This window comes from Lactuca saligna, chromosome 2 (assembly GCF_052625555.1).
Source record: "Lactuca saligna cultivar CGN05327 chromosome 2, ASM5262555v1, whole genome shotgun sequence".
Taxonomy (NCBI): Eukaryota; Viridiplantae; Streptophyta; class Magnoliopsida; order Asterales; family Asteraceae; genus Lactuca; species Lactuca saligna.
This window is the reverse complement of record NC_136418.1, coordinates 5,817,511-5,961,689: the sequence shown is the minus strand read 5'-3', so window position 1 is coordinate 5,961,689 and position 144,179 is coordinate 5,817,511.

The window sequence follows — 144,179 nt, the reverse complement described above, 5'->3', positions numbered from 1 at the left end:
GAACCCATCTTATATAGAAATGTTTAGATCTCTCTCTCTCTCTCTCTCTCTCTCTATTTCTCTCTCTCTCTCTCTCTCTATATATATATATATATATATATATATATATATATATATATATATATATAGCTATCTATCTATCTATCTCTATCTCTATCTCTATTTCTCATATCACAAGGCTACTTTACCGCATGCAAGTGGATCTACAAATTTAAACCGTTTACAAAGTCATACATGAATAACTTTGTACCCAACATTCTCCCCCTCAAAGTTAGGAATGGATGACCTACTTCAAATCTTCCAAACTCAAGCAACTTCACGAATCGAGCCTCAAACGTGACACAAGTAGAGATGAACATAAAATCTTCAATTCTTCCATGACGTTTCAATCTGGGTTCTAGAATGTGAGACCATATAAACTAAGCATAAAAAGGTAATTAGGAGTTTCTAATTCTCCAAAAAATTACCTAAAATTTGAACATTTATGCACACTCCAAAAATCTTCAATAAGTGCAAACCCATCATGAACTGAAATCACTTCCGAATCTCCAATTAAATCATTTCATAAACTTCAAATACTCGAGGTCACTTCGGTCTTCAAGTCCGCATAATATGAAAAATTCAACTTTCGAATTTCCATATCTAAATCTCTCCTTTTTATAATCGAAAAATGATTATAAAACCAAAAAAGGAATGAGAAAACACTTAATTCAGAATTTTTCTATCCACCCCCCCCCCCCTAGGCCTTAACACATGACATAACATTTTGCTTCAATCCGGAAAATCCAAAAATCTTCAATTTTTAGCTTCGTTCTGTAACACCCAAAGTTTCAAAGGCCAAGAAAGGAAAGGAAAGCCCTAATTTAAGGGCCACCTCGGCGAGTCCAAGGAGGGACTCGGCGAGTCCGAGCGGGATCCGGGTCGAGGTGTAAGCGACCGACTCGGCGAGTCTGGTCTGTGCGTGGAAAACCCTAAATTCGAGACTTGGAGCCTATATAAATGTCTTAATCTTCTTCCTAGGGTTCCTAACTGCCTCTTTAGCCCTGGATATCAAACCCTAGCCATCACATCTCCTAGTTGAGCCTTGGAAGGTGCATTAAAGCTTGGAAAAGGAAGAAGGAACTTGGAGGAGCAAGAAGGAGCTATAGATCTGGGATTGTGAGTTCATTCTGAGCACTTGGAGGTAATAAACTAGTTCCTGGACCCTTTTTGCACCTAGATCTATGTGTGGTTGTTGGGGCTCTTTTGCCATAATGTTATTATTTTGGGTTAGAAGTCGGATCTGGAGTTGATACCTCAGATCCAAGTGTGTTAGGGCCTGGAGAAGCATAAAGTATCAGCCACTAAGTCGATTTTGAAGCCCCTTGGCCTTACACCCTAGTTTATGGCATATTTTGCCTAGATCTCCTTCTCTACACGTAAAGTTTGCAACTTTACGTGTGGAATAGGCTTGGGAAGGGTGGATCTATAGTTTAGAGTCCATGCATGACTCAAAAATCCTTTGCATGTAAGGAGAACCGAAGGGACTCGGCGAGTCCTTTGAGTGGACTCGGCGAGTAGCATGAAGTTGTGGAGAAACTCGATGAGTGGGATGAACAACTCGTCGAGTCATATAAAGATTGCCTTGGACTCGGCGAGTCCGTTCTTGGACTCGGCGAGTCAGGTCGCGAAATCCCAAACCCTTCGAGTTGTGACTCGAATCAGTGAGTCGGGTGGAGACTCAGTGAGTTGAACAGGTCTGGACTCAGAAATCGGTAGACTCGGCGAGTCATGGACTGACTCGGCGAGTCGAGTCACGAATGAAAGGAATCTGATCATTTTGAACTCGGCGAGTCAGTAGGGTGACTCGGCGAGTAGGGTTGACCTGGAAGGTTGACTTTGACCAGGACTTTGACTTTGGACCAGGGTGGACTTGATTATCTTTCGGGGGTCAATTAGACTCAATGTTGCATTGATATTGGTAGTTCGGGGAGCAAGGGGAGCAGGAGTTTCGTGAGTTGTCGGGCAGTAGCTAGTGAGATCATCAACAAGTTCAGCCTGTGCAGGTGAGTTTCCCTTTGTGTGAATGGGTCTAAGGCCACAATGCCGGCCCATGTAGTTATGAGTAGAAGACCCGGGGGTTAGCCCTAGGCACAGTATGCTAGTATTATTGCAGGACGAGGTCCAGTAATAGCAGGCGGGTGCCCAAGGAATTGTTTATATATGATAGTTTATACTTGTTGTCTGTGTGATACATGTATGTGCCTGGTAGGGAGGTGAGTGTGGGCGAGGTCCCGTATCTCACCAATAGCAGAGTATGGATGGGGTTCCATATCTCACTAGTAGCAGATTAGGGGCGAGGCCCGAACTAGAACAAGAGTGAGAGTGGGCTAGGCCCGTACCTCACTACCATTAGGAGCATGGACGGGGTTCCATGACTCATCAGTAGCAGGACATGGCCGAGGCCCAGGATAGGCGAGGCCTTAGGACAGAACTAGTTGCATGTGTCAGTTATGTGTTGTGAAATGTTTATGTGTTATTATTTGTTGACGGGCAAGGCCCTGTGACAGGCGAGGCCTAGGTAAAACAGATTTGTATCCGAGCGGGGCTCGTAGCCAGGCGGGGCCTGGAGCGGCGGGGCCGTTGTAGCGGGCGAGGCCTGAGGTAGGGGGCGAGGACCAAGATAGGGGGCGTGGCCCAGTATGTGCAGCATGTGGTTATGCATGGTATGTGGTAGGGTGGGGAACTCACTAAGCTTCGTGCTTACAGTTTTCAGTTTTGGTTTCAGGTACTTCCGGTAGCGAAGGGAAGAGCTCGGGGTGATCGCATGGCACACACCATAGACTAGGCAGTCTGGGAATGTTTACTCTGATAACAAGCATGTGTTTTGAAAACTTATACTCATATTATGTTTTGAAATGATGACTTTACCTTAAGTAATGATTTATTAAAAGCAATTTTTGGTCTTAAATTTTGGGTCGTTACAAGTTGGTATCAGAGCCTTGGTTTGAGGGATTCAGACATACTCTCAGGGTGTGTCTGAACTCAAACTGAGGAATTGGTAAGGATGTTTTCAAAATGAAAAGACAGTTTTGTAAAAAGAGTTATAAGAAACGAAAAGGTTTTAGAAAAGTAAACAGAATTCAGAAAGAAAAGAACTTTGAAAAGAGAAAAGAGGTGTGGTGCATGCAATCAACCGAGCTCAAGTAAGTACCCCAAAATACCCATACAAGTTTATGTTTTGATTATCAGTTAATAGAACAGCATGCTAGATTAGGACTAAGGATCTAGGGAGGATGCCTTATGTGCCTGTTATATGAGTTTTTGATCTGCATGATAGTGTTGAATAGTCAGTAGTAGGATAGCCTGATTAGGTTATGCTTGAGCAGGGCCGGTCCTGAGGATTCAAATGCCCAGGATGAGCCGGAAAAAAAAGGCCCTTAGGCCTTAACTTGTAACGGGGTACATTATAATTGCAGTTAAGAAAAAGCACTTAACATGTAACGGGGTACATTATATACTAATCATAGATTGCATTAATAATACATAATGAGAATCACCATTCTTTGCAATACTTAGTCATGAGGTACATTATATACTACAATTCAAGTAACAAGCTAGACCATACTATTTTAAATGTAAGGGTAGTTAGGAAATAAAAATTTCATAAAAAACAAAATAATACATCTCTTTTAGTAAAGCTGAATAACAGATAATGCCTTGATCTGTGCCTTAGATTCCTAAAGCCTCTTGATCTCTGCTTTGTGTTGTTCAATCTGCAATACAAAATGATTTAGAATTTAAACACAATCTGTTCAAGAAAATCAATTTTTCAAAGATGTTCTTCAATTATAAAGTGAATTAACAAGATATATATGAAACTGTACCATGAGCAGAAATTCAGTGAATTTAACAACATTCACTATTCAAGTATGAAGTATTAAATAATAAAGTGAATAAGCGATAAATTGATAATGATTCAAGTTCAACATTCAGGTTTCTGTATCTAATAATCTATTCACTCAACTATTCAAGTGTGAAGTATTCAATTATAGTATCAAGTAAGTATATGTGTTAAAGATTTGCTAATTTAAACCTAGTTGCCCAAATGATTCATATTTTAAGGGTAGAATTGTGACATAAATTAGGATAGGAGTATCTAACAGATGCACACAAGAAAGTTGGAAGCCCAGTTCCTGTATTAAGCTCTCCATTAAGCTATAATAATGGAGAATTAGATGTTAATATAAAGCACAAGTTTTTGAAATCCATAATTTGAACCGGAGTCAATCTTCTTTTCAAATTAATCAAAATGCGATAGAATTAAGAGCTGATTTGTTTAAGTAAACATCACTGCTACATAGATAAAACCGAAACATAAATCTTGAACACCTCTTGATCAATATTAATAAAATCAAACATCGACAGTTGAAAATTACTGCCAGTAAAGATAATCAAAAGATACAGTTTCAAACAAATGATGTGAACCTGCGACCTGAAGTAGTGTGTTGGAATCCATGGTTGGTGTTGAATAATGATTATCGGTTACCTGTTGAAATTATAAAGTCATAATGATTGATTCAAATGACTGAATGATTAATCGGCTATAAACCCTTCACCCTCACTGTTGTATGCGATTAGCTTCTGTTCTGCTGTGATTTGCGAGATGCTGCCTTGCCCTTCTCGAGTAGGGACTACGATCAGAGTACTTGGATTTACATTTGGGCTGAAAACTGAATATAATAAAAAAAGAAAAAAGTTGGGCCCCTCGAAAAGATAGGCCCTATGCACATGCCCACATTGCACATGCTCATCACCGGCCATGTGCCTGAGTTTATGAGTTGTGTTGCATGCTAGTTCAGATTCTTGCTATGTGGATATGATTGCTTGAGTATGTTATGGTTAGATTTTCCCTTGTCTGAATGCTGCTTGCTTTGTGCATTGTGGGATTGTAAGTGATGGGAGTTAGTCATTAGGTGGATACGTCACGTCACATGTGATCAGGGTTGAATAATCTCAGAGTATTGGATTTGGTCCTATTGCGCAGCTCTTGTTTAGTCCAACCGTTGTAGGAATGAGTATTTTACTTGAAGGATTATCTGAGCCTCGTCACATGTGATGGTATCCAGGTGATGGCTAATTGGCATTGCGAGGAGGCCTTCAGCAGCTGAGGACTAGTTTGAGTTGAGTCAAAGGTTTCCCTAGGGTAAGCCTAGGATGAGGTAGTGCTGGGAGCAGTAAAAGTAGAAAAGGGACCTGGTGGAGTCAAAGCAAATCCTGAGGAAATTACGAATAGATGTGGAAGGTAGTATGGGCCCGTACTACTGAAAGCAGAGGATCCGTACTCGATTCAGGGAAGGCCGAGACAAGACCGGGAACCTGGTAGTGAGTATGTTTGGTCTCGCAGCAGTGAGGAGTATTCTGATAGTGGTTATGTTGTATGTTTCAGTATGGTGACATTGCAAGAGGGACCAACGAGCGGATCAGGCGCCGGAGAGGGATTAGGCTCGGGTTTGGGGGCCGAGCAGCTCGAGGAGCGGATGAGAGAGTTGATATCAGCGGAGGTTACACGCAGTATTTTAGCTCAGACTCCTGTCATCTTTGGCACGGTCAAGGAGGGTATATTGGAGATTTTGGATGAGAGGCTGGGAGCCTTCCGTACTGAGATGATGGCTTTGTTGGGAGCGCGTACCTTGACATTTCGGGAGTTCAGGGCTTGCGGGGCACCAGATTATCATGGGGCTAGGGACCCCATCGCTAGCAGCAGATGGTTGGCTGATGTTGCCAATGCATTCCGTACGAGCCGGTATCTTGAGGACGACAAGGTCAGACTCGCTTCCTGTCTTCTGAAGGACAGAGCGAGGGATTGGTGGGAGGAGATTGATCACGCTTTGGGTGATGATGCAGCGTTGGACGCGATGACTTGGAGTGATTTCTCAACGAGGTTTAGAGCGGAGTTTTCACCGATTATTGAGGTGCAGCAGTTGGCCCGGGAGTTTCAGGATTTAACGCAGACTACTGAGACTGTGGCGGAGATCACCGCCAAGTTCAGAGAGAGAGCCCTTCTTGTTCCGCAGTATGTCGCGGATGAGGAGATGAAGAAGGCACGATATCACGAGATGCTGAGGGATGACATCAGGGAGTTCGTGAGCAGGTCCGGATGTAAGACTCTGGAGGATATGATTTCTCGGGCCAAGGAGAGGGAAATTGATTTGGAGCAGATCCGGAAGAGGAAGCCGGATAAGGTTCAGGTAGCCGCGAGTTCGGGCAAAAGGCCCAAGGGATCGGATTCGAGGTCGAGGGATTATTAGGACCACAGTCGATGCGGAAGGTGTGGCAGGACGCACGGGGGTGCGTGCAAGAGTGGTAGTGGTGGTGAGTCTGGCTGTTTCAGGTGCGGTCGGACCGGTCATTTTAGCAGAGATTGTACTGCTACCATCACTCAAGGATCAGACTTGATATATTTTCACTGCAATCAGCGGGGCCACAAGAAGGCCTAGTGCCCTAGTTTGTACTCTGCAGGACGGGTGATGGCACCCGCCCCTACAACCTTGAGGATCACAGACGGCTGTCAGGGTCGTGCGGAGGCGCCTGCGGTAGGAGGCAGGGCTTTTCAGATGGCTACTTTAGAGATGCAAGCAATGCCGGACATTGCAGGTATGCGACTTCCGTTTTCAGTTCTTTTATTTTGTGCACGATTATATTGTTATGGTTCTGCATCATTAGCGGTTGAGCGTTTTATTTTCGAGCGGGTTCATTGTGATCGAGTTATATGCCATTTGCATACCTTGGTTATTGGTTAGTAATTAAGGGATGAGTTGTATCGAAGAAGGTTACTTTGAGTGCAGTATCCGTAGCATGCCTTGGAGATACTCGGTATGTCTCGCTAGTTCGGAGCCGTATAAGTTTTAGAATGGACAGGTTGGATCCTTAGCTATGGTAAGCTTGGGATTCCTCAGCGGATTGATTATGGTAGCAAGGATTGGGATTTCTTCTCATCGATCATTGAGGTGTAAGCAGGATCCAAGTGAGGGAGAAGCCTCCGAGTGTATAAGGGTAAGGCCACGCGAATCCAGATCGGGTATATGATTCTGATAAGGAAAGAAGGTAGTTCAGCGGTTGATGAATCGAGTAGTTCAGGGTTGGGAGTTTGAGAACTTTCCATCAGTGCGTGTGTGTAAAGGGTAATGGTGGGTATGTGGTTCGGATTCAGGTTAAAGGGCCGTATGTAGAACTCATGTGAGTCGGAATGGAGATCTTGAGGTCAAATTGCAGGAGATGTTTTCGTGCTAGCAGTCAGTGGTGGAAGTATTGTTAGACTACGGGGCAGCCATAGCATTTCGTAGTAGCTTCGTTGGCGGAGTCGGGGCGAGGCCCTTATCTCCTAGCATTCAGATATGGATCGGGAATGGGGAATGGATGAGAATGGTATGGAGTCGCCAGTATAGCCATTGAGAGATGGGACCTTGGAAGAGGCCGCTTTAGGATATAGTCGGGTGAGACTCGTGGGCGAGGCCCGTATGAGGATAGCAGTGTAGGTGAGACCTGAGAGCAGGGTGGCTCAGAAGTACGGTTGGGTGAGACCTGTGGGCGAGGCCCGTGAGTTTTAGCAGCACAGGTGGGACCTGGTAAGGATCTTAGCGTCTAGGCAAGGGGATCGGGGATCCCAGGAAATTGTAGTACCCGCATGGTAGAATATATTGAGCAGTATAGGTGGCGGAAGTATCTTCGAATGTCGCTGGGAGCGACTAGTGGTTGTGCTGGATCAGTAATCGGTGAGAGTCGGTAATCCAGTTGTTGATAGGTTGGTAGGGACCAGGATGGTCTCAGTTCATTCAGAAGTAAGATAAGAATAGTAGGATTTCTAGTCAGTAGCAGTGCGGGGATGCAGAGTATGGTGGAATTCAGTTAGTCGATCGTGGGGTGCTCGACACCAAATGATAGAAGGAAGAATGCCAGAGGGTACTGGCAACAATGACCCGTACTGGGAGTGACGGGAGTAATAGATTTGGTGAGGAAAGGGTCTTCACAGTGGCAGAAGGGATAGATGGTTATGGAGCGTTGCCTTGGGAAGGCAGGGAAATCGTGCAAGGTAAGAAGGGGTGAACCCCTATGTTGCGGTACTCGGAGATTACCAGAAAGATTGTTGGTTGAGTAAGTTGTGTTTCCAGAATGTTCAGGGTCAGGATGCATCTGAAGTTATTATCTGTAAGGTTTGGCGTGCGTCTGAATGGTTAAACGGAAGGTCAGCAAAGTATGCAGTTGGTGCTAGAATGGATGGTGGGGCTTTGGCGGTTGATCGCCGGCAGTAGAGTATAGTAAACTTCGAGGATGAAGTTTAGTTTAAGTGGGGGAGAATTGTAACACACAAAGTTTCAAAGGCCAAGAAAGGAAAGGAAAGCCCTAATTTAAGGGCCGACTCGGCGAGTCCGAGCGGGATCCGGGTCGAGGTGTAAGCGACCGACTCGGCGAGTCGGTCAAGGTGACTCGACGAGTCTGGTCTGTGCGTGGAAAACCCTAAATTCGGGACTTGGAGCCTATATAAATATCTTAATCTTCTTCCTAGGGTTCCTTACTGCCTCTTTAGCCCTGGATATCAAACCCTAGCCGTCACATCTCCTAGTTGAGCCTTGGAAGGTGCATTAAAGCTTGGAAAAGGAAGAAGGAACTTGGAGGAGCAAGAAGGAGCTATAGATCTGGGATTGTGAGTTCATTCTGAGCACTTGGAGGTAATAAACTAGTTCCTGGACCCTTTTTGCACCTAGATCTATGTGTGGTTGTAGGGGCTCTTTTGCCATAATGTTATTATTTTGGGTTAGAAGCTGGATCTGGAGTTGCTACCTAAAATCCAAGTGTGTTAGGGCCTGGAGAAGCATAAAGTATCAGCCATTAAGTCGATTTTGAAGCCCCTTGGCCTTACACCCTAGTTTATGGCATATTTGGCCTAGATCTCCTTCTCTACACGTAAAGTTTGCAACTTTACGTGTGGAATAGGCTTGGGAAGGGTGGATCTATAGCTTGGAGTCCATGCATGACTCAAAAATCCTTTGCATGTAAGGAGAACTGAAGGGACTCGGCGAGTCCTTTGAGTGGACTCGACGAGTAGCATGAAGTTGTGGAGAAACTCGACGAGTGGGATGAACAACTCGTCGAGTCGTATGAAGATTGCCTTGGACTCGGCGAGTCTGTTCTTAGACTCGACGAGTCAGGTCGCGAAATCCCAAACCCTTCGAGTTGTGACTCGAATCAGTGAGTCGGGTGGAGACTCAGTGAGTTGAACAGGTCTGGACTCAGAAATCGGTAGACTCGGCGAGTCATGGACTGACTCGGCGAGTCGAGTCATGAATGAAAGGAATCTGATCATTTTGAATTCGGCGAGTCAGTAGGGTGACTCGGCGAGTAGGGTTGACCTGGAAGGTTGACTTTGACCAGGACTTTGACTTTGGACCAGGGTGGACTTGATTATCTTTCGGGGATCAGTTAGACTCAGTGTTGCATTGATATTGGTAGTTCGGGGAGCAAGGGGAGCAGGAGTTTCGTGAGTTGTCGGGCAGCAGCTAGTGAGATCATCAACAAGTTCAGCCTGTGCAGGTGAGTTTCCCTTTGTGTGAATAGGTCTAAGGCCACAATGCCGGCCCATGTAGTTATGAGTAGAAGACCCAGGGGTTAGCCCTAGGCACAGTATGCTAGTATTATTGCAGGACGAGGTCCAGTAATAGCAGGCGGGTGCCCAAGGAATTGTTTATATATGATAGTTTATACTTGTTGTCTGTGTGATACATGTATGTGCCTGGTAGGGAGGTGAGTGTGGGCGAGGTCCCGTATCTCACCAATAGCAGAGTATGGATGGGGTTCCATATCTCACTAGTAGCAGATTAGGGGCGAGGCCCGAACTAGAACAGGAGTGAGAGTGGGCTAGGCCCGTACCTCACTACCATTAGGAGCATGGACGGGGTTCCATGACTCATCAGTAGCAGGACATGGGCGAGGCCCAGGATAGGCGAGGCCTTAGGACAGAACTAGTTGCATGTGTCAGTTATGTGTTGTGAAATGTTTATGTGTTATTATTTGTTGATGGGCGAGGCCCTGTGACATGCGAGGCCTAGGTAAAACAGATCTGTATCCAAGCGGGGCTCGAAGCCAGGCGGGGCCTGGAGCGGCGGGGCCGTTGTAGCGGGCGAGGCCCAAGGTAGGTGGCGAGGACCAAGATAGGGGGTGTAGCCCAGTATGTGCAGCATGTGGTTATGCATGGTATGTGGTAGGGTGGGGAACTCACTAAGCTTCGTGCTTACAGTTTTCAGTTTTGGTTTCAGGTACTTCCGGTAGCGAAGGGAAGAGCTCGGGGTGATCGCATGACACATACCATCGACTAGGCAGCCTGGGAATGTTTACTCTGATAACAAGCATGTGTATTGAAAACTTATACTCATATTATGTTTTGAAATGATGACTTTAACTTAAGTAATGATTTATTAAAAGCAATTTTTGGTCTTAAATTTTCGGTCGTTACATGTTCACGAACCGCCTTTAACATAATTTTAAAATTGATAATTTCTACCCAAATTTTTGTCAAAGGCAGTCCGTGAACGAAGCTAAAAATTGAAGATATTTTGGATTTTCCGGATTGAAGCAAAATGTTTATGCCATTTGTTTAAGGGGAGTTTTGGATAGAAAAATTCCGAATTGAGTGCTTTCTCATTCACTTTTTGGTTTTATAATCATTTTTTTATTATAAAAGGGGGGAGAAATTTAGATATGGAATTTCGAAAGTTGAATTTTTGTAAAACCAAAATCAGATTGGAAATTTAGATGTTTTATTTAGACAATTCTAAACCATTGGTTTTTTATTTCGGTTTCAGTTTTTCGTTTTTTTAAATATATTTTTCGGGGTTTTGTTTTTTTTTTTTTTTTATTTCATAGATTTCTTCATCAACAAATATTGCTATAGTTTAATAGAAATAAATAATTTGCTCAAACATTATATAAGAGGAAGTTTGTTCACACTGAGCCATTGAACTTTTTAGAGGGAAACAAACTTTCGATTTTTTTCACATTTAGTCACTAAACTTTTTCTTCTTATCAATTTGCCACTGAACTATTGAAATTGTTCACATTTTACCATTATGATTGGTAACAACCGGTCATAAGGGTAAAATATGAACAGTTTCAATAGTTCAATGACAAATAGATAACGAAAAAAATTTAGTGATTAAATGTGAATAAAATTGAAAGTTCGCTACCCTTTTAAGTCATTATCCTTTCTTTTAATATATAATTTATATCTTGTCCAATCAATAAAAGTTGTTATCAACAAAACAACAATTCTAAGACTAAGTTTGACACAAGATAACAACTTTTAAACTAGCTTATTTCTAAATTTTATGTTTTTATGTTTTTATATTTAGCAAATCAAAAATTAATTTATAAACTACTTTTAAAAAAGGCTATTCGGACTAATCTTTCAACAAGATCATCAAGTTTTTATAATCAATTTACAACCATACCCTTTATCGATTATAAGAAATGAATTACAAGAAAATTTGGTTTAATTGTTCAAAGGGCATGGAAACGTCCACAAATCATAAGGCATTCCTATTTTATTGCTTAGGCTTGACGGAATGAGGATTGACAAATCTCGGTGTATCCAATGTAGCTTCGGCGAACATGTAACACCAAAATTTTCATTTAAAATCGTTTATCTCTTTAACACTTTTCACAAAAATCTCCATTTTGTTTAATTTAAAATACATGACTCTTTTGTTCAATCAATTAATAAACCGGGATCCTCAAAATAAACGCTTCCTCTGGTGTGTACAATCGAGCCGGTGTCGTCCCGTGATCCTGTGATAACCTGAAACACATAACACAAAACACTATAAGCACGAAGCTTAGTGAGTTTCCCCAAAATAGCACTCTAACACATATTAGCCACTCGAGGCTATAATCTCTGTTGACCCTCCGGTCAGTGTGTCTCAGTGGGACCCTCCAGTCCCAGCTCACTGTGGGCCCTCTGGCCCTAACTCTATGGACCCAAGGGTCCTAACTCTAAATCATGCATATCACATATCACAATAAATCTCAATATATAAATAACATACAAATATATTGGCAAATAATAGTAAAAACATCACGTATAGCACATATTAGCCACTCAAGGCTATAACTCTGTGGGCCTTAACTCTGCGGACCCTCTGGTCCTAGCTCTGTGGACCTTCTAGTCCTATCTCTGATATACACACAGCATAAGTCGCATAGAAATAATGTGGTGCCACACATCACATAGATAGCATACAATAACTCTGTCATGTGACTCTGTTACCACTCTAGGTAAAGTATAGTGAGAAGACTCACTTGGCAAGTAGAAAGCAGATATCCTCACACTTGAATCTCGAACTCGCCATCGTCTATCACATAAGGCAAATACTTTCATGAATATAACTCTCGAGACTAGACTCAACCCTCTCTTGGCACCCTATTAAGGGTAAAAGACCATTTTACCCCTCTCTTGGCCCAAGAGCCACATTGCTGACCAAACCCTAAAAGTCAACAAAAGTCAACGGTCAAACTTTGACCCGACTCATCGAGTGCACTTGGGCGACTCGGTGAGTATACACGTGTCCACTAACTCTTTTAGTCCCGTTTGGTACGTCGAGTCCCTCCCCATGCTCGACGAGTCACACCTGACATGAATCGCGGGGCCACCCCGACTCAACTCGCTGAGTCTCAAGAACAACTCGGCGAGTACCGCCTTGAACCCCAGCCCTCTAACCCCCTTCTGACTCACTGAGTTATCCCTCAACTCAGAAAGTTTACTCACTGACTGATTTACGTGAAACCGTAACCCTACTCGTCGAGTCTCAAGAAAAACTCGGCGAGTTCATGCCATGCACAAACTCTATTGACCTCCTAAGGTCAGATTCGTGCCCCAAATCCATAGATTTGGCCTTCCCAAGCATGAAAGTCACGTAAAGTTCGAATCTTGATGCTTATATATCAACATGATGGCCTCAAATGGTGATTTAGCCCAAAAAATGGTAACCTAAGTCCAATAACCCCAAAATGACTCATAAAGCTCGATGGGTTAAGGCCTCTGGACCTCTTTTAGTCCAGATCCAAAGCACAAACTCGATAAGGGACCAAATACTCTACTTAATCATTTTCCAAAGGGTTTGAAAACCCTAACTCTATGAATCAACACCCAAGACTGGAGAAAGTCCGAAGGAATACCTCAATATGAAGCCTTCGAACTCTGAAGTCACTAGATTTGCACTTCCTTCGGCCTCCTCTTGCCTTGGTCACCTTTCCCTTCAAATTACACCAACAAATGATCAACAATGGCCTCTCTTCTCCTCACAAGCGATCTAGGTCTCTCTTTGGGGTGTGATAGCCGCAAATGACGGCCATAAGGGCCTTTAAATAGTTCCCAAACCCTGGAAATTAAGGCTTCAATAAACAGCGTGGACTTGCCGAGTCCACCTATGGACTCGCTGAGTCCAGACGTGAACCTGGATGAACATCCGCGACCCTACTCGGTGAGTCTTGGAACCAACTCGCCGAGTTCCTTCACAAATTCCAAAAAAATAAATGAATAAATAATTTACCTGGGAATCCGGATGTTATAGAACACCACGCCATGACTTTGGTGAGGGTGACTCAGCGAGACAATTCAACCAAGGGCTACCGCTGAGAGACAAGGAAGTTATTAATGCAATATTTTTTTTAACAATTTATTCAATTTTCTCACTTTTCAAAAAATAACACATTTTAAAAAAATACACCATTTTCAAAATATAATCTTTTTTTTTTCTTTCAAATTTTCAAATTTTAAACCTTCAATCATCTAATATAAATAACAATATCATTCTTCATTCTTCACCACATTCAAATCTTCTTAATTCAACTCTCTTATCTTCTTATTTTCCATCTTCTTCAAAACTTCATCGCTAAAAAATGGCTCGTGTTTGCTTAACTGATGAAGATATGATATTTGATCATTCATGGGTTGATGTAACACAAGACACAGTGTAACATCCGGATTTTCAGGTACATTATTTATTCATTATTTTTGGAGATTTTGGGAGGGACTCGGCGAGTTGATGCTTAGATTCGCCGAGTAGTGTCGCGATTTTCCATCCGGGTTAATGACCGGACTCGTCGAGTCGACTAGTGGACTCGGCGAGTCCACGCTGTTTAATGAAACCCTAATCCCCGAGGTTTGAGGCCTATTTAAAGGGGCTTATAGCCACCAATTGCAGCTACCAGACCCCTGAGTGAAACCCTAAGCGATCTAGATTGTTTGTGAGGGAAGAAGAGGCCATTTTTGAACCTTGTGTGGGTGTTTTTGTAAGAAGAAGGTGACCAAGGCAAGATGAAACTAAAGCGGGTGCTATTCTGTGGATTTCAGAGCCTAAGAACTTCATATTGAGGTATATATTCGATCCTTCTTCAGTTTTGGGTGTTAATCCTTGAGAGTTAGGGTTTCTAGCCCATTTAGAGTCTGATTGTTGGTGCAATTGGTCCCTTCTTATGTTGAGGCTTTGGATCTGGATCCAAAGAGGTCCAGAGACCTAAGCCCCTTGATCTTTATGGGGTGTCTTTAGGTAATATGAGCTTAGGGTGACTAATTGAGACCATTTCTTCAAATAGAGCCATTGGGTCTTTGTATGGGCATCAAGATCCAAACTTTACGTGCTTATATTGCTTAAGGAGGCCAGATCTATGAGTTAGAGGAACGAATCTGAACTCAGGAGGTCATTTGAGCTCGAGCATGGAATGAACTCGCCGAGTACCAAGAGCAGACTCGACGAGTAGGGCTAGGGTTTCCCATAAGTTCACTGAGTAAGTACTTTCCGAGTTGGGGGAATAACTCAGTGAGTTAGAGGGAATTAGAGGACTGGAGTTTAAGGCGGAACTCGCCGAGTTCATATTGGGACTCGGCAAGTTGAGTCAGGGTGGCCCCGCGATTCATGCTAGGTGTAACCCGTCGAGCATGGGAAAGACTCGATGTGTCATGCGAGACTAGAGGGTTAGTGGACATGCGTAGACTCGCCGAGTCACCTAAGTGCACTCGGCGAGTCGGGTCAAAGTCTGACCATTGACTTTGTTGACTTTGAGGGTTCGGTCAACAATGGGGCTTTGTGTCAAGAGAGGGTTGAGTCTAGTCTCAAGAGTTATATTTATGAGAGTATTTTACTTTATGTCATTAGGCGGAGGCTAGACCGTCTTTCCACCGAGTCGGAGATTTACCGAGACATATGAGGTGAGTCTTCTCACTATACTTACCTAGAGTGGTAACAAAGTTATGTGCTGGTATACTGCTGAGTTATGTGCCAGTGTATTTGTATGCTATTTATGTGTGTTATTGTGATATGTGATATGCATGATTCAGAGTTTCCAAAGATAGGACCAGTGGGTCCATAGAGTTATGGCTAGAGAGCCCACAGAGAGTTGGGACTGGAGGGTCCCACTGAGACACACTGACCAGAGGGTCAACAGAGCTATAGCCTTGAGTGGCTAATATATATGTGTTAGAGTGGTACTTTGGGGAACTCACTAAGCTTTATGCTTATAGTGTTATGTGTTATGTGTTTCTGGTACCAGTGATGATCGCGGGAAGGCGCCGACATGATTCGTACACACACATGGGATTATATGTATTTCGATCTTGGGAAATGTTTTGCGGAACAAAGATATGATACAATGAGATTTTATTAATAAATATGTATGGAACATGTGTTTGGAAAATGTGAAAAGTTGTTTTAATTTGTACGGTGTTACACATAGTCAACATTAACTTCACGGAAACTATTTCTAGAGGAGAGTTGCTGAAAGATACAACTGTGAACCTGATCTACTTGGAAGTAAAGATCAAATCTTTTCCAAATGGAGACATACAAATGTCATTTCAATTCAGTTTAACAATGTGTGTCGTAGTGTAACGACCCAAAAATAGTGATAAAGTTTTCATTCTTAACTCATGAAAACATACATCATGTTTCTTAAATCATCATAAAGCAATGTACTGAAATATCAGAGAAGGATTATCATTAATGCGAAAATATTAAACCATAAAACTGCAAGCACATATGTAACGCCTGATGATTCTAAGGTATTTATTTATATTGGTTATTTATTTATTTTGATTTTGGGCCTTGAAGCCATTGGACTTAACCATTTTGAGATTAAGGTGTGCCATACGCGGGGTGTACCACCTTATGTACGTTGGGCGAACTAGTGAAAAAGGGATGCGGATGCCATGCACGTACGTGCAACGTACATGTCTAAACTTGAAAACCCTAATATTTAGGGTTTTAGCACTATTTAAAGAACATTATGTCCCAAGGATCTTTTCTATCAACCTCTCTCTTGTCCATAATCAGCCTCCACGTAACCGTTACTCCATTGTTGAGTGTTCTTGAGCTTGGAAGGTCTTTTGAGTGTATTTTGGGTGTTTTTAAGGAAAGGATCATCTTGAAGCTTGATTGGAGGAGTGAGAGCTTGAAGATTCAGGACATCATCATCATTTGGCACTCATTACAGGTATAAAGCTTTGAACTTGTTGTATTATAGCTTAGATCTAGTTCTAGCTTTATTTTGGTTAACTTTTGGACCCATGAGCGAGTTTTGGGGGATTGATGCAATACCTGAAGTTATGAGTTTCCCTCTTGAAATTTGAGATTTCTAAGACTTAAAGCTAGTATCTTTGGGGTTGAAACTCACCCATGCATGAGTTTGAGTTCATTTAATGGAAGTAGTGTGTTATATTTCAAGTTTGGGTTCATTTAGGGCATGCAAAGTCACCAAGTCAATGACTTTATTGTTCTAGACGTTGAATATGGCTCAGATTTGTGGTTCAAACCCTTGGAATTAAGCATTTAAGTGCTTAAAGGAGAAATGGATTAATGGATGAGTATGTTGGGCATACAAGCCTGTGTGCGTAGCGTACAAGCCACGCAGCGTGTATGCTTAAAGTACAGCTGAGTACGCCCCGTGTACTCAGTGGTTGGGCTTCGCATCTTTTGGGCGTCGGAAGGACTACTTCTTTGTACATTTTTGTTTTGGGCCTTCATCAGCCATCTGTAATCGAGCCTTTGGACTAAAGAAATTTATTGGGCTTAAGGGTAAGGCCCACATTGAGGGTTGGGTCCAATTTGGAAAATTAGTTCATAAGTGAGCCTTGGGAGAACAATTGGTTTTTGGGCCATTTGGTGTAACTTTCTGTTTAAAATAAATTAAATAAATAATAAACTCTAAAGCACGATATGTAATTTTTTTTATTATTATTTTATTGCCAAATCAATATTAGTCAGCGGAGTGGTGGTTTCAGGGAGCGAAATGATATATTTTAGACTTTCGGGGGTTAAAGTATAATTTCAAGATTTATTTTGTAAAGACTTTTAGAAGTCAGGGTGTGTTTGGTAAATTAGGGAGTTATATTCTAATAAACCATTAAGGATGGGGGGCTGTTTGGTAAAATTGGGACTTAAGTTGAAAGAAGATTTTGTGGAGAGGGGCCAGAATTGGAAAAATGGATTGATGTTTGGGAGAAGTCACAGTATCAGTCTAATACGCGTTCCCACTCTCGTTTTGTATACCGGCTCATAACTCTAACCCTAGTTCTTTTGAGTCGCCACCTTATGCTCCATCCTCCATCGGCGCTACCCTCTGCGGTAGAAGTCGCAACCGACCGTCCACATACGACCTCGATGTGGAGCACCACCACCCTAGCTTTGTCGTCGGAGATGTAGAGAGAAGCCGGAAGGGACAGGAGACCAGTGAAGGGAGCTATAATCGCCGATACCAGAGTTGCAAACTACTGAAATACCCTCGGTAAATATGTGTGTTATTCGAGTTTTTGATTTGTAATATTGTAACCAATACGAAAATAATAAAAGAAACTCGTAACCAGCATTGTGAGGTGGTGGCCACCGCCATTGACCACCACAACCCAAGGTGGTATTGGGTGGTGCCCGCCTTATGAAACCCTAATGGGCCTTATGAGAACCTAGTAGGCCTAATAAAACCCTAATTGATCTAAGGACTTAGTTTTAGGCCTATTGGGCCATGATTGGGTTGGAAACCCTAATTAGAGTTCAGAAAACCCTAATATTGGATATTTGGGTTTTGACTTATCGAGATCCACAATTTGGACCAATGGAGCGAATATATGACTCAAGCTTGATTTCATTGTATGTTTAGACTTAACGGAGTAAGTCCTTAATCGTCACACCCCTATACCGGAACGACGGAAGCGTTCAGGGGTGGAGGACGTCATGTCAAGTATCACAACACATGCATTACAGAAATCAAAGTACAATAACCATTGCATTACTAATGTATAACTTTTTACATAAGTGTTTAGACATTAGATATTCGACATCAACAGAAGATATAGTAAAAGACAAAAGATGCAACTCAACACTAGGTTGTCTTCTCAAAAGCTCCGGAAGAATGCTTGTCTACTGAATTCCTGAGAATACAAGTTATTTTGAAAGAGAGGATCAGCATTTAAGCTGGTGAGTTCATTTGCAATTTTTTTATAAAAATTATAATCTAAGTTCTTTGGAAAAGTTCGCTCGTTCCTCCAGAAAATCCTGTATTTTCTGATATGATGACTGATAAGTAAAAATGGCTCTTACAATTCTTTCTATGAGTACTTAATGAATAAGAGTTATATACAATTCCGATCAAACAAAAAATCGATTGTGTGAATCTGCCCTAAGCCCACAACCAAACAAGGAACAGGAAATAAGGCGGAAGTCACACATTTCATTGTTTGTTAGATCCTCATTGTGTATAACCTTGACTTATTCACTAGGTCATTACGAAGTTAACTGTAATAGTTCTTTAACATTTGATGAAAAGATTCCTTAAGAAAATCATATATTTTCTTTAGTAAATTAGTAACCACAATAGTTCCTTCTATAATCACTTAGTTTATACTAGCTATATATAATCTAATATCGAACGGACAGTTAAATGTACGAATATGCACTAAGCCCACAACCAAACAAGGAACATGAAATGAGGCGGAAGTCACACATTTCACTGCCTATCGGAGATTAATCATATATAACTCTAATGTATAAACTAAGGAATTATTGAATTAACCATTTAAGATCCTTTATGTTATACTAGTTTAATAATACGTATTAAACCTCTTATAGATAAGTTTCTAGTTTCACTAACTCTATTGTGAAACATTGATTTTGATAATAAATGTTATTGCTTTCAGAAAGATCTATCGAAAACTGTTTATCTTAAAAGAATGATGTTTACCATAGTAAATCCTATATTTTCTATAAAACCAACGGGTAGTGTATGTTGTTCCAAGATCAAAAAGCACAAGTATAATCATTATACTTACTTTAATGATATCTACTTTAGTTGATAAGTTAAACTGAATAAAGACTTGTTTACCCTGAAAACCTAATATGACGATACTACCCTCCTATGATCACTTAATACCTACGAGTTGTATATAACCGAGATTGAATAGACAGTTGAATAGGTGAATCTTCCCTAAGCCCACAACCAAAAAAGGAACATGAAGTAAGGCGGAAGTCACACATTCCACTGTCTAACTGACTTCAGTATTATCTAACCCTATGGTATATACTAAGTAATCACATAGTTAATATCCCTTGAGATTGTTTAAAGAAAAGAATATTACTATGTAAAAGAATCGTAAGTTTCTACCATGCGAGTACTTATAACCATACTAATATGACGGGTTCTCTATGTTGATACAAATTGTGACATTTGTCACCCAGCAGCTGTAGTTAATAGCTAGGGTGCGGGATCGTTAGTCTCGTATAGATCTATACACAAACTCACGCTCTCCCTGTAGGAGACTCTGGTTCATAAGTCTAGACTTCCCTTGGTACTTAGGTAAGTATACGTAGACGTGTCTCACAAATTGAGTGATTTAACAAGTTTACGAGTAATGCTATGAAAAACCTTTTTGTATTTAAATTTGTAACGTTTCCTAATACATGATTAAGATGACTGTTTTCGTGAACTGACCCATAAATTATACTTATTAAAATTTATATATGTGTTCTGTTAAGGATATGACATTCATGAATGCACTCCCTTTGCTCAACATGTTACAAAGGAAATATGAAATCCGATTGAACTAACTTTTATATTCATACATATATACAAGATATATATAATTAAAATTTAAATGGAAGTTGGACAAATAACTTTACCCTAAGCCCCCATCCAAACAATGAAAAGGAAAAGGAAATAAGAAAAATCATTAGTCCTAAGCCCTTTAAATCTTATTTATATTATTATATACATATAAGTATGATTTATACATAATATAAAATATTTAAAAGAGTTAACAATATTAAAGAAAAATTGTTTATTGTAAACACATTATCCTTGTGTTTAGACTTGTATCCCCCCCCCCCCCCCCCGCCCCCCCTAAAATAGTGAAAAATAGTAAAACATAGGGGTATGAACTCACCTTTTTGTGGGTGATTCGGTTGAAGGTTTGGTTTAGGATGTTTTCCACTAGTCAGATCCCGAGACAAAATCAAGCCCTAAATAGCAATTTATGCAACATATATGTATTCTATTAATGACTAATATCATAAGAATGATAGGAATTCAATATAATTTGTAAGTATAACTTACAAATAATGGTGTTTCAAGCAAGTTTGAAGGCTGCAAGAAGGGTTCACGGCCAGCTGGGTGTTCAAGGCCCAAGAACAGCTTATGTTCTTAAGTTCACGACCAGTTGTTCTTTAAGGAAAGAAGAACACTTGAAGATCCTAGAAATATCTTAAGAAGATTCAAAGGAGAGTGGATGATAATTGAGAGAGAATGGTGTTTTATGGTTGAAGATCTTGAGAGAGAAATGATGGAGTTTGCGGCCAAAAGTGAAGAAATGAGTATAAAATCAGTCAACACTTATATATATATATATATATATATATATATATATATATATATACATATAAGTATGATTTATACATAATATAAAATATTTAAAAGAGTTAACAATATTAAAGAAAAATTGTTTATTGTAAACACATTATCCTTGTGTTTAGACTTGTATCCTCCCCACCCCCCCTAAAATAGTGAAAAATAGTAAAACATAGGGGTATGAACTCACCTTTTTGTGGGTGATTCGGTTGAAGGTTCGGTTTAGGATGTTTTGCACTAGTCAGATCCCGAGACAAAATCAAGCCCTAAATAGCAATTTATGCAACATATATGTATTCTATTAATGACTAATATCATAAGAATGATAGGAATTCAATATAATTTGTAAGTATAACTTACAAATAATGGTGTTTCAAGCAAGTTTGAAGGCTGCAAGAAGGGTTCACGGCCAGCTGGGTGTTCAAGGCCCAAGAACAGCTTATGTTCTTAAGTTCACGACCAGTTGTTCTTTAAGGAAAGAAGAACACTTGAAGATCCTAGAAATATCTTAAGAAGATTCAAAGGAGAGTGGATGATAATTGAGAGAGAATGGTGTTTTATGGTTGAAGATCTTGAGAGAGAAACGATGGAGTTTGCGGCCAAAAGTGAAGAAATGAGTATAAAATCAGTCAACACTTATATATATAGTGAAAAATATGGGGCCCTAAGTGTTCACATCCGAGAAGGGTTCATTGCTGAGGGTTCGTTTGCGGCCGAGGAGTTCACGGCCGAAGGTGATGAAGAGTTTACGACTCGCACGAGGTTTATGGTTCTGAAGTTGTTCACGGCTCCAAACTTGTTCATGGTCGTGCGAAGGTTCTCAATTCCTAAGGGACTTTCCAATGTAGACACACTACACTTTTGAATGTATGGTTCAAACACTTATAGATCCTTACTCTAACTATATTAAAATAATTACAGAAGTAAGTTTGACCTTTAATCGGATAAGTTTCATTTTTGTTGACCAAAGTTGACTTTTATAAGGATGAAATTTTCGTATTGTCACATCATCCTCCCGTTAGAGAGAATTTTGTCCCGAAATTAGCTTTCTTAACAGGACCGCAGGGGCCGTGCTCCTCTGAATGGTAGAGTATCTACTCGTAGGCCTGGGAAACCTTGCCCTGACGTTCATGATAGGATTCATACATGGTCCATTTATGATTACCTCGTGTATACAAGTCGTATATAACTAAGATTAGTAAGACGGTCGGATGTGCGACTCTGCCCCAGGTTCACAACCAAACAAGGAACAGGAGATAGGGCGGAAGAACACATTCTTAGTCCGTAGAATCTTAATTATATACTACTCCTGCATATATACTTAGTAGTGATAGATTAACTATATTCGTCCTTAGCATCTGTGCTTGAACTTGACCGGTTGGACGAGTGGTAGATCCGGCAGGTCTGCTGGATATACATCGACAAGGCTTCGGAAGGTAAAGTACTTCTCGCATGAGTACTTCGGGGTCTAGAATATAAGAGAGACGTTTATGAGGTCTGTGTCGGGTTGTCGTTACGAGTGACGAGGGTTTCGTGAATCAGTCGGTTAAAGCGGTGGGTTTTTGTAACACATGAACTTGGCATGGTGAGGACCACGCCAATCCATGTCGAATGACGATGTCGGACTCTTTATAAAAATAAGTGTTAAGTCGCTTTGAAAGAAACGTCTGTTATAACGATGGTGTATTTCGAATGTGCTCGACAGTGCATTCTGTGTAAGCTTTCTAGTGCTTTCTTGATATAACCACTGCTACACATCGTAGTGCAATAAGAGAGTACTAGCAGTATAAGTGTTCTAATAATCAAAACTGATTATTACGATCGGAAAGACAGACAATTGAGCGACTTTGCCCTAAATCCACAACCGGACAAAGAACAGGAAATAAGGCAGAATTACTCACTCTAAGCCTACAAATCTTAATTATCAATGACTCTAATGTATACACTAAGCCATCATAGCTTATCTGCAAAGGGTTCTTAGTTTCTATTACGAATGATGTATTTTGTTCGGACCTTGGAGGGTTTCCACGGTATCCTAGGTAAAGACCTTGGTGGGGAGGAGGAGGTTCCCGAGGCACTAGGGTGTAAGACATTGGAGGGTTTCCATGGCATCATTAGTTAAGACCATGTGGGGGTTTCCATGGCATTGAGCTAAAACCATGTGGGGGTTCCCATGGCACTCAGTGTAAGACCCTGGAGGGTTTCCAGGGCATTCTTATATGTTTGAATGTTTAGCTTGTATGTGGTTATGTATGGCTTGATTGGTAGTTAGTGAAGACCATGTGGGTTACCCATGGAAGTGGGCTAAGACCCTGGAGGGTTTCCAGGGTACCTGGATTAAGACCTTGGAGGGTTTTCAGGGCATCACTATATGTTTATATGAATGACTTGTGTAGTTGATATGTTTTATGTGAGTATGTGAATAAGACCTTGGAGGGTTTCCATGGCATCCCTATATGTGTATATGCATTCTTATATGATCGTTATGATTTATGTAGCTGTTATGACGGATATGGATTATGTTGTTATGTGGATTGTGTGGGTATTCTCTAGGGAACTCACTAAGCTTTGTGCTTACAGTTTTATTTATTTGTTTCAGGAATCATCGATTTGGAAAAGAAGGGCTCAGATTGATCGCAGTGCACACACCCATGTTTTCCGTATTGAATAATTTTGGGATGAGATCTGATAAATATTTTAATTAATGATGTCTTAGATGTTTGGAATAAATGATATCTATGTTTTGACTATATCAAAAATAAAATTTTTGCCCTCGATTTTTGGTTCGTTACAATTTGGTATCAGAGCCTTGTTTTGAGGGATTCAGACATACTTCCGGGTGTGTCTGAGCTTAAACTGAGGATCTGTAAAGTTTTCAAAAAAAAATGTTTTAAGGAAAGAATTTATAAGACAAGAGAGGGTGTGGTGCATGCAATCAGCCGAGCTCAAGTAAGTTTCCCTAGAATACCCACATATGTTATCTGTTATGACTTGGTTTATGAATCTGTGAATAGCCTGATAGTTAAGGCTAAGGGAGATGCATGTATATGTTGTATGCACTGTTAGACTTGCATGCTAAGTGCTGAGTAATCAATAATAGATCGTCCTGATATGTGGTGCTTGTAGCCTTGGGAATATTGGATGTCATGCTAGAATGAGAATGATTATTGGTATTAGTAATTGCTATGTGTATGCTTTTAAAATTGTATACAGTTAGGATCGTATAGCCTTATAATAATTGATTTGGCCTTATACCCTATTTCTTGTCTGGTTGTAGTCCTAAGGTAAAGTCTATTATTCAACAGTCTATGAGATCCTATTCTGTGTATAATTTGCATGCATAAGGAAGCCGACAATAAGAATGGATGGATGTGGACAACGCGAGTTGTGATATGTAGATGGAATGTTCTATGATAGTTCTTAGGATCAGAGTGCTACTGCACGAATGTTGCTTCCAGGAGGTGGATGGCTGGCATCATGGGGAGTTCTTCAACAGCTGATGGCAGGGCAATGTTGGGAACATAGGAAAGCCTAGGATATGCTCCAGTAAGTTAGTGGGGAGGTTCAGTGAGGTTGGGAACTTAGGGTGAGCCTGGGAGGTGCTTCGGCGGATATTGTATTGTTGTTTAGCAAACATTGTGTACATCATGGGAGTATGTGACTTAGAGGATTTGGGATGATCCTGGAGGAAAGTATGGATAGGTGTGGAAGGTAGTATTGGGCCCGTACTACTGAAAGCACATGATCCATACTCAAATCAGGGAAAGTCGTATAGAATCTAAGAAGGATGGGAAATAGAATTCTTGGTTATGATTGGACCATGGGGATAGCTATTGTGCAGAATGTGGATGAACACGCAAGAAGAAGGACCATGGTTTGGTCCCAGCTTCGATGGTGAGCCAGTTAGTGGAAGGACTAGAAGTATTTTGAATTCGCCATGGATCTCTTGTATCAGGCAACAAGGATTGATTGTGCGATCTATTGCACTTTCAAGATTGTAGATTGTGTCTTGGGAGTAGTTGTAGCCCGGGTTAGGGCAGAGGTTGCTTCAGCTGCTACAGTTCATCCGTGAATGATTGAGGTGGTGAGTGTGTCAGGGTGTGAGACCCTACATGATATGATTTCTAGATCCGAGAGCAGGGATTGATTTGGAGCACATTGGGAAGAGGGGACCCGATCAGGTGCATATATTGGAGGGTCCCAGAAAGAGACCCAAGAGTTTGGGTCAACATGTGAGAGGCTAGTAGGGCCGAATTCAGTGCAGTTCTTGTGGGAAAATGAACGAGGGAGTTTTTTGTTTCAAGGGTTTTAGTAAGTGTATACCTGTGTTTGTTTCCCTGCTTTTGTTTCGATTATACCTTCAAACATTGTAACATGCCATTTGTATACCATGAGTTACGGGGTGGTTAGTGAGGGTTGTTTCCCTTTTTGCTAGTTTGGAGCGTTCAATGTTATCTAGGTTTATGGTCGCGATCAGTTCAAGGACATCACGCGGAAGGTCTACAGACATGATTGGTGACTCAGCTATTATGCTTGGGTCGACTTTTGGAAGTGCCAGGGGAAGTGGTGTACTGTTGAGACTTTGGTTTGGACATCGGTTATTTGCACTTCAAGATATAAGTGTGGCATCATTTCAAGGCGTCTCAGATTATTTGTTTCACTAGGATTCGGGAAGTGTTCGTCTGGTCTTTAGGAGTTGTGTGGCCTTTTTGGGGTTTGGGCCAGTTATAGAGCACTCGCACGGGTAAGAAATAGGTTGGCAGCAGTTGGATATTAAAGGGTAATTAGGATTGGGAATCCTTCAAATCTCATGTATTGCGAAAACTTAGTCGAATCCAAGTGAGGGAGAATCGCGTAGGTATTCAGGATAGGGGAAGGTATGAGACCGGGATGAGTTTCTCATCCTCATCGAGGAAAATGGCATACAATGTGGCTATTTGGTCGAAGGTTGTGTGTGTTTGGAGTTCGGTAAAACTCCCCGTCATGTGGATCGCGTCTTCTTGGGGGCTTGATAGTAGAATTTGGGGAAGCAGGTTGGGACTCCAGTCATAAATTGAGTTCAGTTCGGGTGTTTGGTTGAGTGCATGATCGACTCTGTATATGTTTTGAATTGCTAGATTAGGGGTAAGGTATTGCGCTTCGGTTGTGTCAGAATGAAAGTGTTGTAAGACTACGGGGGAGCTGTAGCATTCACTAATGGTCAGTAGGGTGAGAGTGTTGTAAGACTATGCGGGAGCCGTAGCATTCACCAATAGCCAGATAGTGTGGAAAGTGTTGTAAGACTGCGGGGGAGCCATAGCATTCACAACCTGTTAGATAGTGTGATAAGTGTAAAACGACTATAGGGTAGTCGTGGCATTCACAGATTCGTTCAGAGAACTTAGACCACGGTGGCCTGGTTTGCAAGGTTGTGAGTAGGTCACACCATAATTGGAATTAGGAAACAGTAGGTCAAAGGAGACCAGGTATGATGTAAGACTACAATTATTCGGGTAGCATTCACTTTTTTGCGTTGGATTTAGTGGCGACAGGTTGTCGGCCTATCATGATCGGATGGATCAAACAGATTAAAGGAGCCATGAGTGGCGGTATAGATAGGGTAGTTATTGCTAGACAATGTATCCTTCGGAGATCACATGGAACTGTTGCAGGTGTTTTGGCCTAGCAATCGAGTAGATGTCCGATGTTCCAGACAGTTAGAAAACAAGTTGGGACCAGGGAGGTCCTGGATGTTCTTAAGGAAAGCGGCTATGTGGCAGCAAGATGAGTTGGAGTGGTTTCAGCAATCTAGGGTCTGTGTGAGTAGTTGCATGCCATTTAGGATATATATTAAGTTGTTTTTACAGTTGGAATAAATGATATCAAAGGTTGAATAGCCAGTTGGGAGATAAGTACAATGGATTCAGGCGATGATTCAATATGGGCGGTCTATCATGGAGACAGACGCTCTCGAGACTTCAAAATTCGGACTGAGTAGATATGATCAGGTTGAAGGGAATTCTTTTATCTCCGGATTGAAGAGCCCTACGAGGGTTGGGTTCGGTTGACTTGGGAAGGCTATGGTATATACTCGGGACTGTGGGCATGTTGCTCTAGTTGTTTGGCGCGTCAGGAGTGTTAGGGAATGATTTTGAGGACGACATCTAATTTAAGTGGAGGAGAGTTGTAACATTCCGTTTAAAATAAATTAAATAAATAATAAACTCTAAAGCCCCAGGATGTAATTGTTATTATTATTTTATAGCCAAATCAATAATAGTCAGCGAAGTGGTGGTTTTGGGGAGCCAAATGATATATTTTAGACTTTCGGGGGTTAAAGTATAATTTCAGGATTTATTTTATAAATGTTTTTAGAAGTCAGGGTGTGTTTGGTAAATTAAGGATTTATATTGTAATAAATCATTAAGGATGGGGGGTGGTTTGGTAAAATTAGGACTTAAGTTGAAAGAAGATTTTGTAGAGAGGGACCAGAATTGGAAAAATGGATTGATGTTGGGGACAAGTCAAGGGATCAGTCTAATACGCGTTCCCCCTCTCGTTTTGGATACCGAATCATAACCCTAACCCTAGTTCTTTTGAGCAGCCACCTTATGCTCAAGCCTCCATCACCGCTACCCTCTGCGGTAGAAGTCGCAACTGACCGTCTGCATACCACCTCACTGTGGAGCACCACCACCCTAGCTTTGCCGCCAGAGATGTAGAAAGAAGCCGAAAGGGACACGAGACTAGCGAAGGGAGCTATAATTGCCGATACCAAAGTCGTAAACGACTGAAAGACCCTCGGTAAGTATGCTCGCCACCCACATTCCCTCTTCTTCTTCGTTTCTGTAGGTGGGACGTCATGGGACGTTGCTGCTACTGCCGATGGCCTTTTTGGCCACTGTTTTAGTCTTTTCCGTTGGTGAAAGCCACCCGAGGGGTGGCTGGATGTGAGTATGTTCAAGTATATTGATGGTTTTCGTTAATTGTGGTATTGTATGCGCACCATTTGGCCTAAAAACTGAGGAAGACCCGCCACCACCACCGTGAGGTGGTGGCTGCCATCTCTTTTTCCGCACACCAGCTGCCATGAGGGGTGGTTGTGTGCGTGATTTAGTGTGTATGAGCCTAGTTTATGAGTTTAATGTTGTATGGACATTCTTGGATAGGAAAAACAAAGAAAACTCATCACCACCACTTGCTACCGCCGTTCTACCATCTCGGGTGGCTGTGGACTTTCGGGTGCATTTGGATTGATATTTCGAGTACGTTTGGTGTTGTGTTGGGTGAAGATCTTAATCACCACCACCGTGAGGTGGTGGCTGTCACCATGTGCTACCACCGGCCACCATTAGGGTGGTTGTGTGTGTGTGTGTGTTTGTATTAGTGTGTGTATGTTATTAGAATTTTTGCTTTGTAATATTGTAACCGATGCGAAAATAATAGAAGAATCTCGTAACCACCACCGTGAGGTGGTGGCCGCCACCGTGAGCCGCCGTTGACCACTACTACCTGAGGTGGTAGTGGGTGGCGCCCGCCTTATGAAATCCTAATGGGCCTTATGATACCCTAGTGGGCCTAGTAAAACCCTAATTGATCTAATGACTTAGTTTTGGGCCTATTGGGCCATGATTGCGTAGGAAACCCTAATTAGGGTTTAGAAAACCCTAATATTGGATATCTGGGTTTGGACTTATCGGGACCCGCATTTTGGACCATTGGAGCGAAGATATGACTCAAGCCCAATTTCATTGTGTGTTTGGACTTAACAGAGTAAGTCCTTAATGGATTAACTCCTTAATGGGTTAAGTAGGAACACTTAACCCTAATCATCATTTTATGTGAAAAACCCTAATTGGGATTGGGTTCTAATTTGACCGCTTATTGGATTAAGCTGTTGTGGACCTTTGTGGGCCAATTGGGAACATATTTATGGACTAAGGAAATTATTGGGCTTTAGGATAAGGCCCGTTGGAAAGGCTTGGGCCCAATTTGTAAAATTGGGCCATAACTGGGCCTCGATGATTATTAAATATTAGGCCATCAAAATACCAAGTGGTTGGACTGGATTAAATGGTTGGGCCTTAAGAAAAGCCCATATAGAGGTTGGGCCCAATTTGAAAATTTGGGCCATATGTTGGGCTTTGGCCCATTACTTGTATATTGGGCCTTTGAAGTGTGAGTTGGACCTTGTGCTTGGAACCCAATTATTAATTGGGTATTGTTTGATGTTGGCAATTCGGGAATCTATCAACCAACAGTTGGAGTTCATCCACGTGACTTCAGTAGTGTCAGGTGAGTCTTCTCACCATACCAATGGGTCGAAGGCACCAAGGCGGACCCATTATGTATTAGATGATATGCTAGTTCATTGTGTGTTATATGTTATGCTAATTGATTATGTGGTACGTGATATGTGACATCCCCATTTTTCACGGCCAGAAAAGACCAATTTTTGTAAAGAAAAACATGCTAGTTCATTGTTCCAAGAAAAACATGATAAATACGTTATCAAAGAATTTCTAAAGAAATGTATTTTTATCCATTTTAAAACATTGGGGTTGTCATCGTCAACACAGAAACATAAGCATAAACAGAACTTACATTCATTTACATTAGTGATCTACATATCTTTTAAATCCCTCAGGGTAAAGTAGCTTCATATCGACACCTGTGATACAAATAAGCTTGAGTGGGTCGGGTTGGGAAACCTGGTGAGTACATAGGGTTTTCAACCCACAATAATATAATTATTATGTTAAACCTTAAACAATCAACCCAATTACCCATCCCCATTATCTTCTTTACTCTTAAGGATCTACCCTAAGATACAACTATTACTCATTCATTCATTTCTAAGGAATCCTAAGGAGTCGACACTAAGTCTACATAGTCGCCAGGGTTTATCTCGTTTATTGACAATATCATTTTCGAGAGTCCACTCGCAATACATGTCAATGGGTTTGTTGAGTACACTGGGTGAACAAATCATTCACAACACCTACAGGTTGCAAGCCTACTAGTGTTTCACTGGACTGTCTAGAATAGTCTGTGGTTGTCATCCATACTCTGCTAGATGACGGGGTCGTTGCTTGGGTCATCATTTGGCTCATCGTTTTGGCTCATCGCTTTGGCTCATTGTTTTGGCTCATCGGTTTGGCTCATCTTTTTGGCTCTTTGCATTGCACCATATTTTATCACTCATATATCATCGCTCATCATTCATCTGATCTTTCATTCTCATCATTTATCTCATCTTACATCGCTCATTATTTATCTCACCTTTAATCTACCCATGTTTTACCCAACACATTTTATAGATATAAAATACATAAACAGTTCCGATCATTTAAAACATGTATAAAATGTTTCATCCAGCATAGACAACAAGTATTCAGACAATACACACACATAGCATGTAATTTATATAAAATGATTCATATCTATGTGTAAGATGAAAGTAACTATGCACTCACCTGATAAGGTGGTGAATCAGCACTCGGACAACACTTCGTTTACTTAAGACAAATTTCCCTCGAGAAAATAGTAAGGTTTTCTCAAAATCGGGATCCACCGAAGCAGAGTTTCTAAGCCGAAATCTCTTCTTTTTAAGGACGTCGAGAGCTCCAGGGCTTCCACCTAGTGCTAGGGAGTTACCCTTAGCTTTGGGGGGGGGGGGGGGGCTTAAAGAGAAGTTCTAGAGATAAATAAGGGTTTGAAGGTGTGAAAAATGAGGGTAATCTGACACCTCTATTTATAGGTTGCCAGACAGCCTGACTTGCCGAGTTGGTTCACTGACTCGCCGAGTCTAGGCCATGTGTCACCATCTGGTGGCTTGCCTTGGGGAGAAAGCAATAACCAAGACTGCGCCACACACCCAAACTCGAACAACACCCTCCCGACTTAGAAAAATCATAACTCTCGCATACGAGCTCCGTTTCGATGTTCTTTATATCCATGCCTAGGTTGGATCATAATCTACAACTTTCGTTTAGACTCCGTCCGCTAATTTTGATTTAATTTTTTACAGTTATATTTTTAATAGACCGAGATAGGAAAAGTCCGTTAAAAATTCATAACTTCTTCATCCAACGTCCGTTTCTATCTGTCTTTTTATTGTTATGCTAATAATAATGGGATATTCAATTCTCATTTAGATTGTGTATGCCAAAAACCGCTCGATCTAAAATTCGAGTTTCGGGTTGTGCACTACTATGCAAATCTTAGAAAAATCATAACTTCCTCATACGGAGTCAGATTTGGGCGTTATTTTTATGAATGCTCTCGGTTTAATGTATTCTACGACTTTTGTTTAGATAACTAAGGCTAAAAGTCTCTCTATCGTAAATTCGTTATTTACATTACGATGTGTCGTGTCGGTTCTGTCGCGAAACTTCGACGGGCCATAACTTATTCCTTATAACTCGGATTTCGGTGTTCTTTATATGTACGGAACCCTTATGATATATTCTACAACTTGGTTAAGATTAATCCTTCTAAATAATCATCCATCAAAAACTCCTTTTTGATGTTCATTGTCTCTAAATTGACTAACCTGAATCTGCGGGCGTTACAATTATCTCCCCATTAGGATGATTACGTCCCGGAATCATCAATGAAACAGGGTTGTATAATGACTCCACACGTTATCTTTTCATCCTAGGTAATAATCATAACTTCTATGCTCCTTTGAATGAGTATCTAACTCTTGGACTTCTTGACCGCAGACGGTGCTCAATCTCGCTCCTGCTCTCTGTCTCATTTTAGACCTTTAATCATGACCTTCGATTGACAATCCCGATCCTTATTGGAAACTCCTTTTTCAAACTTAAGATAAGTTATTTTACTTACACAATAGACCGATGGATCACGTTCCAGTGACCTCTCATCGTCTGCTTAGACTCATGTCTTTTAGAGTCAAATTCCATAACAGAATGTACCATCCTTCATGTTCTAATGTGATATAATCACATTTCAACATGTAGCATTTATAGCTACCAACTTCTTTATCAATGAGTGCAATACTTCTATTAATCGCTTCGATTATCTTTCACTTCAATCTTCTGGATTAAGTCAGATGCTACATCGAACTTGCTTCTCTGAACCATGTAACCTACTCGTATTAGTCAGACTCGACTTGATATGACCACTAGGTTCAAAATAAAATTCATCTTCTTAGTCAGTACCGAAATGATGGTAATGACATACTTGAATAAAACGGTATCAATTACTAGCTTCTTGGTAACCTTGTGACTTTCCTTAATCCAAGTGTAAGTCTCGTGCTTCTGGTAGTATAGGCCTCTACTACCATTCACACCTACTCATACTTGTCCCAAGTATTGTCCCTCAGTTTTTCCATGTCACCATACAAGAAAATTACACAACATCTTAGCACATCAGATAGAAAAACGAAGGTTTTATATTATTCCTTGAAACGATTACATAGGTGTTCAAGTTCACCCTAGACTATGCCTCTAATAGGCTACATCATACGATACTATGACTACTGCATAACTCGATCCTCGAATATGAAGTCCTCATCCTTGATTCCTCGTGTTGTTATCTGCTTCATCGAGGATCATGTGGAATGCCCTTGGCTTTGGCGGTGCATTTGGCCTTGCTGCTTCGTTTTTCTTTAGGTAGTCTCTAGAAATATGCCCTTCTTTGTTACATCTGATACATACATTCTTGTTGAATGTGCACTCATTGGCGTAATGGCCAGACTTTCCACACTTGAAACATATCACCTCTTCGCCATATTTTCCTAAGTGTTTCTTCTCGCACTTATCAAACCATCTTGCTTCACCTCTTCCTACTCCTCCAAACTTCGATAATTTAATCACCTTTTTGGGCCTTGAAGATCCTTCAAACTTCCTTTTTTTCTCATGCCTTATCTTTTTCTAGACCCATTTCTCTTATCCTGGCCTCTATATTCTTAGCTGCTCTAAGGGCTGTTTTCAAAGTAGTTGCCATTTTGACCGTTGGGCCAAAGTCTATGTGCAGTCTGTTAGCGAACCTATCTATGTTGGAGAGTTCAGTAGGCACCAAGTAGGGAAATAGCTTCATCCTCTCAGTGAATGTGGTGGCATACTCATTAACACTCATCTTCCATTTCTTCAGGTTCTGAAACTCGTTGTTTAGGTCTATCAGATCTATCTCTGAGCAGTACTGCATTTTTAACTGCTTCGTGAATGCTTCCCAAGACATTCGTATGGATTCTCCTCATGGCGTTGAATCTGCCAGCCACGTCCACCAACTTAACACTCTGGACTTTAATTGTCTGACCGCAAACATGGTCTTTTGCTTATCGCTGCAAACGTAGCTCTCAAATATCACCTCCATTTCGGAGATCCAGTCCATAATCTCCACTGGTCTTGGGTTTCCAGGGAGACTCGGTGGTTTTACACCCAAGAAATTCTTATACATCCACCCATCCTTGTCATTTCCATTCTGTGGGCTGTTCCTCCTTGCCTCTAGGATTCTTACTTGACTCACAATGCGACTATAATTTCCTTCCTCCGATTGTTCAGCGATCAACTCAGGTTTCACAATGGGAACCGTAGGTTCATCCCTATTTTGGTGCAACATCTACCTCATCTCTTCTCTTTGCTCAACCAACATAGCCCGAATCATGGTTTGTACTCCATCCATTGTGATTCACTCATGAGTGGCTACTACAACAGGTATTTGCTCGACCACTGGTGGTTGAGGCAGTTGATTTCTATTTCCTTTCGTGTTTCTACTTTGGGTTCTTACCATCTTGATCTATACACCAAATCAGACGTTTGGTGTAAAATGACGAGAATTAAGATAGGAAAGATTTTATTTAGGATTGACGTGTAAATCTCCCTACTACTCCGAAAAGTTACATGCCAGTTCTAATACCGTAATTAAACGTTTAGAAATCTGAACACATAAAGTTTCCAAATCCGGTCGGCAACAGACCATAGATCCGATCAAACGATAACATAAAGCATCACAAATCATTTAGCACATAAAATCACTTTAGCCTCATTTCATAATTAAGCTAGTTCTTGTGTCTGTTCAGGTGTACTACCTAAATTTACTAGACACACTCCTCACAATCAACGCTTAGCATTCTAAGTTTAAGTCTAAAAATAAATCCTTATTCCTAATTTGCTTAAACTAATTCTCTGATATCAACTATCACATCCCCATTTTCACGGCCAGAAAAGTCCAATTTTTATTTATGTTTTATAAAAATAAAAGTACCACTTTGAATAAAAATGTTGTGGAATTTGTTCCCATAAAAACATGATAAATACGTTATTAAAGCATTTCTGAAGAAAGGTATTTGTATCCATTTTAAAACATTTAGGATGCCACGTCAATACAGAAACATAAGCACAAACAGAACTTACATTCATTTACACTAGTAATCTACATCTCTTTTAAATCCCCCAGGGTAAAGTAGCTTCATATAAACACATGTGATGCAAATAAGCTTGAGTGGGTCAGGTTGGGAAACCTGGTGAGTACATAGGATTTTCAACCCACAATAATATAATTATTATGTTAAACATCAAAGAATCAACCCAATTACCCATCCCCATTACCTTCTTTACTCTTCAGGATCTTCCCTAAGATACATCTATTCCTCGTTCATTCATTCCTAAGGAGTATCCTAAGGAATCAGCACAAAGTCTGCATAGTCGCCAATGTTTATCTCGTTTATTGACAGTATCATTTTCGAGATTCCACTCGCAATACATGTCAATGGGTTTTTAGAGTACCCCGGGTGAACACATCATTCACAACACCTACAGGTTACGAGTCTGCTAGTGTTCTACTTGACTGTCTAGAATAGTCCATGGTTGTCATCCATACTCTGCTAGATGACGGGGCCATCGCTTGGGTCATCGTTTGGCTCATTTGTAACTTCCCAAATTTTGAGTCCAAAAATTTGATTTGTAATTATGTAATTTATAAAATCGTTTACTGAAAACATTGTCAATATCGTATCAATCCATAAACAATTATGAACATGTCTCAAAATCAAAACATCGAACAGTAATATAAATCAGAGTAGAATCCCAGAAAACTCATTGCAGAAACCATGTCTGTGTGATGCGCGGCTACACCGTCTGCTCCTTCCCCTAAGATGAAGAGGTACCTGAAACCAAAACTGAAACTATAAGCACAAATCTTAGTGAGTTCCCCCATCATACCACATACTATACAATCATACATGCTGTCGGGCAATTCTGGGGTGCCCAACCTACCCATGTCAAGCCATTCTGGGGTGCTGACTACCTGTGTCAAGCCATTCTTGGGTGCTGACTACCAGTGTCAGGCTATTCTAGGGTACCTGCCTACCCTCCGTCCTATCTCACCCGGTCATGGGGACTTTTTCACCCCTTACTACTATCACATAATAAACTATCATAAACATGTTGTCAAACATATCTGGGGTGTCCGACCTGCCCTTCGTTCCTAACAAACGATCGGGGGACTATTCCCCTCGCACTACCACTAGTACATAGAACTTAGCATACAAGCACATAAAACATAGCAAGTAATAGCAAACCAGAAAATTATCACAAAGACAATCATCCCAACTGTAATCCACTACTAGTGGGTCGACCTTGGTGCCTTAGACCCACTTCTACTGGAAGGTAACTCACCTCAATGTTGCGTAGTGTCTAAACTGTCCCTGGTGTGAAAATTGACTTTTCTCGACTCCTCAATCCCTACACGACAACTCTATGAATTTATCAATTCGTACTCACAATCCCCATAAGTTATCAAATTTGTTCAAAGTCAACCTCCAGTTGACTTGACTCGCCGAGTTGGTCTACCAACTCGTCGAGTTCCTATTCCTCCAAAATGATCCAACTCCCGACTCTACTCGTAGAGTCTAGCAACAACTCGAAGGGTCCTTCTTCAACCATAATATCAAGACCATCTTCAACCGACTCGTCGAGTTCCCCTTGAACTCGTCGAGTTCATATCTTCCATAAGAATGTGTTTAGTCTATGACTCGGCGAGTTGTATGAACAACTCGTCGAGTCCATCTTCATGGGTTGGGAGATTGCCATGGACTCGTCGAGTTTGTTCATACACTCGTCGAGTCCCGGGATTTCCAGGTCTATAATCACGTCCATCTTTGTTGACTCCTTTTTCTAGACTCAACCAGACTCCGCAAAACAGCAAAGGTCGAGGAACCATTTCCCAACTTGCTGAGTCCCAAGAATAACTCGCTGAGTCCACTAAGTCCATGTCCATAAACTCAATTTTTGTTGAGCTGATCTCATCCAAAGGGTAGATCTGACCTCTTAGGGTCGATATAACATGTAAAGTCACGAACTTTACGTCCATACAGTGGTCTTTAAGCTCAAAAGGACCAAAAATGAGACCTACAAGATGCATGGGGCTCTCATGGCCATAGAGTTGGCACCTTTTCCATGAGACCCTTCCAAAGTCCAATATCTGAAGCCATAACTTCACATTACATCCCACAACCCGAAAATGGCTTAGAAATGCCCTAAAGATACCAAAACCCAAGTCCTAAATATGATTAAACACATGGAAAGTCAAGATTGAACATTTTTACCTTAAATGAGCTCGAGATGAAACACAATCTCTGGATCTTCTATCTTCAACTGGATCTCCCAAGATCATTTCTTCTTCTCAAGCTTCACAATCACTAAAGAATGCACAAAATGGATTAAGAGCACTCAAACATGGCTAGGGTTTCAGCTTAAGGTCCACTGGAAGTGTGAGGGATGATGAAGGCTGATATGGGAGGAGATAAGTTGTTTAAATTGGGTGCAAACCCTCAAATTTAGGGTTTCACACAGACAACTCCTACTCGCCGAGTCGGTCTCCCGACTCGTCGAGTAGGTCACTTTAAATCTGCACGCAAAGTCGAGTCTACTCGACGAGTTAGGCCATCAACTCGCCGAGTCCCAGGGTAAAATACAGTAATAATTGGCATTAAATACATACGAGGAACTGGGTGTTACAACTCTCCTCCACTTATTCTAGACTTTGTCCTTGACGTTTGTTGCTAAATCCGAAAACAACTCGGGGTAGTGCCCCCTCATCTCATCCTCGGGCTCCCAGGTCCATTTCGAGCCCTTGCGGTGCTTCCATCGCACCTTCACTAGTTCCACCCTCTTGTTCCTCAGATCCTTCGAGTTACTGTCGATGATAGCTACTGGCTGCTCGATGTAGTTCAGACTATCAACCACCTGAATATCCTCCAAAGGCACCACTGCTGAATCGTCCACCAGACACTTCCGCAACTGGGAGACGTGGAACGTACTGTGTATCTGACTGAGTTCGGCCGGTAGGTCTAGCCGATATGCCAGCTTACCCACCTGGCTACAACCCTGTAAGGTCAAATATACCCGGGGCCAAGCTTTCCCCGCTTCCTGAATCTAATGACGCCCTTCCAGGGCGACACTTTTAGGAGTACCATATCCCCGACTTGGAACTCCAAGTCCGATCGACGCTTGTCAGCATAACTTTTTTGCCGACTCTGAGAAGTTTGAAGCTTTCTCTGAACTTGTTGGATCCTCTCTTAGTCTTGAGTACCACTTCAGTACTCCCCATGACCCTTTGACCAACCTCACCCTAGCATATCGGGGTCCTGCACTTCCTCCCATACAACATCACAAAAGGAGGATAGTCAATACTCGCATGCCATCTGTTATTATAGTAGAACTCAGCCAAAGGAAGGTAAGTATCCCAACTACCTCCAAAGTCTAAAACACATTCCCGTAGCATGTCCTCCAGAGTCTGGATGGTTCGCTCACTCTGACAATCCGTCTGCGGGTGAAAAGAAGTGCTGAAGTGCAGAAAAATACCCAAGTCATCCTGAAACTTCTTCCAGAATCTGGACGTAAACCGCATGTCTCGATTCGAAATAACTGAGACTGGCACTCCCTACGGAGCTACTACCTCTCGAATGTAGATATCGGCCAACTTCTCGGCCGATATGCTCTCCTAAATCGGTATGAAATGGGCACTCTTGGTCAACCAATCCATGATGAACGAAATCAAATCCATTCCCTGTGCAGTCCTGGGAAGCTTTGTGATGAAATCCATAGTAATATCTTCCCATTTCCACATGGGAATGGCCAACAGCTGTGTTTTGTCGTGCGGCCTCTGGTGCTCAGTCTTGACCTTCCTGCAGGTCAGGCATCTCTCAACAAACCATGCTACGTCCCTCTTCATGCAGGGCCACCAATAATCAAGACAAAGATCCCTGTACATCTTTGTCGCCCTGGGATGAATAGAAAACCTGGATATGTGCCCCTCCTCCATGAATACCTGGCGCACACCCCCATGATATGGGACCCACACTCTATGATGTAGCGTCAACAATTCACGACTGTCATAATGAAGGGAGGAAACATGACCCACAATGCGCTCACTCTTACGGTGTTCCTCCTTCATGGACACCTTCTGGGCCTCTCGAATCTGCTCCAATAGCGGAGTCACAACTATCATCCTCATACAAATATCCATGATTGGTGTTGCCTTGCGGCTAAGCGCATCGGCCACGACATTGGCATTCTCTGGGTGGTAGAGGATCTCGCAGTCATAATCCTTTACCACATCAAGCCACCGATGCGGTCTCATATTCAAATTTAGCGGATCCATGAGATACCTCAGGCTCTTGTGGTCTGTGTAAATGGTACAACGAATCCCATAGAGGTAATGACGCCAAATCTTGAGGGTGAAAACAACAACCCCCAACTCCAAATATTGCGTCAGATAGTTTGCCTCGTGAGGCTTTAACTGCCTCAAAGCGTAAGCGATAACATGCCCTCTCTGCATCAGTACCGCACCCAAACCCGAGATGGACACATCGTAATACGCTACAAAATTATACATGCACTCTGGCAGGGTAATATTGGCGCCTCACACAATCTCTATCTCAACGTCTCAAATCCGGCCTGTTGCTCAGGCCCCTAGTGAAAGACCATGGCTTTCTTTGTAAGTCGGGTGAGGGGCACGAATATCTTGGAGAAGTCCTAAATGAATCTCCGATAATAGCCTGCCAGTCCCATAAAGCTCTGAATCTCTGTTGGAGACCTTGGAACCTCCCACCTCATCACGACCTCTACCTTGGTTGGGTCAACCGAAATCCCGTTCTGGATGACAAGGTGCCTAAGAAGCTGCACCTCGCACAACCAGAACTCACACTTGGAGAATTTAACATACAAGCTCTCCCTCTTCAAAGTATCCAAAACCTGTTGCAAGTGCTCCTCATGTTGCACCTGCATCTTGGAATAAACCAAGATGTCGTCAATGAAAACGATCACAGACCTATCCAACATCGGCCTACTCACGCGGTTCATGAGATCCATGAAGGTGGCAGGAGCATTGGTGAGCCCAAAAGGCATACCATGAACTCATAGTGATCATATCGCGTCCGAAAGGTAGTCTTCTGCACATTCTCCTCTCTAACTCTCATCTGATGATAGCCCGAACGCAAATCAATCTTGGAGAACCAAGATGCTCCCTGAAGCTGGTCAAAGAGATCATCAATCCTCGGTAGTGGGTAACGGTTCTTCACCGTTACCTTATTCAGCTCCCGGTAATCTATACACATCCGATGCGACCCGTCCTTCTTTTTCACATATAAAATCGGGGCTCCCTAGGACGAACTGCTCGGTCTAATGAATCCCTTGTCTAACAGCTCCTGAAGTTGTGTAGACAACTCCTGCATCTCAGGAGGAGCCAGCCGATACGGTGCCTTGGTTATCGGTGTCGCACCAGGGACTAGGTCGATCCTGAAGTCTACCTGCCTCTCTAGAGGTATTCCAGGCAACTCCTCTGGAAATACATCCGTGAACTCTCATACCACTGGCACATCACTCACTGTCGCCTTACCCGCATCCCGCGTATCCAAGACATAGGCGACATACCCTGCGCACCCCTGATGGAGATAGCACCTAGCTCTCCCTGCTGAAAATAAAGTTGGTTCCTGCTGTGGCCCCTTGCCCTGAATTACCAGCTCTCCCCCACTTGGGGTCCTGATCTGCACCAACTGCTACGCACAGTCGATCACCAACCCATTGGAATCAACCAATCCATCCATATGATAACCTTGTTCCCCCGTAATGGTATGGGAACCAAATCTAGCAAGTAGCGCTCTTCGTACGACCTCATCACACAATCTTTGAAAACCTCTAACACCCGCATTGATCGGTCGTCTGCAATCTCAACCTCTAGGGGGCACTCTAATATGCCCTAAGACTCAGGAAACCTCCTGCTAAGTGTAAGAGACACAAACGATCAGGTAGCACCCGAATCAAGCAACACCTGAACTGGAATATCGTTCACATGGAACGATCCTAAACAGAGCACATAACATAACATATCAAAATCACAACAACATAATATAAAAGTTTAGACAGAAGGAATCATACCCATCATCACATTGGGTGCGGCACGTGCCTCCTCGGCTGTCAAATGAAATGCTCAGCTCCACACCATTTGGAGCCTCTGGCTTGACCTTCCGGTCATCTGTAACCCGTGCAGTCGGTGGAGTCTGCGCCACCACCGGCGTTGCTGTTGATGTTGCTGACAACTTTGGGCAGTTGGCCTTTTTATGGCCCGTATGATTGCAATGAAAGCAAATCAGGTCTGATGTCTGAATTGTGGGGGCGGGGGCAGTACAATCCCTGCCAAAGTGCCCCGTCTTGCTGCACTTGTAGCAGCCTGGCGATCCCGCTCTATAAGCTCCCTCATGCAGCCTGCCGCATTTCCAGCAGCGGCTCTGGCCTGGATGGCCCTTCGACCTAATGTCGGATCCCTTGGGTTTCTTCCTGGAAATCCCCATAACCTGCTTAGTCTCTGCCTTCCTCTTCTTGAAGTCCTCCAAATCAATCTCCCTCTCCTGCGCCATGGCAATCATGGACTCCAGGGTCGGGCAAGCTAAATAGCTGACATGCTCCCGAATATCAGCCCTTAACATATCATGGTAGTGGGTCTTCCACATCTCCACATCCCCCGCATACTCAGGTACCAACAAGGCCCTCTCCCTGAACTTGGTAGTGATCTCTACCATTGCGTCGGTCTTCTGTCTCATGTCAAGAAACTCTCTGGCCAGCTGCTAAAGCGCTACAGCTGCCACAAACTTAGCCCTGAACGTGGTCACGAAATCTGACCAAGTCATAGCCTCGATGGATGGGGCTCCTATTGAGTGACCGACTGACTCCCAAAAATCCCTAGCTCTATCCCTCAAACAACCTGCAACAAAGCGGACCTTCGACCCTCAGGGCAGAAGCTCGTCAACTACGCAGATTTAATGTTTGCGATCCATCTCCTGGAAGTAATGGGGTCCTTCACCCCGTGAAAGTCTGGCGCACCACTCCAGTTGAAGTACTTGAAGGATAATGTGCGCATACCCGATTGGCTGGACACCGAGTCCCTCCTGAATGCCTAGAGGCGTTCCTCCATAAACTCAATAATCCCCTTCTTGATCGACCTGAAAATGATAGGGGTCAAATTAAGCATTCCTCTAGTGATCTCAGACGTGATGAACTCGCGCAAACTGTCATCAACATGCTCGGATCCTGCACTCGAGCCTGATCCAGAACCGGATCCAGACCCTGAACCTCCCGCTCCATGACGTGTAACCACCATTCTGAAATAAAACATGTAAACATCAGGGTCATACATACACTCGAGGGGTTTCACACGCTCTCCAGGTCCTTGGTTCCATCTCAGCCTCCCTTGACTCGATTATGGATCCTCTGCTTCCAGTAGTACGGACCTATACTACCATCCACATTTATCCGTACTTTCCTCAAGGACTGTTTTGACTTCACCAAATTCCTTATACCAAATCTGCTATCCAAGCTAATCTCATCCTAGGCTTGATCTAGGGCCCTCTCCAACCTACTCCCTGCCATCAGCTGCTTAAGGAGTCCCTACCATCCTTCACTAACTAGTTGGCGATTACTATTACATATCCACTTACTAGTTAGTTAAGGCTTGCTAGAACCCCTATAAGCATAAAGCAAGCAGCATTCATGCATTGAGTAACCAAATCAAACATAACCCACTCAGGCTATCCTACTGTTGATTAGATAGCCCTAACATATAGCTCAATAAGCTCATACAACCGGCATATAAGGCATCCTTCCTAGATCCTTAGTTCTATTCTAACATGTAGTTCACAGAATCATATAACAAACATACAAGGTATCCTCCTAGATCCTTATCCCTAATCTATCATGCAGTTTTCATAATCATATCATATAGCATAACATAACAAGTATGGGTATCTTGGGGAAAAGCGACTTGAGCTCGGCCGGTCTCACGCATTACACACCTTATTCTTTCTCAAAATTCCTTAACTTAGATTGTAGAAAACTATTTTCTTGTAAAAATCTTTCAAGCCCAAGATTTGAGTCCAGAGACCTCCGAGGGTGTGTACAAATCCATCAAACCAAGGCTCTGATACCAACTTGTAACATCCCAAATTTTGAGTCCAAAAATTTTATTCGTAATTAAGTACTTTATAAAATCGTTTACTAAAAACATTGTCAATATCATATCAATCCATAAACCATCATGAAAATGTCTCAAAATCAAAATGTCGAACAGTAATATAACTCAGAGTACAATCCCAGAAAACTCATTGCAGAAACCATGTGTGTGTGTGTGATACGCTGCTACACTGCCAGCTCCTTTCCCTTGGATGAAGAGGTACCTGAAACCAAAATTGAAACTATAAGCACAAAGCTTAGTGAGTTCCCCATCATACCACATACTATACAATCATACATGCTGTCGGGCAATTCTGGGGTGCCTGACCTACCCATGTAAGGCCATTCTGGGGTGCTAACTACCCGTGTCAAGCCATTTTGGGGTGCTGAATACCCGTGTCAGGCCATTCTAGGGTGCCTGCCTACCCTCTGTTCTATCTCACCCGATCACGGGGACTTTTTCACCCCTACTACTATCACATAATAAATTATCATAAACATGATGTCAGACATATCTTGGGTGTCCGACCTGCCCTTCTGTCCTAACAACCGATTGGCGGACTATTCCCCTCACACTACCATTATCACATAGAACTTTGCATACTGGCACATAGAACATATCAAGTAATAGAAAACCAGACAATTATCTCTAACACAATCATCTCAACTGTAATCAACTAGTAGTGGGTCGTCCTTGGTGCCTTAGACCCACTTCTACTGGAAGGTAACTCACCTCAATGTCACGTAGTGTCTGAACTATCCCCAACGTGAAAATTGACTTTCCTCGACTCCTCAATCCCTACACGACAACTCTACTAAGTTATCAATTCATACTCACAACCCCCATAAGGGTCAATCCAAATCCTGATCAAATTCAACTTTGGTCAAAGTTGACCTCCAGATGACTTAACTCGCCAAGTTGGTCTACCAACTCGTCGAGTCCCTATTCCTCCAAAATGATCCAACTCTCGACTCTACTCGTCAAGTCTGGAAACAACTCGATGGGTCCTTCTTCACCCATAATATCGGGACCATCTTCAACCGACTCACCGAGTTCCCCTTAAACTCATCGATTTCATATCCCTCATAAGAATGTGTTCAGTCTGTGACTTGTCGAGCTGTATGAACAACTCGTCGAGTCCATCTTTATGGGTTGGGAGATTGCCTTGGACTCGCCGTGTTTGTTTATACCCTCGTCGAGTCCCATGATTTCCAAGTCTATAATCACGTACATCTTTGTTGAATCCTTTTCTAGACTCAACCAGACTCCTCATGGCCATAGAGTTAGCACCTTTATGCCATGAGACCCTTCCAAAGTCCAAGATCAGAAGCCATAACTTCACATTACACCCTACAACCCGAAAATGGCTTAGAAACATCCTAAAGATACCAAAACCCAAGCCGTGAAGATGATTAAACACATGGAAAGTAAATATTGAATCTTTTTACCTTAAATGAGTTGGAGATGAAACACTATCTTTGTATCTTCTTGCTTTAATTGGAACTACCAAGCTCCATTCTACTTCTCAAGCTTCACAATCACCAAAGAAAGCACAAAATGGCTTAAGAGCACTCAAACAAGGCTAGGGTTTCAGTTTAAGGTCTTATGGAAGTGTGAGGGACGATGGAGGATGATATGGGAGGTGATAAGTTGTTTAAATAGGGTGAAAACCCTCAAATTTAGTTTTTTCAATTAGACAGCTCCTACTTGCTGAGTCGGTCTCCCGGCTCGTCGAGTAGGTCACCTAAAATCTGCACGCAAAGCCGAGTCTACTCGACGAGTTAGGCCTTCAACTCGCCGAGTCTAGCCCCGTCGAAATTACCCGATACCCGAATTACCCGCCCGATTTTTCGGGTATCGGGTAAATCGGGTCGGGTAAATTTTTTCGGGTAATCGGGTTACCCGATTTTTTTCGGGTCGGGTAAAGGGTACATTTTTTGGGTTTCGGGTATACCCGAATTACCCAAATTTTTTTTTTTTTTTTGTAGAGCTTGTACTATATAGTAGGTATTTGATCACGCTTAAACTAATATCATTATTATAAAACATAAATATATTTATTATGACAATACGACACTAACAATATTAAAAGTAATTTTTATATATCATCACGTTCTTTAAAACTTAACTGTTTTCTATATTATAGTTTTTATTACAACTAACAAACTCATTATTTTGACGAAACTTTAGAACATGACAAAACTTATGACTACATTTATCTTAAACATTTTAAACTTTTAAATTAAGATCTTTAGGTATTTGTTTTTTTAACATCTTATTAGATTAGATTAAGTCGTTAAAAAAATACTTGATATCTCATGTATTATTGAGTAGAAAATCTCAATGTTCAAAGCTTGAGTAACTTCGTTTATGTCTCGTTTGTTTATATAAACAAGACTAATAAAGCACAACGTATTTATTTCATTAAATTTAGTTTTAGGTGAAATTAAAAAAAAAATCATATATTTCGGGTAATACCCGAATTACCCAAACCCGACCCGATACCCGAATTACCCAAACCCGAATTACCCGAATTTAGTTTGGGTAGGGTAACGGGTAATTTTTCTAACATGAAAAACCCGAATTACCCGAAACCCGAAAAAATTACCCGTTCAACACCCCTAGCCGAGTCCCATGGTAAAATACAATAATACTTGGAATTAAATACGTACCATGAACCGGGTGTTACATCATCGTATTGGCTCAACGTTTTGGCTCATTGTTTTGGCTCATCGCTTTGGCTCAGCGTTTTGGCTCATCGCTTTGCACCATATTTTATCACACATATATCATCGCTCATCATTCATCTCATCTTTCAGTGCTCATCATTTATCTCATCTTTCATCTTTCATCATTTATCTCACCTCTAATTTACCCATGTTTTACCCAGCACATTTCGTAGATATAAAATACATATACAGTTTGGATCATTTAAAACATGTATAAAACATTTCATCCAGCATATACCAGCAAGTATTTAGACATTATACACACATAGCATGTAATGTATATAACATATTTCATATCTATGAGTAAGATGAAAGCAACTATGCACTCACCTGATAAGGTGGTGACTCGGCACTCGGACAACACTTCGTTTACTTAAGACAAATTTCCCTCCACCAAACAGCAGGTTTTTCTCAAAACCGGGCTCCACCGAAGCAGAGTTTCTAAGCCGAAAGTTCTTCTGTTTGGAGCCATCAGGCGCTCCAGGGCTTCCGCCTTGTTCTGGGGAGTTACCCTAGGCTTTGGGGGCAGGGGTGGGGGGGTTTGGGGGATTAGAGAGAGGTTCTAGAGAGAGAAAGAAGGGTTTTAAGGTGTGAGAAATGAGGGTAACCTAACACCTCTATTTATAGGCTTCCAGACAGCCTGACTCGCCGAGTTGGGTCACTGCCTCGCCAAGTCCAGGGCATGTGTGACAATTCGGTGGCTTGCCTTGGGGAGAAAGCAACGGCCAAGATTGCATCACGTTAACCAAACTCGAACAGCACCCGAACGCCTTATAAAAATCATAACTCTCGCATACGAGCTCCGTTTTCGACGTTCTTTATATCCACGTGTAGGTGGGATCATAATATACAACTTTCGTTTAGACTCCATTGGTTATTTTTGATTTATTTTTATAGTTATATTTTTAACAGGTCGGGACCAGAAAAGTCCGTTAAAAATTCATAACTTCTTCATTCGACATCCATTTTTGTCTGTCTTTTTATCGTTATTCTAATAATAATGATATCTTAAATTCTCATTTAGATTGTGTCGGCCAAAACCGCTCGATCTAAAATTCGAGTTTCGGGTTGTGCACTACTATGCAAAATCTTAGAAAAATCATAACTTCCTCATATGAAGTCAGATTTCGGCGTTCTTTTTATGCACGCTCTCGGTTTAACGTATTCTATGTCTTTTGTTTAGATCACTAAGGCTAAAAGTCTCTTTATCGTAAATTCACTATTTACATTACGATGTGTTGTGGTGGTTCTGTCGCGAAACTTCGACGAGCCATAACCTCTTCCTTATAGCTCGGATTTCAGCATTATTTATATGTACGAAACCCTTGTGACATATTCTAAAACTTGGTTAAGATTACTCCTTCTAAAAAATCTTCCATCAAAAACTCATTTTTGATGTTCATTGTCTCTAAATTGACTAGCCCGGATCTGCGGGCATTACATGATATGCTAGTTGTCTTTATGATACTTACATGGAAGACCTTGGGGAGTTCCCGAGGCACTTAGTTGTAAGACCTTGGAGGGTTTCCACAGCATCCTAGGTAAAGACCTCAGGGGGGGTTCCCGAGGCACTAAGTGTAAGACCTTGGAGGGTTTCCATGGCACCTTTTGTTAAGAGCATGTGGGGGTTCCCATGACATTGAGCTAAGACCATGTGGGGGTTCCCATGGCACCCAGTGTAAGATCCTGTAGGGTTTCCAAGGTATCCTTATGTGTTTGCATGTTTACCTTGATTGTTTGTATGTATGGTTTGATTGGTAGTTAGTGAAGACCATGTAGGGGTTCCTATGGTAGTGGGCTAAGACCTTGGAGGGTTTCCAGGGCACCCGGAGTAAGACTTTGGAGGGTTTCTAGGTCATCCCTATATGTTTGTATGCATGACTTGTGTTGTTGATATGTTTTATGTGAGTATGTGACTAAGACCTTGGAGAGTTTCCATGGCATCCCTATATGTGTATATGCATGCTTATGCGATTGTTATGGTTTATGTAGCTGTTATGGCTGATATGGATTATGTAGTTATGTGGATTATGTGGGGTATGCTATGGGGAAATCACTACGCTTCGTGTATTAATGTTTTGTTTATTAGTTTCAAGTATCATCGATTTGGAAAAGAAGGGCCCAGATTGATCGTAGTGCACACACCCATGTTTTCCACATTGAATGATTTTGTGATGAACTCTTAAAAATGTTTTAATTAACGATGTCATGGATGTTTGAAATAAATGATATCTATGTTTTGAATATATTGAAAATAATTCTTTTACCCTCGATTTTTGGGTTGTTACATTTGGTTTGTGGATTTGGGCCTTGGTCTTGGATCAAATTAGGCCAAGGGTAAATGGTCATTCTACCCCAAGTATGGATTATTGGGTATATGGTCGGACCTAAGTATTAATTGAGTGTTATTTTGCACTGATAGCTCGGGGAGTCGTCAGGGTTTGGGTTCCTTATTGGGGCGGTATGCGCCAGAATTTGATGGAGGAGGCTCACAAGTCGCGGTTCTCCATTCATCCCGGGACGAAGAAGATCTATAGGGATCTTCGATCTGATTATTAGTGGACCTTCATGAAGTGGGATGTGGCCTAGTACATGAAGCGGTGCTTGACTTGTAGGAAAGCCAAGGTCGAGCATCAGCGACCTCACGACAAGATGTCGTCGTTGGAGGTTCCCGTATGGAAATGGGAAGACATCACTATGGATTTTATCACTAAGCTTCCCAGGACTTCACACGAGGTGGATTCTATTTGGGTTATCGTGGATCGTTTGACCAAGAGCGTGTATTTCATTCTGATCCAGGAGAGTATTTTAGTAGAGAAGTTGGTCGAGATCTATATCAGGGAGGTGGTGGCACGTCATGGGGTGCCTATATCAGTAGTATCTGACAGAGATGTTCGTTTTACTTCTAGAATTTGGAAGTGGTTTCAAGACGAGTTGGGTATTCATCTTCATTTCAGTAGAACTTTTCACCACGGATCGATGATCAGAAAGTGCAGACTATTCAGACTTTTAACGATATGCTACGTGTGTGTGTGTTGGATTTCGGTAGGAGTTGGGATATGTATCTTCTGTTAGCGGAATTTTCGTATAACAACAATTATCATGCCAACATTGATAGACCTCCTTTTGAGATGACCTACAGGAGAAAATGCAGGACCCCGATTTGTTGGGGCGAGGTCGGTCAACGAGTCATGGGGAGTACTAAGGTGGTACTCAAGACGATAGAGCTGATTCAGTAGGTTCGGAGCAAGCTCCAAACAGCTTAGAGTCGGCAGAAGAGTTATGCTGATAGGCGCCGGTAAGATTTGTAGTTTTAGGTGGGAGATATGGTTTTCCTGAAATTGTCACCTTGGAAAGGTGTTATCCGATTCAGGAAGCGGGGCAAGCTGGGCCCCAAGTATATTGGTCCCAGTAGAGTTTTGGCTTGGGTGGGCCGGGTTGCATATCGTCTAGATCTTTCAGACGAGCTTAGTTAGATTCATAGCACGTTCCATATCTCTCAGCTGTAGAAGTTTTTAGTGGATGATTCTGCATTTGTACCATTAGAGGATATTCAGGTGGATGACCGTCTGAATTACATTGAGAGAGCGGCGAAAATTTTAGATCGGAAGACGAAGACCTTGAGGAACAAGGTTGTGGAGCTAGTGAATGTGTATTTGCTACACCGAAAGGGGTCAGAGTGGACTTGGGAGCCCGAGGACGAGGTGAGGGAGCACTATCTAGAGTTGTTTGGGGCAGCAAACTTCGAGGAAGAAGTCTGATCCAAGTGGGGGAGAATTGTACCTCCCGTTGATTGTAAGGTATTTATCAAAATTGTTTATTTATTTATGTTGATATTAGGCCTTGAAGTCATTGGACTTAACCAGTTTCGGACTAAGGTGTGCCGTACGCGGGGCGTACCACCTTATGTATGCTAAACGTACTAGTGAAAAAGGGACGTGAATGCCATGCACGTACGCGTGGGGTACGTGTCAAGATCCCAAAACCCTAATATTTAGGGTTTGAGCACTATTTAAAGAACATTATGTCCTAAGGATCTTTTCTATCACCTTTCTCTTATCCATAATCAGCCTCCACAAAACCCAAACTCCATTGTTGATTGTTCTTGATATTGGAAGGTCTTTTGCGTGTATTTTGGGTGTCTTAAAGGAAGGAATCATCTTGAAGCTTCATTGGAGGAGTGAGAGCTTGAAGTTCCAGAACATCATCATCATCTTTTGGCACTCATTAAAGGTATAAATCTTTGATCTTGCTGTATTATAGCTTAGATCTAGTTCTAGCATGATTTTGGTTACCTTTTGGACCCATGGGTGAGTTTTGGTGGCTTGATGCAATACCAGAAGTTATAAATTGCCCTCATGACGTTTTGATATTTCTAAGCCATAAAGCTAGCATCTTTGGGGTTGAAACTCACCCATGCATGATTTTGAGTTCATTTAGCGAAAGTAGAGTGTTATATTTCGGGTTTGGGTTCATTTGGTGTAACACCGTAAATTTTTAAATAAAATTTTCGTTTTAAAATCACATAATTTCTCGTAACACATTACACAAAAAATCTCATTAATTTAATTTACAAAACATGACTCCATAATTTGTCGATTAATAATCTAGGATCCTCAAAACATAACTATTTCTCTGGTGTGTACAATCAAGCTGGTTCCTTCCTGCGATCCTGAGAAACCTTGAAACACATGTCACATAACACGGTAAGCACGAAGCTTAGTGAGTTCCCTAAAATACCACACACAACAACTTTGCCAATCGAGGCTATAACTCAATAAGACCCTCCGATCAATGTGTCTCAGTGGGACCCTCTGGCCCCACTACTCGGAGCGACCCTCTGGTCCCTCAACTCAGCATCTCAATAAAATACACAGTAAGCATATCACAAAACAAATAGCATGATATCTCAATACACAACACCTATACATAAGACCCTCTAGTCACAAGTAAGTTACCACTCAAGGTAAAGTATAGTGAGAAGACTCACCTTGCAAGCCATCAAACAATTATCCTTGAACTCGAACCTCGAATTAGCCACCGCCTAACACATAGGGTAAATATCTCTAGTTAGTACTTGATTCTCGAATCTAAGTAACCAAATGTTATTCTTTTCTCTCTAACTCTTAAATTGGGTAAGAGACCATTTTACCCCTCCATGGTCTCCATTACTCATGTTGACCAACCCTAAAGTCAACAGAAGTCAAACTCGAGTCAACAGTCCATGTTTGACCCGACTCGTCGAGTCCCCTCGTTTGCTCAGAAGTCTCAAGAAGGTCCAGTCCAACTCGTCGAGTTGACCCCCAACTCGCCAAGTTATCGCACAATCAAACCCATCGGGACAAACCCTCACCGACTCATCGAGTCAGGCCATGGACTCGGCGAGTCCCTTCGATCTGATTCCTCATTCAGACGATTTCAAACAGATTTATCACTCCAAACACTAGATCTGTTATCTCAAGGCTCAATAAGCACGTAAAGCTTCAATCTTTACGTTTATGCATGATGTTATTTCTCCAAAATGCTAATATAAGCCCTTCATGAAAGATTACGCCCAAAAACCCTCATATGGATGAATAAAGCTGGGACACCTAGACTCTAAGGACCTCACAAGGTCCAGATCTGAGGTCTAGACTCTTTGATAACTCATGCTACTCAAAAACCCAACAAAAGATGGCAAAAAGCCTTAAAACTCCATAGATGTGAGATCTATCCAAAATAAGGAGAAATGTGAAGACTTTATACCTTCCACAAGAGCTTCTAGACAAGAAATCACTAGATCCAACAGCCTCAACTTCAGCTCCTTGCTTGATAACCTCATCCCCTTCCTCAAATAATGCACAAGAACCACAATATGAGCTTCTCTCTCACTCTCTAGCTCAAATAACAATTAGGGTTTGCTTTCAGGGGTGTAGAGAAACTAATGAGATGGGATAGAGGCTATAAGTGTCCTTAAATAGGTCCCAACCCCGGGAAATTAGGGTTTCTCTACGCAGCACCTACTAGGCGAGTCCCTTTCTGACTCGTCGGTCCACTCATTAAATCCATGCGACCAAATCGACTCGACTCGGCGAGTTGGGCCCTAAACTCGTCGAGTATCCCCTTCAATCTCAATATTAACATACACAATAATATCCCTAAAAAATCCGGATGTTACAATTCTCCCCCACTTGAATTAGATTTCGCCCTCGAAATCTCTCCTCAACAGCATATAGATCTAATCCAATAACCGAACAACATCATTGAAAGGATCTCATACCACACAACTATCTTCCTCTCTGGACACCTGAATCCAAACAGGAACTCGTCCATGGAAAAAGGACAGACCCATCTGCCACTATGCTACCCCTTCTAACTTTCCAGAATTTGGAAACTCTAGTGGCCTGTCACACAGCCAGACCGCCCCTCTCAAGATGCTCCTCGAATAACAAACCCCGGTAACTCACTGCCCCTCTGATTCTCTAGTTGGGACCGATAAAACAATTCCATTCCCAAATTGGCTACCGATCACTCATCCCAGACATGATAACCAATCCAGATAATATGCAAAGGAATGAAAGGATCACATCACACCAGGGACCCATACATTGTACTGCAATCAAAACCCATCTAAATAACGAATTCTCAACACCCTGACCTCAGACACAGAAAATGATCATGCTTGTTCATAAGCGTCCTCCAACATTTAACAACATAAACCTCAACTCCCTTCTCAAAACCGAGCACCGGGTTATCTCTCGACCCAACAGTGGAACCTCCAAAGGTTACCCATTGCATGTCCCAAAACATCTCCGACTTCCTTTCATAACAACTATCTCTGCCCAGTGTGACACACACATGTCACGGAGTTCTCTTTATCCCAAGCGAATAATTCAATCCCAACTGAAATCGTCTCACCCTCGACCTCTGTCGTCTATTACTCATTAGTTCCATTCATCTTGCTTTCCTTCCCATACAACCGAACTGACCCACTCAGGTCAAAGACATCATAAGACAACGCAATACCCCGAAAAATGAAACCATTCTCGGTGTCTGGAATCTCATTCGCCTACTTAATACACCACCAAAGCTAAACTCATAATCGAGAGTTTGGTTCGACACAGAATTGGAACCACACGTCCCAATGGAGCACCCAACTCATGACCCATGACCTGCAAATCACGCGTACATCATTTCTCCAAGCCCTTTCGATTGCGGTAACCATAACTTAACTTAGAATATAACGATTCTCGACATATATAGTGACCCCAGTCTCGCCCCTAGTCCTACCACCAGGTTCCCAAAACTCAAAGATTAAAGTTATCCAAGCCTAAAAACTCTTCTGCATCATGCTCTGACTAGAGAATAATACGGCTCCCCGTAGGATTATAACATTCCCTCTCACTAACCCTTGAAGGTTATGGCTCCCCGCAAGCCTACGACACTCTCTCACTGACTCATGAATACTACGGCTCCCCACAGTATCACAACACTTTCTCATAGATTGGTGAACACTACGGCTCCCCGGAGTATCACAACACTTTCTCGCAAACTTGTGAACAGTACGTCTCCCTGCAGTATGACAACACTTTCTCGCACTGACTCTCCATGGGCTCATTCCATGGTTTCCCCTAATAATCCTAAGTGATTACTCCAACTCGGACCCACTCACCCTATTATTCCCCATAATCTCCCCCCTCGAGTCATTACCCCACTGATTTCACTATCGAATACTCCACGACTCAACATAGATAGGTACACATACCCACCTAGTTAAGCATCACCACTCCTTACGACAACCTCGTGACTGACACCCCCCTTTTTTCACTGCAATTCACATTCTGGGATACTCCCGTTGAAACCATAGCCACTAGACACTTTACTTGCGATCTCATCACTAAAGTCTCAAAATAATCAAAAATTCAGGGCATTCTACTCGGATACCTTGATACACCATCAAAAATCTCACGATGTCTTGTCTCTTACACCGAACTTCCACTAGCACAACTTGCAACCTCGAAATACTCCAACACATAACTTGAGACACGGAGGAATCGTCAATGTCAAGAACACGTTGACGACCATCCGAAACCCCATCCTCTATGGCTCAAACCCATGTGAGAATACTCATATCGACTCTAAAGTTGAATGCCAATAACTGTTGCTCTTCCCAAAGTGAACATAACAACCCATACATCGAACTGGAAATTCTCCACCGTCAAAACTATCCGTACGAGCCAACGACCTCGAATTCGACCATTACAGCCTCAAAAAGTTTCTCATCACCCTAAGGCATCTTCCCAATGGCTACTCATTGTGGAGACACTCCTCTTTCCCTGAGCACGTACAACACGCATTATCTCACCCAGCACCTCGCCTTGATCACCAATAACCATGATCTCATGAATCTGCACCGCAAGTCTCCATATCCAGCTCTCTAACCGCACTAGAAAGATTATCTGATTCTCTCAGAAAATAATCCAGTTCTCTCCCAATTAGGGTTCAAACCATTAACATTTGGTATACCGCAGTCTACTCCACAAACTGGCTCGCCAGATGCACCAATCCCGCCTCATGGGATATACCACACAGTGCTCAATGATCTTCCGGATAATAACCACATAACTCCAGTTATCCCGAAAACTCAAACCAACACACCGCCGATATCCCATATGTCCCTAATTAGTCCCGTCTCTTAATCTGTAAATAATCCACTATCACACCCGTCGTCTCCAATCCTTCCTCCAACATCCCATTGTGTGGATTATCATAGAAATAGGAGACTCCTCTCTCACAACCGATACACAACATAAGCAACGAGGGACACCGCCCCGGTATACTCCTCGAAATCTCATGGAACTGCTGCTAAAAAGTATGCCTCACCCAGGAAGGTACTTCCTTGTTCTCTTACATCTCAATCTCCACTAATAAATCTCTCATGGAATGGGAAATGCTTCTCAAATACTCCGGTGAAAAGATCACAACCACATGCTACCCCACAGGGTTTACCTAAAACTCTGACACCGGGAGCTCAATATCTCTTCTGCCCCTCACAAACCCTAAGTGCTTAGTGTTGGGTGATTTTTGGTATTCTAGCCCCATTCCTGTGTGCATGCACGTAAAGTTGGAAACTTTACGTGCAAAACCAGCCCTAGAAGCCTAGATCTATGAATTGGATGCACTAAAATCGACTAGAATCAACTGTATAGTAATGGCATGCAAGAGATTCGACAAGTCCAAGCTGTGACTCGGCGAGTCCAAGGCAATCTTCTTGCCTCAAGAATAGACTCGACGAGTTGTTCACACAACTCGGTGAGTCACAGTATGGACATGTTCATATGATAAAGGATAACTCGACGAGTTGTTCATACAACTCGGCGAGTCGGATGAAGTTAGTTTCGATGTTATTACGGAAGGAGAAATCGTCGAGTTGTTCCCAAACTCGACGAGTTGAAGTGAGTAGAGGATTAGAAAATGTGTTAGGGACTCGGCAAGTTGGCGGCCAACTCGGCGAGTCTGGTCAACTGGAAGTTGTCCTTGACCAAGAGGTGGACATTGACTAAGGGTAAATTAGTCATTTTACCCTGAGAACAATTATCAGTATTTGATTTAGTGTCTATGGAATCTGTAGCCGGGGAGTTCCGGAGCAGCAGTCAGCCAGTTTCAGATTTAGCATCTCAATAGCCAGCGTTACGAGGTGAGTTTTCCTTCCAGTAGGAACGAGTCTACGACCACAATGTCAGCCCGTTTAGTTAGCAGTAGTTCTGGAATTCGGTCCAATGCAATAGTTCAGTGTGCTTGATATCTGTGTGATTCAAGCATGTCTTGTGTTATATGTCCCGGACTTCGGTCCGATGCAATATGTAATATATGTGTTTATACTAGTAGTTATGATTATGCTATGCTATGTTCTGTTAGTTTTCGGACTTCGGTCCAATGCAGTTGGGGGAGATCACTAAGCTTTGTGATTACAGTTTCAGTTTTGGTTTCAGGTGCTTTCGCTAGCAAGAGGAAGAGCTCGGGACGATGGCATGGCAAACACCACAGTTTTATCCTGGGAGTTTGTTCAGATGTTTGATAATACAGTGACATTAGTTTGATTTGATACTTTTACTATGGCATTTTGAGGCATACGATTCATGGTTTAATTGTATGACATTTGATATTGTGGGTTTTAGTAATATTAAAACAAAAAAAATTGGGTTTCATTTTTGGGATGTTTCAAGTTGGTATCAGAGCCTTGGTTTGAGGGATTCAGGCACACTCTCGGGTGTGACTGGACTCAAACTAAGGAAATGGTAAAAATATTTTCAAAAGAAAAATGTTTTCTAAAGAATTTTTGAAAAATAAAACTTAAAAAGAAAAAGATTTTTTGAAAAAGAGAAAAGGGTGTGGTCCATGCGATCAGCCGAGCTCAAGTAAGTATGCCCAAATTACCCATACAAGTTATGTTATGATTATCAGTTTCAGTTTCAGTAGAACAGCATGCTAGAATAGGACTAAGGATCTAGGAGGATACCTTATGTGCTTGCTATATGTGTTTCAGCTTTATGAGAACTGCATGCTAGTATTGAGTAGATAGTAGTAGGATAGCCTATTAAGGTTATGCCTGATAGTATATGCTAATACAGTTTCTCGTTATGATGATAGATATGCTTGAGTAGTTCATGTGTTTGAATGCTACTTGCTTTGTGCTTTGTGGGACTCTGAGTGATGGGAGTTAGCCATTAGGTGAATACGTCTCGTCACATGTGATCAAGGTCGAATAATCTCAGAGTGTTGGATTTGGCCCTATTGCACAGCTCTTGTCTGAGTCTAACCGTTGTAGGGACGAGTCTTCTACTCGAAGGATTATCTGAGCCTCGTCACATGTGATGGTATTCAGGTGATGGCTATATGGCATTACAAGGAGGCCTTCAGCAGCTGAGGAGTGGTTTGGGTGAAGTTAGATATTTCCCTATGGCAACCTAGGATGAGAGTAGCAGAGATCAGTAGCAGTAGTAGTGACTTAGTGGAGTCGAGGAAGTTCTTGAGGAAAGTACGGATAGATGTGGAAGGTAGTATGGGCCCATACTACTAAAAGCAGAGGATTCATAATTGAATCAAGGAAGGCTGAGATGAGACCAGCAAACTTGTAGTAGTAGTGATCCCTCGAGATATATCAGTGTTCCTGGCGTTTATCATGATGTGTTTTCAAAATGGTGGTTTTATGCCCTAGGCCAGCAGTCAACAGTTCAGGAGCTAGCAAGGGATCAGGATCAGGCTCAGGGGACAAGCATTTAGATGAGCAGATGATGTGTGTAAAACCAACTAGTTTTAATCCTACTAACTTAGATACAAAATAAACACACGAAAGGCAGTGTACCTATCGATTAGTAATATAGTTCAAGCAAGTAGGGTATCGAACACAGGGAACGGTAAACAATTAAAATAAATGCTAATATTATCTAAATAAAACAAATAACAAAAAGGGGGTTTTCTCTAGTTTTACAAGACTAGAAACTTAAACAATTAACTAAAACTTAAACGAAGAAACTAAGAGCTAAGCAAATAAAAATCAACTAAATTCAATAATAAAGAGGACTTTTGTTTAGGTTCGACTCATTTGTTCCCATGGATGATTTTATGGTAAATATATCGGATTAATTCTTCATTGGTTACCGACTAAAGTGATTAGATTCACATTCGTTATAGCTAATCCTTAGAAAAAATATTAATTCAAGCAATGGCCAGTTGTCTAAATTAATGAATTTCCTAGTTTATTGATTCGGGTTTAGAAAGACTTGTAATTAGCTAATCAAATTGGTGATTCAATTAACCTCTTGTTGATGGTGTATCACACAAGCTCACACATTAACTTACCTATCTTCAAGTTAATTCTAGTTTCACATTCGTTATTCCTAGACATACAACTATGTGGTCACGTAAATCATATGAAATTAGCAACTAAGAGATGCTCATACAACTTAATTACTGATTTATTAACAGAAGAATAGTTATTGTTAACACATAAGGTTCTTTAACAAGCTTAATAAAACATAATCACCAATTAAAATTAATCCTAATCAAATAATCAATCCATGTTCACAAATTCATCTACCTAAACAGAAGTTATGAGTTTTTAGCTCATCATTACAATGGAAACAAGCACAAAAACGAAATCAATTGGTAAAAACATAGTTCAAACAAGAGATTAGGTAAGAGTAAACTTGATTTTGACTTGATTCTCCTTAAAATTGAATGTAGGGTTGATTCCCTTGCTTCCCATGCTCTAGCAGCACCTTTAGTCGACAATTGGCCTCCAAGGGTTCATCTCTCTCCTAGGGTATCGATCTGAAAGTCCCTTTATATAGATTTTCGCAAAACAGGGGCTACTCGGCGAGTCCATTGACCTACTCGGCGAGTCCATCACTTAAAACCCGTGTGCGGCAAGTCAGCGCGTCCAGAATCGCGAAACTTCTGACCAACTCGGCGAGTAATCGGCCCTACTCGCCGAGTACGTTTGGAATCAGCATTTTCTTAAAACACGAAAGTCGTTCGAAATTGTGTCTAGTTTTCAGGACATTTTGAATCTCATCAATCGGAGTTACGGTTCATGAGATATGGCCAAAACACTGACGAGGGATCAAGCTGTCCAGCAACATCCTTCTTTCTTCAAAATCCATGATCCAAGCGTCCAATCGCTAGTTCCGCTTCCTTTTCCTTCCGAGCATGTCATTATTGCTGAAACATGAAATTCTAAACTAATTAAGCACCTTTTGCTCATTAAATGAGATAAAATCAACATAAAGTATTAAGATAATGCATGAATTTTATAACTAAATATGCCCATATCAAAATACCCGACACTTGACTTTTGCTTGCCCCCAAGCAAAACTGAATTTTAGTACACTAATATTACATAAGACAATCCCAATCAAACCCAGCCATTATGCCAAGACCGCAACGCATGCATTTGTGTCTAAAATTTTCCTAATAACCCCCCATACTCCAAATACTCACAATCCTCATAAACATTCGCCCACTTTTTCTAAACAATGCTCATTTTATGCATCCCTTCGAATCCATCCTCAGAAAACCTCTTAACCTCAAGGTATTTTTGGTTGAGCAACCCAAGCATACATAATCTAGACAATTACAATTTATGATACCACATTGGAGCTCTTTGGAATTCTTCACTTCTTTGACATTTGATCTTTAATTTCTTTGAATTCACCACCTTGTTGTTTGATTTTTGGTATCTTCAACTTTTTGAAGTTCTTCGGAATTTTCGATCTTCTAATTTCATACTTAACTTTGATGCTCCAAAAATTCTTCAAACTTTTTCTTGTAATTCTCTCTTTTTTTTTACATGTTCCTCACTTTTTTTCACTCAAATCCCTACATGCTTAAGCAGGGGCGCTCAACTTCAACCTTTATTGGTTAACGATAATAATTTTCCTGGATACATTTCTGGTACACGATGCTAAACTTATTGCATCCTTCAAACTAAGCGAGGTCGTGTTTTTGTCCCATGATTTCACTGGAATAAGGAAGCCACAAATGCACTAGAACGTATATAGGCTTAACTAAATATTTGAGCTTTCATGCAATCATCAAATATAACACTAGCATGATCCCTAATTGCTTTACCAAAATTTTCTATATTAGCCCTATCAATTTTAATGCAAAAATTTCAAAATTAACTAAAATTTTACTAATATAACCAACCCCCTACCCCACACTTAATTTATGCAATGTCCCCATTGCATATTATGCATGATAAAGAACAATAAAATAAAAAGGGAATTGGAACAAACTCCCCTGGGATAGTAGTGGCGAGGTTGATATCACTTCTCTTCAGCTCCATCTTCAATTTACGTTAGACATGGGAACAACTCATCCATGTCTTGGGTGTCATGCGTCTCGTGTGATTGATAGCTCCAAAATATAAGAGAAAGACTCTTGGAAATGCTAGGAAAATGATCTTCAAAGAATAGAACCAATGCCCATATCAAATGTCATCAAATCTTCAGCTCAAAAGTAAGAAGAATGAGCGACTCGTCGAGTAAGTATGTAGACTTGCTGAGTTGAAGCACACAAGTAATAGAAAAAGGAAAACAAACATCAAAATTAAAATCCTAAATTACCCTAATAAACTAGAAGTTTAGAAAGAAAAAGAAAAGAAAACTCTAATGACGGGTTGCCTCCCGCAAGCGCTTCTTTTTGTGCGTGTCTTTAGCTGGACTCCCAACCTAATAAACTTCCAATAAACTCAATGCCAATCCATCCATTGCATTAAATATTTTCTTTGGACCAATTTGTAAAATTTGGCTCTTTTCTTCTAAAATTGGCCAAACGAGCTTGAATTCATAAAACCCAAGAATATTAACAAGGGTTGGAACTGGTTGGATACTAATCAAAAATGGATCGTGCCTCAGAACTTTCTCCATAGTTGGAATCGTCACCCCATGCTTCGAAACACAAACCAAAAATACAGGGGACCACGTCGTGGTAATGGTCAAACAACAACTTGGTTCCTGCAACTCAGGTTTTTCTTGTTCTTCATCTGACCCCTCTGCTAGCAATCTTTCTAGTTCCTCCAAATCTCTTTCTGGATTAAATTCTTCATCTTTTAACTCTAGCTCTTATGACTCAGATTGTTCTTGTGTGTTGGGCAAGATGTTATCTAACCATCTATCAAATTTCTTCAAATCATCATGTGAGTCATAGTCCTCATCTTTTTGCTCATTTACCTGCACTACTTCCTCAAGAAAAGCATCAAAAGCATCGAGATTTGAAAAATACATAATAAATAAAAAATAAAAATAAACTATTAAACTAAATAAAAAAATTAATCAACAAATAAAATAAAAAAATGATAACAATTAGCAAATAAAATTAACTATTTAGAACCGTTCCCCGGCAGCGGCGCCAAAAACTTGATGTGTGTAAAACCAACTAGTTTTAATCCTACTAACTTAGATACAAAATAAACACACGAAAGGCAGTGTACCTATCGATTAGTAATATAGTTCAAGCAAGTAGGGTATCGAACACAGGGAACGGTAAACAATTAAAATAAATGCTAATATTATCTAAATAAAACAAATAACAAAAAGGGGGTTTTCTCTAGTTTTACAAGACTAGAAACTTAAACAATTAACTAAAACTTAAACGAAGAAACTAAGAGCTAAGCAAATAAAAATCAACTAAATTCAATAATAAAGAGGACTTTTGTTTAGGTTCGACTCATTTGTTCCCATGGATGATTTTATGGTAAATATATCGGATTAATTCTTCATTAGTTACCGACTAAAGTGATTAGATTCACATTCGTTATAGCTAATCCTTAGAAAAAATATTAATTCAAGCAATGGCCAGTTGTCTAAATTAATGAATTTCCTAGTTTATTGATTCGGGTTTAGAAAGACTTGTAATTAGCTAATCAAATTGGTGATTCAATTAACCTCTTGTTGATGGTGTATCACACAAGCTCACACATTAACTTACCTATCTTCAAGTTAATTCTAGTTTCACATTCGTTATTCCTAGACATACAACTATGTGGTCACGTAAATCATATGAAATTAGCAACTAAGAGATGCTCATACAACTTAATTACTGATTTATTAACAGAAGAATAGTTATTGTTAACACATAAGGTTCTTTAACAAGCTTAATAAAACATAATCACCAATTAAAATTAATCCTAATCAAATAATCAATCCATGTTCACAAATTCATCTACCTAAACAGAAGTTATGAGTTTTTAGCTCATCATTACAATGGAAACAAGCACAAAAACGAAATCAATTGGTAAAAACATAGTTCAAACAAGAGATTAGGTAAGAGTAAACTTGATTTTGACTTGATTCTCCTTAAAATTGAATGTAGGGTTGATTCCCTTGCTTCCCATGCTCTAGCACCACCTTTAGTCGACAATTGGCCTCCAAGGGTTCATCTCTCTCCTAGGGTATCGATCTGAAAGTCCCTTTATATAGATTTTCGCAAAACAGGGGCTACTCGGCGAGTCCATTGACCTACTCAGCGAGTCCATCACTTAAAACCCGTGTGCGGCAAGTCAGCGCGTCCAGAATCGCGAAACTTCTGACCAACTCGGCGAGTAATCGGCCCTACTCGCCGAGTACGTTTGGAATCAGCATTTTCTTAAAACACGAAAGTCGTTCGAAATTGTGTCTAGTTTTCAGGACATTTTGAATCTCATCAATCGGAGTTACGGTTCATGAGATATGGCCAAAACACTGACGAGGGGTCAAGCTGTCCAACAACATCCTTCTTTCTTCAAAATCCATGATCCAAGCGTCCAATCGCTAGTTCCGCTTCCTTTTCCTTCCGAGATGTCATTATTGCTGAAACATGAAATTCTAAACTAATTAAGCACCTTTTGCTCATTAAATGAGATAAAATCAACATAAAGTATTAAGATAATGCATGAATTTTATAACTAAATATGCCCATATCAGCAGACTAGAGAGTTCCTCACTTCAGAGGTTACTCGCACTATACTTGAGCAGACTCCTATGATCTTCGGTTATATCAAGGAGGGTATTCTAGAGCTGATGGATGAGAGGTTGAGCACATTCTGTGCTGAGGTGGCGGCCATGATGGGGTTGCATACACTCACCTTCGAGGAGTTTCGGGAGTGTGTAGCTCCAGACTATCATGGGTCGCAAGACCCTGATATGGGCATATTTAGTTATAAAATTCATGCATTATCTTAATACTTTATGTTGTTTTTGTCTCATTTAATGAACAAAAGGTGTTTAATTAGTTTAGAATTTCATTTTTCAGAAACAATGACATGCCTCGGGTGGAAAAGGAAGCGGAACTAGCGATTGGAAGCTTGGATCTTGGATTTTGAAGAAAGAAGGATGTTGCTGGACAGCTTGACCCCTCGCCAGTGTTTTGGTCATATCTCATGAACCGTAACTCCGATTGACGAGATTCAAAATGTTCTAAAAACTAGACACACTTTCAGACGACTTTTCTGTTTTGAGAAAATTCTGATTCCAAATGGACTCAACGAGTAGACTATAAACTCGACGAGTCACGTCGAACTTTCGCGATTCTGGACGCGCTGACTTGCCGTACACGGGTTTTAAGTGATGGAGTCACCAAGTAGGTCACTGGACTCGATGAGTCACCTTTGTTTTGTGAAAATATATATAAAGGGACTTTCAGATCAATACCCTGGCATGGAGAGAAACCCTTGGGGGTAAAGCTGCAATTAGAAGACCTGCTAAGGTGCTAGAAGCTAGAGAATCAACCCTAGATCCAATTTTGAGAAGAATCAAGGCAAATTCAAGTCCATTCTTACTTATTCTTTAATTTGAACTATTTTTGAGTTGTTTGATTTCGTTTTTGATCTTAGTTTTACTACAATCATGAGCTAAAACTATTATCTTCGGTTTAGTATAGATGACTTTATGATTATCGTATGATTTTATGGTTAGGATTAATTTTATTTGGTAATATAGTTTTGTTAAGCTTGTTAAAGAACCTTATATGTTAACAATAACTATTTTCTGTTAATAAATTAGTAATTAAGTTGTATGAACATCTCTTAATTGCTAATCTCATATGATTTATGTGAACACATAGTTATACGCCTAGGAATAACGAACGTGAAACTAGGGTTAACTAGAAAATAGGTAAGTTAATGTGTGAGCTTGTGTGACGAACCATCAACAAGGATTTAATTGAATTAGCATATTTTATTAGCTTATTACAAGTCTTACTTAACCCAAATTAATAAACTAGGAAATCTATTAGTTTAACCACTTGATCACTGCTTGAATTGATATGTTTTCTAAGGATTAGTAATAGCGAACGTGAACCTAATCACACTTATCGGCAGCCAATGCCAATTAATCCATTGCACTCATCATATAATCAACCACAGGAATAAATGATTCAAACCTAAACAGAAGTCTCTTCTATTATTGGATTTAGTTGATTTTTGTTTGCTTTGTTGTTAGTTGCTTAGTTTGAGTATTATTTAATTGTTTAAGTTTATAGTCTTGCAAAACTAGAGAAAACCCCTTTCTATTACTTGTTTCATTTAGATAATATTAGCATTTATTTTAATTGTTTACCGTTCCCAGTGTTCAATACCCTACTTAACTGAACTAAACTGCTAATCGATAGGTATACTGCCTTTTGTGTGTTTGTCTTTGTGTTTAAGTTAGTAGGATTAAAACTAGTTGGTTTTACACACATCAGACCCCATAGCGAGTACTAGGTTGTTGGCAGATGTTGCCAACGCATTCCGCACTAGCAGATGTCCCGAGGGGGACAAGGTCAGACTAGCATTTTGTCTTCTGAAGGATAGGGCACGAGAATGGTGGGAGGAGATCGGGCATGTCATCGGGGATGACGCAACACTTGTTGTGATGACTTGGGATGATTTTACTACCAGGTTCTGAGCCGAGTTTGCACCGGTTATTGAGGCGCAACAGTTAGCCAGGGAGTTTCAGGATCTCACCCAGACTATAGAGACAGTGGCGGAGATTACCGCCAAGTTCAAGGAGAGGGCCCTTCTCGTTCCTTAGTACGTCACTAATGAGGAAATGAAGAAGGCTCGTTATCATGAGATGTTGCGGAGTGATATCTGCCAGTTTGTGAGCCGGTCCAGCTGTAAAACGCTGGATGATATGATTGCGAGGGCTCGAGAGGGAGAGAGAGAGAGAGAGAGAGAGAGAGAGAGATTTGGAGATGGAGAAGAAGAGGAAGCCAGAGGCATCATTTGGCACAGGGAGTTCGGGCAAAAAGCCCAAGGTATCGGATCACAGATCTAGAGGACAGCAGAGCCACAACCGGTGTGGCAAGTATGGGAGGTTGCATGATGGGGAGTGCAAGGCAGGGAGTTCTGGTTGCTACAAGTACGAGCGGACCGGGCATATGAGCAGAGACTCTATAGCTACTACTACCACCACCACAACATCTAATTTGATTTGCTTCCATTGTAATTAGAGGGGACATAAAAAGTCCTAGTATCCGAGTTTGGCAGCAACCGGGAAGGTGGCAGCACCTACCCCTGCTACATTGAGGATTACAGACAGCCGTCAGGGCCGGGGTGAGGCGCCAGTGGCGAAGAGTAGAGCTTTTCAGATGACAACAGAGGAGGTGCGAGCGACTCCTGACGTGGTGACGGGTATGCATTTTCCTCTTATCTCTTTATTGATATTGATTGTTTCTCATGGTTATCTGTTTTCGTATAGGTTCGTTCTTAGTGAACGGCATTTCAGCTACAATATTGTTTGAATCGGGGTGATATGTGCGTGTTTAGCCCTATATATAGTATAGATTTTTATCATTTATTGGCAAATTAATAGCATAATATGGACAAAAGGTACTTAACATTGTTCAAATTGTATTTTCAATCCAAAAGAGAAGCTCGGAAGCGAAAGGAAGCAGGAGAAGCAGTTGGAAGCTCGACAGTTGAACAACGAAGATAAATGCCAAAAAAACAAGAAGGACTCGGCGAGTAGGGTCGATTACTCGGCAAGTCGCATCGAAGATTCGCGAACATCTTGAAGTCCTTGCCGTACACGGATTTTTAAGAAGGGACTCGGCGAGTCGGTCCCTAGACACGACGAGTCGCCTCTTTTTCCAGAATATTATAAATAGGGACTTTGAGATCGAGATGGGGACTTCTCTGGAACCATAGGAGGCTGATAAACGATTAGAGGTACTGCTAGGTCGTGAGGAGCTGTGGAATCAACCCTATATTCAATTGTGAAGAGAATCAAGACAATTTTGGTTTATTCTTAATAACCTTTTGATTTGAATCATGTCTACATACTTTTGTTTTTAAGTTTATGTTTATTGCAATCATAAGCTAAAACTCATAACTTCTGTTTAGGGTAGATGAATTTGTGAACATGGATTGATTATTTGATTAGGATTAATTTTAATTGGTGATTATGATTTATTAAGCTTGTTAAAGAACCTTATGTGTTAACAATAACTATTCTTCTATTAATAAATCAGTAATTAAGTTGTATGAACACCTCTTAGTTATTAATTTCATATGATTTATTGTGACCACATAGTTGTATGTCTAGGAATAGCGAACGTGAAACTAGAATTTACTAGAAGATAGTAAGTTAATGCGTGAGCTTGTTTGATGAACATCAACAAGAGTTTAATTGAAGGGCCAATTTAATTAACCATTACAAGTCTTATTTAACCCGAACCAATAACTAAGAAATCTGTTAATTTAGGCAATTGGCCACTGCTTGAGTTAATTTGTTTTCTAAGGATTAGTAATAGCGAACGTGAATCTAATCATCTTAGTCGGTAGCCAATGAAGAGTTAATCTGATACATTGAAATCATCCATGGGAATAAATGAGTCGAACCTAAATAGAAGTCCTCATTATTATTGAATTTAGTTGGTAATTCCGTGTTTTAGTTGTTAGTTAGTTAATTTGAGTGTTAGCTATTCTAATTAAGTTTCTAGTCTTGTAAAACTAAAGAAAACCCTTTGTTTATTACTTATTTTTAGATAATATTAGTTTTTAGTTTTAATTTTTCGTTTCCTGTGTTCGATACCCTACTTATTTAACTACACCACAATTGATAGGTCCACTGCCTTTGTGTGTCAATTTTATAATTAAAAGTAGGATTAAAACTAGTCGAGTTTGCACACATCACGGGGGCTACCCGATCATTTGTTTCCCTTGCGCTTAGCAAGAGGTTTAGTAGAGCTCCGGGGGAGATAGATTGTCCACTTGAGGTGGAGATAGCAGACGACAGGACCGTCAGAGTCGCGAGAATACATAAGGGGTGTTCGCTGCAGTTATTTGATGAGCAGTTTTCAGTGGACTTGGTTCCTAATCCCCTGTGAGGGAATAAGGTTATAATGGGTATGGATTGGCTGAGCCCCAATGGGGCAATGATTGATTGTGAGTTGCAGTTAGTGAGGCTTCGCACTCCCAGTGGGGAAGAGTTAGTGATTCAGGGTGAGAGGTCACAGCGCGGACAAGTTCTTTGTTTAGCAGTGAGAGCGAGACGCTACATTCAATAGGAATTCACAGGGTACATCACTTGTGTTATAGATGCCCGGGAGAAGGGTAAGGCGACAATTGACGATGTACCAGTAGTACGAGAGTATCTGGACGTATTCCCAGAGAAATTGCCTGGGATACCTCCGAAAAGAAAAGTTGAGTTTCGGATTGACCTAGCTCAGGGTGCGGCATCGATAGCCAAGGCACCGTATCAGTTGGCTCCTCCAAAGATGCAGGAGTTGTCTATGCAGATGCAGGAGCTGCTAGACAAGGGTTTCATCAGGCCGACTAGTTCACCATGTGGAGCCCCCGATCCTATTTGTAAGGAAGAAGGATGAGTCGCACCGTATGTGCATAGATTACCGGGAGCTGAATAAGATAACTATGAAGAACCGTTACCCACTCCCGAGGATAGACGATTTATTTGAACTACTTCAGGGAGCATCGTGGCTCTCCATGATTGACCTTCAGGCAAGATATCACCAGATACGGGTCATGGATGAGGATGTGCAGAAGACCGCTTTTAGGAACTGATATGGTCATTATGAGTTTGTGTTGATGCCGTTCGGGCTCACCAACGCTCCAGCCATTTTCATGGATCTCATGAACCGCGTATGCAGACCGATGCTGGATCGGTCTTTGATAGTATTCTTTGATGACATCCGGGTTTATTCCAAGACTCGGGAGCAGCACGAGGAGCACCTAAGAGAGGTGCAAGAGACGCTAAGGAGGGAGAGACTTTTCTCAAAGTTCTCCAAGTGTGAGTTCTGGTTGCACGAGGTGCGGTTCCTTGGACACCTCGTCAACCAGAAGGGTATACTAGTGGATCCGACCAAGATAGAGGTCGTGATGCAGTAGGAGGTCCTGAGATCTCCATCTGAGATTCGAAGCTTCCTCAGACTGGCAGGGTACTACAGGAGATTCATCTAGGATTTCTCCAAGATAGCAGTTCCGCTCACCCGACTGACCAAGAAGTCGGTGGTGTTTCGTTGGGGGCCTGAGTAGCAGGCAGCTTTTGAGACCCTCAGACATAAATTGTGTGAGGCATCGATTCCTACCCTACCAGAGGGAGTGGATGACTTCGTATTTTACTGTGATGCTACGATCACAGGTATGAGGGTAGTGTTGATGCAGCGAGGGCATGTGATAGCTTATGCCTCCAGACAGTTGAAGCCTCACGAGGCTAACTATCCGAAGCCCTCAAGATTTAGAAACATTACCTCTATAGGGTCTGTTGTTCCATTTAAACGGAACACAAGAGTCTGAGGTATCTCATGGATCAGTCGAACCTAAACATGAGGCAACGTTAGTGGTTAGATGTGGTTAAGGACTATGACTGTGAGATCCTCTATCATCCAGGCAAGGCCAACGTAGTGGCCAATGCCTTGAGCCGCAAGGCAGTAGCTGCCCCAATCAGGGATATTTGTCTGAAAATGATAGTGATTACTCCATTATTGGAGCATATTAGAGAGGCACATGTTGAGGGCCTTAAGGAGGAGAGGCAGAAATGTGAAAGGATCGTGGGCCGAGTAGATTCCTTTGACTATGACAGTCGAGAATTATTGACCCTTCATGGGAGAGTTTGGGTACCGTACTGGGGAGGAGTACGGAAATTGCTAATGGATGAGGCCCATAAGTGTCGGTTGTCCATCCACCCAGGGGCGACAAAGATGGATAGAGATCTTCGACCCGATTATTGGTGGCCCTGCATGAAGGGGACGTGGCTTGGTATGTGGAGAGATGTCTGACCTGTAGGAAGGTCAAGGCGGAGCATCAGAGACCCCACGGCAAGATGCAGCCGTCAGACATTCCCGTGTGGAAATGGGAGGATATCATTATGGATTTCATCACTAAGCTTCCCAGGACCGCACGCGGAGTTGATTCGATTTGCGTTATAGTAGATCGGTTGACCAAGAGCGCTCATTTCATACCGATTCAGGAGAGCATATCGACCGAGAAGCTAGCCGATATTTATGTGCGCGAGGTAGTGGCACGGCATGGAGTGCCTGTATCAGTAGTATCAAATCAAGACGTCCGATTCACTTCCAGGTTTTGGAAGCGGTTTCATGATGAGATGGGGACTCGTCTTCACTTCAACACTGCTTTCCACCCTCAGAAGGATGATCAGAGCGAGAGAAGGATTCTGACTCTCGAGGACATGCTTCGGGCATGTGTTCTAGATTTTGGTGGCAGTTGGGATACGTATCTTCCATTAGCGGAATTTTTGTATAACAACAATTACCATGCCAGTATTGATCGCCCTCCTTTTGAGATGCTTTACGGGAGGAAGTGTAGGACCCCGATTTGATGGGGCGAGGTCGGTCAGAGGGTCATCGGGAGCACTGAGGTGGTGCTCAAGACCACAGAGTTGATCTAGCAGGTCTGTAGCAAACTGCAGACTGCATAGAGTCGACAGAAGAGTTACGCCGATAGGAAGTGTTCGGATTTGGAGTTTCAGGTGGGCGATATGGTCCTCCTGAAAATGTTACCTTGGAAGGGTGTCATCAGGTTCCAGAAGAGAGGAAAGTTGGGCCCCAGGTTCATTGGTCCCTTTAGGTTTTTGGCCCGGGTGGGTCGGGTTGCTTACCGTTTGGATCTTCCAGCAGAGCTTAGCCAGATCCACAACACTTTCCATGTTTCTCAGTTGTGGAAGTGTTTAGTGGACGAGTTAGCAGTAGTATCATTCGAGGATATTCAGGTTGATAGCGGCGTGAATTATATTGAGAGACCCATGGGAATCTTGGATTGGAAGACGAAGACCTTAAGGAACAAGGTGGTCTAGTTAGTGAAGGTGCATTGGCAACACCGGAAGGGTTCAGAGTGGATGTCGGAGACTGAGGAGGAAATGAGGGAGCACTATCCAGAGTTATTTTTAGGACCGGTAGCAGCAGAATTTGAGGACAAAGTCTAAGATAAGTGGGGGAGAATTGTAACGCCCCATTTCTGGTAAGTAATTTAAATAAAGTATTTTCCTTTCTTAAGAGGTACTTGACGAGTCCGTAGCCAAACTCGTCGAGTAGAGATGGCAATTGCACACATTTTTAGTTGGCAACTCGGCGAGTCCATATTCCGGACTCGGAGAGTCCGCTGGTCTGGATGAAACCCTAAATCCAGGGTTTGTACCCTATTTAAACGTCATTATGGCCTCCCACCCCAGCCTCCAGCACCTTTAGAGCATTTCTGTGTAAAACCCTAGTCCCCATTGTTGAGCTTGAGTGTTTTGTAATAGCTTGGGAGTTGTAGAAGAAAAGGAAGGAAAAGAAGATCAATAGAAGAGAAAGGAGATCCAGAATCTAGCTTCCATCTGCTTCATATTCTGGAAATAATGTTATTACCTTGCTTATTCTTCCATTAAACCCTCTTTTATGCTTGTTTATGTCTCTTTTGGAGCTCTATATGATTCAAACTCGAGATTTGAGCTATCCTTAGGATGGAGACCATAGATCTGGATGTTATTGAGCTCTAGGAACTTAATATAACTACATTTATGCAAATATAGCCTTGTTCCAAACCCGAAGTGCTTAGTATTGGGTGATTTTGGTATTCTAGCCCCATTCCCGTGTGCACGCACGTAAAGTTGGAAACTTTACATGCAAAACCAGCCCTAGAAGCCTAGATCTATGAATTGGATACACTGAAATCAACTAGAATCGATTGTATAGTAATGGCATGCAAGAGACTCGGCGAGTCTAAGGCAATCTTCTTGCCTCAAGAACAGACTCAATGAGTTGTTCATACAACTCAACGAGTCACAGTTTGGACGTGTTCATATGATGAAGGAGAACTCGATGAGTTGTTTATACAACTCGGCGAGTCGGATGAAGTTAGATTCTACGTTAGTATGGAAGGAGAACTCATCGATTTGTTGCCAAACTCGACGAGTTGAAGCGAGTAGAGTATTAGAAAAGGTGTTAGGGACTCGGCGAGTTAGCGGCCCAAGTCGGCGAGTTCGGTCAACTGGAAGTTGACCTTGACCAGGAGGTGGACTTTGACCAAGGGTAAATTAGTCACTTTACCCTGAGAACAGTTATTAGTATCTGATTTAGTGTCTATGGAATTTGTAGCCGGGGAGTTCCGGAGCAACAATCAGCCAGTTTCAGATTTAGCATCTCAGTAGCTAGCGTTACGAGGTGAGTTTTCCTTCCAGTAGGAACGGGTCTACGACCACAATGTTGGCCCATTTATTTAGCAGTAGTTCCGGACTTCGGTCTGGTGCAGTAATTCAGTGTGCTTGATGTCTGTGTGATTCAAGCATGTCTTGTGTTATGAGTCCCAGACTTCGGTCCGATTCAATATGCAGTATATGTGTTTACACTAGTAGTTATGATTATGCTATGCTATGTTCAGTTAGTTTCCGGACTTCGGTCCGATGAAGTTTTCGGACTTCTGTCCGATGCAGAGGGCAAGGCCGTGGTTAGTTTCCGGACTTTGGTCCGATGCAGTTTTCGGATTTCAATCTGATGCAGTGAGCAAGGCCCTGGTTAGTTCCAGACTTCGGTCCGATGTAGTTTCCAGACTTTGGTCTGATGCAGAGGGCAAGGTCTTGGTTAGTTTTGGACTTCAGTCCGATGCAGTTTCTGGACGTCGGTCTGATGCAGTGGGTAAGGCCCGGTAATTGTTTTATATGTTATTGTATGGTATGTGGTAGTTTGGGGGGGGGGGAGCTCACTAAGCTTCATGCTTATAATTTTAGTTTTGGTTTCAGGTACTTCCGCTAGCAAGGGGAAGCGCTCAGGATGATGGCATGGCACACACCATAATTTTATCCTGGGAGTTTGTTCAGATGTTTGATATGACAGTGACATTAGTTTCATTTGATACTTTTACTATGGCATTTTGAGACATACGATTCATGGTTTTATTGTATGACATTTGATATTGTAGGTTTTAGTAATATTAAAACAAAAAATTCCGGGTTGCATTTTGTGGATGTTTCATGTATGTAATCTAGTCTACCTTATAATTTATAAGTTTTTATGATATAAATAACTTAAGAGTAACCTTTATATATAGTTTCTATGCAACGTCCCCTTAATGAGTTTGTTACAGCCTACTGCGTAGGAGCGTGATGCTTTGTGGTGAATTGTAAGTGCCAGTGGATAGATGTTGCAGATTACGGTAATCTTTGAGTCTTTTTCAATGTTTCAAAAAAAATTCCTTTTGAAGCTGTTGCAAAACAAGTTTATCCTTTCAAACATTTTGTAGAATATTATGATATTGTACAAACATCACTAAGGGTTTTTTTAGATCAACAATATCATACTGTTGGCTACCTTTTTTACTAGTATTAACTTTTAGTCTACTCTTTGACCTAACATTAATTTTGGCACTTTACTTGTTCCTACTCGAATATTCAATTTTTGTTGACTCTGCGGGAAACAAAGCATCACAGTTTTCTGCTTGTGTGACCTATTCTTTGGCAACGACTAAATTTTTTCTGAATCATACCTTCACCTTTGGATGAGTACAGTTATGGTTTTTAGATCGTCCACTTGGCGTTTTTCCATCAATGTTGGCAATACAATCATGACTTCACCTGTTTCTTTGTATTCAGTTGGAATTGGCATAGGAAACATAACCTCTACATATGTTGATTAATATCTTTCCATTGTGAAGTACGATGATACCCATACACTGCAATTTTGATATCTCGGTTCCTTAAATAACACCATATAATGAGTATAAGGTATACCCGACAATCTCCATTTCCCACACATGCAGTAACGACTTTCGAAGTTTACTATACCATTTTTTATTTGGTTAGTCACCTCATATCTCTTTTGAGCAAACTAGTATACCTGAAAACCAGAGGATTTTTTGATCCTCCTGCCGATGACCTTCTCAACATACTTACTAACATCGTTTTTACTTTCATCTATAAAAATATTTACGTATATTTGTAATGAACAATATATTACACTACAATTATCATGGAAGTAGTACAATATAAGGAAACACTTATGTCTAGGCTCTAGCATTACGTCACTGGCACCACCATTGTTGCATAGTTGCTCAAAAGAAATTGATCAACATTGTTATTAGTAGTTTACGTGCATCTCTTAATAATGTATTGAAAGACTCGACATTGTTTGATGTTATAATATTGTACCAAACCACAAGGAAACACGACCTTGCCTATCTCTTAGGTACCAATTCGGTCTAACAATGTACGAAAATCATCGTTTAGTACACGATGTAGCCTACCCAAGCTTTCTTTAAAATCAAAATCTCGGTAAGCCTTTGAAGCCTCCTAAAACAAAATCTTTGTTCTCCCTTGCTTGTCGATCTAAGTTCTCATATTCATCAACAAATGGCAACAACAGAGTCTGTGATATGCATCGGGAACATGGCTTGAATGGCCATTTCACTTGAATTAACTTTATCTGATATGATAGCCAAAGATGGGATGTCCCTAATACATGCTTTGAGTCTTGATAAAAACAAAATCCATGCTCTCCACTTTCATTTTTCCAAAACCAAATGCAATAGAGAAGAGTTGGTTATTACCTCTATACTTACTACTAGGAACATGATGCCAAAGTATTTCCCTTTAAGGTGTTCTCCGTCAATGATAATAATATGACACAAACTTCTTTGAAAAGCTCGAACATAAAAAAGTAATTAATAATCTAAATAAAGCGAATGCACGTGTATGTACATTATATAGAAGTTAGTATATAAAAAATATTATCGTGCAACCGATATCCATGAAGAAGTATTCAAATTTGTTGTCATCACTCGACTTTATATGTGTAACCGTCCCAGGATTCTTCTTCTCCGAGTTGTAACAATATAAAGGTAGTTTTTGAAAGCTTTGTTCAGAGGTCCCTCTCAATAGATCTAGATCATACATTTTAGCATTACATGTTTTCCAGTAAGAAATATGTACACAAAGACGATCATTTAAAGTTCGTTGCATATATTTCTCCCCCCCCCCCCAATAGTAAAGGTTTAGTCTGTAACAGCCCGGAATTTCAGGTATTGCTTTAAAACTATTTTTGGGGCATTTTAGGAAGGGACTCGGCGAGTTGGAGCCAGACTCGCCGAGTAGGACCACAGACTTGGTCGCGGGTTCGCGACTGGACTCGACGAGTCCAGATATGGACTCGGCGAGTCGACGCTATTCAGCAGAAACCCTAGCCGTTGGTTTTGGATCGTATATAATGCCTTTTAGGCCGTCATGGTCCGTCTTTTGGCCGATTGAGAAGAACCCTAATCGTTGTGGACGTCTAGAGCAGGAGAGAAAGCTATTGGAACTTTGAGGAACTTGTTAGGCAAGAAGAAGGAGAGTTTTGGCCAAAGGAATACCAAGGAGGATCGAGTCCTGAGGTTTGGGGACACAGAGAGTGCGTTTTCAGGTAATACTCGGACCATTTCTGTTATTTTGATGTGTACACGAATCTAGGGTTTATGAAACCCATTTAGTGATTAGATGGGTTATTATGTTGTTACCCAGACGTTTATACCCCCCAGTAATAGGATGTTTAGAGGTCCAGAAAGTCCCATGATTGCGTATTTCGGGACCATGCGTATTTCAGGAAGCAGTTGATCGACTGCATGGCATGGACTCGCCGAGTCCAATGATCAGACTCGGCGAGTAACTTGAAGATTCACTGGGACTCGCCGAGTTGTTCTTCAGACTCGGCGAGTAGCTTGAGGATTCACTGGGACTCGCCGAGTTGTTCTTCAGACTCGGCGAGTGGAGTCGGGGTGGCCCCGCGATTCTTCCACGAGGACCTCGTCGGGTCAAAAGGGATACTCGACGAGTAGAAAGGGGAACAACAGGGAAACTTGGGAAGGACGTCTAGACTCGCCGAGTCGCCTTTGCACTCGACGAGTTCGGTCAAGTTGACCGTTGACCGTTGACCGTTGACCAGAGTTGACCTGCATGTAATTTCTTAGGGTCAGTTGTCTTGAATGATAAGAGTATTAATAAGGGTATATGGTATTATAGGGAGTCTGCAGATCGGCGGATCGAGTGCGAGTGGTTTCAAGAATTGATAGTTTACATTACTACGAGGTGAGTCTTCTCACTATACTACACCCGGAAGGGTTTGACTGTGTGACCGGAAGGTCGGATATGATATGTGTTATTTATGCTATAAGTAGAAAGGTAGTTGCTATGCGTGCTATGTATGTTTATGGGCCGGAAGGCAATATGTTATGTGACAGAAAGGTCAGGTATGATATATGATATATGTGTTATATGTGTTAAAGTATATGTATTATGTGTTGTGTATGTTCATGGGCCGGAAGGCAATACGTTATGGGCCGGAAGGCGATATGTTAAGGGCCGGAAGGCAATATGTTATGGACCGGAAGGCGATTATGTTTACGGGCCGGAAGGCAATGTGTTGTGGACCGGAAGGTCAGGGCCTGGAAAGGCGTATATGTGTAAGTTGTATACTGGGGAACTCACTAAGCATTTATGCTTACAAGTTGTTATGTATGTGTTTCAGGTACTAGCGAGGACCGTGGGAAGGCGCCGGCATGATGCATACACACTGCTGCTATTTGAGATCTTGGGGATTTTATATATGTATTTGATATGAAACATGAAATAAATACTATTGGTTGAATGAAATCACTTTATTTTAAATGAAAATTTTATTTGAAAATTTGCGTTGTTACAATTGGTATCAGAGCCTTGGTTTGAGGGATTCGGGTGTACCTTCGGGTGTAACTGAACTCAAACCGAGGATTTGAGGAAAAATCTTTTAAATTAATAAAGACATAAATTTTTATAAATGGTAAAGTGGTAAACAAGAACGGAACAGTGTGTACGATCAGCCAGCGCCCGAATGGTAAAGATCCCCAGAATACCTTACAATGTTATGTTATGCACTGAATTATGAATTGTTATGCATGCTAGAAGACTAGGTATACATGATAGGACTAGAATGGCCTGTTTTGTGATGCCTTAGTCTAGGGAGATTGCTTATATGAGATATTCGGTAGCGTGCAAGTAGATAGTGCATACTAGAAGTAGAGTACTCATTATTCGGGGTTTGGGGAGGAAGATTTGGGACGAATACTGATATGGTGTGGTCGGTAGTATTGGGCCCGTACTACCGAAGGCACCGGGTCGGTGGAAGACCCAAGTAAGAATCCCTGGATATCGGAGACTGAGTAGGGTTGCGTTATCGAGTACAATTGTACTTGATGGAGTCTCTGATAATTTTATGTTGTATTTCAGAGACATCATGGTTACCACACGTCATGGGGCGAGTTCGAGCACTGTGAGTGACGAGGATATTCGTCAGATGATTCAGGAGGAGGTAGCTGCAGCGATCCGGGCCGAGATCCCGGAGATGTTTGGGTCTATTAAGACCACACTGATGGAGACATTCGAGGAGCGGTACGCCGCATTGAATGAGGCTGTTGCTGCTGCCGCTACCGCAGCCGTGGCTGCTGCCAGGCCGCAAGGGGGCGATTCGTTGCTATTCCGGGAATTCAGCAACACGAAACCCCCTGAGTTCGATGGGACGCAGGATCTGATTGCTGTGATGAGGTGGATCGCCGACATTGAGGGGTGCTTCTACACTTGCTCATGCCCGGAGCACCTGAGGGTACGGTTCGCCTTGAACCAGCTCCGACTGGGAGCGAAGGATTGGTGGAAGTTCGTGACGGCGAACATCACTCTGGCGGAGATTACAGCGGTGACGTGGGAGAGGTTTACTGAGATGTTCAGGGACGAGTACGTTCCCCCGGTGGAGAGGGAACGATTGATTCAAGAGTTCTTGACCCCTAAGCAGGGTACTGATTCCGTTGCGGTGGTCACACGGAAGTTCCATGAGAGGGCGATGTTCTGCCCCGAGCTAGTGTCTACAGAGCAGTCACGGATGAGCCGATATTTAGGCGTTTTGAGGAGGGATATCCGGGAGTTTGTGTCAAACTCCACCTACCGTACTTTCACTGAGCTTCAGGCGAACGCCAAGAAGCGTGAGATCGAGTTGGAGACCCAGGCCAGGGAGGAGGCCGAGTCTCGGCAGGTGGATCGGCGGCCGGCTCAGTCTCAGCCGGCAGCCAAGCGGATCAAGTCCGCTGATTCGAGGATGGGAGGTCCGAAGGTCCGCACTTGCGGAAAGTGCGGCAAGGGTCATGAGGGGGCGTGTCGAGCTGGCGGTTGCTACAAGTGTGGCAAGGAGGGACACATTGCCAGGGATTGCCCTAAGGGGTTTATGGTTTGCTTTCACTGCAACCAGACAGGCCATCGGAAGGCCGAGTGCCCGCAGCTTCGTCAGGGATCTACACCGACTACCAGGACTACTGAGACCCGACTGGCGAAGGTCGAGGCCCCGAGGGCTCGCGGGAGAGCCTTTCAGCTGACTGCGGAGGAGGTCTGCGCTGCGCCCGATGTTGTGGTAGGTATGCTATAATTCACGTATTTACTTTAAAGTCGAAATGTTATGCTTATGTTAATGTATGTGTAGGTACTTTTCTTGTGAACTCTATGCCTGCTCTAGTGTTATTTGATTCCGGTGCGAGTAGATCCTTTGTATCGTTAGCTTTTAGTCAGCATATCAGCATTAGTCGTGAGCCGTTAAGTCGGCCTCTGAGCGTTTCTATTGCGGCCGAGAGGGTGGTTTGTGCCACGGAGGTTCTTCGGGGATGCGTGCTAGAGATTTTCGGGGTTGCGTTTCCGATTGACCTAATTCCTATTGCGATGGGGGATGTCTGTGTCATCGTGGGCATGGACTGGTTGAGCCGATTTAGCGCCGTCATCGACTGTGAGCGTCAGCTGGTGACTATACGAGACCCTAGTGGGGGAGTTCTTACGGTATACGGCAAGGGTACCCGTTCGGAATCAGCTTTTTGTTCGGCCGCTAGGGCGAAGCAATGCCTACAGCAGGGATGTAAAGGTTTTGTGGCGTATGTGATGGATACGCGGGAGGCTTCCGAGAGACCGAGGACAGTGGAGGAGGTTCCAGTGGTGCGCGAGTTTCCAGATGTTTTTCCCGAGGAGTTGCCGGGAGTACCTCCTGCGAGGCAAGTAGAGTTTGGTATCGATCTGATTCCGGGGGCTGCGCCTATTACGAAGGTGCCTTATCGTCTTGCACCTCCAGAGATGCAAGAGTTGTCCTCGCAACTCCAGGAGTTGCTGGGGAAGGGATTTATTCGGCCGAGTAGCTCGCCGTGGGGAGCACCGATTTTGTTCGTCAAGAAGAAGGATGGTTCACACCGGATGTGCATTGATTACCGGGAGTTGAACAAGGTGACGGTCAAGAACCGCTATCCGTTACCTAGGATCGATGACCTATTCGATCAGTTGCAAGGGGCATCTTGGTTTTCCAAGATCGATTTGAGATCAGGGTACCATCAGGTAAGAGTGCGGGATGAGGACGTCCAGAAGACAGCATTCAGGACGCGGTATGGGCATTACGAGTTCGTGGTGATGCCTTTCGGGCTCACCAATGCCCCGGTAGTGTTCATGGACCTCATGAACATGGTATGCAGGCCGATGCTGGATCGATCTGTGATCGTATTTATCGACGACATCCTAGTGTATTCGCGAACTAGAGAGAAGCATGAGGGACATTTGAGGGAGGTCCTTGAGGTACTGAGGTCGGAGAAGCTATATGCAAAATTCTCCAAATGTGACTTCTGGTTGCGGGAGGTCCGATTTCTTGGACATGTTGTTAATCAGGCGGGGATATTGGTCGATCCGGCCAAGGTGGAAGCAGTGATGAGTTGGGAGGCACCGAAGTCACCTTCCGAGATCAGGAGTTTCCTTGGGTTGGCGGGGTACTATCGGAGGTTTATTAGGGACTTCTCCAAGATCGCGGTACCGCTCACCAGATTGACCCGGAAGGGTGTTACATTCTCACGGGGACCCGAGCAACAGACTTCCTTCGAGACACTTCGTCAGAGACTGTGCGAAGCCCCGGTATTAGCTCTCCCGGAAGGGATGGAGGACTTTGTCGTATATTGCGACGCATCGATTTCGGGATTGGGTGCAGTGTTGATGCAGAGGGGCCATGTGATAGCTTATGCATCGAGGCAATTAAAGCCTCACGAGGCGAGATATCCCACGCATGACTTGGAGTTGGGGGCAGTAGTGTTCGCTCTCAAGATTTGGCGTCACTACCTATATGGGGTTCGTTGTACTATATACACGGACCATAAGAGTTTGAAGTATTTGATGGATCAACCCAACCTAAATATGCATCAGAGGAGATGGTTAAACGTGGTTAAGGATTATGACTGTGAGATCCTATACCACCCAGGCAAGGCTAATGTGGTAGCCGATGCATTGAGTCGTAGGGTGGAGAGCACTCCATTGCGGGATGTATGTCTGAGACTGACGGTGATGACTCCGGTATTAGATGCTATTCGTGGGGCACAGGTCGAGGTTGTGAGATCCGAGATGCAGAAGAAGGAGCGGGTCGTTGGGTTAATTTCAGAGTTCGTTAAGGATGGTCGAGGACTTCTGACGTTTCAGGGTCGGATTTGGGTACCATTCGTGGGCGGTACGCGTACTACTTTGATGGAGGAGGCTCATAGATCGAAATTCTCGATCCATCCCGGTGCTACGAAGATGTATTTGGACTTGAGGAAGGAATATTGGTGGCCTTGTATGAAGAGAGACGTCGCATGGTTCGTTGAGAGGTGTTTGACCTGCCGTAGGGTTAAGGCCGAGCACCAGAGACCGCATGGTAAGTTGCAGCCCTTGGAGATTCCTGAGTGGAAGTGGGAACAGATTACGATGGATTTCATCACCAAATTGCCGAGAACTGCCAGGGGAGTCGATGCAATTTGGGTGATTGTGGATAGATTGACGAAGAGTGCACACTTCCTTGCCATTAGCGAGAGTTCATCAGCGGAGAAGTTGGCAGAGCTATACGTGAGAGAGGTAGTATCTCGGCATGGAGTGCCGATCTCGATTGTTTCAGACCGTGATGTACGCTTCACTTCCAGGTTCTGGAAGAAATTCCATGAGGAGCTGGGTACTAAACTGCATTTTAGTACCGCATACCATCCCCAGACAGACGGTCAGAGCGAGTGGACGATTCAGACATTGGAAGACATGCTTAGAGCGTGTGTGTTAGACTTCGGGGGTAGCTGGGATGCACATTTGCCTTTGGCTGAGTTTTCCTACAACAACAGCCATCATTCGAGCATTGGTATGCCACCTTTTGAGTTGTTGTATGGTAGGAGGTGTCGGACTCCCATTTGCTGGGGAGAGGTGGGACAGAGAGTGATGGGCAGTACAGAGATCGTACTCCAGACGACAGAGCAGATTCAGCAGGTTAGGCAGAGGTTATTGACCGCCCAGAGCCGACAGAAGAGTTATGCGGACAGACGCCGGTCCGAGCTGGAATTCCAGGTGGGCGACTTCGTTCTCCTGAAGGTTTCTCCCTGGAAGGGAGTGATCCGGTTCAGAAAGAGGGGCAAGTTGGGGCCCCGGTTCATAGGTCCATTTCGGATAATTGCAAGAGTAGGTCGGGTAGCTTATCGGCTAGAGTTGCCAGCAGAGTTGGGACAGATTCACAATACCTTTCACGTATCACAGTTGAGGAAGTGTATAGCCGATGAATCGGCAGTGGTTCCGTTAGAGGATATTCAGGTGGATGCGAGCCTGAATTACGCCGAGAGACCAGTAGCTATCAGGGATCGGAAGATCAAGGTTCTGCGGAACAAGGAGGTACCTCTGGTGTTGGTTCAGTGGCAACATCGGAAGGGATCGGAGATGACTTGGGAGCCGGAGCGTGAGATGTGGGAGCAACATCCGGAGTTATTCGCAGAGTGAGACTTCGAGGGCAAAGTCTAGTTCTAGTGGGGGAGAGTTGTAACAGCCCGGAATTTCAGGTATTGCTTTAAAACTATTTTTGGGGCATTTTAGGAAGGGACTCGGCGAGTTGGAGCCAGACTCGCCGAGTAGGACCACAGACTTGGTCGCGGGTTCGCGACTGGACTCGACGAGTCCAGATATGGACTCGGTGAGTCGACGCTGTTCAGCAGAAACCCTAGCTGTTGGTTTTGGATCGTATATAATGCCTTTTAGGCCGTCATGGTCCGTCTTTTGGCCGATTGAGAAGAACCCTAATCGTTGTGGACGTCTAGAGCAGGAGAGAAAGCTATTGGAACTTTGAGGAACTTGTTAGGCAAGAAGAAGGAGAGTTTTGGCCAAAGGAATACCAAGGAGGATCGAGTCCTGAGGTTTGGGGACACAGAGAGTGCGTTTTCAGGTAATACTCGAACCATTTCTGTTATTTTGATGTGTACACGAATCTAGGGTTTATGAAACCCATTTAGTGATTAGATAGGTTATTATGTTGTTACCCAGACGTTTATACCCCCCAGTAATAGGATGTTTAGAGGTCCAGAAAGTCCCATGATTGCGTATTTCGGGACCATGCGTATTTCAGGAAGCAGTTGATCGACTGCATGGCATGGACTCGCCGAGTCCAATGATCAGACTCGGCGAGTAACTTGAAGATTCATTGGGACTCGCCGAGTTGTTCTTCAGACTCGGCGAGTAGCTTGAGGATTCACTGGGACTCGCCGAGTTGTTCTTCAGACTCGGCGAGTGGAGTCGGGGTGGCCCCGCGATTCTTCCACGAGGACCTCGTCGGGTCAAAAGGGATACTCGACGAGTAGAAAGGGGAACAACAGGGAAACTTGGGAAGGACGTCTAGACTCGCCGAGTCGCCTTTGCACTCGACGAGTCCGGTCAAGTTGACCGTTGACCAGAGTTGACCTGCATGTAATTTCTTAGGGTCAGTTGTCTTGAATGATAAGAGTATTAATAAGGGTATATGGTATTATAGGGAGTCTGCAGATCGGCGGATCGAGTGCGAGTGGTTTCAAGAATTGATAGTTTACATTACTACGAGGTGAGTCTTCTCACTATACTACACCCGGAAGGGTTTGATTGTGTGACCGGAAGGTCGGATATGATATGTGTTATTTACGCTATAAGTAGAAAGGTAGTTGCTATGCGTGCTATGTATGTTTATGGGCCGGAAGGCAATATGTTATGTGACAGAAAGGTCAGGTATGATATATGATATATGTGTTATATGTGTTAGAGTATATGTATTATGTGTTGTGTATGTTTATGGGCCGGAAGGCAATACGTTATGGGCCGGAAGGCGATATGTTAAGGGCTGGAAGGCAATATGTTATGGACCGGAAGGCGATTATGTTTACGGGCCGGAAGGCAATGTGTTGTGGACCGGAAGGTCAGGGCCTGGAAAGGCGTATATGTGTAAGTCGTATACTGGGGAACTCACTAAGCATTTATGCTTACAAGTTGTTATGTATGTGTTTCAGGTACTAGCGAGGACCGTGGGAAGGCGCCGGCATGATGCATACACACTGCTGCTATTTGAGATCTTGGGGATTTTATATATGTATTTGATATGAAACATGAAATAAATACTATTGGTTGAATGAAATCACTTTATTTTAAATGAAAATTTTATTTGAAAATTTGCGTTGTTACATAGTCATACCCTAATGGGTGGGTTGTGTTTCTTCAAAATCAGAAAAATAAAAAGGACACTTTACCTCTTCTGCTTTTAGGGGTTGTAAGGGATCAGTTTCACCCACTCCACCTTCATGATCATCCCTATCAAATTCATTGTAACTCTGAAAATGTTCAACTAGCTCTCTATGTGGAATTATGTAACCATCGTCAACCAACATCATCAGTTTTGCCTCATCATTCGTAGAGTCATCAACATCAACAATAACGTTAGCGTGAACAACAACCTTACCTTTAGACCTATATTCACCCTCATCTATAGGGTCATTGTAAAAAGGAAACATGATTGGTTGTCATAGGTAAGAAATTAAAATTTTGATTACTTCTAGCACCAGAAGAACCATTTCTAGAATGATTTTCCCCAGGAGTACCACTTTCCATAGCATTATTAACAACAAGCAATTATACTGTGTTGGGAGGCATAATACTAACAAACACAAAGAAAATATTGAACATCAGTATCGTCAAGAATCTGCATAACTATATTTGATACATGACGTTTAAAAGATAAACGAATTTGATTAGTATGTAACATGGACTTGAAAGCAATCAATGTAAGTAACCCAAAGAGGTTGATATCATTAATTATATCTACATCAAAGCATGTGTAGTCTCCAGCAAGATATTGCATACATCTGTCGATACGTAGTTATTGCCGTCCACTAGAAAATATTTTGTATACACACTCATTTTGTAACGTATATAGAAAGTATCAAACACACAAATATATCATACAAACAAATATACTGCATATATGGAAAAAATCAAGACAATTACCCTAATTCTATATCTTCGGAATATCACACCGGAATGTACGGTCGTTCCGTACTATAGTCCGACATACACTTTATCAGTCCATAACATACAAGGCGTCAAATTCCTAACTAAAATCCCACCAATCAGCTCCAACTCCGGAATATTATAAATAATCCAGAATATCGTATTCTGGATCCCAAGTTCGGAACAAAATTATGTGCTCCGAAATATGATATTTCAGAGTATGTGGTCATTTTTCCAAATATATATATATATATATATATATATATATATATATATATATATATATATATATATATATATATATATATATATATATATATATAAAAGTGATTATTTTTATTAACAACTAAGTTTATAAGGGTTTATTGAATTTAAAAAACAATAAAGTTTTAATCACACCGAAATTCACCAAAAGAATTTAGCAATCAAAACTAACTATATTAATGGATGAATCCATCGTATATCGGTCTAACTTTTTTTACTTTCCAAATTCCTTTTTCTTAGAAATATAAAAAGTGTGTATGTCAATCTTTGAGCTTGCATTTGCATATCTTTATTAAATACCGTTGAACTCTCCAACAAATTTAGGTAAGTGCACATATCTAGGAGACTAAAAAATGCATGCATGTCATATGCAATAACAACTTCGAGGATGAGTGTTGGAATCTTATGATTGAAAAGCGACACAACGGAGTATGTATGACGGTATCAGTAGCCCAACTACGAGTAGTGAATGGTTGTGGCATTGAAAGAAAATCCATTTACGTATAAATTTCACAATTCGAAACTAATAATTATTCCAAATTAAATGTAGGAGAAAATGATTTTTTAGAGTAATTAATTGTTGCGTTTGTTTTCATTTGGTTTTTTTTTTTTATTGTACTCAATATATCATCGAACTTGTTCTTTATGTTCATCATAACCCTTTTGACCGACTTTTGACCTGTGATAACTGATCAAAGGGTTATAGTGAACACAAACAACAAGTTTGATTGTTTATTGAGTACAAAAAAAGGAAATTGACCAAATAAGAACAAACACAACAGTTGGTTACCCTTCTGGTTTATTTTTCTTTTACTCATTTACAGCAAATTTCACGTCATCTCCTGCTGCTATTAATGATTTTATGAGATTCATTCATGCTTCTCTTCAAAACATAACCCACGAAAGAACATTATTCATACATGTACAACTTTGTAATGCAATTGAATATTTATTAGGGGAATCTTAACTAAGCGGGTGCATTCATGACTACATTTACATTTTCAATCAAATGATTTATCGTATCATGTATTCTAAACAAGTATACAAATGAGCGAAATCACAAGTATTGTGATTTTTGAGTTTACTTAGTTTTAAGAACGAATTTATGGGATAAGATACAATATAAATATGTACAATATCATACAGCTGTTGCAGACACATCACCATAATATATCTTGAGGTAAACGTTTATGCTGATAAATATATCTTTCATACACAATCATATCCTTTTGCAAAGAGGTGTTGAGAGCTAACCATAGTAAGCATAGCGTAGACCATGTTTTAATGAAGTTACCCTTCTGAAACGCTCTTCATGTACGTTATGGCCAAAAAAAGGTTGCAGTCTTTGATAATTTTGCAACTTTAATTTTTCCGGAAAAATGACTCAGAAATGTAACCAATTATTGAGTTTGTTTTCATTTGGTCAATTTCCTATTTTTGTACTCAATATATCATCAAACTTGTAGTTTGTGTTCACCATAACTTTTTAACCGGCTATCACAGGTCAAAAGTCGGTCAAAAGGGATATAGTGAACACAAACAACAAGTTCGATGGTACATTGAGTACAAAAAAAAATAAACAAATGCAACAGTTAGTTACCCCTAAAGAATCATTTTCTTTAAAGGTAGAATCCATTATCAACTTAAAACAAAGAAACACTTTTTCTGAAAATTGCAATTATTGGAGGTTGGTATGTTCTTATAATCTAAACCTTGTAACTAAAATCTCTACCAATATCGTTTTTATCCATGTATATAAAAGATCATCATACACGTACTAGTCAAATGGCTACACATTACATATAGATAGTACCAAATATAGAGAAATATTTATTAATAAAAATAATTAAGTTGTAGTCGTAATATATATATATATATATATATATATATATATATATATATATATATATATATATATATATATATATATATATATATATATATATATATATATATATATATATATATATATATATATATATATATATATATATATATATATATATATATATATGAGTCTAAAATTGTCATTCCTTGTAGAGAGAGGGATAGTACAGCATATACAGATAGAGGTATAAGAGATTTTATTGTGCTGTTAACACTCCTCTCAAAAATGGCTTGACGACAGCATGTAAGATATATGTTGAGTCAAAGTTTGTTTCTCCAAAAAAAAAAAACAGTATGGAGCTAAAGGCCATTTCAATATATATAGACACATAAGGTTTATGTCGCACAGATACGAAATAAACAAACCATCGTAACTATAAAATAACAATTTTTATTCTATATTAATAAATTTGATACTTTTTGGAACGAAATAAACATAGTAAGAAATACATTATATTTAACCATATCACAATAGATACATCGATTAAAAAGTTTGAAAGGAGTTAGTGAATTTGGATGGTTATAATGATATTTACAATTAATAAAAAAATATAAAAAATATTGTGGTTTAAGATAAACGTTTTTCTTCAACAGATTGATCTCAATGACATCTACTTATAGTTTGTCTGTCAATAAACTTATGTTTGCGATTAATATTCTCGTTACCTATTGTTATACCAAACTAATTTAACAATGACTAATTTTGTCATTTGACAAAGGGTAAATACCAAAAAAGTTCGAAATTTTACATGTGTTGTTGGCAAAAGCCATAACTTTTTTTTGGTTTGTAAAAATCACAAGTTTTCGGAAGATCAATCTTTTTTAATATATTATATGGTTATCCTTTTTTTAAAATAAAATGTTTTCTTTAAACTTTTGGGTTTTACCTAAAAGAAAAGCTAAAGTTTTTTTCCAACTAAATGTGTAAAACTTGAGATTTTTTGGTATTTTATACATACAATATGTTTTCTAAAATATAGGTATACGAATTAGAGTTTTATATATAATATGGATTTTTATGTATAAAATACATTTTGAATACATAATATACATACAAAATATGATTTATATACATCAAATATGATTTTTATACATACATCAATACATAAAAATTAATTTTTTACATATAAAAAATAAATAAAACACGTATTTTATACATACCAAATACATACAATATGTATTTTATATTTATATTAAGATATTTATATGTATAAACATTAAATAAGTTTTTATAAATAAAAAAATAAAATAAAGTATGTAAAATATAGATATATGAATACCATTTGTGAATACAAATCTGTTTGACGAAAAGAATGATAAATACAAATAAGTCCGAAGTTTTATACATTTTGTTTAAAAAAAACTCTAACTTTTTTGTATGTAAAAACCATAAGTTTCCACGAAACTTTTTATTTTCAAAAATAAAATAAAGATGATCGGATAATAAGTTTAAATTGAAAGGTTATCTGAAAAATTATGTTTTCACCAAATTAAAAAAATAAATAATACTATGGCTTTTACCAATTATGCGTGTAAAATTTGAAACTTTTTTGTATTTTTCATTTTTCAAATTCAATAATTATAATTTACTTTTTAATATCAATTATTGATTTTAAATTAACTTAATTTTAATTTCATTTAAATGTTGGTGAAATATGGCACAAAGTGTAAATATTCGTATGAGAAAGTCTATATATTTTGACTTCATATTCAATTAACTCTCTATATTATTGTTTTTTCTTATTAAGTCTCAAATACCAAGGATTGTATTCAATTTCATCATTTTCCCAGTTATCAGGTTTTCCACTTCCAAAATTTACACTTTTGATCCAGATTTTAAATTTTATTACAAATTTGGTCTAAATTTACACTTTTGGTCCATATTTCAAAATTTTGTTACAAATTCATCCTAAATTTAGTTTTTTCACATATTTTTTTTTTATATTTTGTTTCAAATATGTTATTTTTGCTTTATAAAATCATATTTATAGAAAGAAAACATATTTTTCACATAAAACATATTTTGTTTAAAATATGTTATTTTTGTTACAAAATATATTATTTAGGTCAAAAAGGTTTTATTTGTGCACCTATATAATTCTAAAACAAATATCATGTCAAAAGTTACATTTTGTAAATATTTTGGTTTTTCATGTGAAACTATGTTTTTTATTTTAGTAATTATCTTGGTTTTGTATTCGAATATTTTTTTTAGTTTTTAAGCAAAATCTAATAAACATAATCAACTTCAACGTTTTTTCTTTTTGTTCAATCAATGATGGAAAAATTTATTTTCACATAGGATGAAAAAAATATTTTTATTTCTGCACCTCTATAATTCGAAAACTAATAACATGGAAAAAATTATTTTTATAAATATCTTCCTTACTTATGTGAAAATATCTTTTCTATATTAGTAAATATCTTGGTTTTTTATTCGAAAAATATGCTTCTTAGTTTTAAACAAAATCTTGTTAGAATAACCACTTTAATATCTTTTACTTTAATATAAATCAATATATGGTAATACCCATTTTCACTTATAAAAGTTAAAAAAAATAGAAACATTTGTTTAAAAAAATGAAAGTGAATATTTTTTTTTTTGGCTAAAATGATCAACATGAAAGTTTCAGTAGACGTCAAGACAAACACATGGATATAAGAATATCAAAAATAGAGTTCGTATGAATATGTTATGATTTTTATAAGTTTTGAGGAAAATAATAACAAATATAACGATGTTAATAAAACAATATGTGACCACTTTATCTTTCTTATGTTTTTTCATAATATTTTAACATAGTTTTCACATATAATACTGTTTTAACAAAAATATTTAAAAAAAAAAAGTTTTTAATATAGAGAAAAAAAGGTTTTTTATGTGAAAATAATTTTTTTTATAAATATGATTTTATAAAGCAAAAACAAAAAAACATATTAACCTAGTTTTTTTAAATATTTAAAATACTAAATTTAGCATGAAGTCATAAGAAAATTTTGAAATATGGGCCAAAAGTGTAAATTTTGAATTAAATTTGTAAACAAATTGAAAATTTGGGTCAAAAATGTAAATTTTGAAAGTTGATGATCTGTTGACCAGGTAAAAAGGTTCAAAGTGAAAACAATTCCTGGTATTTGGGACTTAATTAAATACGATTCCTTATATTCGAGACTTAATATATATATATATATATATATATATATATATATATATATATATATATATATATATATATATATATATATATATATAAAGACTTAATTGAATATGAAATCAAAAAGTAAGAACTTTATTAGAGATTTCCATATTCTCATTTATCCAAAAAATAATCAACTTACAAATATGAAATATCATTTTGATAAAAGTTTATGTGGTTATGATACCTATTAAACTTGAAATAACTATTATACCCTTTTAATATATATATATATATATATATATATATATATATATATATATATATATATATATATATATATATATATATATAGTTATAGTTATTTAACTATGTATTTTAGGGCATTATCTGAATATATTTGTGTAAAAATGCTATATTTTAAGATATATGATATTTAACATGTTTTGAAATGTTCAATTATTGTTCAAACCGGAGCTGGGATGCAAAAGGAGGAGAAAGGATCTGAAAAAGTCCAAAAAAGATGTGGTTTGACAGCTTAACCTTTCTTCAGTATTTTGGCCATATCTCATTACTTGTAACTCCCATTGGTGAGATTCAAGATGTTCTGGAAGCTAGAAATTTTTTTGATGAATTTCGTGTTGATGATTCTAATTCCAAGATCCCATGTCGTGGCAAAGGCATTACCACAACGTAGCGACATTAGGGAATTTCGTGGAAGCGAATAAACACTCTACCACATCATGGAGAGCCTTTCTCCATGTTGTCGCATGGTTGTAACCTATAAATAGAGCCGAAAGTTAACGCTAATAACATATCTTCAACCCTAATTTGTTCCCTACGAAAATAAACCTCAGAGAAGCCATTTTGAGGGTTTAGAAGTCGGCGAGAGGGTCGTTAAGCTGATATGGAGTGAAGATCTGAAGCATTCGAGAGCTGATTCATGATAGGATTCATTCAGTTTGTTTTTCTGACCATGATTATCATTCTAAATGTTTCTATTTGTGTTTTTACTTTCTTAATTCAGGTGTTATAACCTATTAATTTCGTTTGGAGTAGATAAAACTCAATTTTATGTGTTGATTTAAATGAGTTTGGATTTTATTAGTTTGGTTATTACTTGTTTTTGATTGATAATAACCTATCATCTTAAAGCTATTATTTTTATTGCCTATTGCTAAGTTATGTGTAGTTAAGAGGACCAATCTAATTACACTAACTTGAATCTTAATTAGTTTATGATCATTAAACTGTTTGGACTATAGATTGATCAAAACCTAGGGTTAGGTAATGTTAATCTGTGATGTTGGTTGTGTTAGATAACTTAGATATCCATGGTTTGCTTCGGTTGATTGTCATTACCATTGATTAGAAATCACTAGATCATATCATTCATAATCCGAATATATCGAATTAATTATGTGTTCACTAATTACATGATCATTGTGTTAGTTGTTCATTAATTATTAGCACTAGGAAACCTGATCAAAGTAACTACTCACATTAGAATTCGGTAACCAACTAATAGATCCATTGCACTATTAATGAAATTAGCCATGATTTTTAGATGTAATCTAATTTTTTCCAAACTACATGAAGTGATTCGTTTCCATTTAGTTTAGTTATTTATTTACTTGAGCTTTCATAATCAAAACTCCCACTTTTTATTGCTTTCATTTATTTAATGTAACGTATAATCAAATATTCTAATATTAATTTACTACCGATCCCCTTGAGTTCAACATCATTGTTTATCAAAACTATATTATGCCCGATCAGGTTCACTGCTTATAAGATGTGGTTTAGATGTGATAGACTAGGAATTATAAATACATAAAAAAAAAACTAGTGCAGTAAAAATATGCATCTATACGTATATATATATATATATATATATATATATATATATATATATATATATATATGTTAGTATGTTTACAATTTAAAAAAAATAGAAAACCTGACCCATAACAACCACCCCATCTCTTTAAGATATCGACTTATCCCTTCTATTCCTTCCATCGGTGAGACCATTCACATTCAACAATATATTTTTTATTTAATATGTGATTAGATGTAATAAAAATAATTACAATAACGTTTAAAATAAATAAATATAACATCACATTTTCAGGATTTGTAAGCGGTAATATCGAGGTGTGGTCATCCTCTTAATATATTTGGTTTATGGTAGTAATTCTTGGATATGTTGGTAAAATAATACAATGAAAAGTTGTGTTGTTTCAAGAAGATTTGGTTATTTCATATCAATAAGCTATTAGCCCATAGTTGTTGTTTGTGACAACGAAATTTGGACCCAATTAGGTCTAAATGACTAATTCTTAGTCTTGAAGTATGTCCCCGATGATACAAAATGCGTGAGAGTGAATCAGCTAAAATGTAGTTTGTATGAGAAAGATATCGCCATTGGATGTTAGGGGGTGGAACTATATTGAAGATGGGAAAGTACATTGCCCAAAATGGACAAAATTGGGAAAAACACTGCCATGTAATGCATAACATAACCTGTGTTTTGGTTTTGAAGTTTTTACACTGTGTTTAAATGAATTATAATGTTTTTTTGTGTATAATATGTTGAGTTAAATTTGATTTCATGAGTAAAACGCAATTGTTGCTGCAGAAGCTACCAATTATAAGTTCATTGTGTTTTAATGGTGATACCTCACTTAGTGTTTTAAAGATCCATACAAATGAAAAACTCTAGCATTGAATGGTATATTGTTATATATGATAAGGCTTACTGAAGATAGAGTTTCCTTATAACTAAAGACTCCCTGATATTCAGGGGTTGCAATTCCAAATTTATCTAGCTTATATATGAAGTTAGGTTTTATAGGTTTTTACTTATATATAGTCGATAACCGTCTATGTGAAGGTTATTGATCAAGATTATGATAATAATCAAAGTATGTTCTCTAGTTATCTCTTGTGTCTTACTCGATTAATTCCTGATAATAATGTTTTAGTTTCAAAAGTATTTAGATGTATTCTTATTACTTGATTGAATCATTTCTATGGGACCAACAAACGGTGGGAGACAAGTGTTTAGAAATCTCTAAAAACATTTGTTCTTATGGATTCATCAAGCTCGTCAACCTTACAATACCATTCCTTCAACCAATTTACTCCTCTTGATGAAACACTTTTACAATATGGCTCTGCAAACCCATAAAGGTTCTTGAAACCATGGATGCCTTTATGCTGGAAACATTAATTGATAGCCCTTTCAATCCCATAAGGATTGTCACGGGGTAAAGTGCTCCTCCAATAACCATGCATGTTCCTATGCATCAATGGACTCATGATGAGAAGAAAATAATCAATATTGACATCAGAGATATGGTTGTTATATGTTCCACTCTCCACTATGAAGCATATCATATGGATGAAAATTTAGTTTCATCCAAGGAGATGATAGACACTCTAAAAATTATAGTGAAGGTGTTGGAGAATTTTATGCTAATCATATGAACATCCTAATTAGGAGGTATGAGTACTTCTTTGATCAAAAGAATGAAACCCTAACTTATACATTTAACCATTTAAGATGTCTAATTAACGATCTAAGAAATTTCAACATCACCAAGACCAATGATTTTTGGTCCATATGCTCTTGGAATATTTTGATGAAACATGGAACATCACTCTATTGAAAATTAGAGTATTATAATGAACGTGAAATCATCAATGTTGTTGATGAGTGTGTATAGTCCCGGCTTCGTCTTCCCATAGTCACTGATGATACTTGAAACAATAAACAACTGGATAAGCATAAAGCTTCGTGAATTTTCCTAAAAATACCCCATAAGGTAAATAATCTCCCGATTGGAATGCCTATGCCCAATCAGTACTTGGAATGGAATGTCAACGTGCAATGGGTCCAATCAGCCATCAGGCTGGAATGCCCAGGGTTTGTTGGACTAACGACTCAACCCAACCGCTCTTCCCGAGCCTCCATGCCTACGGCTTATGGCCGGCCCACACCAGTTATCTTGGCCTACAACACAAAGCAGGACCGCCTTAACCCAAACACTACCATATTTCAACATATAAACATTTAGGCTCAAGTAGGAACATAATACAAGCAAACAACAATCATACAGCTCACTACCAGCTACTAGTCCTCACACCGCACACTGTCTCGCTACCAGCTAACCTCCATAAAATGTGTAACCGTAAGTAACTAGAGGTGAGATAGCCACCCAAATAGATGATCCTACTCTAGATCCACAACCAAAAAAGGAACATGCATGAAAGCCTATATCAAGACTCAGGCTATCTTACATGACTACATACAATCCCTATGGCACTCTATTAGATGATAACCAGTAAGTATAGGTATACAGATCTACAGATCCTTACCGCATAGCAATGTCTTACATACTAGGATACAAATTTTACAGATCACTATAGCATAGCAACATCTTATATACAAGGATACATATCTAACAGATCACTACAACATAGCTACATCATATATACTAGGATACAGATCTAAGAGATTACTACAACATAGCAACATACTAAGTACCAATAATCCAAGGAATACATGACCGTATATACTCAGAGGTGAGATAGACATTCAAATAGGTGATCTTACTCTAGAGTGACAACCCAACAAGGAACAAGCAAGCGAGCCTAGATCAATAGTCCTTAGTCAATCATGCATGACCGTATACAGTCCCTATGGCATCCCTCTACTAAAATATAACCAAAACTAGTGGGTCGTCATTGGTGCCATCTACCAATGGGTTGTCACACCCCGACCAAGGCAGAACACACCGGGAGTGGCACTAAGTTCGTGGATCACAGATAAATCGAATATGTAGCACAAGTACAATGACAAACAAAGCAACATTTATATTTCATCAGAAGGTTTGAATACAAGGTTCCAACAAGTGATAATAGATAGTAGTTTCCTTAAACAAGTAGGAAACTAACAAAACTAGATGGCTAAGTCATCTATAATCCATAACTAATATTTTGTCTGAAAGCTTGTCTAATGATTCCCTGAGAATACATGTAACTTTGAGGGTCAACACAAAGATTGGTGAGTGTCATAGGTTTTCTGCTTAACCACATTATATACTTTATAAAAGTCTAAAAAGTATTTCTTTTGTGAGAAAACTATGGTTGAAAGAATGTTTGATAAAGATAGAAATATAAACCATGGTTTCTAGGTAGTAAAAGTCTAGTCCAGTTTATAGTAATGAATTTGTACAAGCAGACATATAAACTATGGTTGCTAGATAATAAAAGTCTAGTCCAGTTTATAGTAATGAAACGATATGGATAGAACTATAAATTTACTGTTTCTAGGTAATAAACATCTAGTCCAATTTATAGAAACGGTATGGACACACGGATATAGTCATCTGCCAAAGTTGTATTTAACAACCGCGGAATACGTATAAATAGATAGATGACAAGTGTATTTGATAAGCGTAAAAACGCACAATAATTTTTTAAACAGTTGATAAAACTTAGAGTGTAAGCAAATAAATAAGCATAAAATAAAAATTCTATAACTTGTATAAATATATAAATCTATATATTTTTGTGTATGTGTGAGATATATTGAAACCACTAAGTTGATAACCATCTATACAGTCATAGCACATATCATATGTAAATCTTGATGTTTTAAAATGATTTTATTTAGTTAACATAACAATTATTTCTCAATCTAGTAATGTGTATACACAAAACAATGATATTTCATGCGTATTTGTATGATAAATATCATTTAGTACATGTACTACCATATACAGACGAGGGCCAGACATGAAACACCGGAGGGCAGGATCATTTTGGCATTTAAACACTTCTGAAATCCAACAACCCACGCGGCCCTTCAAACCAGATGCCCTGTACCGTATGTATTAGAGTAGTAAATAATACGTAAAAATGATGATATTGTTTGTATAATAAAAGCAATTAGGTATTTATATATGATATAATACAAGTACTACATGTATCCCCCCCCCCCCCCCAAAAAAAAAAAAAATGTAAAAGTGGGGCCGTAACACTCACCTTGATGTACAGGAGTTGTTTTTGAGTATTGGAATCTGAGAACCAAGATGTGCTGTTGTGAATTTGAACTTCCGAGATTAGCTCAATTTTGATGAAGGGAGAGGTGGTAGTAGGATTCTAAAATGATGGGAGACCTCCAAAGTGGTAAAAATTCCGAGGTGTAGAAGTTCAGAGGTGAAAAAGTTCTGAGGTTGGTAAATATTCCGAGGTTATAGAAGTTTCGTGGTGAAAAATGACCAAAAGTTGTGAAATTCCAAAAGTGGTGGTGTATTTCTAAGTGGAGCTCCGAAATCAGAAGGTTCCAAAATAGGTAAAAGGTCCAAGGCCGAAGCTCCGAAATGGCTAGAAAATCCAAAGTCGGAGTTCCGAAGCTGACAGATTCCAAAGTGGGCAGAAAAATCCGAAGCTGAAGAAGGATCTGAAGCTCAGCAGGCTCTGAATCTGAATAGTGATTTCCGAATCTAAATAGTGACTTCCGAATCTGAATAGTGAATTCCAAAGTTGGGTTGTTTTTCATGGTTTTCTTCTTCTGTTTCGAGTTGATTTCAACAAAGGAAGATATGGAATGATGTTGTTGTTTATGGCAAAGGTTAGAAGTGTGGTTTTTGTTACCGATAGAGATTTGAGAGAGATTCATAAGAGTCTTTAAGAGATTAGAGAGAGAGAGAGAGAGAGAGATTGTGATCAAGGTTGAGAGATAGGTTGGAGAGCTGATGTTTTTTGCTGAAGATTGTGGGTCAAAGCCTCTATTTATAGTCTCCAAAGAGCCTTCATGCATCATGTAAGTTTGGATACTTACACACTTTATGCCACCTTGCATATACTTTTGGGATGAGTGTAAGCAAAAGAGAAAGAGGGATGGGGAGAAATGAGTTGGTTACGTGGGTGAAAGTAAATGAAAGGTTGGACATTTGTTTCTTCAAATCATAATGGGTTCCACCTAAAAGTTACACCCTTTAATAATGGCTCCAAAAGCACACATAATCGGGTGCGTCAAGATCCGGACGTCGAGAATATTTTTTGAATATGCCAATAGATTGGATTTAATTCTATGATTTCAAAAACCCAAACATATTAATTTTCGGAGTTACAGAACTCTGGGAAATCGCATTTAAAGTTTTGCGTCAAAACGGCTCGCGGTGTCCGTTTTCGCGTTTTTTGTAAATATTCTTACTAAAAATATTTCGAGTATAAAATTGAATAATAGGCTATATCCTAATTTCAAAAATGTTCACATAAATCTTGTTGGCAATGTGTAAATGCCTTAACGGTGTGAAATAGTTTACTCAGAACAGGTAAAACCAATGTTATACCGGTTTGGTTTCTTAAAATTGTTGTATCTTTTGCATACGAACTCTGTTTTGGACGTTCTTTATATTCTTGGACTCAGGGAAACACGTACTATGAGACTAGAATAATTGATTCATTTAAAATGACTTTTTACGAATTTTTCAGTTTTTCAGACGTATTCCTAACGTTACTGTTTGTGCGGTTTGATTCGTCTGAGATCTTATACATTTGTAAACATGATATCATCAGGTATCATATAATAGTTAAAATGAACTTACTTATTTTACTTAAGATACACTAAAACTTAATAAGTTAGGTTACAACAAGATTCACGGCTAAACGGTCGGTTATAATTTTAGCCCTAAATTTTGGGTTGTCACACGGGTAAATTGAGGCAAAACTCACCTCTCACTTCGAACAAATAGTTGAATTGCTCTCTGCTCCGAATATCATCTCTACCCATCACTTAATTATCAAATAGTGACTAATCTCAATTACAACTCAAAATACTCAAAATACCCTTAGGTCAAACTAGGTCAAATTAAAAGTCAATTACAGCAGGACGCCACGCCGTGACCACTATACGACAAAAAAACGGGCTTCAACCCAGTCGCCACGTCGTGGTGATCTAAGCCATGTCATGGGGATTGGTTTGTGCATCTTAAACCATTAAGACGCTTTCCTTTCCAAATTCAAGAGCTCCAAAACTCAGATATGGTCCTTTCTAAGGTCCAAGTTGCTTAAGTTTCAAACTTTATCCCTTTAGAACCTCCAAGAGATAAAGATCTCACTCCTAGGTCTAAGTAGGAAAAAACATGACATGGATTAAACAATAAGCACTTAACCTCGAAGATATATATATATATATATATATATATATATATATATATAGGCTAACATCTCCATAAGGGTTTCTAGCACCATTTCCGTCATAAAAATCATCTTTTTTAGACATGCATGTCCAATGCATGCCTTGAACTCTTATTTGGTCAAAATAAGGGAAAAAGGGGTCAAGATTCCATGCATGGCCTGAAAACTTAATTCTACATCAATCCAAAGAGTCAAATACTCCAAATGGCCTGGGGATTCATAAAATTGAAAACTTTATGAGATCCCACCCTCCAAAATCCACAAGACATGAAGAAAAGGGACCAAAAATCCAAGATCTATGAACTTAGCAAGGAAAAGATTTAGTCTTGAATACTCACATAAGTCCAGAAGATGTGTTAAAAGATGTATATGTTGCTTACAAGGTGATAAACCACACAAATAACTTCCTTCTCCTTCAAAGAATATCAACAACGCAACAAAAATGAGCTTTCAAGAGTGATAGAGGCTAGGGTTTCGAGATAGGGTAGTGGAGGTTGAAGGAGATAACCTAGAAAGGGAGTTAAGGTGTTTATATATAACGGAAACCCTAAGAATACCAAATTTGAGATGCAGCAGCTGCCACAACATGGCCTCCTGAACCCATGTCGTGGCACCTCCCAAGACACTCATTCATTATATTCCAGCCAGGTTGTGGGCACCATGCCCCACGTCGTCGATGAACATTTCCTCCAAAGCTTTATTTGATTTCTTAAGTCTTACCCTACCTTTTTGGAAAACGGGATGTTACAATTCACCCCTACTTAAATTAGATTTTTCCTCGAAATCAGTTCTTGGAGTCTCCTCTCAAATACCCTCTAAACCACTTGTGGGTTCTTCAAACCCGACTCCCTTTCCACGAGCGGAAAACATTCTCATACTAGCAACAACAAACATCGACAAGGCAGGTATCATGCCTAGGCTAATGGTCCAATTCGAACAGAGACCCTAGCGGTCTAAATCAACACTCCCACGACATTCCTTGATCTTCTGACACCACTATAGATTTGACGAGAAACAAACGACCTGATGGAAAACCTTTCCACGAATGAAGAATGCCCTCCCTAACCCATGACCTAGAGATCCCAAAATCATGCACAACCCCCAAGCAACTGAGATATCCAAAAATCCGCATATTTAATCGATCTAAGAGCTTCTCGGCAAATGTCGTCATGCTAATCTCGCAAAAAAGTGCACCGCTGTAATGAAAACTAACTAGTCATATACTAAACTAGACCACACTCCTACTCAACTCCGACAACCCTGATTAGCTATCTGCTGACAGCATACAGACTCACCCCTAATCTGCTAACCAACAGCAGCACTCGGGCCTACTCCTGATCCACTAATCAACAATAGCACTCGAGCCTAACAAGACTTAACTGATCCTACCAAGTCTTTGGGTCGTGACTCAGTCCTCCAAGCCCCAATCAAACAAGAACAGAAAAGGAAGACCTCATCATATCCCTCAATCTAGGCTCTAACATCCTAGAGTCTAATTCAATCATGCCCTACATATGATATTACAACTAAAACTAATACGAACCGAAGGGAAATCCAACAGCTGACGATAATCTTGATGCAAAACCGGACGATCTAACAGTTGTGTGGAAGTCTTGAACTTGGAGAAATCCGAATGAGAACTGAACCTTGGCACAAGGTCTTCCTGCTACGAGGTTCCACTGTCCCCCACTTAAGATATGTTAGAGTCTAAAACATCATAATCCTACGATACTCAGACTAACTTGAATTCCACAACTTGTTCCCAACCACTAATATCATGATACATAGGAGAATTTAAACCCTCACAACATTCATAGATATCCAAAATGCATGCATTTCGTGGACAATGATAATTAATCCATTCATAACAAGAAATCGGATTAAAGAGAGTTAAAAAAAGATAATCCCATTCAATTGATCATCCAAGATTACAACTGAACTTGAAACACAAACATTAATTTCAGATAAATACCAATACTGCAACAATTGCTAAATATAAGAATTACTAACTCAAATCTCATTCTCCGGGACTCCGGTCGTACCATAACGATCGTTGAGTAACTTCCAAGCTAGGGATGTAGGATCTAACACCTCACAAAAAACGAGAAAAGGACAATAAGAACTAATGTAGCCTTCCTGGCCACAATGGAAACAAACTTGTGCACTCCACCTGCAGTCTCTACCAATTGGGACCTCCTTGCTACACTTATGACATAAAAAGGGTCTGCGCCTCCCTTTAACTGATCCTGAACTCCAGTCAGTGGACTTGAACTGCTTCGTTGTAGGTTGGGACTGAACCGGAGCCTGATGTTGCTCCCTCGCCTGGGTATCTATCTCAATCTCTCGCCTCCTCGCGACATCCTGAAGCTTAGTGAGGGTACCATAATGTTAGGTAGACACAAACTGCCGAATATCCATCTTGAGCATGCTTAAATGCTGAGTCATCTGAGCGTGCTCTGAAGCAGCAAGATCAAGACAGAACAAAGCCCTCTTAGTGAACATCTTGGTGATCTCCATCACTTACTCAGTCGTGTGTCACTGATTCAGGTACTCGTGAGCTAATTTCTCCTACTACATAATAGGAATATACTCCACTTAGAACATGTCTAGAAACCACTCGTAAGTCACTGAGGCTCACTTGGCTTGAGAAAATCCATGGGTCACAAACTCCCACCAATCCTCCTTGCCCCACCGAATAAGATTCAGCACAAACTTCACCTTTTGGACCTCGGGACATGAACACGTGGAGAAACAACCATCCACGTCATAAATCCATCTTTAAGTGATGATCGGGTCCCTTTCGGCTCTGAACTCTGGAGGCTCCATGTAACTGAACTCTCGGTACTGCATTGCCCTGCTTCCCTGAGATCTTGCAATAGTGACGACTATTGTGGCTGTGGTAGCAGCTACCTACCGAACGATGGAATAACACTGGTCAAACTCCTCAATCAATGTGGTTTTGCCCGACCCAAATATCTCCGGAATCGCCTCCCTAATCGCCTATACCACCTCGATAGCAATGATCTCGCGGATATCCTCTGTACTTAGACATGCTCTCCTAGTGCCACCAACACCTGATCCTAAACCTCCAAAAGCCACCATAGTGAAAATATATGAATGAAATACCATACATCAAAACATATTGCTCAACAAACCTGGCCACACTCCTATTAGTTCCTTAGTAACCTCGAGGTTCCTCCTAAATCTCATATGGATCTTGTTCTTTTAGTAGTACGGGCCCATACTACCTTCCACACCTATCCGTAGTCAATTCAAAATTCATCCTAATGTCTTGAGTCACTGCACTAGACCACTCGTAGGTGTGACTTCCTAGGAACTCTTCCTAGGATTATCCTTGCTCCTTTACCATCATTTGATTTTGTGTATTCCTGTTGTACACAATACGAGATCAGATAGAGTATCGAATAATCGACTTTGCCCTAATCCCACAACCAAACAAGGAATAGGAATTAAGGCTAAGTCGATCATTCTAAGGCTATTCAATCCCAACGATATACAACTAATCAACATACACGCAACAGTCACAAATCAAGTAATATATCAGACAAGAAACTCCATAAATCATAAGGCATTACAAAAATCAGGCATTTTTATCCAACAGTTCCTAAAAGAAACTTAGCTTATCCACTGGCATGCTTTCCTAACAGTTCACATATCAACAACATCAAAAGTCAGTACATATAATAAGTATGGGTATTTTGGGAACCACTCTTCTGTCCAGGCTCTGTCTGACAATAGACACTGCATCCTCCTGTAACACCAAAGTTAAGACATGCTCCACGTTCCCGATCCCAAGACAACAATCAAAACAAGAAAATGACAAGAGACCGATTCCATGTCCATAACCCAACCCTTTCATTTAAATTCTTTTTCAAAACGTTTTGTGAAAATTATCGAATCCTAGTTTGAGACTAGATTCACACAAGTATTCCTTCAATTCGCTCAAACCATGGCTCTGATACCAACTTGTAACATCCCATTTTCATGACCAAAATTTTCATTTTATTTAAAGTAAAACTTCCCAATTACAAAAACCATTTTAAGAAAACCATTTATTCCCAATTACAATTATTGAAAATTAGGGTATTATAATGAACGCCAAAATACTCATTGTTGTCGATGAGTGCGTACAATCCCGCCTTCGCCTTCCCATAATCACCAATGATACCTGAAAAAAATAAAAAATAAAAAACTGGGTAAGCTTAAAGCTTAGCGATTTTCCCTCAAAATACCCCATACGGTAAACATACAAGAATTCATAATGGCCCACAATCTCCCGGTTTGAATGCCCAGGCCTAATCAGACCTTGGACGGGAATGCCAACATGCAACAAGTCCAATCAGCCATCGGGCTCGAATACCCAGGGTTTGTTGGCCTACCCTTTCAACCCCACCATTGCACCTGAACCTCCATGCCTACGGCTTATATACGGTCTGCACCGGGTATCTTGGCATACGACACAAAGCAGGACTGCCTCAACCCAACAACTACCATATGTTGACATATAAAAAATCCAAATCAACAAGGCACATAATATAGGAACAACAATAATACAAATCACTACCGCCAACTAGTCCTTACACCGCACATTATCCTGCTACCAGCTAACCTCCATGAAATGCTTTACTATAAGTAACTAGAGGTGAGACAGCCACCCGGACAGATGATCCCACTCTAGAGCCACATCCAAACAATGAACATGCAAGAAAGCCTAGATCAAGAGTTATCAGGCAATTCAACATGACTACATACAGTCCTGAGGGCACTCTACTAAATGATAACTAACAAGTATAAGTAGACATATAGATCTACAGATCCCTACTGCATCTTACATACGAATATACAAATCTAATAGATCACTACAGCATAACATCTTATATACATGGATACAAATCTGACATATTACTACAACATAGCAACATCCTATATACCAGGATACAGATCTAACAAATCACTACAACATGACAACATACTAAGTACTAACAATCCAAAGAATACATGACCATATATACTTAGAGGTGAGATAGACACCTGTTGGATTAGGTGACTAAGTTCATAACTATTCAGCGATGTACTTGACCCGATCAGCATGGTCCATTTGGGTTGCATGGCATCATGCATTTGGATAGACCAAAATGAGAGAAATAACACTTAAGGTTTATTAATATATTATAAGTTCTAATATATTAGTAGTATTATTTAATTAGTATTGATCAAGAATTAATTTGGTATTAATTAAGTGATCAAAAGGAAACTAATTAAATATATGGGTTGATTGTGTAAATCACCCATACTTGTATAGTGGGCTAATGGTCCATGGATTATCAAGTTGCGCTAAAACCCATAGGATGCTCAATAGATGCTCCATGGAGTCTTTGAACCCATGGATCATGGAGATGAAGAGCCATGTCAAATTAGGGTTTACATGGTGTAACCCTAATTATGACACACTATATAAGCAATATGTTGTAGACCAAAATTGGACTACTGTAAGAAATAAGAGGGCATAGCCGATTCTAAGTGTGTGTCATTTCTCTCAAGTTTATTCCAAGTGCATTTGGTGTTGTGTGAGACATTTGAGGCATCACACTTGGGGTGCTAGGCTCACAAGGTTCTCAAGGAATCCAAAGCACTACAAGATATGTTTTCCTACTATCTTTTATGATTAAAAATTCACTTGTATGCTAGATAGGTTAAGAACCTTGGAAAATCAATTTTGCATGTATCATCGATAAAACATAGATCCAAGGTTTCTAGGGTTGCATGTACACCACAGGAGTGATAGAATGCACAAAACCCAAGAGTGCTATCAGAGCCTAGGCTTGTTTTCTTGTTATACTTGCAAAATTGGCTGAAAATCGAAGTTTGTATGCTGTATGGACAGCAGACTTGCCAAGTCCATGAAGGGACTCGACGAGTCCAATGCAAAATGCATCCAACTCGCCGAGTTGGTTCATGCACTCGACGAGTTGGAACCCCAGACAACATATCTTCAACTGTTTTGGCTAGAATTGGACTAGGAACATTACGCTAAGCTGTTTTTCAACTTATAAACCTGTTTTAGTGTGGCAATGTTCATGCTAATCCAATTTCTAAGATATATGTCAATAGATTCATGTTTTGTATTAGTTTAATGGCTAAGCTAATTACATGAAAAAGTTTAATTAAATTATCTTGTTCTTATGAGTTGCTTAGATTAATAGAAAAGTTATGTGAAATTGTTGTTTTCAATCCAAATTAATCAAAGAGTTGATTCTAAAATGTGTTTTTGTAACTTTTCCTCAAGTTATATGAAAAGTCACATTTAAGATTCATAAAACTCATAAATATTTTTATACGTTATGAACAAAGAAAAGTCATATTCTTTTAATAGTTTAAAGTCTTCCATAACTTGTCCTCAAGTTATGGAACTTGAAGAGTTTTTGAATTAAAACTACTTTAAACACATAAGTTATGGAAATTGAATAGTTTTGAATAGTTTCAAAACTTGCCCTCAAGTTTTGGAATTTGAAAAAGTTTTCCCTTATGAATACTTTAATTCCAAGTTAAACCCTTAGAATTTTAGAAGATAAAATTCAACCCTTATACTTTATAATATTATAAACTTAATAATATTTATATGTATAAGAGTAAATTCATTTTACCATTAGTAGGCCTCATTCACAAAACCGGTCTATAAGGGGGGTATAAGGTTACTGCCTATAAAATGGCAGTTTAATGGGTGTCTACTCTCACCCCTCGCTTCCTTGACTGGTGGAGGGTCGTTAGCCGAACGGGTAGGACAAGGACTATAATTCTTCCTTCATTAAAAGTATTATTGATAAATACTAACTAACTAAACTTTTATAATACCCAATCTTAGTTACTTAGAAAAATGTGAATTTGGTGCTAACCCATGAAATTACACTTTGCACTTTGCTTAAGTCGGTTAGTGGAGCGTGTGTGGCTAACTGGCACACTAGTTTGATTTAACAAGGTAGGAAAAGGGTAACTTAATATTTATCATGGTATCGGTGGAGTGCGTGTGGTTAACCGACACATCGATTGATGGGTGAATATTTTGGGTACCAAGTAATTTGCATGGTTACTTCACACCTTGTTTTGTGATCCTCGGCATCCCAGTCACAAAACCTGAAGGGCACACTCGAGATTGAAACATGCCATTGAAAGTTCAATGAATCTCAAAAGATCTAGGAGTTTCAGATCCAATTAAAACCTAATAATTTATTTCGTTTTTCCATGGTGAAAATTGGTGAATCGTCATTCACCTACCTTCAAATATTTTATAGCCTGGATTACGGCATCCCTCTTCCAAGTTATAAAATATTGTGTTGGATCCTAGCCTTAATATTTCATATTAGGTGTTATATTAAGGACTTTAAGTCAATTATCCTGAATATCTCCAAAAATATGTCTGATTTAGACAACTGTGATCTTTACAAATCTCATGGAAATCATATTTCTCTACCCCACCTCCTCCAATTATTCTCCCTAACCCACAAGTTCAAGGTCACTCAAGTCCTATTGGCAATCAAGGTCTATGTGTGATCACATCTTGGAGATAAAGTCACATATTGACAAGCCGGGAGAGTTGGGTGTCAAAGTCTTGAGAAAGTTGGTTGTTCAATCACTTTCTAAGTCACATAGTGAGTGTCCTTTGGGACTACTATGTAAAAGACTATGACATGACCCTCAATGATCTTATTTATTTGCTTGGTGCTACTGAATTAGAAATGATGTGGAGCCCTGGTAAAGCAAATTTGATTAGTAGATCAACTTCCCAAACTTCAATGGACATTGACAAATTTGTGACATTGGAAATCCAGAAAGCTTTCTCTTCCTAATAGAAAGGGATTGGCCATAGTCAACTCGGTTGACCAAATGGTAAAGAGAAAGGCTAAGTCTGAGATAGCCCTGTGTACCATTCCCATAGAGTCCATATGGTTCTATTGCCAAAAAGGAAGGGGCATTGGTTGCAAAGCTGCCTTAACTTCCTGAAAGATCTAAGAGAAGGTCTAGTTAGAAAGTTTGATTCTGCTTCAGGTTAGTCCACTATCTAACTCTGTTAAGTTCCTTATTGATGATTCTTAATACAAAATGTGACTCGGTTACACTATGATGTTTGGCAGGATCAAGCAAAGGAAAGGAAACTTAAAGAAAGAGTATGTTGAATCTGATCGCGAAGATGGATTACTATCGCATGGTTGAAGATCAGATTTTTGAGCTACTACTTAGGGGTTATGATAGATAGCTAGAAAACATATAATAGCATAGTTTTTGTTTCAAGTTGCATTGTAAGGAAAAAGTTTTTTTCCGCATTTATAAATAAATAAAACTTGTGTTTTATTTTATTATATCTCCTTGCAATGGCATTTTATGAAAAAAAAATGATGTTTATATGGATCTAGCAAGGATGGAAATGTAAATTTGATTCTCTCATTTGTGGTAGTGTCTAAATTTACCAAATAAGGAAAGCTTCTCATCACCCAAGTTTTCAGTTGGATAGAAACTTGGAATCATACAAGTTGTACAATGTGATGAATGAGAATTTTTAGCTTTGGAAAATTAAGACTAGTTCCTTGTCCACATGTATATATGAGTCAAGTGAATGACTAAAGGATCGAGTACTCATTCTTGTGCACTGATCAAGGTCCACCACAAAAGGTTGATAAGAGTATTCGTCATGTTTTACTAAGGTTTAGTAAATATGGTTATACTTACAAGTTTAAGTATAATTTTGAAACATTAAAAAGTTTCAGTGTATGGCAGGACGGATAAGAAGAATCAAATTAGGCAGAAGGATAAAAGTTTCTCAGATCTGAAAAGATGGGAGAGTACTTTAGTATCATGTTTTGTGTTCATCTTAATGATTAAGAAACCATGTCACAATTGGTCCTATAAAGACATCTTAGTGCATTCATATGGCTAAGAAGAGGAATCAAGAATTGCTGAAATGGTTAAATCAAGAAGATGAATCATACTTCGTTCCAAAAACAATTCTTAGAGTCATACTCCAAGATTGTAACTTGAGTGACATATCTTAAAGAAAGGTTTATAACACTAGTCATATGTAAGAGTAAAGTGTGTCCCACTCTTGTACATTTGAAATTGATAAGCTGTGATGTTTTGGATAAAACAGATACCAACTTAAGGCCAACTGTGTGAAGTGTTTGTCTTGATGAAGAATTTGCACTATCTCTTTAATATTTGGCAAGTGAGTCTTATATGTCAAGAGGGCAATGGGAGTCTTAAAGGTCTTGAAAAAAAACTTCCAGATCTAATCAAGAAGGAAAAACCTATAGTTTATCACTAGTACACGACTTGAGGTTTATAACCTATCGTGTTGACATATTTTGTGCCCATTCCAGTTAAAGTTGGCTTTGCATTTGAGTTCTAAGAGTTCTCAACTAGTTGCATAACAACTTGGAAGCAATTGCAGGCCCTTATGCTGCAGGTGGCAAGAAGTTAAGATTGCACAAGTTCCATCCATAAGAGTTTGGATTTGTCACTAACCTTGTCTTGTGATTATGGTTTTGACAAATTCACATGGATAGGAACACATACACCATAAAATATAAAGTGTCATAAGGTTTCTCTCCGATTCATGAAAATGATGGAGAGGAAACGCTTTCACTAAGTAGAGTTTTAGTAAATAGAAATTCTGATACTTGCATTCTCAAAGTCGTTATTGGAGCATGTGTGGTTAACCAGCACACTAACACTGACTTGTGAGAAATGGAAAAGGTCTAAAAAATTGATACTATGATTACGACATCCCTTTTCATAGTTCTGAAATTATTTAGACACACATGTGTGCTATCTAAGGAAAGGTGTATGATTTTGATAAAAGTTTTATCAAAGCATCCCATATCAGAAATATGAACTTTGGTAAGAAGGTCAATAAAGTATTGATTTCTAGAACTCCAGAAGATTTTTGAGTACATGTCAAAGCTAGTGGGAGCATAAGCTTCATGCTGATAATCATCATGCAAGTGGGAGCATGATCATTATAGTAAGTGTTGCAAGTTAGCAATGTTAATTATAGAAAACAAAAGTATTCAATTGGGAAAAGTTGTTTTGCTATAATTAAGCGAGAGGAAATTATACTTCACTTCAGTTCTAAAAGCTCAAATCGAGGTTTTAATCATATTTAGTCAAGGATATATATATATATATATATATATATATATATATATATATATATATATATATATATATATTTCATGTTGGAGTGGCTCAACATAAGGAAATTCTATATATGGGTTCATTATTTGCGTTCTAAAATTCGATTATGATTACGACATCCCTTTTCATAATCTGAATTATGAGAACTTGGCAAATAGAAATAGAAATATTATAGCAAAACACTGGTCTAGTATCATGTCTTTATGAATCGTGTCCCATATGCTTCGGATATAGGATTGATTGCATGCGATATAAGATTTATCTGTTCTAAAGTTTTCCAAATGCCCAGAGCATTAAGAGGGAAAAGTACTAGAACTAGATATGACTAAGTTGATTAAGCAATTGTCGAGGACAATCTAAGGTTTACCAAAGATTGGTTGCTCAGGGACAGTTGGAAGTATACTGTTATTTTTGGAAGGACCATATTGACATATTTTGAAAAGAGGCAACTCTTGTTCAAAAGTAATAGTCAAAAGAAGAATATGGAAACGTTCCCATAGGTGGAAGGTATTCATTAAATCTGTGTAAGATTAGTAAACTTAATTCAAGAAGAATGTTTGGATTTGGGCCCCTCAATGATTTTGTGTTGACCCATGTACCGAGCCCAACCAGAACTAAGTTGATCTGTTCACTTAAGTTCTATGTCAAACAAATCGGAAATCAGGAAACAAACTGTTGAACAATAAGTAAGACATTGTTCCATGTATTTTTCCGGCTGATATCTAGAACATAGGATTATATGATCACTTATCTTAAATGGAACAACATCATCATCTCAGTTCTGCGAGACCTTGAAAGAGTTACGATTGTTGATCGGTTCCTGGAGTTATTCTTGCATATATAGTTATTAGACTTGTCCAAGTAGGAGATTGTTGGATTAAGTGTCTAAGTTCATAACTATACTACGATGTACTTGACCCGATTAGCATGGTCCATCTGGGTTGCATGGCATCATGCATTTGGATAGACCAAAATGAGAGAAATAACACTTAAGGTTTATTAATATATTATAAGTTCTAATATATTAGTAGTATTATTTAATTAGTATTGATCAAGAATTAATTTGGTATTAATTAAGTGATCAAAAGGAGACTAATTAAATATATGGGTTGATTTTTTGAATCACCCATACTTGTATAGTGGGCTAATGGTCCATGGATTATCAAGTTGCACTAAAACCCATAGGATGTTCAATGGATGCTCCATGGTGTCTTTGAACCCATGGATCATGGAAATGAAGAGCCATGTCAAATTAGGGTTTACATGGTGTAACCCTAATTATGACACACTGTATAAGCAATATGGTGTAGACCAAAATTGGACTAGTGTAAGAAATAAGATGGCATAGCTGATTCTAAGTGTGTGACATTTGTCTCAAGTTTATTCCAAGTGCATTTGGTGTTGTGTGAAACATTTGAGGGATCACACTTCGGGTGCTAGGCTCACAAGGTTCTCAAGGAATCCAAAGCACTACAATGTATGTTTTCCTACTATCTTTTATCATTAAAAATTACCTTGTATGCTAGATAGGTTAAGAACCTTGGAAAATCAATTTTGCATGTATCATAGATAAAACATAGATCCAAGGTTCCTAGGGTTGCATGTACACCATAGGAGTGATAGAATGCTCAAAACCCAACAACACCTGGACATGTGATCCTACTCTGGAGCCACAATAAAACAAGGAACAAGCAAGAAAGCCTAGATCAAGAGTCCTCAGTCTATCCTACATGACCATATACAGTCACTATGGCATCCCTCTAATAAAAGATAACCAAAACTAGTGGTCGGCATTGGTGCCTTCGAACCACGGGTACAATAAGGAAAACTCACCTCTCATCCCTAACAAATAGTTGAATAAGTCTTTGCCTCGAATATCAACTCTACCTGTTACCGAATTATCAAATAGTGACTAATCTGAATTACAACTCAAAATTCTCAAAATACCCTTAGGTCTAACTTGGTCAAATTCAACGGTCATAGTCAAAGTTAATTGCAGCAGGTCGCCACGCTGTGGCCACTTAATGACAAAACAAACTGGCCTTGACCCAGTCCCCACATCGTGGAGATATGAGTCGCGTCGTGAGGACTAGTCTGGGCCACTTAAACCATTAGTCACTTTCCTTTCCGGCTTCAAGGGCTCCAAAACACAAATCTGGTCCTTTTTAAGGTCCAAATGGATATAGTTTCCAAATTTATCCCTTTAGACCCTCCAAGAGATATAGATCTCACTCCTAGGTCTAAATAGGGCAAAAACATGACATGGCTTAAACAATAAGCACTTAGCCTAGAAGATCTATTGACCAACAACTCCATAATGTTTTCTAGCAACATTTCCATCATAAAAATTCATGCTTTTTAGACATGCGTGTCCAATGCATGCCTTGAACTCGTATTTGGTCAACACAACGGCAAAACGGGCCAAGATTCCATGCATGGACTCAAAACTTAATTCTACTTCAGATCCAAAGAGTCAAATACTCCAAATGGCCTGGGAATTCATAAAGTTGCAAACTTTATGAGATCCCACCCTCCAAAATCCACAATATATGAAGAAGAGGGGCCAAAATCCAAGATCGACCAACTTAAAAAGGAAAAGATTTAGTCTTTAACACTCACCCAAGTCCAGAATATGTGCTAGAGGATTTATATGTTCCTTACAAGGTGATAAACCACACCAATTACTTCCTCCTCCTTCTAAGAATATCAAAAAAGCACCAAAAATTAACTTTCAAGAGTGATAGAGGCTAGGGCTTCGAGACGGGGAAGTGGGGTTGAAAGAGATAACCTGGAGAGGGAGTTAAGGCGTTCGTATATAAGGGAAACCCTAAAAATCCTAGATTTGAGCTGCAGCGGCTGCCACGGGGTGGCCTCTTAATGCCACAACGTGGCACCTACCAAGATACTGTTGGAATAGTGTCTAAGGCTATAACTATATCCGGTTGTGCATGGTCCTTTTGGGTTGCCTTCACCATAGCAACTTGAAGGATGATTTGTTAAGAGAGAGTAAATATTATAAGAAATAATATTTGGTTATTTGATTATTATAAGTCATAAATTAATTGGTATTAATTTGGTGACTTAAAGAGATTAATTAAATAAGAGGGTATAAATTGTCAATTGTTTGATAGTTAGACTTTAGACTGTAAATCCATTTGGATATACCTTGGACGGATTCTAAGAGCTTTAGGATAGCTCAAATCGTCCATAGGGTTATCTATGGAATGGATTTGGATAGCCTTAAGAGAAGATTATCCAATTAGGGTTTAGGTTGAAACCCTTAAGGAGTCTACAAGTATAAATAGACCCTAAGGGTGAGGGAATTCGAGACACAACCTTAAGCAAGGAACCTCTGGCCGAATTCCTCCCCCTCTCCTCTCTCCTAAATCATCTTGCTTGCTATTGGTGTTTGTAAGCCATTAGAGGAGTGACATTTGTGACTCTAAAAGCTCCAAGACAAACAAGATCAACAAGGAACTCAAAGGTATGATTCTAGATCTGTTTCAATATTGTTATTTAACCTAATTAGCTATTAGAAGTCTTGGATTCAAAAGCATGTTTATTAGAAAGCCTAGATCCAAGCATTAGGGATTTGCATGCGCACATAGGAAAGTTCTTATGGCTAAAACCCATCAGTGGTATCAGAGACTAGCTTGGTTTTCTTTAAATTGTTGCTTGATTAACTGAAACAAACCTGCAAAATTCGATTTTTTGGGTTTTGAGTCACTGACTCGGCGAGTTCCAAGGTGGACTCGGCGAGTAGGCCTGACTCGGCGAGTCCCCTTGTGCACTCGGCGAGTCCAGGTGTCAGGAATGGCCAGATTCGGGATTTTTTTCATAATTATCTTATGGAAACTTACCTTAATCATATTGTATCAATCTAAATCCGATTTTTTGATAAATATGACTATTATCTTGATCTAATTAAAGATATTTATCATCTAATAAAATATTTAATTTCCTTATATGATAATGATTAATTATTTTGGTAATTATCTTGAAAGAAATCAAAGATAAATCAAATAAAGATAATTAGAATATTAATTGTTAATTGGAATTATTTGTTATTTGATCCCCCATGTTTTAAATTTTTAAAACCTACCCTAAAGTTTTGAAATTTATATTTGTGATTAAAAGTTTTAATTTAGACAACTTAAATTTCAAACCCTAGATTTTGAAAAGTTTAAAATGCAACCCTATACTAATATGATATTACTAGAATAATATATATATATATGTATAACTAAATGCTAGTCTTACCGTTAGTAGGCCTCATTCACGAAGCCGATCTATAAGGTGGGTATAAGGTTGCGGCCTATAAAATGGCGCTTAATGGGTGTACACTCACACCCACCGCTTGCTTGATTGGTGGAGGGTCGTTAGCCGAACGGGTAGGATAGGGCAACCTCTCATTAAAAGTATAATAAGAAATACGAAGTAACTAAACATTTTTTAAAATTTCCCAATCTTAGTTACTTTAGGAAAAGTGAATTGATGCAATCCCATGAAATTACACTTTGCACCTTGCTAAGATGTTAGTGGAGCGTGTGTGGTTTACCGGCACACTAATTGGTTCTAAGCGAAGGTGGCAAAGGGTGATTCATTGTTTATCATAGTTCGATGGAGCGTGTGTGGTTTACCGGCACATCGAATAGATGATCGTTACAATGAAGGCACCATGTGAATTTGCATGGTAATTCACACCCGCTTTGTGATCCTCGGCATCCCAGTCACAAACAAGAGGGGCATATCGAGATTTAAACATGCCATTGAATAGTTCAATGAATCTCATCCGAACCAAGGAATTCTCAAAAACACTTAGGACTAATAGTTTAAGTTTTGTGATGGAGAATTAGTGAATCGTCATTCACTTACCTTCAATTTATTTGCATGTTAGATTACGGCATCCCTTTTCTAGTATGTAAATGTTATTGTTGGATCCTAGCCCTAATTTTTCTTATTGGGTGATAACTAGGGATTCTTATTCTAATCTATCTTTGTCCTTTCTATAGATGTCAAACGCAAACAACGCTGCTGCTAGTTCTTTCACGTTGATGAGCCTTTGCCAAAAGGTCACCTTCGATGGAACGAACTTTAGCGAATGGATAAGATACATTCGCACCATTGCTCGCTATGAGGATAAAGAGTATGTCCTCGATGAGAAGCTCGAGAAAATCAACCTCGAAGTTGCTACTCCCGCCGAAATCACCGCCTTTGAAACTCATGATCGAGATGCAACGAAGGTACATTGCATCATGATCGCCACCATGAACCCCGAATTCCAAAAGTCCTACGAGGACATGTATCCATACGAGATGCATCAAGACTTGTTGGAGAGGTACCACCAAAACGCGAGACAAGAGCATTACGAGATTTTCACTAACATGATTTCCGCTAAGATGGGTCATGGAGAATCTCTTACCGTGCACCTGCAAAAGATGCAAAGGTATGTCGACCGCCTTCGCAAGTTAAATGTTGACTTCGGCGAAGACTTGGCGATCGACATGGTGCTTCACTCTTTGCCTCCGATGTACAACCAATTTAGGATGACCTACCACATGAACAAAGAGGAGGTCACTCTAAGTAAACTCCAAGGTCTCTTGAGGGTTGCTGAGAGCAACTTCAAGGACAAGTCTGTTGCACCAACTCCCAATCCATCCGCTGCTCCTGTCTTGGCTATTGGTCAAGGGAAGGGAAAGAAGAGGAAAGCTTATTCGAACAACTATCGCAAGGTGAAAGCCCGAGATGGTTCCTCTTCTAGTGGGACCAAAGTTGATCCCTCTAAGCCCTGCTCTAAACCGAAGGAGGCAGAGTGCCACCACTGCCACAAGATAGGACATTGGAAGAGAAGCTGCCCGGATTACCTGCAAGCCATCAAGGAAGGAAAGATCAAGCCATCTTTCGCAGGTATATATGAAATCAAATCTAACGATTCTAATCATGCTATTTCTTGGGTTCTTGACACCGGTTGTGGTTATCACATTTGTTCTAATGTGCAGTGACAAAGAAGAAGTAGGGATGTGGAGCAAGGAAGGATCAATCTAATCATGGGGAACAGAAGATCGTCGCCTGTGACCAAGATTGGAGTGTATTCTTTAGTGCTTAGAAATAGTTTAGTTTTAGATTTGAACAATTGTTGCTATTCGCCAGAAATGGCTAGAAACATCATTTCATTTCATGGTTTATATAGACAAGGATTTAGATTTTCTTTTAATAATGAGAATGGTTCTATTTTGGCTTATCTAAATGGTGTCTTTTACTTTGAAGCTATACCATGTAATGGAATATATGAAACTGCTATGATTGTTGATAACTTAGGAAATGATGTTTTGAATATTGATTCTTCCACTAGTATGGATAAAGAATCCTTGTGGCATTGTCGTCTTGGACATGTCAACAAGAAACGCATAGCCCAACTCCAAAAGGATGGAGTGTTGGAGTCATTCGACCTTAGGGAAGATGACACATGCGAGTCTTGTTTACTTGGAAAGATGACTAAGTCACCCTTCACGAGTACTTGTGAAAGGGGTGAGGGACTATTGGACCTAATACATACCGATGTATGTGGACCTTTTAGATCAACCACGAAGGATGGAAACCGCTTCTATGTGACTTTTACCGATGACTATAGTAGATATGGGTATGTCTACTTAATCAAGCAAAAGTCAGACACCTTTGAAAAGTTCAAAGAGTTCAAGAATGAAGTGGAGAATCAATTGGGCAGGAAAATCAAGATGCTTCGATCCGATCGAGGAGGAGAGTACCTAAGTCTTGAATTCCACGATTATCTCAAGGAGTGTGGAATAGTTTCGCAATTGACGCCTCCTAGGACACCGCAGTTGAATGGTGTGGCAGAAAGACGTAATCGAACCTTATTGGATATGGTTCGCTCTATGATGAGTCGTGCTTCACTACCTATCTTCTTTTGGGGGTATGCCTTAGAGACTGCCGCCCATATCCTTAACCGAGTCCCTACTAAGAAGGTTGCCAAAACACCTCACGAGATGTGGACGGGGAAAGCTCCCTCGTTGGCACACATCAAGGTTTGGGGTTGCGAGGCTTTCGTAAGACGAGATACTCACGACAAGCTTGAACCTCGAAGTGAGCGATGTAATTTCATCGGCTACCCGCAAACATCCTTTGGATATCTCTTCTATAGACCGAAAGACAATGTTGTCTTTGTTGCGAGGAGAGGAGTTTTCCGAGAGCGAGAATTCATAAGCCAAGGAGACAGTGGGAGGCAAATCGAACTTGAAGAGATTCAAGAATCGATAGATGAAGGAACCTCTACCGCTGGCATTCAACCCGAGGAGGAAACTCCGGTTGAACCGATTGACGAATCCTTACCTCTTAGACGTTCCGATAGAGTTAGAGTTCAACCCCAGTTTTATGGTTTTCATATTACTACCGAAGGGGACACGTATATTAGTGATGGTACACTAGTAAATCTTGATGAACCTAATAGCTATAAGGAAGCCATGGCAGGCCCGGAGTCTGCGAAATGGAAAGAGGCGATGGATAGCGAGATCCAATCCATGTACGATAACCAAGTTTGGAATTTGGTTGATTATGTGCCCGAACGTAAGACCGTAGGGTGCAAGTGGATCTTCAAGAAGAAGACCGACGTGGATGGGAACATACACACATATAAAGCGCGATTGTTCGCGAAGGGCTTTACTCAAACTCCCGGAGTTGACTATGATGAGACCTTCTCACCAGTTGCGAAGATTAAATCTATTAGAGTGATGCTAGCGATTGCCGCATTTCATGATTATGAGATTTGGCAAATGGATGTCAAGACCGCTTTCCTTAACGGAAAGTTGGCTGAGGATGTTTACATGGCTCAGCCAGAGGGGTTTGTGGATCCGAAGCATCCGAATAGAGTGTGTAAGCTTGAGAAGTCCATTTATGGACTTAAGCAAGCGTCTCGCAGATGGAATCTTTGCTTCGATGAGAAAGTCAAAGAGTTTGGATTTGTACGAAGCGAAGACGAATCTTGTGTATATGTCAAAGCCAGTGGGAGTATAGTAAGCTTTCTCGTTCTATATGTCGATGACATATTACTCATAGGGAATGACGTCCCGACTCTGCAGGAGGTTAAGTCCTGGCTCGGGAAGTGCTTCGCTATGAAGGACCTCGGAGAGGCTTCTTACATTTTGGGAATAAGGATAGTAAGAGAAAGAAGTAAGAGACTAATTGGACTTAGTCAGAATACTTACTTGGAGAAGGTACTAAAACGTTTTAGTATGGAAAACTCAAAGAAGGGAGAACTACCGATACAAGGAAATGCCAAGTTGAGTAAGACTCAAAGTCCGAGTACCATACGCTTCCGCAGTTGGCTCAATCATGTACGCTATGACTTGTACTCGCCCTGATGTAGCCTTCGCTTTGAGCATGGTTAGCAGATATCAAGGGAATTCTGGCAAAGCACATTGGATTGCGGTGAAGAACATCCTTAAGTACCTTCGGAGGACGAAAGAATGGTTCTTAGTCCTTGGAGGGAGTGATGACTTGAAGGTGTGAGGGTATAGTGACGCCAGCTTTCAGACCGACAGGGACAACTACCATTCGCAGTCGGGCTGGGTCTTTACCCTAAATGGAGGAGCAGTGACATGGAAAAGTTCCAAGCAGGAAACCGTAGCTGATTCAACGTGCGAATCAGATTACATCGCAGCGAGCGAAGCGTCGAAGGAGGCAATATGGCTAAAGAACTTCATCGGTGATCTTGGAGTTGTGTCGGCCATAAAGGAGCCCATGGAGATTTTCTGTGATAACGAAGGTGCGGTTGCCTTGACCAAGGAACCGAGGGATCATGGTAGATCTCGACATATCGACAGAAAATATCACTTCATTAGACATCGTGTAGAAGAAGGACAACTCGTAGTGAAGAGGATATCATCAGAAGATAACCCAGCAGATCCGCTTACGAAGGGACTGAGTAGGGTTAAGCACTTGCAGCATGCTAGGAGTATTGGGCTGAAGGATGATATTAGCATAGATTATATAGTATTAGAAACGTATAATAGATAAATGTAATCAACATTTGATGATTAAATAAAGGAGTTTTATTTATGAGTAAAGTTACTGTCACATGTTAGTTGTTTAACTATTGTTTCACTTTGCATGTTTTGACTTCCAGAATAATTGAGTTTATTAGGAATAATCGAATTATTCAAATGGTCCACAATCGTTCATATGTTGGGAGTAGATATGAATGAAGATTGTCATGAATTGGTGTGTAGAATGTCTAAATGGTGTTAGACATAGCAAGGGTTGCTGCAACGTTCATGAGTGCTTATGAACTGGTTTTGAGCATTGGAATAAACCCGCGCTTGCTGGAATCACCTTATGGAATACGATATAAAAGGTGATCGCAAGACGATAATATCATATAGTCTTAAAACCTAGATATATGGTTTATTATTTGTTAATTGATTGTGCATTGATAATGCGAAAACGCATCAGTAACTTGATGTTATAAAACGCATTGTTGTGTATAGTTGGTTAATGAATAAGTAAATGCATATAAGTCGAAGTTTATCTGTAAATTTTATCCTAAGAGGGTAGAAGAGATATCTTGGCCACTCGATGATTTGATTTGACTTATGTGCCGGGCCTGGTCAGAACTGAATTGATGTGTTCGATTAAGTTCTATGTCGAATAAATCGGAGATCGAGAAATCTAAATGTTTGACTAACCGTTCCATAGGATTGTCAGCATGATATCTAACAGAGGACTGTAAGATCCCTTATCTAAAGGACAAGATTGATTAGATCAGAGTTGACAGCGTCTTTGAGAGCTACGATTGCAAACCGTATTGTACTTGTATAGTTACTAGACTTATCCAAGTGGGAGACTGTTGGAATAGTGTCTAAGGCTATAACTATATCCGGTTGTGCATGGTCCTTTTGGGTTGCCTTCACCATAGCAACTTGAAGGATGATTTGTTAAGAGAGTAAATATTATAAGAAATAATATTTGGTTATTTGATTAATATAAGTCATAAATTAATTGGTATTAATTTGGTGACTTAAAGAGATTAATTAAATAAGAGGGTATAAACTGTCAATTGTTTGATAGTTAAACTTTAGACTGTAAATCCATTTGGATATACCTTGGACGGATTCTAAGAGCTTTAGGATAGCTCAAATCGTCCATAGGGTTATCTATGGAATGGATTTGGATAGCCTTAAGAGAAGATTATCCAATTAGGGTTTAGGTTGAAACCCTTAAGGAGTCTACAAGTATAAATAGACCCTAAGGGTGAGGGAATTCGAGACACAACCTTAAGCAAGGAACCTCTGGCCGAATTCCTCCCCTCTCCTCTCTCCTAAATCATCTTGCTTGCTATTGGTGTTTGTAAGCCATTAGAGGAGTGATATTTGTGACTCTAAAAGCTCCAAGACAAACAAGATCAACAAGGAACTCAAAGGTATGATTCTAGATCTGTTTCAATATTGTTATTTAACCTAATTAGCTATTAGAAGTCTTGGATTCAAAAGCATGTTTATTAGAAAGCCTAGATCCAAGCATTAGGGATTTGCATGCGCACATAGGAAAGTTCTTATGGCTAAAACCCATCAGATACGTGTTTAATAAATTCCATGCAACGCCGTGGGCACCATGCCCCACATCGTGGCTGAGCATATCCTCCAAAGCCTTATTTCATTTCTTAAGTCTTGGCCCACCTTCTTGGAAAACAGGAAGTTACACTTTTTGTTTATTTTTTATTTTTTTAAATAAATTAATTTTTTTCATTTTTTTCTATTAATATGTTTACAATATACTTTAAGATACTAGTGTTCTTGTTTATTTTAGTTTTTATTTTTTAATTTTTTATAATTTTTGTTGTTTTTTTAAACTAAATATCGGTTCGAGTTTTTAATGTTATATAATTATAAAAATTTAAATAAGAAGAATATTAAGGATTATAATTTTCCATTCATAATATTTTTCAATCATATTATTTTGATCATGAAATTTTGAATCAAATTATTTTGAATCATATGATTTTGGATAAATAATATATTAAATTAAACAAGGTTGTAAAAATCGTTTGACGATAGCTTGACGGTCGACTGGTGTTAAGGGATTAATCGGTCTTGGTGAGGATTAATCGGAGACCATAAAATATTAATAAAATATTAAAATTAATTAAATATTAATATATCTTAAGAAAAACGAGTACTTAAAAATTAGAAAATAAGAAAATTTGTAATTTGAAAATTAAGAAATACGAAAATATGAACATTTCGGTATAATATTTGAAATTTTGAAATTTTGAAAAAAATTTGGAGTAAAAAAAAGTTGGTTTTTTGAATTTTTTTTTAAATTTTTAAAAAAAATTTTTGACTTTTTTTTTTTTTTACTTTTTTTACTTTTGTTGACCTATTAATCCCGCCAAACCTGATTAATCCTAAATTTCTGATTAATGTCCTAATCCTCGACGGTTGCAGAACGTCAAACGATTAATCCACGATTAATCGTTGATTAATCCACGATTAATCGTTGATTAATCCACGATTAATCGTTGATTAATCCCGATTTCTGCAACCATGATCATTACAAGTGGACCAATGCATATAAGTTTAGAATCTAATAGATTTAGGTAAATGGCAAGAATTTGGAATACTTGCATTTGCTGTAAGGATTTCGGATTGTGAAATGAGTATCACTAGAATTATGTTCAATCGATCTATTTCATAGAGTAAAGATCATAGAAAAACATAGTGTGCACACTTAGTGTATGACATGACTAGTGTTTAGAAAAACATAGTGTACATGCTTGGAGCATGGGACAACTATTATTTTTAATTCAAGTATAAAGTTGATGGTTTGAAACAATATGCAATGAATGATGGGTAATCAATATGGTGATAAATAAAAGATGTGTTATTTATATTCATAAGTTCTGAGACCATATTGGATTCGATTATCCTTGTGTTTCACTTTACATGTTTTTGACTTCCAGAATAACTAAGTCGCTCTTCCTGACTGACTAAGTTATTCAAACCATCCACAGTCGGTCATATGTTTGAAGTAGATATGAATCAAGATTGTCATGGGTTGGCTTGTAGAGGTCTAATATGTTGGACAAAGTGAGTGCTAGAACACTCATGAATGCTCATAAGTTCTGAGTATTGGATTCAACCCATGCTCACTGGTATCACTTCATGTAATTTATCTCGAGTGATCGTGAGACGGTAATATCATATAAGTCTTCAAACCTAGAGATATGACTTGTTGCCTATGAGTTGGTTATACATTGATCGTACAAAAATGCATTGGTAACTTGATGTTATAAAACGTGCCTTTGCGTATGATTCAACAAGTAGTAGAACAAGCATATGAGTCGAAGTGGATATGTTCCTTCTTGGATTAGAAGCGATATTTGGGCCCCTCAATGATTTTGTGTTGACCCATGTACCGAGCCCAACCAGAACTAAGTTGATCTGTTCACTTAAGTTCTATGTCAAACAAATCGAAAATCGGGAAACAAACTGTTGAACAATACGTAAGACATTGTTCCATGTATTTTTCCGGCTGATATCTAGAATAGAGGATTATATGATCACTTATCTTAAATGGAACATCATCGTCATCTCAGTTCTGCGATACCTTGAAAGAGTTATGATTGCTGATCGGTTCCTGGAGTTATTCTTGCAGATATAGTTATTAGACTTGTCCAAGTAGGAGATTATTGGATTAGGTGTCTAAGTTCATAACTATACTACGATGTACTTGACCCGATCAGCATGGTCCATTTGGGTTGCATGGCATCATGCATTTGGATAGACCAAAATGAGAGAAATAACACTTAAGGTTTATTAATATATTATAAGTTCTAATATATTAGTAGTATTATTTAATTAGTATTGATCAAGAATTAATTTAGTATTAATTAAGTGATCAAAAGGAGACTAATTAAATATATGGGTTGATTTTTTAAATCACCCATACTTGTATAGTGGGCTAATGGTCCATGGATTATCAAGTTGCACTAAAACCCATAGGATGTTCAATGGATGCTCCATGGTGTCTTTGAACTCATGGATCATGGAAATGAAGAGCCATGTCAAATTAGGGTTTACATGGTGTAACCCTAATTATGACACACTGTATAAGCAATATGGTGTAGACCAAAATTGGACTAGTGTAAGAAATAAGAGGGCATAGCCGATTCTAAGTGTGTGACATTTGTCTCAAGTTTATTCCAAGTGCATTTGGTGTTGTGTGAAACATTTGAGGGATCACACTTGGGGTGCTAGGCTCACAAGGTTCTCAAGGAATCCAAAGCATTACAATGTATGTTTTCCTACTATCTTTTATGATTAAAAATTACCTTGTTTGCTAGATAGGTTAAGAACCATGGAAAATCAATTTTGCATGTATCATAGATAAAACATAGATCCAAGGTTTCTAGGGTTGCATGTACACCATAGGAGTGATAGAATGCTCAAAACCCAACAGCACCTGGACATGTGATCCTGCTCTGGAGCCACAACAAAACAAGGAACAAGCAAGAAATCCTAGATCAAGAGTCCTCAGTCTATCCTACATGACCATATATACAGTCACTATGGCATCCCTCTAATAAAAGATAACCAAAACTAGTGGTCGGCATTGGTGCCTTCGAACCACAGGTACAATAAGGCAAACTCACCTCTCATCCCCAACAAATAGTTGAATAAGTCTCTACCTCGAATATCAACTCTACCTGTCACCTAATTATCAAATAGTGACTAATCTGAATTACAACTCAAAATTCTCAAAATACCCTTAGGTCTAACTTGGTCAAATTCAACGGTCATAGTCAAAGTTAATTGCAGCAGGTCGCCACGCTGTGGCCACTTAATGACATAACAAACTGGCCTTGACCCAGTCCCCACATCGTGGACATCTGAGTCGCGTCGTGAGGACTAGTCTGGGCCACTTAAACCATTAAGTCACTTTCCTTTCCGACTTCAAGGGCTCCAAAACACAAATCTGGTCCTTTTTAAGGTCCAAATGGATATAGTTTCCAAATTTATCCCTTTAGACCCTCCAAGAGATATAGATCTCACTCCTAGGTCTAAATAGGGAAAAAAACATGACATGGCTTAAACAATAAGCACTTAGCCTAGAAGATCTATTGACCAACAACTCCAGAATGTTTTCTAGCAACATTTCCATCATAAAAATTCATGCTTTTTGGACATGCATGTCCAATGCATGCATTGAACTCGTATTTGGTCAACACAATGGCAAAACGGGCCAAGATTCCATGCATGGACTCAAAACTTAATTCTACTTCAGATCCAAAGAGTCAAATACTCCAAATGGCCTGGGAATTCATAAAGTTGCAAACTTTAAGAGATCCCACCCTCCAAAATCCACAATATATGAAGAAGAGGGGCCAAAATCCAAGATCTACCAACTTAACAAGGAAAAGATTTAGTCTTTAACACTCACCCAAGTCCAGAATATGTGCTAGAGGATTTATATGTTGCTTACAAGGTGATAAACCACACCAATTACTTCCTCCTCCTTCTAAGAATATCAAAAAAGCACAAAAAATGAACTTTCAAGAGTGATAGAGGCTAGTGTTTCGAGATGGGGAAGTGGGGTTGAAAGAGATAACCTGGAGAGGGAGTTAAGGCGTTCGTATATAAGGGAAACCCTAAAAATCCTAGATTTAAGCTGCAGCGGCTGCCACAGGGTGGCCTCCTAATGCCACATCGTGGCACCTACCAAGATACGTGTTTAATAAATTCCATCCAACGCCGTGGGAACCATGCCCCACGTCGTGGCTGAGCATATCCTCCAAAGCCTTATTTAATTTCTTAAGTCTTGGCCCACCTTCTTGGAAAACGGGAAGTTACAATTTTTGTTTAATTATTTATTTATTTTTTATTTTTTTTAAAAAATTAAGCTTTTTTCATTTTTTTTTTCTTTTAATATCTTTACAATATACTTTAAGATACTAGTGTTCTTGTTTATTTTTGTTTTTATTTTTTATTTTTTTTTATTTTTGTTGATTTTTTAAACGAAATATCGGTTCGAGTTTTTAATGTTTTATAATTATAAACATTTAAATAAGAAGAATATTAAGGATCATAATATTTTCCATTCATACTATTTTATAATCATATTATTTTTTGATCATGAAATTTTGAATCAAATTATTTTGAATCATAATATTTTGAATCAAATTACTTTTGAACATATGATTGTGGATAAATAATATATTAAATTAAACAAGGTTGTAAAAATCGCTTGACGGTAGCTTAACAGTCGATTGGTGTTAAGGGATTAATCGGTGTTGGCGAGGATTAATCGGAGACCATAGAATATTAATAAAATATTAAAATTAATTAAATATTAATATATCTTAAGAAAAACGAGTACTTAAAAATTAGTAAATAAGAAAAATTGTAATTTGGAAATTGTGAAATACGAAAATATGAACATTTTTGTATAATATTTGAAATTTTGAAATTTTGAAAAAAAATTGGAGTAAAAAAAAGTTGGTTTTTTGAATTTTTTTTAAATTTTTAATTTTTTTTTTGACCTTTTGTGACTTTTTTTTACCTTTTTGACTTTTTTCGACTTTTTTTTTTTTACTTTTGTTGACTTTTGTTGACCGATTAATCCTGTCAAACCCGATTAATCCTAAATTTCCGATTAATGTCCTAATCATCGACGGTTGTAGAACGTCAAACGATTAATCCACAATTAATCGCCGGTTAATCCCGATTTCTGCAACCATGATATATATATATATATATATATATATATATATATATATATATATATATATATATATATATATATATATATATATATATATATAATTGTTTTATTTTCCTTTTGTCATGTGTTATCTTATTAGGTTTTCTAATTAATGTCATGTCACTTGTCAACATTTTAATTCTTCATTTCAAAATTTAAATTTTAAATTTTCCATTGTAATTACATTAAATTAAAAACAATAGAATAAAAATTAATATAAAACTAATATATATTATAAGGTGATATATTTTTATGTATTTATTTAAATTAACGATTATAATTGTATATACCTATGAATGAGACATACTTAATCATGAGAAATTATATTCTGACCATGCCAAGGGTTTTCACCTTGACTTGGAATGTGTTTCTAAAATGAAAGAATTAGGAAGAACAAGATACATTTTTGGAATGGAAAATCTATAGAGATGAATAAAATGAATGTTAAAAGTTTTATGTCAATATGCATACGTGGACAATATCTTGAAAGGGATCAAGATACAAAATTCCTGTGGAGGAATCTTGGTATTACCACGTGGCACTAGGTTTTAAGCCAACCTCAAAAGAACCTAGCCTATAGGTTTAAACTAGCTAAAATAATTTAGATTCAATTTTGTTTGGTAAATGAATCCATCATTTATTCCATATTATGCATAATACTTGGTATATGATCATGCTATGATCATATCTTAATATTCCAACTTAATACATGGTTAAGTCACCTGATGACTATAGGAATATTCTAAGGGTACTTTAGAAGAATTAAGAGAATATATATGAGACAATTAGTTTAGAAGAAATTTTTTTAAAGAGCTACATAAGATTCTTATTTCTAAACAAATATATATATATATATATATATATATATATATATATATATATATATATATATATATATAATTATGAATTATAATTGGATTATGACTTCATTATGGGATGAAGAGTAAGTTTTGTTGCAATGAGTTCAAACCAAGACAAAACTAACACAATCTACTAAAAATAAGAGTACAATACTTTAGAAGTTGAAACCTATTATGATTGGATGAATGAATTCACTGAAAAATTATGTTGATCTATTCCATTCAAGGATCACATAGAAATCTATATGACTTCGAGAGTATACTTAATAAAGTTAAGAGATTCTATTTCACAAAAGAACACCAATCATACACTCTAATATATTTAACATTACCTAGAGTAAATTCAAATATGGAGATGATAGTATTACCAGAATTCACACAAATTAAGTTTAGTTGAACCTATTAATAAATTCCTTCTTTTAAGCTAAGTATGAATGGTGACTAGTATTAGGTTGATTTGGAAGGAATTAGTCATTTAGAATGAGGGTACATCCTATGTATACATTTTTAGTGCTTTTAGTTTTGCCGTTTGTCATTATTACTGTGAATATTCGTTCCACAATTGAGTAAGTGTTGGTAGTACAAGGGTTTTGATAAATAAAAATGAAATTTCGTAGTATGATTCCTACCAGGTCCTTCTATAATTGCTTGGTGTATACAAATCATATATAATCAAGATCAAATAGACCGTCGAATAAGTGATTCTACCCTAAGACCACAACCAAACAAGGAATAGGAGTTAAAGCAGAAGCACAACTCCTAAGTCTGTAGAATCTTAGTTATATATAACTCTAGCTTATACACTAAGCCATCATAGATCACCAGTGAGGATCCTTAGTTTTTATATGATGTGATTCATATAGGTAAGGGGCAATTTACGACTATGTTTTGTCGCGTTTTGAAACCTATGGTTGATAAACTTTAATTGACACTAGTTTTAGTAAAAATCAAGGCCTAAACATTTTTGTTAAGGAACATACCGATAACCACAGGTGGTTCTAGGAGAGCCTCTCCTATGGCGATCCTAAATACACTTTCATTATCACTAGTATTTGTGTGTCTTGCCCTTAGGCACTCCTTTTTGAAATGCCCCTCCTCACCACAACCATAGCAGGTTTGGATCACTCTAATATTGGTGGCTTGGGTGGCTTGTTGAGTCGGCGTCCTACAGAAATGGGTGATATGCCCTTTCTCGTTGCATTTGTTGCAATGCAATTCTCGGCAGCATCTATAGTGATGAAAGTGCACTTGCTGCATTTTGGGAGAGTCCCAACATATGGTCTTGTCGGCACTGAGGCAGTAGGGACAGTGGTGGTATGGACTGCCATGATTTGTTGTCTTTTGGTAGGTCCTTGATTCGGAAGACCCTTTTTCTTGTTCCAAAACTTTCATTTCTTGGGTAGGACTCCTCCATTGTCGTGGGAGTTCTTAGGTTTGTGATTTGGAGTGTCCTTGCAGGAACACACTTGTTGGTGTCTTTGGATGTCACTGTGATTGGGACTGTTGGCACTGTTCCCGTTTCCGTTGGTGTTGTTAGTGTTGAGTTGTACTATGATGGTTGTCACGACGACTGATACAGTGGCTTGGAATGTAGCGAGGTCCATTTGTAGAACTGGTGTTGTGCTTGTATGCTAGTTACTTCCATGTGGTGGCATGATTATGTTGCAAGGTTTGAAATGAGTTCGTAAGTAATTATGGTTGTTAGCTGTATTCCATTTATATTCATATATACATATAAATTTCATGTTTTTACTATGCAATTCTCAATGTTTTGGCTGACATCCTCGTGATGTACTTATAGTAGCGAGCAGTAGAAGGTATTGTAATAATGTTAAGTTACCATAATAGAACATAGATGTCAAAACCATAAGATGGTTCGGGTTTCATGGGTTTTGGGAGGGGTATAGGAAATACATAAAAGGCTTTCTTCTTGCCTGATCCCTTCTCGGAATCCTCCTCCTCGTAGTTCGTCTCTTCGTACTCTTCAGGACCATCTTTTGGATCCTCCTCACTCTATCCGTTGGTTGTGGCGACAAGGTAGTAGGGGTCTTCATGATGAAATCCGGTCATGTCGTCTGTGCGAGAATAGGGATATAAGAAATACATAAAAGGCTTAAGGGTATGATTTTGTAATATTCTAAAATATTCCTATAGTATTTTATACTTGATGTTTGATTCTAGAATTTCTTGGTATATAGGGTTGGTAAGTTTTAGATTCGTTTTCTACCGCGACCATTCTCAAACACATGTTAGTCATATCTCGTATAAATATAATTGATTAGGCTATATTTATCCCATATATGATTACATAACTGTCTAGGCTTAATTGTAGTATTTAACTTGTCAAAAAAACTTTTTATATGGTTCTTATTATGACACAGTTCCTAGTATGTATGCCTGTATGTATACTTTATAAAAATATTATCATATTTAAAAAGTATATCTCTTATTCAGAGTGTTTTAATCCTATTGTATTTATAGTTGTATATCTTGTGTGATTTGATATACTTCGTTCACTATAAACAATGCTCTGATACCAATCTGTCACACCCCCAAACCAGAATGGCGGAAATGTTCAGGGGTAGATGGTGTCATGTACAGTATCATAACAATTGTATAATAGAGATCAAAGAAAACACAACCAATATATTCATAATTTGAAAATGGATACATTGTTGTACGAGTTACATGATTCAAAAATAATTACAATATGATGATTCGATTGACGTCTTAGCATCTCATCTTCAAAATCTTTGTTGTTACATGTCTTAATGGTTTCCTAAGAATATAAGTGGTTTGCAAAAGTATCAACAATTAAGTTGGCGAGTTCATAAGCATTTGTATGAAAATTTATAAGTCTTTCCTTGTAAAATGATAGTATTTAGCTCAAGAAAATCCAATATTTTCTTTGTAAAGTGTATTGTACTTTTAGAAACCCTAAGTCCGAAAATGTGTAAGTACTGTTGTACTCGGAAGTACTATAATGTAGTTTTGTTAGTTATAAAACCATCTAAATGTACGTTTTCATAATGCAAGTTATGTTGTATTGGTAAATAGTACAGTGAAGCTTTATCCTTTGAAAACATTGTAAGTTAGCCTCGTAAACCAAAGGTGTTGTTAATACCCCATGTGAGTTATTATAACCATGTTATGACCCAGTCACTTTGTTACGGCGTTCTTCAGGCATCAGAATGTTGTGACATTTGTCACCCCATTCATTCCGGTCCAACTGTAGCTAACAGTTAAGGCGCGGGATTGTCAGTCCCGTATATATCTATACACAAATCTCACGCTCTCCCTACAAGAGACTCTGGTTACAATTATAGGACTTTTGTTATGTACTTAAAAAGTACGGTGAAGCCAAATGTCTCACAAATTTGTATTAACAGGTTTACGTCAAAAGTAATGAAAACCTTTTTTGTATGTGGAAATATTACCTTTTCATAGAAACTTTGTAGTATAAAATAATTGTACCTTTAAATAATCATTTTATTGTCCCGAAAAGGTAAAATAGTATGTAAAGTCCCATAAACTATACATATTATAGTTTATAAAAGTATGTCGTTGAAATAAACAATACCTTGTATGCATCATGATCATATTATCATTGATAAAATAATACGGATTGAATTAATTATCTATATAGTTTTATACGGTTTGTTATAAAAATCGAAATTATACTCATTATATATATATATATATATATATATATATATATATATATATATATATATATATATATATATATATATATATATATAAGAAATCTAATTGCGTTTGTACTCGTTTTTCCTAACTTTGTGTTTTTAGTAAAACTTTGTAAGTAGTATTTCACAAGTTTGGAGGTAAGTTGTTTCATAAGTTTAAACATAAAACTATTTCGTAAATTTAGCATTTTCGTATAATAAGTAATAAAAACATGTTTAACCATTTGTATTTTTAACAACTTTGTATGTAAAAGTTTATAAGTTTGGTAATAGCGTTATTTAGCATTTTCACGAAAAGCGTATAAAAATGTAAGAAAACATAAGTAACAGTTTGTATATTAACACAAGTTTCCTCGTGTTTTACTTGTATGAAAAATCTTAAAAACTGTAGGGGTATGAACTCACCTCGAGTGTGATCGCAGTTAGATAATGAGGTAAAAACGGTGATCCTCGAGTCTAGGATACGTGAAAGTTGTCGTATCCTATGAGTATTTAACACACGATTTTTTTGTATGAATTAGAAGAAACAATATGAAAGTGTTATTAAAAACACTAGATTTATATATGGATACTTACAATATCTCCTAAGGATTATCTTGGAGTATGCTTCCTAGAAGGCTTGAATATGTTTAACATATGAGTGTTTCAAGAGGTTTCTTTGAGAGAATTATGGTGAAAGTTGTTTAATCTGAGAAGTGTTTTGAAAGAGACTCAAACGTGATTATATAGGAAAGAAGAGATAAGGTGAAGTGATGCTTACATTGGTAAATGAAATTATCTCGTTGGGAAGCTATTCCACCAATCAAGTTGCAACACTAGTGGACGAAGTGAGTGATTTCGGCCAAGGCATGACCGAAATCACCTTGATTTCGGTTTGGTATCACCTAAGAAAGGGTGATTTTGGTTTTGGTTCAACTCAATAAGGGGTTTTCGACTTTGGCAAATGAGATTTCGGTCCTTAGCATGTGGTTTTCGGTTTTGAGTAGTTGATTTTGGTTCTAGGATGAGTTTTCGGCCATGGCATTAATTTAGATTCCTAAAACCGAAATCCCTTTGTTATTGTATAATTTCATGCTTTTTGACTAATTTATTTGACTTGTGTTGACTTGTGTTGTCTTATGTGGTCTCATGTTGATTGTGTTGACTTCCAAAGGTTCCAATACCACATGGCTTTCAAAGTATATATTTACTTATACAGATGGTGCTTTTTGGCTATATATGGTCCATTGCAACAAGGTTAAGAAGTGTTTTCACTTATACATAATACATCTTTAGACTTTTCTCGACTCCAAATTTTCCAATTGTCACATAATGACTACTTTTGGCTATTTTTTATTTCATTGGGGAGGCTCTTAGTTGGTACAAGCATCTCGCTAAAAACCAGTTATTGACTACATGGCCAGAATTTTGTCAGACACTGGAACTTCGTTTTGGTCCTTCTTCCTACGACAATCATCAAGACAGTCTCTTTGAACTTTAGCAAACATCAACGGTGGCATCTAATCAAGCTGCTTTCGAACAAATCAACAATTGTGTTAATGGCTTATCATTAGAAGCTTTTTGTAATTGCTTTATATCCGATCTCCGGTCCAACATCGAAAATGAGATTGCTATACACAACCCAATTACCCTTCACCAAACATATGGTCTTGCCAAACTCATTGAGGACAAGCTCCATGTTCCACTTCTTCCTACGAATGATAACTCTCAACCGCCACCAACGAATCCACCCTTGTTGCCTGCGCCCCCTTCCCTACCACTTCCGATCAAGAAACTGACCCCCACTGAAATGCAAAAGTGTCGGGCTGAAGGCCTTTCCTATAATTGTCCGGCCAAATATCAACCGGGTCACCATTGCAATCCACCAAAATTTCTCCTTCTTCAATCGGAGTCCGAACCACCGTGAACTTCCATAGCACAATACGATCTTGGCCTTGAGGACAAGGCCATTTTTCAGGGCATGAGTATTGATACGTTCATGCACTAATTAAGCTAATTCCCATGTTTTTCTTTTTCCATAATTCATACATAAGAGTTGCAATAATCTTCTCTTGTTAGTTAGTCCATGTAAGCCATGTTTGCATTTTGATAAGTAGCATTAGTTACCATTATTCGCATGATCAGTAGCATTAGTCACGTTGCATGTTTCATTAATTTTAGGAGTTTTTCATTATAAGTATTGTAATTTGGTTGCAAAAGAAATCAAGCAGAAAATTGTTCCAAAACTTCCATTGTTCTTGTTTCTTCTTCTATGTACCTTCTTGGAGCCCTACCTACTCAATGGGTTACTATCAGCATGTCTCGTTGCTGCCGGTATGTTGAAGCATTGGAGCGGTAAATGAAAAATATTTAGTTGATGTTGAATCTCAAAATCTCTATTTTTTCTTTAATCTCAAGTAAACGGTCACGTGTGTGTGTCTGTGTGTGTGTGTGTGTGTATATATATATATATATATATATATATATATATATATATATATATATATATATATATATATATATATATATATATATATATATATATATATATATATATATATTGTAGTTTTTTCTTATTTTTATTGTTGACGTTTTCTATTTCAATTTTAATTTATAGTATCATGTAATTTTTTTTTATTCTTATACAATAAGATTTTGGGTTTTTCTAATTTAATTATAAAAATGATATGGAACTAGAAAAATACATCACACCCCCTTAGCTTAGCTTTATACCTTTGAAAACAAATAAATTATTAAAAGCATTTGAAATACAGAAATACCACTTTTATACGAACTGCGATTAGAATGATTGTGTGCAATGATAATCCGCTTGCGTTGGGATTTGAGGCGTGATATGTGTGCTGCCGAGAGATATCCAATTTTGAAGAACTATTATTAGTTTATTAGTTTATTAAGAGTAAATTACAGTTTTGGTCCCTGTGGTTTGGACAGATTTTCACTTTCAATCCAATTTTTTAAAATTTAACAAGATACATCCTTATAGTTTATAAAACTTACACTGAACATCCTTAGTCCATTTAAAAAGAAAATTTTACCCTCTTTTATTTATATATATATATATATATATATATATATATATATATATATATATATATATATATATATATATAATTTTTTATATTTTGCCGTTTATATTTTATTTTATTTATTTTTATTTTCTATGATTTATATTTGTTTTGAAAATTTATTCGAATATATTTTTTATATTTTTTTAATATTTTGTTCGTTTACATTTTTTGACTAATTTTCTAGGTTTTTTTTTTTTTTTTTTTTTTTTTTTTTTTTTTTTTTTTTGATAATTTGTTTGAATATATTTTTTTAAAGTTTTTTTAATCTTTCATTTTTTTAAAGCTTTTTTATAAATATTTTTTTATAAAAAATAAAAAAAATAATATTAAATGTGAATATGATTAACACATACTAGATGTGTGCTCGCGCAAAGCGGCGATAATAAATAGCTCTTTTGACGAATAGTTTCTTACGTAAAAATAATTATTAGAATTTATTATTAGTTATTAGGTAATTAAAAAGTTGCCAATTTTAAATAAAATATTTATGTTTATATATTATATTTATATTGTTTGTTTATATTGTTGGTGGAAATTAATTAATATTGATATTTAGTTTAAAAAATGTAAATTAATTTATATAAATGAATTTAATATTTAAAAAGTTTCGTTTTGCTCCAAATTGAATTTCTTAATAACCTTTATTAATTCATGTTTTCAAACATTTGACAAGTATTAATTATTTATTTATGTATAATTGATTTGTACAAAAAGATTTGTAACTTATACTTCTTAAATTTCAAGATATTATTAATATGCTTTATAATATAGTATAGGATTAGGTTTAAAATTATTTATTTTTAATAGGGTTATTGTATAGGCTAATAGGAATTCGAAACGAATGTCAATGATTTCGAGTTCAATTTTTTTAGTTTTAGAATTTTATTACATTTTGTTTCGAATAAAAAATACTAATAAAAACACTAAAAAAAATAATCAAAAAACATAAAAAAAAATATATAAACAAACAAAATGTAAAAAACATTAACTAGTATATTCAAAAAAATGTCAAATAAAATCTAAATAAATAAATAAATATAAATAAATAAATAAAATGTATGCAAAAAAATATAAAACAAATTAAACAATAATATATATATATATATATATATATATATATATATATATATATATATATATATATATATATATATATATACGAAAAACAAAAAATTTAAAATAAGGGTAAAATGGTCTTTTTAAATGGAAAAAAGACGTATAGTGCAATATCTTTAAACCACATGGATGCATCTTGTCAATTTTTCAAAGATTGGAATGAAAATGAGAATCTGACCAAACCACAAGGACCAAAACTGTAATTTACTCATTTATTAAGTTATTACCCACACTTTAAGATGATCAATATTAAATAAAAGACAAAACTTCTAAAGGGTCTAGTTGAAAATTTTCATTTTAGTCAAACAAAGTTTGGACTAATACCAACGGTGAAAACATTTGATTTTCGTTGTTAATTTGATTAAATTTTCTTTGAACCTTTTTATAACGATGAATTTACACTTAGTATTTTCTTTTATTGTTTTTTATTAAAATAAATAAAAAAGAAAAGATAAAATGTATTCACCCTTCCTCCGTTTTATCTGTGCACCACTTAACATCACCATCACCCATCAGCAGCAAGACAACCACCACCACCGGAAGTCGTTGCCGCCGCCGCAATCGAAGAAAGGCGAAAACGAAGAGATACATATGAAACTAGGGTTTTGAAACCCTAAACCAACCCGGACCTGTGAGAGAGATATAAAGAACATCGCTAGGAATTACTTTGACAGGCAATGACGCTAGGGTTTGATGTAAGAGGCGGCTCAAACAGTGGGTTTTGAGTGCCAACGAAGGGTTCCTAGGATGGAAGGAAGAGCTAACTTTACAGATCCGAGGAGAAAGATAAAGGGTTTCGTCTGGAAACCCTTAAGATCTACGACGTTTTAGATCTGTAAACCTCGATATCTTCACAACTCAACGACAGCTTCGTCTGGAAACTCGAGCCACAAACGTCGCCTCCTTCTCCAGCAAGTCTCAACTCTCTCAAATCCGACGACTAGTTATGGTTTTCTGATCCGACGAGTTAGGGTGGGAAGTTCGTGATGGTTTTTATGGAAAATGGTGATTATGGAATGGTTTCTGGTGGATAAGACGAACCAAGAAGGTGGCAAGATGGTCTCTGATGGTGGGAATCGATTACGATTTCTTGCAAGTGATGGCGGTGGTGGCCGACAGCGACAACGACGTCGGCTGACAGTGGTGGCGTCGGTGTCCGGCGGTGACATCAGTGGTTTTAGTGGAATATTAGAGGGAGAGATTGAAGATTGACAGGATGTGGGGGAATAGTTTAGGCTTTTATTTTATTTTTGTTTGATCTTTAATTATGATAATTATAAAATTTATAAAAAAAAAAAACAAAAAAACTAAGGATAAAATCTATCATTATAAAAAAAATTCAAAGGAAATTGGACAAAACAAAATCAAACTTTTTGACCACTGATGTTAGTCCAAACTTTTTTGAACCAAAATAACAATTTTAAACAAACCACAAGAACCATTTTTGCAGTTTAGTCTAAATAAAAAGTTAACACGACTTACAATAAATAAATAAAAAAAAGTAACAAAAACAAAATATTTTAATTCATAACATTTATAAATTGCTGATAAATGTATTCGAATTAATTTATAGATTCTATGGCCCTTATTCGAATTAATTTATAGATTCTATGGCACAATAAATATCTGAATTTCTAAAAAAAATTGGAAGTTATTATCACAAATTCTTTTGTTTGTTATAAATTAAATATTGTTTTTATTCAACAATAATCGTTAAAGTATGTTAGTATGAACAATTTTAAACATTTGTTTTTAATTTTTTTTCGGATGTCTTCCATAAAACTAACCTTAAAACTAACTAGAAGCTCATAGCTAATATACTTTTTTAAAAGAAAATTTGTCTTAGAATAATTTTTACATGCGATCTATTAAAATATAACCAAAAGTCATTTTTTTTCATTTATTTAAGTATTTAGCATGGTCCTTATGAAAAGATATAATAAAATAAAATTATATTCAGTTGAGTGAAATAAGTACGTACCTAGTTAGACATAATTCATAAGTCTTTTTAAATTCGTACATTTTAACTTTAAAAACTTATTTGAACTTAATTAAATCGGCAATTTAAAATTGCATGATAATGATTTGAGTCATCTTATGAATGATGATACATGATGATTACTTGAAGCGGCATTAAACATTAAAACCCTTTTGCCACCCCACCCATGCCAAAAGCTACTCATGTAACAGAAGCCTCATTACTCTAAAGGTTGGACACGCAACCTTTTGGTCAAAATTCTTATATCATCGTTATGAGTTTTGAATTTCATATATTCATGCTAAATTTCTCATTTGGAAGTAACTATGAATAAGTTTATATAATTATATTAAATCTATAAGAACGATAGAGTATTGGTAGAAAATCAAGAACAATAGAATATTGGTTTTGTGTTGGTCACCCCAAACCATCTAAAAACCGAACCATATTAATGTCGTGTTCGCCTCGGGAAGGATCAGGAAAGAACACATTTTTTTACTCCATCAAAATATTTTTCTTATGCTATAGCAATAGAAATATAAAATGTTCTACAAAATGGATTTGCTGGTTGTAAAATCCTTTAAACATTTTGTATTGATCTTCCATGCAGCTATTTGCTACTGCTTGTTTCCTTTTTAGACAAAATTGCAAAAATTATATTTGTGGTAGATCGAAAATTGTTATTTTGGTCCTAAAAGTTTTGAACTAACCTATTGATTCAAAATTTTGATTTTGTTGCGAGTTTTGTCTAATTTATTTTTAAAAGACAAAATTGCAAAAATGGTCCCTGTGGTATGCATTTTTTTGATATTTTAGTCAAAACCTCGACTTTTTTTGATTAGTGGTCATTTTAAGCTAGTTTCGTTGCAGATTTGATCTCTCGGTAAACTAAAATGACTTTAATACCTCTGGAGTATGTATTTTCTATTTTTTGTAAATCTATTAATTATTTATGTATTTAAACAAGTAAAAAATAAGAGGGTCTCTCTCTCTCTCTCTCTCTCTCTCTCTCTCTCTCTCTCCCCAAAGCACTATCCGAGGTCCGAAAACTTGTGGATGACGAAAACTATGCCGATGCTACTACTTTCGCCGTCAAATTATCTGGCGAACCCTCCGCCGTATGCTTAATAGTTTGTTTTATTTAGAGTAAATTACACGAGTGGTCCCTATGGTTAGGGGTAATTTGCGCGCTTAGTCCCTAACTTATTTTTTTAACTCGAAAGGTCCTTACTGTTTGTGTTTGTTACGCGCTTGGTCCCTACTGTTTGTTTTTATTACGCGTTTGGTCACTATTTTACCTAAAAGTACTATTATTTAAATAGAGAAAAATGATGTTGTGGATAAGGTAAGGTGAAGGGGATGTGTTTGGGGGTGTATTTAGTTAAATAAATTAAAAAATCAAGTGTAAAATAGTCTTTTTAGGTATGACGGGGACCAAGCGCGTAACAAAAACAAACAGTAAGGACCTTCCAAGTTAGAAAAATAAGTTAGGGACCAAACGCGCAAATTACCCCAAACCATAAGGACCATTCATGTAATTTACTCTTTTATTTACTACTTTTTATAGTTTATTTTAGCACATTTCATTCGCATTTTAGTTAATTTCCATGCATATTTTCCCTTTTGTTATTTTTATGACCATTTCGGGTACTTTCTAGTTTCTTGAGCATTATTGCAGATTTTCTTGGAGACTAGCTGAGCAGGACTCTTGGGAGGCGATTGGCCTTGAAGAGCAATGGGGATTTCGTGCTTGATGGCTATGGAGGTGATTCATGGAGTGGACTTGTCAATTGCTTGAAGGCTTGGAAGTGTTGAACTTTAAATTTGAAAGGTACAGGAAAATTCTTGAGTGTGCAAGATCAATGTTTAGGAGTTTGCAGAAGTTTTGAGTGATGTGGAAAGACAAATTGGGCTCAAATTGAAGAAATATTGAAGAAAAATGGACTAGAAGCTGATTGGACTCGAACTGGGCCAATGGATTAGCTGTGGGGGCCCAAGACTTGAAGAAGCCCAAAATACCCATCAGAGCCCGTGGCCCGCGTAAGATTCCCCGCGGCCCGCGTGGATTCCTGACAAGGGCAATTTCAGGATTTTGCTAAGAGCTTTATATTGGGAAGGTGGGTGTGCCTCTTTAGCTTGATCTTGGAGGTCTGATTTTGATACTTTCTCTCTGGAGTTTGGAGCACTTTTGGAGGCCAAGAACACTTGAAGAATATCTTCTTTTCATCTCTTGAATCTTGTCAAATGTTTAGTACAATCTTATCTAACTTTGTTCCTTTGAGTTTACCCGTGCTTGGCTAAACAAATATTGGTTGACTTTTTGTTGAATTCTTTGAACTTTTGTTGGGTGTTGAAGAATCCATGAATTTGATCTTAAATCTTTATGGAAATGTTTTGTGTTTTATCATATTATCACTACTAGTATGTTTTTATTCATGAGTTTAAATGTGTTTGTGGTGATTAGTTGTCTAATTTCTTGATTAAGTAAATGATCCTCAAATTAGCAAGCAACAAATGATTTTTGTGTTGTTTTTGCTTCACACAATCATAAAAACATTTCCTCCAACATGGTGGTGAAAACATTTGACCCCTCTTGGATTTGGTGACTTTTTGGTTCTTAATGCTAGTTGACTTTCACCAATTACATGTTATTTGGAATTAGTGACTTTGACTAAGGAAATTGTTATGAGCTTCTCTAGCCATTTCAACAATTAAGAAAAGTATAGGTAATCTCAAGCTCCTTGGATTACTATAGCTAAATTAAGGATTTAAATCAAAATATTGCACCATTGGATTCTAATGATATGTTCATCAAAAGTCAAAGTGATGAAACTTTAAGTCAACCATCTCTCCCTTATTGATTTTACATCAAACCTTTATTTTTGTTGAAATTGTCTATTTAATTCATAGTTAATTCTAGTTTGTTTCAAGTATTTCAAAACACAAAATCCCCCCAATTTATTTTTATTGTTATTTTACAAGTATTTTTTTTACAAAGAGATTTTTCATTGAGTTACAAATTGAACCAATCTCCGTGGATTCGACCCCTTTACCACTATACATTATTTTAGTGTGTAATGTTTAGGGTTATTATTTGTGTTGGCCTCGACAACCACCAAATTTTTGGCGCCGTTGCCGGGGATTGGTTTTGATTTAATCAATTTGTTTCTCTATGCCTAGATCTCATTGTGCATGTACTCTAGTTTAAAACTCAAAAATTGAAGAAAAAAGTGTGGTTCGGGAATGAACACTCCTAGCATTGAAGATAAACTTTCTGATCTAGCTCAGTTAGTTATGATGATTGAAAGTGACCAAAGTGTGCAGCCCACAACTCTTCTTTGTGATTTTTATGCCCAAAATGGACATCAATCCGACATGTGTCCATATTTACAAGGAGAATGGGAAGAAGTGCAAGAGAAGGGAAGCTACTACTGGTCAAACCAATGGAGTTATTATCAACCTCAACATGATCAGTGGTGGGACAACAACCAAGCTTGGGGATACAACCAACACCAAAGCTCATACCAAGGTTGGAGAAGTGACCAATATCAACAACCTCCACAGTTCCAACATCCATATCCTCCACCTTCTCAACAACCTAAACTGCCAAGCATGTCCTTAGAGGACATTGTGAAGAGCATTGTCACATCTACCCAAAATTTCCAGGAAACAACGCAAGCTAGTGTAACAGCTGGATTCCCAGGTATTAATTATTTATTATTTTTTGGTAAATTGTGAGTAGACTCGGCGAGTTGGATCCTAGACTCACCGAGTATTATCGCGGATTCGGACGCGGGTTCGCGGCCGGACTCGGCGAGTCCAAGAGTGGACTCGGCGAGTCCACGCTGTTTAATGAAACCCTAATTTCCCAGCCCTGAGCCCTATTTAAAGACCTTATAACCCTTCATTGCGGCTACCTTCGACCTTGAGAGCACCAGAGCATCTGAGAGTCTTTGTGAGTGAGAAAAGAGGCCATTATTCACCATCCTTGTGTGTGTTAGCAAGAAGGGAAGAAGAAGGCCAAGCTAGGAATGTTGGGGAACTTGGATCTACTTCCATTTCGGCAGAGGAAGCTATTTGAGGTAATATTCGGAGCTTATTATCATGTTTTTATTGTTATGGTCAAATCTAGGGTTTCTTCATGCATTGTAATTGGAGTGTGAGAGGTCCCATGGGGAAATGGTACCTAGATTTGGACCTTAATAGGTCCAGAGAGTCCCAAACGCTCTGCTTTATGCCTTTCCTTTTTAGTTGGAGGCTTAGGTTACCATTTTAGATGTCATTTCACCAAAAGAAGCCCTGTAGGCATCACATGGTAGCCAAGATAGTGACTTTACATGATGAATGTGCTTGGAAGGACTGGATCTATGAGTTAATGGAGCGGATCTGACCTTAGGAGTGAATTTGAGTTGATGCATGGCATGGACTCGCCGAGTCTGAAGAACAGACTCGGCGAGTAGCATGAAGATTGTCCTTAACCACTCAGCGAGTGGCCTTGCCGAGTTAAGGTGTTGAATCAGTGAGTCAGAGAGGGTTGTCGAGTGGACTGAGTCAAATGGGACTCGCCAAGTTGTTCTTGAAACTCGGCGAGTTGAGTCGTGGTGGCCCCGCGATTCATTCCAGGTGGAACTCGTCGAGTCAGGGAAGTGCTCGACGTGCCAGGAGAGGATCCGCGGGAGTCAGTGAACACGTATAGACTCGCCGAGTCGCTTCGGTGCACTCGCCGAGTCCGGTCAAAGTTAACCGCTGACCAGCATTGACCAATGTTGACTTAATAAGGGAAGTCAACCTTAGTTGTGAAAGTGTTAATTAGAGGTATATATTATGTTATAGGAGGATTATAGGTCGAGGAATCGAGCACGAGTGATTTCCGGGATTTGCAAGTTAGCGAGATACACGAGGTGAGTCTTCTCACTATACTTTACCTTGAGTAGGTAACCAGAGTTATGTGACAGAGTATTTGTATGCTATCTATGTTATGTATGTGTTGTACTGCATTATTTCTATGTGATTTATGTTGTGCATGTTTACAGAGTTAGAACCTGAGGGTTCACAGAGTTTGGGTGCACGGACCCACAACGTTATAGCCTCGAGTGGCTAATATGTGTTATATGTGGTATTTTGGGGAACTCACTAAGCTTTGTGCTTACAGTGTTTGGTGTTATTTGTTTCAGGTACTAGTGACGACCGTTGGAAGGCGCCGGCTTGATCAGTACACACGCATGGGATTTTATGATTTTGTGATCTTGGGATTTTTGTATAATTTGGAGTAAATTTCAAACATGGGTTTTTTTTTTTTATAAAAATTGAAAATTTGTTTTGAAATTTACGGTGTTACAAGTTGGTATCATAGCCTTGGTTTGAGGGATTCAGGTACACCTTCGGGGGTATTTGAACTCAAACTGGGGATTTGGAAAATGTTTTCTAAGAGAACCAAATTTTACAAGGAAGTAAAAGATATTTACAGAAACTCAGAGCAGAAACGTGTGTACGATCAGTCAGCGCCCGAACGGTGATTTCCCAAAATACCCTTGTATTATATGTTTATGAAATTGATATGATGTATTCTCTTGCTAGAGCAGGCTAGGTATCCCTATTAGGACTAGAGTGCTCTGATCTTTGATGCCTTAGCCTAGGGGAAAGTGAGCTACTATGAGATGCTTGAGAGTGAATAGGTAGTAGCGAGGAACTTATGACAGATCCGTTAGAGAGTGATAGAGTACTTGGGACATGGAGTCCGAAGAGGAAGATTTGGGATGTATACTGAAACGGTGCGGACAGTAGTATTGGGCTCGTACTACTGAAAACACCGAAGTGGTGTACAGATCAGATAAGAACCTTCGAAATGCTAGGGATCAAGGAGGGAAGAGTTGTCGAGTGTGAGTATGCTCGAATGGATTCTAATTCTTCGTATGTTGTCTTTTTCAGAGATCGATCATGGTGAGGACACGTCATATGCCTGAGAGCAGTGGGGTCAGTGATGAGGAGATCCATCAGATCATTCACGAGGAGGTGGCTGCGGCCATCAGGGAAGAAATACCAGAGATGTTCGGGTCTATCAAGACCACGCTGATTGAGACCTTCGACGAGCGTTATGCTGCTCTTTCTGAGGCTGCTGTTGCGGCAGCCACCGCAGTTGTTGCTGCTGCGAGGCCGCAGGGTGGTGATGCGTTGCTGTTCCGAGAGTTCAGCAAGACAAAACCACCAGAGTTTGATGGGACCCAAGACCCGGTGGCAGCTATGAGATGGATTTCTGATATAGAGGGGTGTTTCTTCACTTGCTCATCTCCTGAGCATTTGAGAGTTCGGTTCGCACTTAACCAGCTTCGCTTGGGAGCGAAGGACTGGTGGAAGTTTGTGACGACGCACTTTACGCCTGCTGAGCTTGCGGTAGTGACCTGGGAGAGGTTCACTGCCATGTTCCGAGACGAGTACGTTCCCCAGGTGGAGAGGGAGCGTTTGGCCCAGGAGTTTCTGACCCTCAAGCAGGGTACTGAGTCTGTTACAGTGATTACCAAGACGTTCCATGGTAGGGCGATGTTCTGGCCTGAGCACGTGTCTACGGAGCAGGCACACATGAGCCGATATCTGAGTATCTTGAGGCGAGACATCAGGGAGTTCGTGGAGAACTCCTCGTACCGGAAATTTGCCGAGCTTAAGGCAAATGCCCGGAAGAGGGAGATTGAGCTAGAGACTCAGGCCAGGGAGGATGCAGAGTCTCAAGGGAGGGATCGGCGACCGGCACAGTTCCAGCCGGCAGCCAAGCGGGCCAAGCCCGCTGATCCCAAATCTGGGAGCCAGAAGGGCTGCACTTGTGGAAAGTGCGGCAAGGGTCATGATGGAGTCTGTAGAGCTGGGTCTTGCTACAAGTGTGGCAAGGAGGGGCATATGGCCAAGGACTGCCCCAAGGGGTTTGCAGTGTGTTTTCACTGCAATCAGACAGAACACCGGAAGGCGGAGTGTCCGCAGTTGCGGGGATCAGCTCAGGGAGCACCTCATGGATCTGCCCCTGCTGCCATCAGAGCTACCGAGGTTCGGCCAGTGAAGGCCGAGGTGCCGAGGGCACGAGGGAGAGCCTTTCAGTTGACCGCGGAGGAGGTCCGCGCAACGCCCGATGTTGTGGCTGGTATGTATTCTTTCATGTATTTATTTTGTTGTTGAAATATTATGCTTATATTATGTTATGCGTAGGTACTTTTCTTGTGAATTATGTACCTGCCTTGGTGTTATTTGACTCAGGTGCGAGTCGGTCTTTTGTATTATCGGCTTTTAGTCAGCATATCAGTGTTAGTCGCGAGGCGCTGAGTCGGCCTCTGAGGGTTTCCATAGCTGACGAGAGGGTGATATGTGCCACGGAGGTGATCCGTGGGTGCGTATTCGAGATTTTCGGTGTTGAGTTTCCGATTGATTTGGTTCCTATTGCGATGGGTGATGTCTGTTTCATCGTGGGCATGGACTGGTTGAGCAGGTTTGGTGCAATTATTGACTGCGAGCGACAACTGGTGACCATCCAAGACCCTAGTGGGGGAGTTCTTGCGGTGTACGGCGAGGGTACCCGTTTTGGATCAGCGTTTTGTTCGGCCGCTAGGGTGAGGCAGTGTCTACAGTAGGGCTGTAAGGGTTTTGTGGCATACGTGTCAGATACGTGGGTTGATTCCGAGAGGCCGAGGTCAGTGGAGGAGGTTTCAATAGTGCGTGAGTTCCCGGATGTCTTTCTTGAGGAGTTGCCGGGTGTGCCTCCCGTGAGGCAAGTAGAGTTTGGTATCGATTTGGTCATGGGGGCCGCGCCTATCGCCAAGCTGCCTTATCGTCTTGCACCTCCAGAGATGCAAGAGTTATCCTCGCAGCTTCAGGAGCTGCTAGGGAAGGGATTTATTCGGCCGAGTAGCTCGCCGTGGGGAGCGCCTATCCTGTTTGTCAAGAAGAAGGATGGTTCACACCGGATGTGCATTGATTACCGGGAGTTGAACAAGTTGACGGTCAAGAACCGTTACCCGTTGCCGAGAATCGATGATTTGTTCGATCAGTTGCAGGGAGCATCTTGGTTCTCCAAGATCGATTTGAGGTACGGTTATCATCAGGTGAGGGTGCGAGATGAGGACATCCAGAAAACAGCGTTCAGGACGCGTTATGGGCACTATGAGTTTGTGGTGATGCCCTTTGGGCTCACCAATGCCCCGGCAGTGTTCATGGATCTCATGAACCGGGTGTGCAGGCCGATGCTGGATCGGTCAGTGATTGTATTTATCGATGACATCTTGGTATATTTGAGATCTAGAGAGCAGCATGAGGAGCATTTTAGGGAGATCCTCGGAGTTTTGAGATCGGAGAGGCTTTATGCTAAATTCTCCAAGTGTGATTTCTGGTTGCGAGAGGTCCAGTTCCTGGGGCATCTCGTTAACCAGGAAGGGATATTGGTTGACCCGGCCAAAGTTGAGGCGGTGATGAGTTGGGAAGTGCCGAGGTCACCCTCCGAGATCAGGAGTTTTCTAGGGTTGGCTGGTTATTATCGGAGATTTATCAAGGATTTCTCTAAGATCGCAGTGCCACTCACCAGGTTGACCCGGAAGGGTGTCGCTTTTTCATGGGGCCCCGAGCAGCAGGCCTCCTTTGAGACATTTCGCCAAAGGTTATGCGAGGCCCCGGTGTTATCCCTCTCGGAGGGAATGGAGGACTTTGTGCTATACTGTGATGCGTTGATCTTGGGTTTGGGAGCGGTGCTGATGCAAAGGGGGCATGTGATAACATATGCATCGAGGCAGCTGAAGCCTCATGAGACGAGATATCTCACTCACGATCTAGAGTTGGGGGCAGTGGTGTTCGCTCTCAAGATTTTGCGTCACTACCTGTACGGGGTTCGGTGTACGATATACACGGACCATAAGAGTTTGAAGTATTTGATGGATCAGCCCAACCTAAATACGCATCAGAGGAGGTGGTTGGACGTGGTCAAGGATTATGATTGTGAGATTCTGTACCACCCGGGCAAGGCTAATGTGGTAGCCGATGCACTGAGCCGCAGGGCGGAGAGCACCCCGCTGTGGGATGTATGTTTGAGATTGACCGTGATAGCTCCAGTGTTGGACGCCATTCGTGGGACATAGGCCGAGGCTGTGCAACCCGAGATGTAGAAGAAAGAGCGAGTTGTTAGATTGATTATAGAGTTCGTCACCAATGGTCGAGGGCTCATGACATTCCAGGGGCGTATCTGGGTACCGTTTGTGGGAGGAACGCGTACCGTTTTGATGGAGGAGACTCATCGGTCGAAATTTTCGATCCATCCAGGGGCCACTAAGATGTATTTGGACCTAAGGAAGGAGTATTGGTGGCCCTGTATGAAGAGGGATATTGCGTGGTTTGTTGAGAGGTGCTTGACCTGTCGTAGGGTTAAGGCCGAGCACCAGAGACCGCATGGGAAGCTGCAGCCGTTGGAGGTTCCCGAATGGAAGTGGGAACAGATCACCATGGATTTTATCACCAAATTGCCAAGGACTGCTAGGGGAGTTGATGCAATTTGGGTGATTGTGGATAGATTGACGAAGAGCGCTCACTTCTTGCTATCAGCGAGAGTTCTTCCGCAAAGAAGCTAGTAGAGATGTACGTGAAGGAAGTGGTGTCTAGGCATGGGGTGCCGGTCTCGATTGTCTCAGATCGGGATGTACGTTTCACTTCCAGATTCTGGAAGAAGTTTCATGAGGAATTGGGTACTAGGCTGCATTTTAGTACTGCCTATCATCCCCAGACAGACGTGTAGAGTGAGCGGACGATTCAGACGCTCGAGGATATGCTTCGGGCATGTGTGTTGGATTTCAGGGGAAATTGGGATACGTACTTGCCCTTGGCAGAGTTTTCCTACAACAACAGCCATCATTCGAGCATTGGTATGCTGCCCTTTGAGTTGTTGTATGGGAGAAGGTGCAGGACCCCATTTGTTGGGGAGAGGTCGGACAGCGCGTGATGGGCAGTACAGAGATCATGCTTCAGACGACCGAGCAGATCTGTCAGGTCAGGCATAGGTTGTTGACCGCTCAGAGTCGTCAGAAGAGTTATGCGGACAGACGCCGGTCTAAGCTTGAGTTTCAGGTCGGTGACTTTGTACTCCTGAAGGTCTCTCCTTGGAAAGGAGTGATCCAATTCAGGAAGAGGGGCAAGTTGGGGCCCCGATATATTGGTCCATTCCGAGTGATTGCGAGGGTAGCCGGGTAGCCTATCGTTTGGATCTGCCAATAGAGTTGGGGCAGATTCACGACACTTTCCATGTGTTGCAGCTGCGGAAGTGTATAGCCGATGAGTCAGCAGTGGTTCCATTAGAGGATATTCAGGTGGATGCGAGCCTGAATTATGCTGAGAGACCAGTGGCCATCAGAGATCGGAAAATCAAGGTTCTGAGGAACAAGGAGGTACCCCTGGTTTTGGTTCAGTGGCAACATCGGAATGGATCCGAGATGATTTGGGAACCGGAGCGCGAGATGCGTGAGCAGCATCCAGAGTTATTTGCGGAGCGAGACTTCGAGGGCGAAGTCTAGTTCTAATAGGGGAGATTTGTAATAGCTGGATTCCCAGTTATTAATTATTTATTATTTTTTGGTAAATTGTGAGTAGACTCGGCGAGTTGGAGCCTAGACTCGCTGAGTATGATCGCGGATTTGGATGCGGGTTCGCGGCCGGACTCGGCGAGTCCACGCTGTTTAATGAAACCCTAATTTCTCGGCCCTGAGCCCTATTTAAAGACCTTATAACCCTCATTACGGCTACCTTCGACCTTGAGAGCACCAGAGCATCTGAGAGTCTTTGTGAGTGAGAAAAGAGGCCATTATTCACCATCCTTGTGTGTGCTAGCAAGAAGGGAAGAAGAAGGCCAAGTTAGGAGTGTTAGGGAACTTGGATCTACTTCCATTTCGGCAGAGGAAGCTATTTGAGGTAATATTCGGAGCTTATTATTGTGTTTTTATTGTTATGGTCAAATCTAGGGTTTCTTCATGCCTTGTAATTGGAGTGTGAGAGGTCCCATGGGGAAATGGTACCTAGATCTGGACCTTAATAGTTCCAGAGAGTCCCAAACGCTCTGCTTTATGCCTTTCCTTTTTAGTTGGAGGCTTAGGTTACCATTTTAGATGTCATTTCACCAAAAGAAGCCTTGTAGGCATCGCATGGTAGCCAAGATAGTGACTTTACATGATGAATGTGCTTGGAAGGACTGAATCTATGAGTTAATGGAGCGGATCTGACCTTAGGAGCGAATTTGAGTTGATGCATGGCATGGACTCGCCGAGTCTGAAGAACAGACTCGGCGAGTAGCATGAAGATTGTCCTTAACCACTCAGCGAGTGGCCTTGCCGAGTTGAGGTGTTGACTCAGTGAGTCAGAGAGGGTTGTCGAGTGGACTGAGTCAAATGGGACTCGTCGAGTTGTTCTTGAAACTCGGCGAGTTGAGTCGTAGTGGCCCCGCGATTCATGCCAGGTGGAACTCATCGAGTCAGGGAAGTACTCGACGTGCCAGGAGAGGATCCGAGGGAGTCAGTGAACACGTATAGACTCTCTGAGTCGCTTCGGTGCACTCGCCGAGTCCGGTCAAAGTTAACCGCTGACCAGCGTTGACCAATGTTGACTT